Source organism: Astyanax mexicanus, chromosome 15, assembly GCF_023375975.1.
Source record: "Astyanax mexicanus isolate ESR-SI-001 chromosome 15, AstMex3_surface, whole genome shotgun sequence".
NCBI lineage: Eukaryota > Metazoa > Chordata > Actinopteri > Characiformes > Acestrorhamphidae > Astyanax > Astyanax mexicanus.
In genome coordinates this window covers 2706262-2850440 of record NC_064422.1, presented here as the reverse complement: position 1 = coordinate 2850440, position 144179 = coordinate 2706262, and the positions used below count along the sequence as shown (strand labels likewise).

General features: G+C 40.5%; 2 protein-coding genes and 5 long non-coding RNA genes across 30 annotated transcripts in view; 5 read left to right on the top strand and 2 right to left on the bottom strand.

Annotated features, from left to right (window-relative positions):
• The window catches only part of LOC103023552 (BRCA1 DNA repair associated), a 58883-nt gene extending 38503 nt beyond the window's left edge, over positions 1-20380 (top strand). For both annotated transcript variants that reach the window (XM_022669404.2, XM_022669403.2), the window contains exons 16-21: positions 260-300; positions 652-732; positions 7447-7504; positions 16559-16635; positions 16796-16856; positions 18259-20380. In XM_022669404.2, coding sequence (XP_022525125.2) covers positions 260-300; positions 652-732; positions 7447-7504; positions 16559-16635; positions 16796-16856; positions 18259-18353 — 413 coding nt within the window. In that variant the 3' untranslated portion in view covers positions 18354-20380. The remainder of the gene's footprint in view (positions 1-259; positions 301-651; positions 733-7446; positions 7505-16558; positions 16636-16795; positions 16857-18258) is intronic.
• Positions 20381-26021: 5641 nt separating this feature from the next.
• On the top strand, positions 26022-28190 carry LOC125781341 (uncharacterized). 14 transcript variants are annotated; one of them, XR_007424562.1, is made up of 6 exons: positions 26022-26530; positions 26668-26694; positions 26805-26862; positions 27220-27246; positions 27376-27402; positions 27541-28190. It is a non-coding gene; the product is annotated as an uncharacterized LOC125781341 (long non-coding RNA). The 14 variants fall into 14 exon arrangements; XR_007424556.1 differs by having other exon boundaries at positions 27376-27429; XR_007424558.1 differs by lacking the exon at positions 27220-27246 and adding an exon at positions 26985-27011.
• A 143-nt stretch (positions 28191-28333) lies between these two features.
• Positions 28334-97523, bottom strand: LOC103022107 (rho-related GTP-binding protein RhoN). The gene is made up of 5 exons (XM_049464763.1): positions 97173-97523; positions 90630-90717; positions 60091-60200; positions 52465-52599; positions 28334-29196 (listed from the first exon to the last, which is right to left on the bottom strand). Exons 1-5 carry the CDS (start codon positions 97272-97274, stop codon positions 28942-28944), a joined length of 690 nt encoding a protein of 229 aa, XP_049320720.1. The 5' UTR covers positions 97275-97523; the 3' UTR covers positions 28334-28941.
• LOC125781248 (uncharacterized) lies at positions 29928-33602 on the bottom strand. 4 transcript variants are annotated; one of them, XR_007424463.1, is made up of 3 exons: positions 32400-33602; positions 32358-32368; positions 29928-32231 (listed from the first exon to the last, which is right to left on the bottom strand). It is a non-coding gene; the product is annotated as an uncharacterized LOC125781248 (long non-coding RNA). The 4 variants fall into 4 exon arrangements; XR_007424464.1 differs by lacking the exon at positions 32358-32368 and having other exon boundaries at positions 29928-31949; XR_007424466.1 differs by lacking the exon at positions 32358-32368 and having other exon boundaries at positions 29928-31949; positions 32589-33602.
• LOC125781246 (uncharacterized) lies at positions 63073-64225 on the top strand. Of its 2 annotated transcripts, none has more exons than XR_007424461.1 (4): positions 63073-63356; positions 63459-63560; positions 63866-63916; positions 64171-64225. It is a non-coding gene; the product is annotated as an uncharacterized LOC125781246 (long non-coding RNA). The 2 variants fall into 2 exon arrangements; XR_007424460.1 differs by lacking the exon at positions 64171-64225 and adding an exon at positions 64019-64076.
• LOC125781245 (uncharacterized) lies at positions 90809-93099 on the top strand. Of its 6 annotated transcripts, none has more exons than XR_007424459.1 (6): positions 91199-91269; positions 91557-91641; positions 91676-91726; positions 92014-92098; positions 92369-92470; positions 93066-93099. It is a non-coding gene; the product is annotated as an uncharacterized LOC125781245 (long non-coding RNA). The 6 variants fall into 6 exon arrangements; XR_007424458.1 differs by having other exon boundaries at positions 92369-92487; XR_007424457.1 differs by lacking the exons at positions 92014-92098; positions 93066-93099 and adding exons at positions 90809-90897; positions 92252-92368 and having other exon boundaries at positions 91219-91269; positions 91557-91692; positions 92420-92501.
• On the top strand, positions 96005-96693 carry LOC125781247 (uncharacterized). Its single transcript, XR_007424462.1, has 4 exons — positions 96005-96092; positions 96127-96228; positions 96477-96527; positions 96623-96693. It is a non-coding gene; the product is annotated as an uncharacterized LOC125781247 (long non-coding RNA).
• Positions 97524-144179: the final 46656 nt, after the last annotated feature.

Here is a 144179-nt window from a genome sequence, read left to right as displayed (position 1 = left end):
AGCCAGAGTCTGTTTTATTCAGGCCAAAAACCCTTATTCTCAAACGATTAAATTGTTAAAAAGCTTCCTCTTCTGCAGCCAGTTCTCTGTGCTCTTCTGTGGGACAGAATACAGTGTGATGTACAGTTTGAACTGTGAACTCTTGTTCTGTGAAATATGTTAAACCTTTGTATCTTTTAAAAAAATGTTCACATAAATTACTGTTGTTTCAACCTTTTTCTCTGTTACTGTTTAAACTGCACATGTATCTTGTGTCCAGGGATCTCGGAGTGCTTTAATCAAGGCCAAGTTCTAGACGAGGTAAATTACTTCTAAATTACTTTTTACATGTAATTTATTCACTGAAGGTTTACATAGTTAAAGAGTCAAGCTTGGATCAACCAGAATGACCTGTTACTTTATAACCTCAGCAAAATATGTTGCTTAAGACAGAGAGTGGTTATCAAACCAGCCCTCATCCCCTCTGCAGGAGAGGAGCAAAATCCAGATCACACTAAGATTGGGTTTAAAATGTAGGGATTAAAGGACTGATGGATTAAATTTATCTGGATCCACTACAGAAAATATATGGATTACAAATGGCCTCTGCGTCCTCCCTGTGTGCAAAGTTACATCTAACGTCTGGCTTTTGTTCCGTCTTTTCTTGTCTAGGCTCAGTTTGAAGTTCGTGGAGATGTTGTTAATGGACACAACCACAACGGGCCCTTAAAAAGCCGGACCACCTCTGATGGGGTGAGTCTGAACACTGAGAACTGTACACAAGCTTAGAAAAACATGAATAATGCTGTGTTAATAATACTAATTTGTAAAAAGGCCATCATTAAAGCACCTACATTTTTTCTGTTAGCATATTTTTTTTTTATCTTCACCTCAAGAAAGTGTAGAATATTGATGCAAATTTTATTTCATATTCATTGTTTTATTTGTGTAATTGAAATGTATCAATCAAAACAGTCGTTTAAAAAAAAAAAACATGTGCCTAACAAAAAGTTCTGTGACCGAGTGTGCGCACACTCGAGCTCCTCCACTCCGTATTGCGGTTTATTTTTCGCAACAAAAATTCTGATGTCTATTAATTATTTACACATAACTTACATCTCTTATGAAAAGTGTTTATTTTGCTCAGTAACACTCCTCTGTTTATCTGCTATCAGCGTAAATTACCAGTGTTTACTTGGATGTAATTAAGGGGAATCTGTATCAGGTTTGCCTGGCACCTGTTGTGGCATTAATGTGACATTTGGCCCCGCCCAAGATCGGTATCGGCGATCGAGAGGAAAGTCAACAGTATCAGAGTGTGGCTAATGACTCCGGCAGATCTGAATAAAACATCTTAAATAAAGAGAGAGAGCCAGAAGGTAACATAGACACGGAGGCTCCCTTAAACACCAGCATCCACCCACTCCACCATTCAAATACTAGTGTAACTAATATAGTTAAACCAATATGGTGTTCAAGATGTCCAGGGACAGAATGTTGAGGTAAACCTGGTCTGGTGAATAAATGATATTCAGTGTTTCTGAACAGCACCAAATATATTATCTTGAAAAAAGTAGTGGACAGTAGCAGCTTAGTGTTTAAGTATTCTGCTGACAACAAAAATATGTAAGAGGAAGCACCAATTCAACTTATCTCATCAACTTAATCTAATTTAACATCAGCACTTGCTTACATACATACCTATACACAGAGTTGATCACAGAGTTGATCACAGAGTTGATCACAGAGTTGATCACAGAGTTGATCACAGAGTTGATCAGTCACATGTGCTGATTTTGCACATTTACACCTTTACAAAGACATGAACAGGATCATTTTAAGGTACATTTTTATGGTATTTTTATTTTTCCAGAAAGAGTCAGAATATGTAAAAACATGTTTATAAATTATTTTGAATTTGATTAAGTAAAAAGTGTTTGATTCCCCTAAGAATTCTAACCCCCACAGACATGAGGCACACAAACCAGTCCTGTCCCTTTTAGAAAGAACTTTTAGTCTTACCTCACCATGTGTATAAAAGACAGTCTCCTCCATTCAAACGACAAACTAAAGAGCTGTCAAAAAGGCAGAGGCAGAGAAATGCAGGATAGGACCCCAAGAACACCTGACCCATCACTGCATTGATGAACAGGGCCATGTGCTGTAAAGAGGAGTAAATCCACAAACCCCCCCGCCACCCCCGCCAAGGTGCTCGCAAAGCTGGTGACCAACTACAACCTCTGTCATATGTACTTACCAACATGCGAGGATTTTTTGTTAATATTCTATCTCTATAAAACTAAACCCATCATTAAAATAATAGAGTGTTTGTGCCTTTGTAAAGTTATAAACTTCCCCACTCTATACATTACTTATCTAAACACTTCTTAATGATTTTCAGTGTTGGGAAGGTTACTTTTAAAATGTAATCCCTTACAGATTACTGATTACATCACTCAAAATGTAATTTGTAACGTAATCAGTTACATTACTTCAAGTGAGTAACGTAATCTGATTACTTTGGATTACTTACAATATTGTCATTTTTTTAAGCCTGAATGAATGTAGCAACCACATATTGCATATTATCCTTTTATTTTTCTTTCCAGTTAACAAATAGATAAACAAATAAAAAAGCATTTTCAATCACTCTATAAAAATACTTATGAAAACATTTCATCAAACAATTTTATGAAACACTTCTATACATTGATAATAAAACCATTCAAAACCAAACAATGTAACAACAACTGTAAGCTATCTATTTGCAGGTTTGCCACCAGTGTTAATTTTGACAACAAATTTTCATTTAGTCTTAGTTATAGTCTTGTGACGAAAATAGCATTAAGTTTTAGTCACAATTTAGTCATCTGAAATGTTTCTAGTTTTAGTCGACTTAATGTCATAAGAATATAGTCTACTAAAATTACAGTAAATTTAGTCGACTAAAATGTAAAGGGTGTAAATGTAAATGCTTTTTCATCAGTTCCCTTGAATTATTAACTCTACACGTATATGAAATGAAACGTTTAATAACCAATTGAGTAATATTGTTAATGTTTGAAAATGAAATATATTTATATATGATTTAATGTATATTATTATTATTATTATTATTATTGTAGGTGTGTGACTATACATATGTTACATTTAAAATTTTGCTCTAGAAATCAGGTCATAAAACATCTGAATAGTTAAATTAAAGTTTAAACAGAGCTGTAGATGCAAAAACAGCTTTTAAATGATCTAGTTTTATCTCCAGCACTAACCCAGCACACCTACTGGAGCTACAGTCTATAAATGAGATCAGAAACACACATTCACACACTGTCCTGTAGAGATGCTCTCAGGATGTACTGAGAGACTTCATGAGTTAAAGTGAGAAACTTATGAGAAAGTGCTGTAAGGAACTTTACACAGACTTTTGGGTTCATAGATTCACTTATTTTATTGTTTTATTTTGGTTATATTATTGAGTTCCTTTCTGACCTGTTCCTGCTTTAACACTAGCTATATCTTTCCCACTGTGGGACTAAACAGATGATCTGATCTTAATGAGTTAGGGTTCTGTATCAGTTCTGTGTTTTAGTGCACTGCCGAGTTAAACACACCATCAGCTCATGAAATAACATCAGCATTAAAACGCGGATCTCTGCATGGAGATCTGTGGGACTCTGCTCTGCAGAAGCTGAAAGATTAGTGGTGTTTTTACCGGAGATGGAGTCGCTCCACACGGTTTACACGTTATCTTGTTTTTCGCGACGTCAAAGGAGAAATATATCGCCTCTCCCCTCTCTCTCTCTCTCTCTCTCTCTCTCTCTCCCTGCTGAACACTGTCGAGTTAACTTCCAGTCGAGCTCCGTAGCGACAGTTTAATTCCCGGGTTTGTAACTGAGCGCGCAGCGCTACTGCAGGAGAGGCGGGTACTGATTGGATGAGTACCCCGCTTATCCCGCCTCTCCACCTTCGCTAAAGTAGCAGTGATTGGATCTCTTCCTAACTGGTCCCTACCTTTCACAGAACTAAATCAGTTCTGATTGGATTTCGTCCCTGCCAAACATTTTCGTCTCGTTTTTATTCGTTGACCAAAATGTCAGTTAATTTCCTCTCGTTGTGTGTGCGGAGCCGCTGTCTGCCCCTCCTCCCTGTATGTGTGTGTGTGCAGCGAGACGGGAGGAGGGGCAGACAGTTCCCCGTCATATCAGAGCGATTTCACACCAAAATGTTATTTGCGTTTTGTCGGTGTTGGATTGGAAGACCAAAAATAGGAAAGTACCGCAATGTAACCCTTTAATTTTAGCAGAGTAACTGTAATCTGATTACCACTTACTGAAGCAGTAACTGTAACGGATTACAGTTACTCATAATTTGTAATCTGATTACGTAACGCCGTTACATGTAATCCGTTACTTCCCAACACTGATGATTTTGCATAAAAAAACTCTTTCCCATCCTGAAATTTTCAATCAGTCACTTTCAATGAAATTGAACATTTGGCATTTTCTGTTTGAAGTGACCTTCAGTGACTTCAGGGCCATTCATTTTCAGGAATGCTGTCTGTGCTTGCCTGTGGTTATCAGTGTCTGCATGCCGTCTATTATTCTTAACAGCCTGTTCTTCTCTGCCTGTTACTACATTAGCATGATTCTTAATGTGTAACAGTTGAATGGGCTTTTAATTGATATCCATTTTTGTTCTGGCAGCGTTTGATAGCAGTGATGCAGTAACATGGGGAGCTTGGTTTATCTTACACTGTTATTGAAGCCCCTGGATATCCGAACCACTGTCTAAATGAGAAATCAGTAATAAGGAGAGAAATAGAGAAAGAGAGAGGGGGTGAGAGAGTAACAGCAAAGGAGAGAGAGAGGAGCAAAGCGTTAGAGAAAAAGAGGGAGAGCATGAGAGAGAGAGAGCATGAGAGAGAGAGAGCATGAGAGAGAGAGAGAGCATGAGAGAGAGAGAGAGCATGAGAGAGAGAGAGAGCATGAGAGAGAGAGAGAGAGAGAGCATGAGAGAGAGAGAGAGAGAGCACGAGAGAGAGAGAGAGAGAGCACGAGAGAGAGAGCACGAGAGAGAGCACGAGAGAGAGCACGAGAGAGAGCACGAGAGAGAGCACGAGAGAGAGAGCACGAGAGAGAGCACGAGAGAGAGCACGAGAGAGAGCACGAGAGAGAGAGCACGAGAGAGAGAGCACGAGAGAGAGCACGAGAGAGAGCACGAGAGAGAGCACGAGAGAGAGAGCACGAGAGAGAGAGCACGAGAGAGAGCACCAGAGAGAGCACGAGAGAGAGAGCACGAGAGAGAGCACGAGAGAGAGCACGAGAGAGAGCACGAGAGAGAGCACGAGAGAGAGAGCACGAGAGAGAGCACGAGAGAGAGCACGAGAGAGAGCACGAGAGAGAGCACGAGAGAGAGCACGAGAGAGAGAGCACGAGAGAGAGAGCACGAGAGAGAGAGCACGAGAGAGAGCACGAGAGAGAGCACGAGAGAGAGCACGAGAGAGAGAGCACGAGAGAGAGAGCACGAGAGAGAGCACGAGAGAGAGAGCACGAGAGAGAGAGCACGAGAGAGAGAGAGAGAGAGAGCACGAGAGAGAGAGAGAGAGAGAGCACGAGAGAGCACGAGAGAGAGCACGAGAGAGAGCACGAGAGAGCACGAGAGAGAGAGAGCACGAGAGAGAGAGAGCACGAGAGAGAGAGAGCACGAGAGAGAGAGAGAGAGAGAGAGAGCACGAGAGAGAGAGAGAGAGAGAGAGAGAGAGAGAGAGAGAGAGCATGAGAGAGAGTGAGAGCATGAGAGAGAGTGAGAGCATGAGAGAGAGTGAGAGAGCGCAAGGGAGAATGATAGAGTAAGAGTGCCAGTTAGAGGGTGAGAGAGTGCAAGACAGGGGGCAAGAGAAAAATAGAGGGTGGGAGAAAGAGGGTGAAAGAGGGAGAGTGAGAGAAAAAGCACGAGAGAGAGGATAAATGCAATATTGAGAAATTACAAAGCTACAAAGCCTTTGTCTGTAGTAAAGAAGTGCTGGAACAGATCGTCGTACACATTTACACAGTTACGTATTTACCTGGAAAAAGACAAAGACAGAGTCTTTTCTTTAGAGAAATTACAGCTAAAGCCAGAGAGCGGTGAGTACTGTTTCCTACACATTTAAAAACTGGAGAAAACTGGTACAGGAAGACGTCTGGCTGACCCACATTGCAACACTGCCTTTAACTTAGCTTAACATTGACTAAGTCTCAGTTTCAGCTGCAAAGAGAAGAATTAGAGGTCTGACAGGTGCAGTAATACAGTTATTAATAAGATAATAAGTTTCAGCCTGTCTGAGTCATGCAGCACGGCTACTGGACAACTAAACAATTGTGGTGTTCTAAAACTTTTGACCGGTAGTGTAAATGTGTACATTTTTGTGTTATTTGCCACAGAATGATGTATGATGAGCTGTAGAATGTAACATTACTGTGGCTGAATCCCAATCTGCAGGTCTTGTATCTGAGGCTGCATCACACTAAAGAATGATGTTCTAAGGGTGATTTGTGTTCTGGTGTGTAGTGTAGTGTAGTGTAGTGTAGTGTAGTGTAGTGTAGTGTAGTGTAGTGTAGTGTAGTGTAGTGTAGTGTAGTGTAGTGTAGTGTAGTGTAGTGTAGTGTAGTGTAGTGTAGTGTAGTGTAGTGTAGTGTAGTGTAGTGTAGTGTGGGGTTTGGGACACAGCCCTTCCGTACTAGGGCTTCAGACAGAAGAAGCACAGAAACGTGTGCAGATGCAGATGGTGTGGTGATGTTGATGGGGACAGGGTTAATATAAGATTTTGCAGGTGGGATTAACCCTGTGTGCACATGTCCAGCTGCAAGAACACCTGCAACACAACCATCTTTCCTGTTTGGTTTGTTCAAATGCCTTTGGTTTATGTTAATTACAACAACAGACCAGTTACACCAGGGTACATTTTAATGGAACTCGAGCTGAAATAGACAGTGGCTTAATATTGAAAAAATATGTTCCCAGAGAATGGTCTACAGACACTTTAAAAAAATGGAAAAAATAAAAATCAATATTCAAGCTGCCCAAGACAATTTCAATAATAACAACATTCTAGCCATTATTGGACATATAAAGACTTTTATACTGAAAAGTTTAGATACAGGGCTTAAAAATGGTCAGAGCATGGGTTAATGACAATCCATCAGATATTTAGTGAAGAACCTTTGACAGAAAGGTACAAAACATATTTACTTTGAATATTACTTACAGCAGCTTTGAAGTTTATTACAAATAAATGGATGAACCCAGACCTCCCAACATACAATTCTTAGATACAAAAGCTCTTACAGATTTCAAATCACTAGGTCTTTCCCATGGGACATTCATATTTAAATGTTTGTTATAAACTAAATTATACTAAACATATACATTAAAATGTGGTCAACACTGAGATCTCTTTCTTTTCTTGTTTTTTGTTTTTTTATTTAGTTGCTGATGAAAGGATACGAGATCTGCTTCCAGGGATCCTTCACAGCGATGACTACAGGTGAGTGAGAGAACAAAATGCTAATTACAAAACAAACAGTTCAGTAACAGTAAAATGCACAATATAACATACTGAATGTCAGTTACACTATATGACCAAATGTATGTGGACTATGCAGCCACAAGAACATTAGTGAGGTCTGCTTCAGGAGGGCTTTATACCACTCTAACCCACATTTAGCACTGGACACAATGACCTTAGGCTCATGTGGGGCTGCTCTATTTTATTTTATTTTATTCTTTCTGCATAGATTACGACTTCTTGTTATGATCTATGTGGAAAAGATGGTTAGAATAGTAGAATAGAATCGATAATCAAAAATGTTTCACAAGCTTTGAACTATTCAACAAATATTGTCACAAGAAATATGTGCAGACATGGTAGTCATGGTTGACAAGTAGTGTTGGAATGTTTTACAAAATACTGTCAAATGCAATTTTATATATAAAAATAGTGGTCAGTGTTCTTGAAAAGCTGATTATATCCATGGTATTCTCAGACATAAAGCATCATTGTTTTGCCAAACTTCATTTTTCATTCTGTCTGTCAGTAGGTCTGTCAATAGCTCATCAGTTTCTTTTATTGAACTGTATTTGGTCATTGGGCAGCAGTCAGCATAGAAAATAATTTAGTTTAAATGAGTTTTTTATGCTGACTGAACTGATGTCTGCAGTGCGCGTACATTACCAGCTAAAAGTTTGGCTTTTCGTTCCTCACAATGTTCTCAATGTTCTCAAATGCTGAAGGCCATTCATTTGCAAGTCTTCAAGTTTCATTTGTGCATCCTTTATTAGAATATTACAGTATATTAGCCCTGCATTCGAGCTCTTGAGAAAATGCAGATTCAGATTTTTTTTGTGTTTTTTTTTTTGTATTGTTTTATAGCATCTGGCAAACTTGAGCTAAATTCTGAGATGTGACCTCGTCGAACAGCGTGTTTATTTACTGTATGTTTAGTGTGCAGCTTAAAGAACTGAGAGGAAAAATAGAAAAGGAAACCAATAGTTATGTAGTCCATCAATTTAGCATACCCTTGACTCCATTTATTCATCTGAATCCTTTAAAACCGTTGAGCAGCTCAGCTCCTGGAGGCTCACAAGACTGCCAGTTCCTTCCTTTTACATTTGGGAGAACATCAAGTTTCTACGTTATGCTCTGTTAGCAAAACCTGGAGCTTTGACTTCATTTTTATATTTTCTATGATAAATGAGTTTTCTGCCACTCTAGCCCTGCTGGCTGACCCTCAAACCAGCCAGTGTTCCGGTTCAGGTGTCTTCAGTGGCAGTATGGCCTTAATATTTGAAGCACTCAGCAAATCTCTCTGCTACGATATATCCTAACATTTCCTGACTCTGGAACTGACTGACTCCGGGTTGTTCTGAATACACAGAGCAGGGCTTTATCATATATCTGCCCTCCTGCCAGCTCTACAGAACTGCAGCTCTTCCTTCATTCACACATGTTTTGTGGAGCACGCACTCTGCCAAGGGGGGTTTCTACATCTTTTACATGGGGAGGTGTAACGTTTTCCTGTGTTTGTTACAGAAATTAAAGTGGCTGTTTAATTAAATGGCATCACACAAAAAAGCATTCTTTAATTTCTGCATCCAGCTGTTTGCAGATATAACGTATCTGGACATTTAATAAAATTGTTAATTTTAATGGATTCACCTTTGTAGCTGTTGGGAATGCAGTGGGTTATTAGAGTGAACATTATCCTGGAAGTTTACTGTATTTTTCGCACTATAAGACGCACAGGATTATGAGGTGCACTACCAATAAAAGTCTATTTTCTGGTTTATTTTTATTCATAAGGCACACTGGACTACAAGGTGTATTATGCCACACTAATAAGTAGGGGTGTGACGAGACACTAATATCACGAGACGAGACACGATACTGGGTTCACGAGAACGAGACGAGATTTAAAAATAAAATTTTAAAGAAAACCTCAAAAATGAAAAATGGCTTGAAAACTATAGTTTTATTTGACAAAACCATATAACGCAAATTTAACAGACTGATTTCTCTCAAATATTGATTTTATAAGAAATAGAAATAAGAATAAGAATAAAAATAAAAATAAAACATTTCTAGGTCTTATATAGTGCAAACAAGTGCAAACCACAACCAGTCATATTAAGACTAGGGTTTGTGTATTTTCTCCTAAATCTCTTGTAATTTAACTATTAATAACCATAACCAGTCATAGTAAGACTATGCTTGAAGTGAAACAGAGACAGAACATGTTTTTAAATACAGTACAGAGCTAAGGGATTAGTACAGCTGTCTATGAAACTAAAAAACTAAATTATTTATTTACAGTATTTATATATGGTTTGTGTCTTGTTGGTCACTCTGTTAGTGTTTATTGTTTCCACTGGAGCCAAAATGCAGCCAGATATACAACTTAAAAAGGGGGTATGCAGCCTAAGCGACGCATAGGGGCGCTGTACTAAAGGGGGCGCCAAATGAAAGCCCCAAATAATTTTTTTCTCAGGAGAAAGAGCCTTCATTAGCCGAGCCCGTTTTTTTTGAAAATGAGAATCACTTCTGAATCGTTCAATGTTAGAAACGCAAATGTTAGACACCGAATACGGTGTGTGAAACGCTCGCCCCTTACATCCCCACAACTCTTTTTATGCAACTGTGTGGATTTTTCACGCAAAAAACACCTGTGTCTGTGCTGCACATCCCATTGGCAAAAAAATGTTTAAAAGCACGGCAGCATGTTGTCAGAGTTGCAGAGTTGCTGGTCTGGAACACAGAACCATTTTATTTTACAGATCTATGTTTGTTTAATAGATAACATAACAGAAATGTATCTTTTATAAAGCTTGCCTTTGTTCCCTTTCCCTAATGTGTCATAACACAACACCCAGATTCAGATTTAGATTAAAGGAAAGGCATTACTGCACAGTTCTGCCACATGCTGACATTTAATATTGTTCAATTCTTCAAGCAGTTAAACATGCAAAATAAAATCTCACTTTTTCTTAAGCATTTCCTGACAAGCTCGAGAGGTCAAGCTAGTTGCAAGACTGTTATGAGAGAATAGGGCATTTGAACACTTATTCTGCTTGACGACACAGAGGAGGATACGTCTGCATACTTTGTGTAGGAATTTCTAATGCAGCAGCAGACCACTGATCTTGATAACCCCCTCAGTAATAATAAAAACCAAGTAGATTAAGTAGATTCATAGACTGTATATAGCTGGACAGAGCATCGTCTCTTAAAAGTGAAGCCACCACAGGTCGGGCGCCCCCTGCTGTTCGGCTGCAGAAAGCTGTGTAACTCCACCCATCCCCATAGGTTTCAATGACAAAACAGAAAACTTTCAATCACGTTTTTTTCTAATATACTGTAATTCTACCTCCATTATTTAAATGCAGCAGCTAGTGTAACCTCTGCTTATATTGTCAAATTTTTATATCCCCACAGAACTCGTTCTTTAAAACTTTATTCGGCTCTATTCAAAAAAGGTGTGGTTATGGTAAAAGGGCTGGTTATGGGCGGGGCCAATAATAGACCGTCAGCTCCGCTCCGCCCCGCTCTGCAGTCTGTGACCGCGAGGCAGCCCTCAGGGGCGGGGTTATTTAAATGAGTAGGCGGTCTCTCCACAGCCTTTCTCCCTCCTCTGGTCTCTACTAGTGATGGGACGATACACTTTTTTCAGCTCCGATCCGATACTGATATAAAACTGATATAAGATTGCCGATACCGATACAAATAACGATACTTTTAGTTTATTAATAGTACTATGATTAAGGTTAAATAATGAGGCTGAAACAGACCACACAGCCCTTTTAAGAGTATGCACAGGTGCATTTAATGTAAATGCATTCAAAAGTCATTTATTTGACACACTTCATACGCAATTACACAATAGTTTCCTTTCAAATAAAATGTTTGAATTTTTATTAAATATAAAAAAAGTAAAATATTAAATACGTTAAATATTAAATTCAGGGCATTTTTTGCAACGGTTGTGCAGGAGACTTTTATTTTGACAGGTAGCGTAGAGGATTAGCTGCAATAGCTAACGGCTAACTGGCGATGCTAACTGTATTTCCGAGCTAAATTAATCACTGTTTTTTAATAACAGATTGATTTCTTAGTGCTGGTTAGGGTTGGTAGGATCTGTGGTTTGATATTAGATGCGGATTATGGCTGTAGTTCACTTAAGATAGTTATTTATTACATTCACAATGCCGGAATGATTTTGCTAGCTAGGCTAACAGACTGCAGATCTTAATGGAGATGGCTAACGGCTAAGTGGCAATGCTAACTGTATTTCCGAACTAAATTAATGACTGTTTTTTAATAACAGATGGGTGTGTTTGTGCTGGTCAGTGTTTGTAGATGCTGTGGTTTTATAGGATATGTGGATTATGAATATAGTTTACTCCAGTCTGTAGTTCATACCTTCACAACACCGGAATGCAGCTGCTGTCAGTTCAGTGCTAGCTAGGCTAACAGACTGCTGGTGTTAATCTGTTTACCTCTCAGACGCTGACTTTACGTGTACAGTTCTGCTGTACAGCGTTTCCGAAGTGAAAACTCTCCAGATAATGGACTTTTTTGTAGATAAACAGCTAAAGTTACTCAGTCAGCCGCAGACTGAAGCTGCTGGGGGTTCAGGGTAAACTGTTAAACTGGAATCCTGATCAGGGATGCGTTTTGTGTTAACGTTATGGCGGGTTTATTGTTCAGCTCAAGCTTTGGACTGGAATATGGATTGGTAAGTGGATCGGCAGCGCCGGCCCGATATCCGATTCGTCGGATTACGTCAATATCGGCCCCGATACCGATATTGTATCGGATCGGTCCCATCTCTATTCTCTACTGCCCAGACTCTGGTCTCTGAATCGCCAAAATAGCGGAAGATTTTGGCTTCATTTTCATTGAATGAATGGGAACGGCGACACGGCGTCCATCTTTATATACAGTCTATGAGTAGATTAGTTTCTTTGACACTCAGGATGTCAAAGAAACTAAAATAAGAAGAGTTCCCAACACAACACATAAAGATGGAGGAGTTCCATTAAATGCCTTTCAAAGAGGAGAAGCTGTGTCTGTGGTTGAAGGTGCTACATTTTAAAACGTGCCCTCAAATGTCCGTACGTCTGCTCTTACCATTCTTCGAAGCGGAAACCAGCATCTAATATTTCCGTTTTGAAGCTCAGGTGAAGCGGATGTGTTTGGTGTGATTGTGAGATTTACCTACTACACTGTACTTTAGACGACATGGTGGCTCAGTGGTTAGCATGTTCGCCTCCCAGCACTGGGGTCTTGGGTTCAAGTCCCTATCTGAGTAGAATTTCCATGTTCTCACTGTGTCTGCATGGGTTTCTTTCGGGGACTCTAGTTTCCTCCCACAGTCCAAAAATATGGAAATCAAGTAAATTGGATACTCTAAATTGATCTGGTAAATTGAATACTCTAAATTGATCTGGTAAATTGAATACTCTAAATTGATCTGGTAAATTGAATACTCTAAATTGATCTGGTAAATTGAATACTCTAAATTGATCTGGTAAATTGAATACTCTAAATTGATCTGGTAAATTGAATACTCTAAATTGATCTGGTAAATTGAATACTCTAAATTGATCTGGTAAATTGGATACTCTAAATTAATCTGGCCAAAGAGTCTAAAAGCGGAGAGGGTGAATTTGTAGTGCAGAAAAACGGGCCAAAGAGTCTAAAAGTTGCCGTAATTAAGGAGTTTAATATTAAGAGACATCATGAAATGAAACATCAATTTGAAAAATCTTAGTTTACACAACACTGTCAAAGATAAAGATAGTAAGTCAAGTAAAATGGTGTGTAAATGAAATAATCAGGAAAATGTATTATTTAAAGTGGTATATTTCATTATTTGTTTTATTACAGAGTCTGTGGCCCCTGACTTCAAATATATTTCTTCTTCTGGCCCCCAACAAAAAAAAAGTTTGGACACCCCTGCACTATCATTAAGTATAAATAGATGGTCATTTAGACTGTAGCTATTTATATTGTTTATAATAATCATATTATGTATATATATATACAGTACTATGCAAATGTTTTATTCACCAAAGCAAATTACACTAATCCATTTATCTCATCAATATGAGTTTTTACCTTAAAAAAAACATATGATTTGAAGAGATGCAAATAAACACACATACATTCAAACATAACACGGAATTCTCATTTTTAACTAAGTATGTTATATCCTGTGAGCCGAGCTGAAGTTTAGTTCCAGATTTCTCCTGGATGCTTCTCAGCCAGCATGTATATTATGTTCAGTTCCATCAGCAGCTCACCTGATTTACCACATTTACCAATTTACCAAACCAGGTGTTGATATGATAAGAACTACAAATAACTCTATTAAACTCAGATGAGGAGAGATTAGGAGATATTTTAAGAAAAACTGCTCTGCTCTTTGTAAAATTGCTGTTTGTAATGCTGTTGTTTTACTGAGCTATTAAACACTTACTTCACAGATAAGAAGCTTTTTCTTTACTGAAATTTACTGAAAAAAGATGTATATACATACAAGCCAAAAGTTTGGACACACCTTCTCTTTTTTAATTTGTTTTCTTTATTTTCATTTAGATTCTCACTGAAGGCATCAAAACTATGAATGAACACATGTGGGGTTATGTACTAGTCTATGCAACCCCTAGTCCAAACCCCAGTTCTCCAAAAAGTCTGGTGGCTGGCTCAGACCCACTTTGGCTTATAAAAGCAGCAAGCTTATAAATACTTATAAATAGACTCTTTTTAGGCTGGCAATAGTTTATAATACAGACTGTACACCAGTCAGCATGCCATTTAAAACCACCTGCCTAATACTGTTTTATTGGTGCCACTATAACAGTTAAGGCATGGACTTCAACTGGCCTCTGTGGCATCTAGCACAGAGAAGTTAACAGCAGGTCCTTTAAGTTGTGTACATTGCAAGGCACAGCCTTGGATCCTATTATTTAACCTGGAGCACCTTAAAGAGGGGTGATGTTAGCCCAGTTTTTCAGTCTATGACAGTTTTGCATTGATTGGCAACACAACTGTGCTCGGAGGCAAATCGGGGATCTCTCTGTGCTCACAGTGTGAACTAATGAAAGACGCTTGCCGAGCCGTCACCGATTGATCACCGTTCAGTCGCAGATGCCTGGCAAATATTTGCCATGCTAGATATCTGACCCAGTCAGTGACAGGGAGTCAGGAGCATACTGCAAGTGGAAATATGGAGAGAGAGAACCACAGGCCCACTGCATTACCAGAGCCATTTATGGAGAGTCTGACCACTTTCTGCTCCCCCGTTATATCATGAAATGACTGTTAAACTCTAGAGGCAGTTCGCTAGTGAGTGCTATATGAATGGAGTGAATGGAGCTACAATTTTTAAATAAAAAAATAATAATGAACTACTTGTTCTGAGTTCTTGTCTGTTAGGTTCTGGTGTTTTCTTGTGACAACATGTGTTTCTGGAGAGCTGTGAGGTGAATCTGTGATTATCCAGAGCGATAAATCTTGTGATTTGTAACCCCCCGTTGCTGATCAGTCATGTAGTGTGAAAGTCTCATCACTCACGATTACAGCACAACCAGTCATGTAGTGTAAACAGCACAACGACTGACGACTTAAAGTCGTATAGTGTTAACTTGGCATAAGTTTGTAGGAAAGCATACCATATTTTAAGCTACAGCATCCAAAAGCATTGTAGACATCACTGATGTGCATTTCCAGACCCAGTCTGACTGCACTCACAAGCAAGGATCCTCACTGGACTTTACAGCCTAACTCAACATCTTTGGAATGAACTGGAATAGCAGTTACAATCCAGGCTTCTCGTCAGTCACAAATGCTCGACTGACATTATCCTGCCATTTTTTACACTGTCAGCATATTGTATAGAGCCTGCTCAGAATAGTGAAGGTAATTTGAGCTGTTTTTTTGCCACACCACTCAGCGGAGTGAGGAGGTTCAGACGATGTCATGGCAACACAGCCATCAGATCTAAATCTTAGTGAGAGATTTTGGGACTCTGTGAATTTTTTTTGTGGACAAGAAGAAAAACAACCTCTGCAGGATGTGTGGAGAGCAGTACAGAATGTGTAGGCTGCAGTTCATTTAGATATTTGTTTGAAAATGTGGAATGTGAGGAGGAGTACTACAGAGTACTGATGGACACTCTAGGTTTTGTGTATCAGTGACCTAAAATATAATGTTTCATCCTGACTCCCATAATTCCTATGCTAGACATCACACAGCTAATGCAGAGCTGATATTCATGCTGAACAGAAAAGTTGCCATTGAGTAATGATAGTGTCACACAGTAAATTATTCTCTTACATCCTAAATTAGAACAGTCACAGGCTGGCAGGCAGACGCCTGCCCTGACTTCCTGATTGTGAGGGCATGCTGTCGGTAGTTGCCAGGCACTACCTTCTTCAGACCATTGTCTTGTGTATCTGAGGCAGATTTTTTCATTAAATTATACTGAAAATCATTTCGTACCATTTAGCTCTGTTTGAAACTCAAACTCATCACCCTTCCATCAGTATCCCAGTGTTGTAACTACTGACCCACCACTCCCCCAGTGAACCTGAGGAAAAGTTAATGAGCTGGAGCAACAAATCCCTTAGCCTTTATTACAATAAGCGATAAACTGTTTCAGTCATTCCTCTACATGATTTCAAGTTCTCTATGAAGGACAAGCAGCACATATTGTCCTCTTTGTGACGCCCAGTTACCAGTCCACTGTACTAGCCCCCATATTAAACGTATATTACCTCAATAAGCATTTCACATAAAGCTTACACACTGTGTAGAGGCAATACTGGTTTTAGTTTAGCTCCTGCTATTATTAAATTTCTAATCAGCAGCAGTGTAAAGAAACCCGAGGTAGTAAGTATCTCTATAATGAGCCATTTCAAACCAAGTCAGTCTATTGCAGTGGGTTTCGTAGATTGTGGGTTATTTGAGCAAATTCTCCATTCCCAGGTTGTTTACAGGTGTAGAGGTACTGAACACGTCTGTTTTTGTTCTGTCTTACAGATCAGATGGAGGCTATGGTGGAGATGTGTGGCGCTACTGTTGTAAAAGACCCGCTCATGTTCTCCAAACACATAGAAGTACTCTTCATTTCCTCTCTCTTACAGATATCCTGATACCGCCTTAACTTTTATTCTTTTTATGCCGTTTTGACAGTTTGTGTTGAAGGTAAAATGCAGAAGTAAAATGTTTAGTCTGGTGTTCAAAGTGTGTGTGTGTGTTTGTGTGTGTTTGTGTCAGAGTAAGTGTCAGCTGGTGGTGGTGCAGCCTGGTTCTGATGACTCTCAAACTTACTACAGAGGTGAGTGATATATAACAGTACCCAGAAATTGCGTTTATTGCTGAAATCAAACTGCCAACATTGCTGCCACCACCATGTTTCACAGTGGGGATGGTGTGTTCAGGTTGATGAGCAGTGTTACTTTTTTGCTAAACATGGCACTTTGCATTTAAGCAAAAAAGTTCAACCTTGGTCTCATCTGACCACAGCACCTTCTTCCACATTTGCTGTGCCCCCACATGGCTTGTGGCAAAATGCAAATGGCACTTTTTAGATCTTTCCACAATGATTTTCTTCTTCCCACTCTTCCATAAAGGCCAGATTTGTGGAATGCAAACGTATAGTTGTCCTGTGGACAGATTCTCTCCTACTTGAGCTGGGTATTTCTACAGCTCCTCTGACCAGTGCTCTCCTTGCTTGATGCTTAAAGCTTGGGAAATGTTTTATAACCTAACCCTGCTTTTAACTTTTTCACAATGTATCTCTGACCTGTCTGGTGAATTCTTTGTGATGCTGTTTGTTCACTTTTTTCTCTAACAAACCACTGAGGCCTTCACAGAACAGATGTGTTTATACTGAGATTAAATGAAAGGCTCTGCGCATGTCAGCTTCGGAGACGGAGGGTATTTTTGGGATCAGCGGTGGGCGGGGCGCACTCTAGGGGCGCAGCGTGATCTGCCTCGAAACGAGCGTAGAAGCGGTTCAGCTCTTCCGGCTGGTCAGAGTGTGAGAGCTTCTTTTGTAGTCAGTAATGATGTTCAGACCCTGCCACAAGCTCATGAAGTTGGCTGTGTTAAACTGTGCTTCCACTTTCTCTGTACCCATGTTTGGCCGCTGAGTCCTACGGACAGCGTAGCTGGCTCGCTTGTACTCCTCCGTATTCCGAGATCTGAAAGCGGCACTGCGTATGCTGAGAGCAGAGCGGATGTCAGAATAGACATCTGTGCTTAGATTTTAGAGACACAATTTTAAGTCTCATATTTTCATATTTCATATTCTCATATGAAGTTTTAATAATGGAATGTTGCTTTTGGTCTGTGTAGTTTAAAGCTGTTGAGGTTATTGGTTATGAATAAAAGCTGATGAGTGAGAGCGAGGTTGGGATAAATTTTATTTTATACATTGCTGCTTTGGCATTATCCATTTTTAACCTAGACTGTACACTTTTGTATTGCAGTTTAAATCTGATCAGCAAATGTTGAAACTTATTTGTGTTGTTTTATTTATGTCACAGTAATTATATAAGCACCTTCCAGAATTGATATTTTTTATTATTGTTTATTTGTGTTAATGTTTACTGTAAAATGTAACTCAGGGATGTAATTACAAAACCTGCGACTAAACGAGCTTGGAAGCGGGTCATTAAGATACATCATTTCCACTTGTTTTCACAAATTCTCTCTTATCTTTTGTGTATTTTCAGCTCTGCAGAAGAAAGCCACAGTGGTGTCTCGTAGCTGGCTCTTGGATACCATATCAACCTACAGCCTCCAGAATCCCCAGGACCATAAACCCTGAACCCTGGCTGCTGCTGTAACTCTTTAAATTCTCAGTGATGCTTTAATTGGTTCCTCTGCTATTTTGGAATTTCATCTTCTGCACTTTACCTGCACAGCGTGTTCTCACTACGTGTAATCAGATTTATTTAACTTTTTAAACTCTTTGTTTTTTGCTTTGCCTTTGTGGAAAAATTGATCAAAAACAATCTAAAAAGTTTTGTTTTAATGTGTTGTAAAGAAACATTTTCAAACTTTCAATCACAAGACATCTGACTTTATTCTTTCTCATGTTTGCAATTTAAACACTTATTGAGATGCCAAGCCAAATCTGCATTTAATGTTTTTTTCATTCTGTAAAAAGAGGAAAAAAGAAGTTTGGACACACCTTCTCATTCAGTGTCTTTATTTATTTTATTTTTTTCAACATGATAATAAGCATTTAGATGCTCTTATCTGAGATACTGTTAACTTGTGGTTTCTATGGCCGGTAACTGTGGTTAACTTATCCTGGGCAACCGAGGTAAGCCTTCCTTTCCTTAGACACACTTGATGAGAGCCAGTTTCATTATAATGTTTCTGATGGTTTTTCCGACTGTACTTCACTGTGGTTGCTGACTGACATTCCAGATTTGATGGATCTCCAGATCTGAATCCCATTGAAAACCTCTAGAATGTAATCAAAAGAAAGATAGGTGGTCACAAGCCATCAAACAAAGCTGATATGTTTGAATTCCTGCACCAGGAGTGGCATATGGTCACCCAAAAGTAGTGTGAAAGACCAATGGAGAGCTGCATTGAAAGCTGTGAATAAAAATCAGTGTTATTCTACCAAATACTCATCAGCCATCACCATCAGCCCCACAGCATGATGGAACCACCATCAAATTTTACTGTGGGGAGCAGTAAAGTTTTCTCAACTTTAGTTTTATCAGTCCACAGAACCTTATTCCAAAATGAAGCTGGCTTGTCCAAATGTTCTTTAGCAGACTTTAAGCGACTCTGTTTGTGGCACAGAAAAAGGCTCCCATACAGCCTCTCCTTGTGCAAAGTGCACCATCTGCAGTAAGATGATGATGTACGTGTTTGGAGGTCTGGAGGTCTGTGGGTTCACTAAGACTGTTCTCACCATCCTTCTCCTCTGATTATCTGAGATTTTTCTTGTTCTGCCACTTCAGGTTTTAACTAGAACTGTGTCTGTGGTTCTTCCATTTCTTCACTGTGTTCCTCACAGTGGAAACTGACAGCTGAAATCTCTGAAATAGCTTTTTCTATTCTTCTCCTAAACCACAATGTTGAACAATCTTTGTTTTCAGGTTATTTGAGAGTTTAGTTTTGAGGCTCCCATGTTGCCACACATCAGAGAAGATTAAGTCGTGCCCTGGTATTTTATTAAAACACTGCTGTTAGAGTAATATTGCTATTTACTGCATTTAAAATGATTCCATGGTATAAACTCACAGAAACACTGCTATTTCACACAACTAATGGTTACATTGACTTCCGTCAGCTAAAGCAGCACCTGGCCTGATTATCTGATTAGCCATGATTCAAAATGATACTTGTAACGTTTAATAAAATTTTGTCAAAGGAGGTTTATTCCGAATTATACACTGCAGCTGAATTCCTCAGGGTTGGCCTTAACAGGGCATATGAAATTACTACAGGATAGGAATGTGATGGACATAGCAGCTTAAACAAGCACTGCTGATGACAGGAGGATAGAGAACAGACATATAGGGAGTCTCCAAAAATGGGGTGGAATGGAGTCCCCTCCTTCCTTTTTTTGTGAATGTAAACAGAGGTCATGCATATGCAGGACGCCTAAAGTATTAATACACTGGGGTCAGGTAAAGGCTAAATGTATAGGCTGCTTCCCAAAAGTATAAAATACTGTATATCGTTGCTAAACAATGAAAAACATGTATTTCTATTTTTGTCTATTTTTAATTTACTACATAATTTAAAAACACAAACTTTCCTTTACACTGTGTCAAATAGACCAATAGAAATTCTCCATAATTACCTGAAATAAACTTTTTACGTTGACTTCCATTGAAAGGTTTGATCTCTTGTAAAGTTGCTGTTTTAAAGATACATGTTTTTTCTATTGGACGATGTAAAATCTTATTAGTGTGTGTTTGGCACACTTTATTGTAATTATATGCTGCATCGTTATCCACCCTCATGAAAATGCAATATGACATACAGAATATGCGCCTATATCAAGAATGGTGTTTCTTATATGTTTCCTGTAAGGTGAGAAATTAGTATAACACACACATCCTCTGAATATATAAATGTCAATGCATTTATTATAAATACTATAGGATTTATTTTCATATGGTATTGTGTGTTCAATTCTTATATATTTTACATATATATTTAATTAATATATGAAAGTTTGCTAACTTTTTTTTTAACAAAAGTTAGAAGTTTTGGTTTTCCATCTTACTACCTTTAAATCTTAAATCAATGGATTAAATAACGTACAGAATTTTTCACACTCTAAATGGCGCACTTAAAATCCTTTTATTTTCCCAAAAATCGTCAGTGTGTCTATTATTATTATTCCAGTGCACGTTATGTATAATTTTTAACAGTCAGGTATTAAGGAGCAGTAAAGCCTCTTAGCTAAAGTGCAGCTTTATACAGGAGTTTCAGTTTAGTTCTCCATCACAGAGACTTAAGACTGGAGCAGTATTAGCATTAGCTGCTAACCGCTAGCTCTTTTGCTGTTCAGAGGTGAGTATTATCGGCCTGTAGCCTGCTGCTAACCCCGGCTAGCTCTGCTGGAGCAGCATTAGCCACTAACCCCACTAAACGTTAGCTTTTTCGCCATTCAGAGGCGTGTATATCGGACTGTAGTCTGCGTGTTTACCATGTTAAAACAAGCTATATGGGATGAACCACTAGCTCATATCACCCTGGTTAATGGGAAAGCTCAGGGTTCAGTGTAGCGCTGTCGGGCAGCATTAGCCACTAACTGCGGCTAGCCTTACTGGAAATCTAAGCTTACTGTAAATAAATGGAAGTGCTTTACTCACCCAAATAAACAGTTTTCAGTAGAGAAATGTGTAGATTTAAGTGCTAGTTTGACTTTAAAAGAAAATCTTTTTTAAGAATTATAGTTTTGTTTACTTAGCTTAGCTTTACAGGTCTCACCACCCAGTGATCAGACCTGTTAATTAATATATGAAAGTTTAAACATGACGAAAACCCTGATCCTTACTAGTGCCATATAATGCGCCGTATAATCCAGTGGGCCTTATGTATGAAAATAGACAAGAAAATAGGCGTTTATTGATAGTGCTCCTTATAATCTGGTGCGCCTTATAGTGCAAAAAATACTGTAAAGCCTAATTTGTCTTTCATTTTTTATGATTTTTATTGCATACCTTATCTTATAGCTACTGAGATAATAGGGATCCTAATAAAAATTAAAAAAAAGATAACAGTTGCAAAATAACATATCCTTGTCTGTTCTGAACAAAACTGTGTTGCACTGCTGCTGACAACCTAACAATACAGGTTTACATTCTATTTATAGACTTTTTTGTCAAGCTACAATCACATTGCCAAAATAAGTAAGACTAATAGTTGATATAGGACAGTATTTTCTGAGGCTACAATCATGAATTGGGTAGAGTCTTGTAGCAGATGTTTGCTAAGCTGCCAGTGACCCTGTGGCCTGTATATTACCAAAGCAATAATTTAGCACCTATTTACATTTATCATTTCATGCATCTGATATCTGGAGAGCAGCCATATGTAATTTAACCTGACCCTATTTTCACCTGGCCACTTAAATGCATTTCTGATAGACAGACAGATATGATTTACATAATCCCTGCATATATAGGAACTTCTTTAGATAAGCTATCAGTAATCTGTTAAATTATTTTCATCATCACAAAACCATAGCAACAAAAAAGGGGTTTATTCTACATTTGTAAAAAAAAAAAAGAGGTTCTTGGTTGTAAAGGGAAATCTAAATATTTAGAAAAATATTTCTTTAAAAAGTCATATATGTTTTCTTCACTTTTCATTTACATTTAGCTGCTTGTAAGGTTTTGGTGGTCTCATGTATCTCTCAGTCTGGTATCATGAAATGGCCTGCTTGCTTAAGTTCCTCGACTTTCAGCGCAGGGGAGGCAGCCCGTCTCTTGTTTTATTTTTTGGCAAAATTCAGACAAACTGTTTTTATCCGATCTTGAGCTTAAGTTGTTCAAGTGAACTAGTTCAAGTGAACTATGCAAAATAGAAGTTGCATTTTTCAGAGCCTAAACAAATGTTTAAATAATCAGATAGTAATTAATTAATCAGTAATTAATGTCTTAAAGTGGCACAGGTAAAGCAGAGACATCAACAAAGACACCACAGCCATCCACTAATCCCAATACAAGCTGTCCTAAAATATTACCTCAAAAACCTTTGCATTGTGATGTATCTCCAAGGTGCAGACCAAACTGGTAAAGCGTAGTCGAGTTTACTGAGTGGTCCCCAAACCTCACTTTCCTGAGGTGCTGATTTTCAGGCGCAGGTAATCGTAGTGTAAAGAGTGCTCTAGGGCAGTGTTTCCTAGAGTGAAAAGGGTGTTTTTCTGAGACCTGGCTTTTTTTTTGTTGCAAGATTACAATTTTGGTTTTGTCCAGGGCCCAGTTCTGACAGCACTGCTCCAGCTGCTGTAGCCCCTGTTCTGTGGGGGACAGCAGCACCAGATCGTCTGCATAGAGCAGGAATTTGACTTCTGTGTCATTAAGAGTGAATCCAGGAGCTGCAGATTGTTCCAGTAACACCGCTAACTGGTTTATATAGATATTGAAAAGGGTTGGACTGCAGCCCTGTCTCACCCCGCGCCCTTGAGTGAAGTATTCCGTTCTTTTTTTGCTCAATTTAATTCCGCTCTTGTTGGTAAGATATATTTGATGTTGTATACTTTACCCCCTACACCACATTTTAGAACCTGATAAAAGAGTCCAGTGTGCCAAATAGAATCAAATGCTTTTTTAAAGTCAAAGCTCAGGACACTGTGTTCGGTAAGGAAGGCCTGTATCCGGGCGTTAATGATACAGCAGAAAACCTTCTCCAGGTTACTGCTCACACAGATGACTCGGTAGTTGTTGGGGTTGAATTTGTCTTCACTCTTGTAGATCGGGGAAATAAGCCCCCTGTTCCAGAAGTCAGGAAAGCAGCCAGCTTTAAGAACCAGGTTGAAGAGTTTTAGTACGGCCCTGTGCAGATCAGGAGAGCTGTTCTTTAACATCTCAGTCCTGATGCTGTCAGGGTCACAAGCTTTCTTTGTTTTTAGATTTTGGAGAGCTTCTGCCAGTTCCTTTGGGGTAATTTTGTAATCAAGGGGATTTTGGTTGTTTTTAATTGCCAATTTTAAATGTTCTAATTCATCCTGGATGTGTTTTTGGTGGGGGGGTAAAATTTGTTGATGGGGTTTCTTTAAATAGATTTTCAAAGTAGGTTTTCCATATGTCTCCATTCTGAATTGGTATGTCCTGATTCTGTTTGTTGTTTCCCATTTTTCCCACAACTGGTTTTGCTTTATCGAATCTTCAATTTCTTGTAGAGCTTTGTTATAGTGTCGGTGTTTTTTCTGATATAAAGTTTTCTAATACTGTTTGATAGTTTTATTGTATTTTTGTATCAGTTCAGGGTTTTGTTGTTCTCTGTGTTTTGGTGAGAGAGTTGCCCGAGTTGTTTTCTTATAATTTAACATTCTCTATTAGGGCTGTCCACGACCAAGGATTTTGTTGGTCGACCAGTGGCCGTCATTTACTCCAACTAATCGACCAATCGACCCCCAACACCACCCCCCACAACCCCTGAAATTCTCGAAAATCTCAAGAAGATGACTAAGACTTGTAATACTGAAAAAAACAGAAAAACAAACACGTGTTTGGGGATTAAATTAAATAAACCAAACCACACTCAAAGGAAAAATGTATATATAAACAAAACAAAAGAATTGACAAAAACAACAATCTAATGTGTGCCCTGCGCAACGAACCAGGACGGGTTACGAGATAACTGATCGGCGAACAGCACGGCATTGCCGTGTACAAGAGCGACCCTTTTTTCCGCAGGGATTCTAAACTCTGCCATTACTTCGCTGAGTTGCTCTGCTATGTTAGCAGCTGTGTGTCTCACTCCCAATGCGCGGTGACCGTCATAAGTTACATGACGGTCACCGCGCATTTTATTTCTGATAACTGGTGACTGTATTCATTCGTGCTGGAAACTAAAGAGTTGGGAGTGAGACACATACAATCTGGTTAGATGTCTATGTATCCGTTGTGAAGCTGAGTGCTTTACAGTTTTCGATCTTGTCCTGAAGTGTTTGTTTTGTTGTGCTGTTTTTGCTCTTAACCGCGTGCATCACTGTTTCACGTCCTGGCAGGCTGTATCCGGGCTCAAGGCATTCAATTCGATTTTTAAATCCCTCACCACTGACGATATTCACAGGTCGCATGTCCAGCGCTATGAAGTCAGCTATTTTGTCAGTTATGTAGTGATCCCATATTTTAGAGCTCCTTCCAGACATGGCCAGAATGCCTTTTTACTTGTCAAACAAATCACCAAATGTAAATTCGTGTCACGTCTTCCTTTGTCACGCCGTTGAAATTAAAAGTCCCAGATGCCCTTTGACAAGAGCAGCTTTTTTTCCTGCGACCAATCGACCAATGGAATAACTGGTCGACCAATGATTAATCGATTATTTGCCGTCAGCCCTATTCTCTATCAAACCAGTTTTTATTCTTAATTTTAATGAGGTTCCCCTTGATTGTACATTTGTTATAAATTTGATTTATTTGATTTACTGCCAGATTAAGATCTTTTTTATTAGTTTGGAACTCTGTTGTTAGGAACATGTTAATAAGGTTAGTGATCTCTGCATCGCTGGTTGCATTGGTAAATTCAGACACACTGTTAGGAGTCCATTTGTAAGCCGGATTGATTTGGATTAGTTGGCTGGACTCTTAAGGTTTCTCAGTTTGGTGAACTCTTTTTAGGAACACGTTAATTTGGCAGTTGTCTGAAAATTATGGAGATGCGTGGTGTGGGTGTGATTATGGAGGTGCATGGTGCGGGGTGTGATTATGCAGGTGTGTGGTGTGGGTGTGACTATAGAGGTGTGTGGTGTGGGTGTGACTATAGAGGTGTGTGGTGTGGGTGTGATTATGCAGGAGTGTGGTGTGGGTGTGATTATGGAGATGCGTGGTGTGAGTGTTTATGGATTATGGAGATGGAGGTGTTAGGTGTGGGGATTGATTATGGAGGTGTGTGGTGTGGGTGTGACTATAGAGGTGTGTGGTGTGGGTGTGATTAAGGAGGTGCGGGGTGTGATTATGGAGGTGTGTGGTGTGGGTGTGATTATGGAGGTGTGTGGTGTGGTTGTGACTGTAGAGGTTTTTGGTGTGGGTGTGATTATGGAGGTGTGTGGTGTGGGTGTGACTATAGAGGTGTGTGGTGTGGGTGTGATTATGAATGTGCGTGGTGTGGGTGTGATTATGGAGGTGTGTGGTGTGACTATAGAGGTGTGTGGTGTGGGTGTGATTATGGAGGTGTGTGGCGTGGGTGTGATTACGGAGGTGCGGGGTGTGATTATGGAGGTGTGTGGTGTGGGTGTGACTATAGAGGTGCATGGTGTGGGTGTGATTACGGAGGTGCGGGGTGTGATTATGGAGGTGTATGGTTTGGTTGTGACTATAGAGGATTGTGGTGTGGGTGTGATTATGGAGGTGTGTGGTGTGGGTGTGACTATAGAGGTGTGTGGTGTGGGTGTGATTATGGAGGTGTTTGTTGTGTGTGTGATTATGGAGGTGTGTGGTGTGGGTGTGATTATGGAGGTATTTGTTGTGTGTGTGTGTGATTATGGAGGTGTTTGTTGTGGGTGTGATTATGGAGGTGTTTGTTGTGGGTGTGATTATGGAGGTGTTTGTTGTGGGTGTGATTATGGAGGTGTTTGTTGTGGGTGTGTGATTATGGAGGTGTTTGTTGTGTGTGTGATTATGGAGGTGTTTGTTGTGATTATGGAGGTGTTTGTTGTGTGTGTGATTATGGAGGTGTTTGTTGTGTGTTGTGATTATGGAGGTGTTTGTTGTGTGTGTGTGATTATAGAGGTGTTTGTTGTGTGTGTGTGATTATAGAGGTATTTGTTGTGTGTGTGTGTGTGTGATTATGGAGGTGTTTGTTGTGGGTGTGATTATGGAGGTGTTTGTTGTGGGTGTGATTATGGAGGTGTTTGTTGTGGGTGTGATTATGGAGGTGTTTGTTGTGGGTGTGATTATGGAGGTGTTTGTTGTGGGTGTGTGATTATGGAGGTGTTTGTTGTGTGTGTGATTATGGAGGTGTTTGTTGTGTGTGTGATTATGCAGGTGTTTGTTGTGTGTTGTGATTATGGAGGTGTTTGTTGTGTGTGTGATTATGGAGGTGTTTGTTGTGTGTTGTGATTATGGAGGTGTTTGTTGTGTGTGTGTGATTATAGAGGTATTTGTTGTGTGTGTGTGATTATAGAGGTATTTGTTGTGTGTGTGTGTGTGTGTGTGATTATGGAGGTGTTTGTTGTGGGTGTGATTATGGAGGTGTTTGTTGTGGGTGTGATTATGGAGGTGTTTGTTGTGGGTGTGTGATTATGGAGGTGTTTGTTGTGTGTGTGATTATGGAGGTGTTTGTTGTGTGTTGTGATTATGGAGGTGTTTGTTGTGTGTGTGTGATTATAGAGGTGTTTGTTGTGTGTGTGTGATTATAGAGGTATTTGTTGTGTGTGTGTGTGTGTGTGTGATTATGGAGGTGTTTGTTGTGGGTGTGATTATGGAGGTGTTTGTTGTGGGTGTGATTATGGAGGTGTTTGTTGTGGGTGTGTGATTATGGAGGTGTTTGTTGTGTGTGTGATTATGGAGGTGTTTGTTGTGTGTTGTGATTATGGAGGTGTTTGTTGTGTGTGTGTGATTATAGAGGTGTTTGTTGTGTGTGTGTGATTATAGAGGTATTTGTTGTGTGTGTGTGTGTGTGTGTGTGTGATTATGGAGGTGTTTGTTGTGTGTGTGATTATGGAGGTGTTTGTTGTGGGTGTGATTATGGAGGTGTTTGTTGTGGGTGTGTGATTATGGAGGTGTTTGTTGTGGGTGTGATTATGGAGGTGTTTGTTGTGTGTGTGATTATGGAGGTGTTTGTTGTGTGTTGTGATTATGGAGGTGTTTGTTGTGTGTGTGATTATAGAGGTGTGTGATTATGGAGGGGCCGGAGTCTGAAAGAGTACAGCCGGGTCATGCTGTCTCTGGGAGGCTTGGTGATGCTCTATACTCTAATGATGGTATCAGTCGGCACAGACGTCTGTCAGTTTGTTTTCGGATCAGAGGAGCAAATTATTATTCATGGGGGGGCCTAATGAGAGGGTGGGGCCTTCCAAATTGGGGAGAAAAAGGAATAACATTTAAGAAAAATAAATAAATCAGAAGCTGGTCTTCATGTTGCTGAGGTTAAGTGAATAGTGTGTGAGTGAATGTGTCTGTGTGTCTGTCTGCCACTGGTGTTCCTCAGTCATTTTAAACTTTTAATATCTGACCACCTTCAGGCAGATACTAATTCTTATTTTTGTTCCTTTTCTTCTCTATTTTTTATTGTTTTAATAGTTTTGTATTATTGCTTTTAGCTTAATTTTAACTTTTTTTGTATTAATCTTATCTTTTGATCTTGTGTTAATGAAACCAAGTTTTATTTTTTATTATTTTCTGTTTTTATGTGTATCTATTCTTTTATTTACTGTTATTTAAAAATGATTAAATGTAGTTATTAATTTCTTTAACATATTAATGTTAATGTAAAATAAAGGTTGTTGATTGATGAGGTGTCTGTAACATGACTGCATCAGCTAACAGATCATCTTCAGACTTCAGGTAATTTTGGGGCTCTGGATGGTCCAGCAGACTAAGAGACTGATCTTAAACAGAGCTAAATAACAGCAGTTTGACAAGAAGAGGTTTCAAGTAGAAACGCAACCATGTTGTTTATTTTAGCATCACACAAATACAGCTATATATAAAACACCACACAACTCAACATTCCTTTATTTCAACACAACCTCAACAGCTTTCCAACAGTGCATCTGTCCAGACTGTTTTATCCAGCTGAGCATTTGATGTAAAATAATCTGCACCAATACATTTTCTGTTTTTGTATTTCACTCTGTGTGCTTTATTATAAAATATTAAAAAGTAAAAGAGTTTTCAGTGCAGGGGGTTGAATGTGGCCTTTCGTAAGACAGGGAATGACATCACAAACAAGCTCCCAATGGTCTGATCACTTTCTTTTTTTCATTGTCAAACACATTTTTAGCATCATTTTTGCCCTCCATAAAACATATTCCAAATAATAATAATAATAATAAAAATATCCATGTGGGTTTCATTGTGTTTATAGTCCAACTCATTGGTGCAAAAAAGCCACAGACAAGAAAAGCATAATCACAGTCAATAAATAGGTCTTCCATTGTGTATCGAGACACCAACCAAAAGGGGGGTTTAACATACTATCCAGCTAACCAGAGCTGATCTGGAGCAAGCTAATCTCAAGTGCCAGGAGTCATCCCACGTCTCCTACATTATCACGCAGCTCTTGGCGCGGTCTTTCCTGATGGTGGGTGGCCGCTCCAGGATCTCGGAGCGCTGGGGCTGCTGGGAAACCCGTTTGAGACCCCGGCGGGAATTGGAGCGCTTTAGCAGTGGCCGGTGAAGCTGAGCCACTGAGGCCAGTGTCGTAACATGAAAGACGTCCCGCACGCTGTTCTCAGAGTACCTGGAGGTACACTCAGCGTACGCCACAGCCCCGATTTGCCTGGCCAGAGAAGAGCCCTAGTGGAGGGAAAAGAGATTAGCAGAATTTAGTGTTAAAAATCCAACTTCACCTCGGGATCTTGTAAATCGCAGTTAAGTTACTGTGTAGTCCATAAAGAAGTAAACAAATGGGAAAGACTTTTTGTCTGTGCTCTAGATATAAAAAAAAAGTTATTATGATGACAATGAAGTAAAGAATAGGGAAAATCTGTTGTAAAACAAGCATCACAAATAGTTCCAGACTATTATGCATGCTGCATCTACCCAATTTCAGAATATTTATATAAACATTCCCCTTAAGTACCAATCAGTGTCCATTTACTAAAATGCTTTTTTACCATTACCTGGTCAGACAATCGTGAGAGAGTGTAAAGGCAGAGTACAACAGCAGTTTTTAATATATCAAAAGCTGCGATATCAGATGCCCAAGTCCATCTAAATACACTTCACTGTCACTTACACTGCTCGTGATTATTCACTCTAGCAAAGTAGAGTGTGTACACAGAATGTCTTTGTGTTCGTGTGTGTATGTTCACCATCCCATCGATTATGCCATGGAGGTATCGTGCATGAGCCCAGGTCTGATGGTGGAACACACAGGACCGCTGGGCGTAGGATGTGTTTTGTATTCTGTGTGAAGATGCTGTCTCTATCATTCATCTGGGTTTAAGTGCTGTGATTTTGTTGCCTCTGTATTTCTTTTATAACCTCTAACATCTATTTCATGCCATTGAGATAATCATTCTGAAAAAAAAAAAAAAAGAACCATTCTTCATATCCCACTGAAACCCAGGCAGCCCCCACACTCTAAACACCACTCATCCAGAGCATTTTACATAATGACCTCGCTCAAATACTCATGAATGTCAAATGAGCAGCTCCTGAACTTGTTTAGCACTGGATAAGAACAGGGCTCTGCTTATTTCTGTGACTAAAGTGCTTCCAACAACTGATCCTCCAGGTAAAACCCTAATCTTCCAAAGACTCCAAGAAGCACAGAGCAGGGGTTTCCAATAAAGCCAATGATCTACACTGATCTACACTGATCTACACTGACCTAACACTGATCTACACTGACCTAACACTGATCTACACTGATCTACACTGACCTAACACTGATCTACACTGACCTAACACTGATCTACACTGACTTAACACTGATCTACACTGACCTACACTGACCTAACACTGATCTACACTGATCTACACTGACCTAACACTGATCTACACTGACTTAACACTGATCTACACTGACTTAACACTGATCTACACTGACCTAACACTGATCTACACTGATCTACACTGATCTACACTGACTTAACACTGATCTACACTGACCTAACACTGATCTACACTGATCTACACTGACCTAACACTGATCTACACTGATCTACACTGACTTAACACTGATCTACACTGACCTAACACTGATCTACACTGATCTACACTGACCTAACACTGATCTACACTGATCTACACTGACTTAACACTGATCTACACTGACTTAACACTGATCTACACTGACCTAACACTGATCTACACTGATCTACACTGATCTACACTGACTTAACACTGATCTACACTGACTTAACACTGATCTACACTGACCTAACACTGATCTACACTGATCTACACTGATCTACACTGACTTAACACTGATCTACACTGACTTAACACTGATCTACACTGACCTAACACTGATCTACACTGATCTACACTGACCTAACACTGATCTACACTGACTTAACACTGATCTACACTGACCTAACACTGATCTACACTGATCTACACTGATCTACACTGACTTAACACTGATCTACACTGACTTAACACTGATCTACACTGACCTAACACTGATCTACACTGATCTACACTGACCTAACACTGATCTACACTGATCTACACTGACTTAACACTGATCTACACTGACCTAACACTGATCTACACTGATCTACACTGACCTAACACTGATCTACACTGATCTACACTGACCTAACACTGATCTACACTGACCTAACACTGATCTACACTGACCTAACACTGATCTACACTGATCTACACTGACCTAACACTGATCTACACTGACCTAACACTGATCTACACTGACCTAACACTGATCTACACTGATCTACACTGATCTACACTGATCTACACTGACCTAACACTGATCTACACTGATCTACACTGACCTAACACTGATCTACACTGATCTACACTGACCTAACACTGATCTACACTGATCTACACTGACTTAACACTGATCTACACTGATCTACACTGATCTACACTGATCTACACTGACCTAACACTGATCTACACTGATCTACACTGACTTAACACTGATCTACACTGATCTACACTGACCTAACACTGATCTACACTGACCTAACACTGATCTACACTGACTTAACACTGATCTACACTGATCTACACTGACCTAACACTGATCTACACTGACCTAACACTGATCTACACTGACTTAACACTGATCTACACTGACCTAACACTGATCTACACTGATCTACACTGACCTAACACTGATCTACACTGACTTAACACTGATCTACACTGATCTACACTGACCTAACACTGATCTACAATGATCTACACTGACCTAACACTGATCTACACTGACCTAACACTGATCTACACTGACTTAACACTGATCTACACTGACTTAACACTGATCTACACTGATCTACACTGACCTAACACTGATCTACACTGACCTAACACTGATCTACACTGACCTAACACTGATCTACACTGACCTAACACTGATCTATCACTGATCTACACTGATCTACACTGATCTACACTGATCTACACTGACTTAAGACTGATCTACACTGATCTACACTGACCTAACACTGATCTACACTGATCTACACTGACCTAACACTGATCTACACTGACCTAACACTGATCTACACTGACCTAACACTGATCTACACGGACCGAACACTGATCTAACACTGATCTACACTGATCTACACTGACCTAACACTGATCTAACACTGATCTATACTGACCTAACACTGATCTACACTGACCTAACACTGATCTAACACTGATCTACACTGACCTAACACTGATCTACACTGACCTAACACTGATCTACACTGACCTAACACTGATCTACACTGATCTACACTGACCTAACACTGATCTACACTGACCCAACACTGATCTACACTGATCTAACACTGACCTACACTGACCTAACACTGATCTATACTGACCTAACACTGACCTACACTGACCTAACACTGACCTACACTGACCTAACACTGATCTACACTGACCTAACACTGATCTACACTGATCTACACTGACCTAACACTGATCTACACTGACCTAACACTGATCTACACTGACCTAACACTGATCTAACACTGATCTACACTGACCTAACACTGATCTATCACTGATCTACACTGACCTAACACTGATCTACACTGACCTAACACTGATCTATCACTGATCTATCACTGATCTACACTGACCTAACACTGATATATCACTGATCTACACTGACCTAACACTGATCTACACTGATCTACACTGACCTAACACTGATCTACACTGACCTAACACTGATCTACACTGACCTAACACTGATCTACACTGATCTACACTGACCTAACACTGATCTACACTGACCTAACACTGATCTACACTGACCTAACACTGATCTAACACTGACCTAACACTGATCTACACTGACCTAACACTGATCTACACTGACCTAACACTGATCTATCACTGATCTACACTGACCTAACACTGATCTACACTGACCTAACACTGATCTACACTGACCTAACACTGATCTATACTGACCCAACACTGATCTACACTGATCTACACTGATCTAACACTGATCTACACTGACCTAACACTGACCTAACACTGACCTACACTGATCTAACACTGATCTACACTGACCTAACACTGACCTACACTGACCTAACACTGATCTACACTGACCTAACACTGATCTACACTGACCTAACACTGATCTACACTGATCTACACGGACCGAACACTGATCTAACACTGATCTACACTGACCTAACACTGACCTAACACTGATCTACACTGATCTAACACTGATCTACACTGATCTACACTGACCTAACACTGATCTACACTGACCTAACACTGCTCTACACTGACCTAACACTGATCTACACTGACCTAACACTGATCTATCACTGATCTACACTGACCTAACACTGATCTACACGGACCGAACACTGATCTAACACTGATCTACACTGACCTAACACTGACCTAACACTGACCTACACTGACCTAACACTGATCTACACTGACCTAACACTGACCTACACTGACCTAACACTGATCTACACTGACTTAACACTGATCTACACTGACCTAACACTGACCTAACACTGACCTAACACTGACCTACACTGACCTACACTGACCTACACTGACCTACACTGACCTAACACTGATCTACACTGACCTAACACTGATCTATCACTGATCTACACTGACCTAACACTGATCTACACTGACCTAACACTGATATATCACTGATCTACACTGACCTAACACTGATCTACACTGATCTACACTGACCTAACACTGACCTACACTGACCTAACACTGACCTACACTGACCTAACACTGATCTATACTGACCTAACACTGATCTACACTGACCTACACTGACCTACACTGACCTACACTGATCTACACTGACCTAACACTGATCTACACTGACCTACACTGATCTACACTGATCTAACACTGATCTACACTGATCTACACTGACCTACACTGACCTAACACTGATCTACACTGACCTAACACTGATCTACACTGACCTAACACTGATCTACACTGACCTAACACTGACCTAACACTGATCTACACTGATCTACACTGACCTAACACTGATCTACACTGATCTACACTGACCTACACTGACCTAACACTGATCTACACTGACCTAACACTGATCTACACTGACCTAACACTGATCTACACTGACCTAACACTGATCTACACTGATCTACACTGACCTAACACTGATCTACACTGACCTAACACTGATCTACACTGACCTAACACTGATCTACACTGATCTAACACTGACCTACACTGACCTACACTGATCTACACTGATCTACACTGACCTAACACTGATCTACACTGATCTACACTGACCTAACACTGATCTATACTGATCTACACTGACCTAACACTGATCTACACTGATCTATACTGATCTACACTGATCTACACTGACCTAACACTGATCTACACTGATCTACACTGACCTACACTGATCTACACTGATCTACACTGACCTAACACTGATCTACACTGACCTACACTGATCTACACTGATCTACACTGACCTAACACTGATCTACACTGACCTAACACTGATCTACACTGATCTAACACTGACCTACACTGACCTACACTGATCTACACTGATCTACACTGACCTAACACTGATCTACACTGATCTACACTGATCTACACTGACCTAACACTGATCTATACTGATCTACACTGACCTAACACTGATCTACACTGATCTATACTGATCTACACTGACCTAACACTGATCTACACTGATCTACACTGACCTACACTGATCTACACTGATCTACACTGACCTAACACTGATCTACACTGACCTAACACTGATCTACACTGATCTACACTGACCTAACACTGATCTACACTGACCTACACTGATCTACACTGATCTACACTGACCTAACACTGATCTACACTGATCTACACTGACCTACACTGACCTAACACTGACCTAACACTGATCTACACTGACCTAACACTGATCTACACTGACCTAACACTGATCTACACTGACCTAACACTGATCTACACTGACCTAACACTGATCTACACTGACCTAACACTGACCTAACACTGACCTAACACTGATCTACACTGACCTAACACTGATCTACACTGATCTACACTGACCTACACTGACCTAACACTGATCTACACTGACCTAACACTGATCTACACTGATCTACACTGACCTAACACTGATCTACACTGACCTAACACTGATCTACACTGACCTAACACTGATCTACACTGACCTAACACTGATCTACACTGATCTAACACTGACCTACACTGACCTACACTGACCTACACTGATCTACACTGATCTACACTGACCTAACACTGACCTAACACTGATCTACACTGATCTACACTGACCTACACTGATCTACACTGATCTACACTGACCTAACACTGATCTACACTGACCTAACACTGACCTAACACTGACCTAACACTGACCTAACACTGACCTAACACTGACCTAACACTGATCTACACTGATCTACACTGACCTAACACTGATCTACACTGACCTTACACTGATCTACACTGATCTACACTGACCTAACACTGATCTACACTGATCTACACAGACCTACACTGACCTAACACTGATCTACACTGATCTACACTGATCTACACTGACCTAACACTGACCTAACACTGATCTACACTGATCTACACTGACCTAACACTGATCTACACTGATCTACACTGACCTACACTGACCTACACTGACCTAACACTGACCTAACACTGATCTACACTGACCTAACACTGACCTACACTGACCTAACACTGATCTACACTGATCTACACTGACCTAACACTGATCTACACTGACCTAACACTGATCTACACTGACCTAACACTGATCTACACTGATCTACACTGACCTAACACTGATCTACACTGACCTAACACTGACCTAACACTGATCTACACTGATCTACACTGATCTACACTGACCTACACTGACCTACACTGACCTAACACTGACCTAACACTGATCTACACTGATCTACACTGATCTACACTGACCTAACACTGATCTACACTGACCTAACACTGACCTAACACTGATCTACACTGACCTAACACTGATCTACACTGACCTACACTGACCTAACACTGATCTACACTGATCTACACTGATCTACACTGACCTAACACTGATCTACACTGACCTAACACTGATCTACACTGACCTAACACTGATCTACACTGACCTAACACTGATCTACACTGATCTACACTGACCTAACACTGATCTACACTGATCTACACTGACCTAACACTGACCTAACACTGATCTACACTGACCTAACACTGACCTAACACTGATCTACACTGACCTAACACTGATCTACACTGATCTACACTGACCTTACACTGATCTACACTGACCTAACACTGACCTAACACTGATCTACACTGACCTAACACTGATCTACACTGATCTACACTGACCTTACACTGATCTACACTGACCTAACACTGATCTACACTGATCTAACACTGATCTACACTGACCTAACACTGATCTACACTGACCTAACACTGATCTACACTGATCTACACTGATCTACACTGACCTAACACTGATCTACACTGACCTAACACTGATCTACACTGATCTACACTGATCTACACTGACCTAACACTGATCTACACTGATCTACACTGACCTAACACTGATCTACACTGATCTACACTGACCTAACACTGATCTACACTGATCTACACTGATCTACACTGACCTAACACTGATCTACACTGATCTACACTGATCTACACTGAACGAAGACCAATCTAACCCTTGTCTAACAATTATTTAACACTGATCTAACACTAAACTAAGACTGTTCTAACACTGATCTGATCTAACACTAAACCAGTGGCGATTGCTCTAAGACTGCGTCCCTAAAATGTAAAAAAATAAGTGATTAAATATATACTGTTGTGTGTACATGTCACTGATTAAATATGCGCTACACCGCGCTGAACTTCAAAAAAATCAGCTTCTTATCACTGGTAACACCGCGGCTTCAATAGCGGAGCAAAGCACGCGGCGAAACGAGACGAGTCATTGGATAAATGCTGGGTTTTGTCCCGCCCATGCTGGGTTTTGTCCCGGGGTCTATGGGGCAGTGGGCTGGCCTCGGCCGGCCCACTCAGCTTCTGCATGATGATTGGATGATCTGTCTGAGGCGGAGTCCCTTTTTGATTGACAGCGAAATGAGCGAATCAGCGATCTTTTAGTGTAAACATGCGCGCTGGGAGCATTTTCATTCTGTTCTGAGTTGAACCGGAGACTTTCCTAATCCTTATAGCGGCATTTTCTTTATTAAAAACGACTAGCGACAAATCCAGCTTCTATTTCTGCTGCTTTTCTGTAGCTGCTTGTGTTTGGAGACTGACTTCTATCACTCTTTCTGACCTCTATCACACTTTTCTATCGCAGTTTCTGTCCAGCGGGTGCTGCTGAGCCCGTCACAGAGTACTCACAGACGGACACTAGGGGTGTCACGATTCTCTAAATCCTCGATTCGATTTCATTTTCGATTTGAGGGTCACGATTCGATTCGATTCTCGATTTTCTTGTTTTTTTTTTCTTGTTATTATTTTATGCCTCATAAAATTTAAATAATATATTTATTATTATTATTATTATAAATATTATAAATATTATTTATTAAGATATATATGGTAATGCCATCTAGTGACTTTTTTTGGTAGCAACAGTGTGCACTATTAAAACAAGCAGTTTATCAGAGCTGTGTGTGGATGGCTGGTGAAACTGCTCATTACATGAAGCTGCAGTTCTTCATCCAACCACTAGCAGCAGCAGCACAAGCCCCGCTCTCTTCACTCAGTCACTACTTCAGTACAGCCCAGCCACGGGCTACAGAGCTCAGCCAGTCCGTTTTTACTGTTTCTGTAAACAAATAAAGGTTTTAACCCCACTAACCGGATAATACAGCTCACTACAGTTCATCTTTCAGCCCAAGCAGCTAACAGCAGCAGGTTAGAACAGCCGACACGGAGGCACTGCTGGGATTACATTATAAACAGGTCAGTTAGCGCGCTGCTAACCTCAGGATGTTTATAACTACGGAGTTTAGTGGACACACCACGGCCGCCAGGTAAGTCTTTTAAAGGCTACTGAAGACTATTAAAGGCTATTAGAGGTTATTGAAAGCATTATTGGGGGGCAGAAATCAGTACAGGCTGGTTAGATAAGTGATGTGGTGAAACTGTGACTAGCGCTGTCACAGTGATGTTTATTAACGTCATTAAAACAGATTTTGTCAGGTATTGTCTTATAAATATTTACACATAACTTATATCTCTCCTGAAAAGCTTTTATTTTAGTCAGAAACACGCTTGTGTTTACTTTATCTGAGAGAAAGATGTTTTTTTATTCAATGGAAAGCAACAGGTGTAGTCAATTATAAGTTTAAGATTTTTAATCCACCTCACTGTGATCTATAGTCAGTGTTCTCAAGTCACACTGACACACGCATTTCAGCGAGTTCACACGCTCTCACCTGCGCGCACCCACCCCTCCGTTAGATACAGATACAAAACCTGCGCGCCCAACCCCTGCCCCCCCTCCCCCGTTGGACAGATAAAAAACAGTGATCACACTCCCGCCGACACTCAAAACTTGAGAGCCCTGTCTATATTTCTATAAATCCGTTTTCAGTTTCTCCTCCGTGGTTGAAAGGCAGCTGTCTCTCACACAGCAGAACTGAGGGCGGGGCTGCGCTCATGCAGTGGCTATCTCTATTTAAATGAATAGGATGCGCTGTGTTGGTGCCGCGCCATTTGCGTAGCGCGCTGCGCTATTTGCGTAGTGCGCGCGGGAGGGATCGTCGATCCTCTTTTTGACTTCGATACTCGAGACCATGACCTCATTTCGATTCGATTTCGATAAAATATCGAGATCGTGACACCCCTAACGGACACACTTCACACTAGCCTCGCTCCAGTGCAAGCTGCACATAATATCAGACAGTTTTAATGTTGTGGACGGATTTTGGAAAGACATTTGATAGTCTTCCTTACAAAGAAAAACTTAAGAGTTAAACAGGAGGGCGGATCAACTGCTCAGATTAATTTGGTGTAAAAGGTGGGGAAAAGTAACAGGTATTTTCAGCTGTTCTGGGATGATAAAGTGAGCTGGCTGACTGGAAGTGCTGTAACAAATAAAATGTACTGATGGCCATTCTTCTTGATGAAACTATCTCAGGACATAAATAAACAGGGGCAAGAAGTAAGTTTTGTGTTATCATTAAAAATAATTTAAATAATTTAAATTAATAAAGGGATTATTTAAGGAAATTTAAACTGTCCAAAAAGGAACAAAATTTACCTGCATTTTTTCCTTTACTAACTTTAAAGATTTTGCGTAATGTTTTTTTTTTACTTATCATTTTATGTTTATTCATGTCATAGCGTCTTTTTTTACGTAATTGTTCAATGTAAAGAATGGATACCTTTTTGTTGTGTAGTGAAAACGTGAGAATAATGCCTTTTGTTTACAAAAAAAAAAAAATCGCAGGAAGAGTAGAATTTACGTATAAATAAAACTACATATGTTGAGATGTAGGCCAAAATTGAGCTTCCCCTCCTTGCAAGACCAGCATCCGCCACTGCACTAAATTAACACTGACCCTTAGGACTGATCTAACACTGATCTAACACTAAACTAACACTGATTGAACACCAATCTAACACTGACCTAACACAGATATAACATAGATCTAACACTGAACTATTAGAGATCTAACACTGTCTAAAACTTATCTAACACTGAATTATTACTGATCTAACTGATCTAACTATGCCTATTACCCCTCTTTCCTAGATTTTTAAGTGACATAGTGGTTAGTTCCAGATAATTCTAGCCCAGTTTAACCTCTATGCTTCTGTTTATTAAGTTCTGCGAGTTCTAACAGACCTGCTAGATCTGGGTGTGTAAGCATGGGTAACTTAGCATCTCTCTCTCTCTCTCTCTCTCTCACAGCTGATTGGTACCCAAAGCCAGTTTTGTCCTTCATTTGGGATGAGAGGAGCTGAAGGATTTGTGCAAATGAAGAGCTAAGTGGGATAGCGTGGCAATGAGGCATTAAAATTCACACACTGGTGGTATCAGTGCTCGAGGACACTGCAAACAAACAATTAAAATTATCCCCAGCTCATCACCATAACTCTCTCTTAGCTCCCATGTCTTTACAGGCCTTTGATACCTGAAGCGGTTTCCTTTCTCATTGTCATCCTTGGTGACAGCGTGTCAGTGAAGTATGAGGAGGCAGCGGATGCTAAAAATAAAAGTTCGGTCTCCAGGGATACAGATTAATGTCAGCATTTCTACACACTGTGATGCTGTCTACCTGAGGTGAGGAAGTGTGTGTGTGTGTGTGTGTGTGTGTGTGTGTTAAAGAGCATTCATCTGCACAAAGCAGATGGTTTTAGGTGGAAACTAAAAGGCATGTTTTAAAAAAGGGGATCATGAATGTTTCAAAGAGTGTTTGTGTTCTTACTTCATGTGTGTGACAGTACAGATGCACTCATGCAGACTAATCACTAACACTAATTTACCCTAACAGCACCACCCATATGCTGTTATACACTTCTCAAAAAAATAAAGGGAACACTTAACTCCAAGTAAATCAAACTTTTGTGAAATTAAACTGTCCACTTAAGAAGCAACACTGATTGACAATCAATTTCACCTGCTGTTGTGCAAATGGAGCAAAAACAGGTAGAACTTATTGGCAATTAGCACATCACACTCAATAAAGGAGTGGTTCTGCAGGTGGGGACCACAGAGCACTTCTCAGTACCTATGCTTTCTGGCTGATGTTTTGGACACTTCTGAATGTTGGTGGTGCTTTTACACGTGTGCTCAGGTAGTGCAGCTCTTCTAGGATGGCACATCAATGCGAGCTGTGGCAAGAAGGTTTGCTGTGTCTGTCAGCACAGTGTCCAGAGGCTTGAGGCACTACCAGGAGACAGACCAGTACACCAGGAGCATGGAGGGGCCCTTAGGAGAGCAACAACCCAGCAGCAAGACAGCTACCTTCTCCATTGTGCAAGGAGGAACAGGAGGAGCCCTGCAAAATGACCTCCAGCAGAGGCCACTAATGTGCATGTGTGTGCACAAATGGTTGGAAACCGACTCCATGAGGATGGTATAATCAAATCAAATCAAATCAAATTTGGGCCCAATGTCCACAGATGGGGCTTGTGCTCACAGCCCAACACTGTGCAGGGTGATTGGCATTTGCCAGAGAACACCAGGATTGGCAAATTTGCCCCTGTGCTTTTCACAAATGAGAGCAGGTTCACATTGAGCACACGTGACATACGTGACTGGAGATGCTGTGGAGAACATTCTGCTGCTGCAACATCCTCCAGCATGACCGGTTTGGCAGTGGGTCAGTAATGGTGTGGGGAGATATTTCTTTGGAGGGCCGCACAGACCTCCATGTGCTCGCTAGAGGTACCCTGTCTACCATTAGGTCTGGTCTGGGAGGAGATTCCGCAGGAGAACTTCGCCACCTCATCAGGAGCATGCCCAGGTGTTGTATGGAGGTCATACAGGCATGTGAAGGCCACACACACACACACACACACACTACTAAACCTCATTTTAACTTGTTTTAAGGACATTACATCAAAGTGGGATCAGCCTGTAATGTGGTTTTGACTCCAAATCCAGGCCTCCATTGGTTAATAAATTTCATTTCCATTGATGATTTTTGTGTGATTTTATTATCAGCACATTCAACTTTGTACAGAACAAAGTATTTAATGAGAATATGTCATTCATTCAGATCTAGAATGTGTTAGAATGTTCCCGTTATTTTTTGAGCAGTGTATTGTATGTAAATAAGCATTATTTTGCATTGCATTATTTAACAATGCATTAATAATAATAATAATAATAATAATAACAATGCATTTAATAATAGCATTACATTATCATAGCAACTTTATAAAGCATGTTTATTTTAAAATAACAGATATATAACAGCTTAACACTCATCTCTGATAGGAAGAATATGTCTATAGTGTCTTAAGGCTTGGCATGCTGCTAATTGCACTATGTAACTCTGCATAGTGTTATGCAGCAGAACTGTGTAAAATCATGTAATATTATCAGACTCCAGGAGGAGCCCATGTAACAGAGTTAAAAAGAACTGCATAAAATTATATGAATTCTCACAAAATTATTATTATATTAACCTTTAGTAAACAAAAGGGATTCTTGTTATATTTTTTTTTACTCCTGTTGGAGGCTGGTTAATGTGTTTTAACAGTAAAAAGGTGGTTATTTTTCTGTGCTTTTATTTTGAACGACAAATCCCTGCACCAGCAAGGCAACTGCATGTTTTTTTTTTTTATTAATTATCCCCCTGCGCCCCCCGTAGCTCCAGAGGAGCTTGCAAGCAGCGCAGGAGGTAAGCAGAGCTGAGAAGCTCCGTAAAAAGTGCTGTTTTAAGCAGATATAAATATTTTTAAGACAAATTACCGGCAAAATTAGGTTTTATGTCAGTTCTGGTAACACTTCTATACATTTGTATTGAGTATTGAAGCATATTTTGCCTTATATTTACTTATTTCTGCCCCAGTTGGGTTTTCAGTTCTGAGTTACAGCCGTTTTGGCGCCAAAGCACTACATGTGCCTGAAAATGTATGCTCATGTGCTGTGTTTTCCTTTGTTTCGTATTTTATAGATATACATGCAGTTGCAGTCACTAAATAATCGGCTGGGATTATTTGTTTGTTTGTATGTGCAGGTATGTTGTGATTCTGTTCATTTAATTAGTGTAAATGTTCTGTTCTGTTATATATATATATATATATATATATATAAAGAGAAAAAAAAAACTTTCTCTCTCTCTATAAAAAAAAAAACTATACGATCACATGTAACAGATTAAGCTGCTTATTTTATTTTATTTTCTTATTTTATTTTCTTAATTTTTTGTGCAGCTATATGTGTATTCAGTTCTTTTTCATACTGTTTGTGTATGTAAAGGGCTCCAGAGGAGCTTGCAAGCAGCGCAGGAGATATACATGCAGTTGCAGTCACTAAATAATCGGCTGGGATTATTTGTTTGTTTGTATGTGCAGAGTAATAAAGACCAGAGGAGAGAAAGAGACAGCCTGCCTCCCCGCGTCTTTCTAACTTCCCACCAAAGGGTCTAACAAGTGCTATAGGGCAGCAGGAGAGCCGCCACATTGGTGCCGTGACCTTTTCATTTGGATCATCAGGATCAGCTCAACGCAGATCGCCGAGGGAGCTGCCAAGCATCATTAACGGTGGTCAGAAATAATTTAGTGCCAGTTAATTTTTTTTTTTTATTTAATGAGAAGCTGATTGTTATTGTATTATGTTAATAATTTGATTTGTTTTGTCACTACATAATTTGTTCAGCGTAGAAAAAAAAATGGCTCAGAAAATGAGTAAAAGTGAAACAAATGAGTATTCAAGACCTAATTTGGGCAGAGGCAGAGGATTTAGCCATAGCCCAAGTTGGTCTCCTATGGGGCAGTACTTGAGAGACAGTCCACACACTTCAACTCCTGTGTGTGACAGTGCTAGTCTTGAGCACTTAGCCGATATTGTAGGTCAGTTAGGCATACAAATAGGTGACTCAATAGCAACTAGGCTAATGACAGCAGGGCTTTTTGACAAAGATGCTGACAAGAAAAAAACAATGGATAATACAGTATCATGCTCAAGCAGACAAGACACACCACAAGTAACTGTACATGTTAAAACTGAACACGAGCCTAAAGTGTTCAGAGGTGACAGTTCTGACAAATTCTCAGTACAAGAGTGGGTCGACATGACTAAGACATGTCTAAAAAAACAAAACTGTGCATTGACTGATCAAGCGGAAGAGATCTTAAGCAGACTAATGGGCAAAGCCAGAGATGTAGTGAAGATCGCTCTAAGGAGCAACGAATCACTAGACGTGACACAGAATCCAGAGCTCATCTATGACATTGTCATACGCTACTTTAGTGAGTCCTCCTCATGTCTCCCTCTTGAAGACTTCTATACCACGTTGCCCAAGCCTCAGGAAAGCCCTGTTGATTACTGGATCAGGCTTAATAAAGCTGCAGACACAGCAGATGAAGGACTACGACGGCAAGGACGGAAAATGGAAAATATTAGTGGAGAAGTAGCTCGCATGTTTGTCAAACACTGCTCTGATCCAGAACTTTCATGTGTTTTTAAATGTAAACCAATTGGTGACTGGACATCAAGGGATATTCAAGCAAGAATTGATGAATATCAGAGAGAATTGAGGGCTTTGGTTAAACCTAACAGCCACAGCTACTTTAAGAGTCACCCTGTTTCAGTTATTGATGCTGAGTCACATCAAACAGCATATGTCACTCCTCCGGCTGGCATGGATATTAAGCCTATGTCTCCATGTCCTTCTTATGTTCCTGCCATGCCATACGCTGCTAATACCTGTCCAGTTCCAGCTTGCTTTCAGGCTCATGATCAGCACATCCAGTCACCTTCTCCTTCAAAAAGTGCGCATCAGTCAGATGGAATGGTACTTGGACGCATGATGAATATGTTGGAGCAAGTTCTGTTGAAAGTGGAACAACGCAATAGTGCCTCTCGAGCTCAGCAGCAAAGATTTCGTCCTGGCTTAAACTCTACCCCATGCAAGGTCTGTAAAGATGGGAGTCACACCACACTGTCCCATTGCAAGTCTGATCGTCTCTGCTTTAGCTGTCTAGCCCCTGGTCATTCCAAACAGCAATGCCCAGATAGACCTACAACAAGTTCAAGACTACCTCAGGGAAACTAGGCGACCTGTATTCAGTGGGGGAAAGTACAGGTCATAATGTAAACTCCCATTCAGACAAAATAGATGTTGAAGATTTTCTACAAACTACTGACTCTGTTTGTACAGATGGAAATGTAGACATTGTGTTTCAGAACACACAAATTGTTGGCCAGAGTGACAGTTTATTCTATACACCTGTGAAAATTAGCAACAAAGTGACACTGGGTGCGATGTTGGATAGTGGCTCAATGGCATGCACGATGAATGAATTCGCTGAGCGCACTCTACTTGACGCAGGTGCTGTAACTGAGCTTGACAGGTTTTCATGTGATGTCACATTAGTAGGCGTTGGAGGTCGACGTGTGAGTCCAAAATCAGCCTTTAGTGTTGAAATGGAAGTGTATGGTTGCAAAATGATTGTGCCTACTTTAGTAGTAGAAGGGCAGCACGATGAGTTAATTCTGGGAACCAATGTGATAAAACACATTTTAAGAGAATCCAAGAAATGTGACAGTTATTGGAGAGCCGTTTCCAAGCCACGTTGCCCAGACCCTGAAACAGAGCAGTTCTTGTCCATGTTGGCCGGTTTAAACCGCTGGAGTGGTAAAAACGTACCAGACAAAATAGGTACGGTGAAGTGTAATTCTGCCACCTACCTTGAACCTGGTCAAGAATATCTTGTATGGGGAAAGTTGCCGAAGACCACTTCAGTTTCACCAGGCAGTGCAGTCATGACTGAATGCACGTCATCTCATTCAGTTCCAAGAGGCATTATGGTAGCCAGAGTTATAACTCCTTTGTGGGGTGACAGATGGGTTCCTTTGAGGATCATGAACATTTCTGACAAACCTGTTTTACTGAGACGCAACGCAAAGCTTGCAGATGTCTTCCCCTGTGTCGCAGTAGAAGATTTTGAACTGACAAGCTGCCCTCAGAGCATTCCACCCAGCCATGCAGCACCTAATCAAGCGAAGGGTAGAGTATCCTCTGAAGAGAAGCTAGCATCTCTTGGTCTTGACAAAGTGGACCTAAGTCTATGTGATGTATCAGAGGAGTGTAGAACTGAGCTATCTGACCTAATTGTCCAGTATGAAGACATATTTTCACGCCATCATCTGGACTGTGGAAAAGCAGAAGGATTTGTCCATAGGATCCATCTCACTGATCAAAAACCATTCAGACTACCTTACCGGAGAGTTCCACCAAGCCAGTACCAAAAACTGAGACAGGTTTTAAATGAAATGGAGGAGAAAGAAATCATAGAGAAATCCACCAGCGAGTATGCATCACCTCTGGTACTCGTATGGAAGAAAAACGGGGAATTGCGGTTGTGTACAGATTTTCGTTGGCTGAATAAGAGAACTCTTAAGGACGCACACCCATTGCCTCACCAGGCCGACTGTCTGGCTGCACTTGGCGGAAATTCTTTATTCAGTACAATGGACTTGACTTCTGGCTTTTATAATATGCCATTACACGAAGATGACAGAAAATACTCAGCCTTTACCACCCCAATGGGCCTATATCAGTACTGCCGCCTTCCTCAAGGCCTTTCAAACAGCCCAGGAAGCTTCATGCGCATGATGACTGCTATTTTTGGTGACCAAAATTTCCTAAGTCTGTTATGTTACCTCGATGATTTGCTGATTTTCGCTCCTGATGAAAGAACAGCACTAGAACGCTTGGAAATGGTGTTCAACAGGCTCCGTGGGCATAATCTAAAATTGGCTCCCAAGAAGTGCCACTTTTTAAGAAAGTCTGTAAAATTCCTTGGGCACATTATAGACAAACGGGGTGTGTCTACTGACCCAAGCAAAGTAGATAGTGTCTCAAATATGTCCAAGGCAGATTTAATGGAAGCTGATGGTGTAACTCCTTCTGAGAAGCGCATTCGTTCGTTCCTAGGAATGCTAAATTACTATCAGCATTTCATCCCAAATTACTCATCTCTCGCTAAACCCCTCTTTTCATTGTTGACTGGCCAAAAGAGGAAGGTGAAAGGCCGTAAAGTATACAAGAGTGCTGTAACCAGCCGAAAACTGAGCTCATGTGACTGGACTTCTGATCATGACCGTTCTGTTGATGAACTTAAAGCAGCCCTTGTCAACTCTGTTGTGTTAGCTCATCCAGATTTTAGTCGCCCTTTTCTACTCTCTACTGATGCTTCTTTGGATGGACTTGGTGCTGTCTTATCACAGGTTCAGGAAGGGGAGACAAGAGCTAGGCCGATAGCGTTTGCAAGTAAGACACTAACCCGCTCTCAGAGGAACTACCCAGCTCACAGACTGGAGTTTCTTGCTCTCAAATGGTCAGTGTGTGACAAATTTAGCCATTGGTTAAAGGGGCACGAATTCACAGTTTGGACAGATAATAATCCGCTCACCCATATAATGACAAAGCCAAAACTCGATTGTTGTGAACAGCGCTGGGTGTCTAAGTTGGCTTGCTACACTTTCGATATCAAATATGTGCCAGGTCCACAGAATGTTGTAGCAGATGCCCTAAGTCGTGTCCCCTTCATCAAGTCACGTGTGAGCTACAGATTGTTACACGAACCATTTGAAACGCTGCTCAGTGAGGTCAGAGGAATGTCAGACTCCTTGGTTGAAGAAACATTCAGGTCTTCGAATGAAAGTACAAGTCAAGCATGTTCGCGTAATAATCAAAAGATCACTTCTGTACACCAGGCCCAGTCAGTATTCAATCTGTCTCAGTCAGTTTCAGCACAGGAAGTTTCCGCCATTTTTGACTCTCACAATGAATGGGAATTGGGAGCGAGAACTCGTGGAGTAGATATGGTACACCACCTGCCCCAACTTGTCCCTGATGGAATGGACAACTTGCCTGTTTTCTCAGCAAGAGAACTGCGTGATGCCCAGTGCCAAGACAGAACCCTTTCTCGTGTGTTGTTCTACGTAGAAAGAAACCGCAGACCTTCAAGGAGAGAGCGGTCAAAGGAGACAGTCCCAGTTTTGAGAATTCTGAAACACTGGGAAAAGCTCGTTTTACACAATGGTATCCTGTATAGGATCTCTCGTGATCAGATGTCAAAGGTGAGACGACATCAGTATGTGGTTCCTGAGTCTCTAAAAGACAAAGTTTTGAAAGGAGTTCATGAAAGTGCTGGTCACCAGGGCCAGTCTAGAACCCTCAGTATTGCCAGGCAGAGATTTTTTTGGCTGCACATGGACAGAGATGTTCGTGACCACGTCCGCCACTGTCAACGCTGTATTGTGAGCAAAGTGCTAGAGCCTGATGGAAGAGCACCCCTGGAAAGTATTGTCACCTCTAGGCCATTGGAACTTGTGTGTATTGACTTTTGGTCAGCTGAGGACTTGCACAATAAGTCTGTAGATGTTTTAGTTATAACTGACCATTTCACCAGACTGTCCCAAGCTTTTGTCTGCAAAGACCAGTCTGCCAAGCAGGTGGCAAAAGTCCTCTGGGATAGGTATTTTTGCATCTATGGATTCCCAGAGAGGATCCACAGTGATCAAGGGCCAAGCTTCGAGAGCGAGTTGATTGTTGAGCTCTTAAAATTGTCTGGCATCAGAAAATCACACACTACTCCCTATCATCCGATGGGAAACGGCTCCGTAGAACGCTTTAATAGAACACTTGGCAACATGATCAGAGCCCTGACACCTGAGGCAAAACTGAATTGGCCTAGACACTTACAGACGCTGACATTCATGTACAATTGTACAATTAATGAAACGACAGGTTATGCTCCATTTTTTCTCATGTATGGCAGAATTCCACGTCTTCCGGTAGACATTCTATTCAAGAATGTCTTGAATGATCCAGACATAAGCAGCTATGACAGATATGTAGCAGGACTTGCTGAGGATTTGAAGAAAGCTATGCTGATTGCACAGGAACATGCAAACAAAGAACAAAACAGACAAGCCAGACTGTACAACAGACGAGTTAAGGGTGCCACAATTGAAGTTGGTGACCGTGTGCTTGTAGCCAACAGAAGAGAAAGAGGCAAGAGAAAAGTGGCTGATCGCTGGGAATCAACAGTTTACACTGTCACTGACAAGAATGCTGGAACACACACATATAAAATACGAAACACACTTACTGGTCTTGAAAGAATAGTGCATCGAAATCTTCTCATGTTGGTAAACTTCTTACCTGTTCAGGATGTGCCTGCAGCCTCAAGTCCTGCATCTTTTGTTTCCTCTGAACACCCGTCCATCTCCGATGATTGCACAGTGATGCCACATGATCACTCACATGCTGAGCTAGAAAATTGCTCATCTGTAAGCAGTGATAGAACTGAAGTTGATCATGTTCAAGATGAACACACAGACTCTGACAGATCCGTGCAAACGATGGATGTATCTACTGTTCAAGACAGAGCAGATATCAATGCCTCACCTGTCCCTGCCCAGTCTGACCCAGAAGCAAGAACAAGAGAGTGGATCACACAGCTTCCCATCAATGGACAGCCCACAAATGCTTGTGACAGTAGCACAGTTAGTCCATTAACTGGTCTGACAAACCAAGCACCACCTAATAGTGAGATTGACAATTCTGATTCTGTCCCTTTCAGTCCTAGATATGACTGTGAGACAACTCAGGACTGTACAAGCTTATCTGGACCAGAGTGTCCTCCTGTAGCATCAGCTCAGTCTGTCAGCAGTAGAGACTCACAGCACACAAATGTGTCAATTTCTAATGATCAGATACAGCATTCTGACACAATTAATCAGTTAAGAACTCGGTTGGGACGTGTCATTAGGCCTGTAAACAAACTTCTTTACACAATGTCAAGACAGAAAGTCATTAATAATCTTTGGTAGAATGTTCAAACAGTTTATAAAAATATGTGGTTGAGACTATAAAAGGCTAAAATGAGTTTCAAAACAAAGTTATGTTTTTTTTTCTGTCTCTTTTGTTTCCCTGTTGCTGTACTTTTTTTTTTGTTTTTTTTGTTTTTTTTTGTATCTACTGTAATTATCTGCACTCTGTCACACTGAGAAACATACACAGTACATAGGCATTTATTGTTTAAAATTTATGGGTTAGTGTGGGATGTTTAAGGCATCCTACAACTGGTAGCTGGTTGGAGAACTTGACGTCATTCTCTTTCCACTTCATCCTTGATGGATACTTTAAAGTCAGTTTATATATATATATTTTTATATATTGAAACCCAAACTGTGTTTTTTTATGTATTGCAATTCCTGGTGTGTGGACAATTTTGTCAGAATTCAGTGGGGGAGGGTGTAACAGAGTTAAAAAGAACTGCATAAAATTATATGAATTCTCACAAAATTATTATTATATTAACCTTTAGTAAACAAAAGGGATTCTTGTTATATTTTTTTTTACTCCTGTTGGAGGCTGGTTAATGTGTTTTAACAGTAAAAAGGTGGTTATTTTTCTGTGCTTTTATTTTGAACGACAAATCCCTGCACCAGCAAGGCAACTGCATGTTTTTTTTTTTATTAATTATCCCCCTGCGCCCCCCGTAGCTCCAGAGGAGCTTGCAAGCAGCGCAGGAGGTAAGCAGAGCTGAGAAGCTCCGTAAAAAGTGCTGTTTTAAGCAGATATAAATATTTTTAAGACAAATTACCGGCAAAATTAGGTTTTATGTCAGTTCTGGTAACACTTCTATACATTTGTATTGAGTATTGAAGCATATTTTGCCTTATATTTACTTATTTCTGCCCCAGTTGGGTTTTCAGTTCTGAGTTACAGCCGTTTTGGCGCCAAAGCACTACATGTGCCTGAAAATGTATGCTCATGTGCTGTGTTTTCCTTTGTTTCGTATTTTATAGATATACATGCAGTTGCAGTCACTAAATAATCGGCTGGGATTATTTGTTTGTTTGTATGTGCAGGTATGTTGTGATTCTGTTCATTTAATTAGTGTAAATGTTCTGTTCTGTTATATATATATATATATATATATATATAAAGAGAAAAAAAAAACTTTCTCTCTCTCTATAAAAAAAAAAAACTATACGATCACATGTAACAGATTAAGCTGCTTATTTTATTTTATTTTCTTATTTTATTTTCTTAATTTTTTGTGCAGCTATATGTGTATTCAGTTCTTTTTCATACTGTTTGTGTATGTAAAGGGCTCCAGAGGAGCTTGCAAGCAGCGCAGGAGATATACATGCAGTTGCAGTCACTAAATAATCGGCTGGGATTATTTGTTTGTTTGTATGTGCAGAGTAATAAAGACCAGAGGAGAGAAAGAGACAGCCTGCCTCCCCGCGTCTTTCTAACTTCCCACCAAAGGGTCTAACAAGTGCTATAGGGCAGCAGGAGAGCCGCCACACCCACAAGCAAGAAATCCCAAACAAATCATAGAAGCCCACAGCCTAAGAATGGTTTTAAGCTGTCAAGAATATGTGGTGTACAGTTTGTGTACAGCAAAAAAAAATAATACAAGTTTTAATAATAAAATGAACAAATTAATTATAGACTAAACATTCAGACATTTCAGCCTATTTTATTCAGCCGATGTTTAATTTTTTTTTACGTCTGTTTAATCAGCCTATTTTATTCTTTCTTTTTTAAGCTTGAAACTCAGCGCAAGCAGGCACGGGAAGCTGTGTTAAAAAAGTTTAAACAGAACTAGGTTCTATTAACAGCAGCGTAACAGCCCAATAACAGCACAATGGTGCATCACTGTCTGTAGTTATGTCCTAATTAGTATTCTATTTGGTATCATGGCATAAAACCAGGAGAACAGTACAACAGAGTGTGTAAATAGGTTTTCCTTGTGGTAAACTGAGATGCTGGTGTTGTCCACTACAGTTCATTGCATGCATGTCTGTCTCCTTGTCTATGCTATCCTCTGGCTCTCTCCCTTTAAATCATATTTAGATCTACCAGAGTCATTAACCACACTCTGATAATGTTGCATATTGTCTGTTCTCCAGAACTCTTGTCAAAACTAATTTTATCTTTCTTCTTATTGACTTCCCACCTGTCTGGCCTGACATTGATGGAGGTTCAACCCTCAGGTCGTCCTGTCACATGTCCAGCCAGACTGATAAGGGTCTCTGAAAGTCACCCACCACAGATCAGCTGCTCACCTCCCAGTTTATGCCAACGGTCTCTGACTAGTTGCTCACTCTGCACTACAGATTACATTGAAGTTTACATGAACTCCAACTCAGACATTTTGAATGCTTCCAATGCTTCTGTGGCTATTATTCACCTGAATAAATTAGACCCATATGGATAAATAATGACTTTGAAACATTAATGTTTAAGATGTCTGACCAAAGGAAGATGGGTCCCCCCTTATAGATTAACATTGATAATACATGTTATAGTACAGGGGACATGTGCGTCTTGTCTCTTACCAAAATGTTTTTTTCTTCTCCAGCTCTAAGTGTGTTTTTCCTTCCCTCTGTTTTTTCTGGGGGTTCTGTATTGTATGTTCTATGTTTTGTCTGGTTCCCTGTCCTGCAATCAAATTTTTGATGTAAAAAGCGCTAAGTACATTAGATTTGATTTGATTGCCACTTGAAATGTAAGGAAACTCTTCTGTAATGCAGCTCCTTCTCTCTGATAGACAAACGCAAGACACGTTTTGGTGTGTGTGTGTTACCTGTTCATGTGTGACTGGAATTAGCCGTAGTTTGGACAGTTCCCTCAATGTGTTCAGGTCAGATCTCATGTCCAGTTTACAGCCAACTAACACCACCTTTGCATTCGGGCAATACTCCTGTGTCTCTCCCTGCCACTGCACACACACACACATACACACACACACCACAAAGAAGAAAATTCTGCATGGAAAAACACCAATGTCCACTTTATTAGGAATACCATCTATTACAGAATGCTACATTTGATTTACATTAATGCATGTTATTTTGCTTGTTGGAATTAGAGGTGGAGGAAGAGTTTACAGCCTACACATATGTAAAATTACTACTTTTCAACCTTTTGCCACATTTTAGGCTTCAAACATAAAGCTATGAAATTGGATTTTTTTATGAAGAATCAACAACAAGTGGGACACAATCGTTAAGTAGAAAGAAATTTATTGGATATTTAAATTTTCTTTTACAAATAAAAAACTAAAAAGTGAAAAGTATTGCCCCTCAAAATATAGATGGATCTTAAAGGTTAGCCCAAGCATTACCTACAATTACAATATTCTCTTTCAGTCGAGAGAAACACTACTGAGCTCAGAATCCAAGATGGCTATCCTGCACATCAACGGTGGTTACAGCAGTAGCACTTCAGCAGAGTTGATCACTTCTTTCTGTTTTTGTGTCATTAAATCAGTCACACAGCACAGTACAGCATCTTTCTGTGGACATTTTCATGGTGTTTGGCTGTGCAAAACAACTGGTACTGCTAAAGTTAATAAAAAATATATACATTTGGTTAAATGTGCTTTAAAACACAAGTAAAGATTGTCAAATCAGCATTGATTAACTACAAAGTCTTTAACTAACTGTTTTTGGAAAATGTTTTGAAAATAGTGAACAACAATAAAAAAGTTTCATTGGAATGCCATCAACTTAAGTGTGGTGTGTGGTTTATTGTATTTCTATTATTATTAAGCTGGCTTGAAAAAGCCAACCTTCTTGTTGTTTGTAATCTTCTTATTATTATTAGTAGTATTATTATCAGGAGTCCAAGCACTGTAGGTTCTGGATCCCTACTGAAATTGCTAAGAATTTTCTTATTAATATTCTTTCTTTTTCTTCCCTAGAAAAGGCTGTAGAGCAGTAACTTCAGTCATCTAAACTCCACATTTGGTATATAAGTAAAGTAATTTACACAATATTCAGTCAAACGAAAATACCTCAGGTGGCCTGATTGTGGCCCAATAGAGTAATGTTTTGCATTTGGGTAAATATCTAAGCAACTGTGACAGTAAAATTATTTTTGAATCTTATTCTGGCAAGTTCTGTGCATCAAATACTAACTGGAAGCTCTGCCCACATCCACCACTGCCATATTTAGCAAAAACTACAAAACACATTTTTTTACTGTTTGTGGATACTTTATTATATATCCCTATAGTATAGTTATCAAAATTCAAGATTCATGAAAAATATGTTTATATTTATAAACAACATTGCTGCTATATGGGGTGGAGCTTAGTTCACATATAAGCAATAGGTAGCGCTATAAAAACAAAAAATCTGTTTCTCAACAACTACTTCTCCAATTTATTAAGGAGGATTTTTTTTAAATATGACTCCAGTTTATAAAAAAAAATACAACATTTAAACTAGTCCCTGGGTTTGAATAAAATGTTTGCAGATCAGGTCTTAAAACGAAATTTGGAATGTCTAAGTACGAAAATAATAAGTTCGGTTTTATTGAATGTATTGGCTGCAGTACATAAATCTATCAGTTCAGAGTGGTTTGTGTTAACTGGTTAACTGCAACTGGTTCTATAACTTTATTGTAGATTATGGAATTGTGGCCAAACTAACCAATTACTTACACAAGGTTATCATGATACAAAACCTTTACTTTTTTTTTAATTATTCAAAAATAATGTTAATAATTCAAAGCTTGTAAATACTTGCAAGAAAGGTGCTGGGTTTCTCAACAATAAATTGCATGAGTAGCATCTTTCTAAAGTGCTTGCTCACCTTTGGACCACAAGGTTGTGAGTTTAATTCCAACCCCAGGCACCTCTGGATTTTTTAACATACAGTCAGGAAAATAAATATTTGAACACCCTGTGACTTTGTTCTCCAACTTGGGAAATCATAGAGAGGTCTGAAATGTTCATCATAGGTGCATGTCCACTGTGAGAGACATAATAAAAAAAATCCGGAACTCACAATGTATTATTTTTAAATAATTTATTTGTGTGTTACTGCTGCAAATAAGTATATGAACACCTGCCAATCAGCAAAAATTCTGTCCCTCAGAGAGCTGTTAGTCCACCTCTAAAAAGTCCACCTCCACTCCACTTATTATTCTAAATTAGAAGCACCTGTTTGAGGTTGTTAGCTGCATAAAGACACCTGTCCACCCCACACAATCAGTAAGACTCCAACTACTAACATGGTTAAGACCAAAGAGCTGCCCAAAGACACCAGAGACAAAATTGTAGACCTCCACAAGGCTGGAAAGAGCTACGGGGCAAATGCCAAGCAGCTTGGTAAAAAAAGGTGAAAACTGTTGGAGCAAAAATAGAAAATAGAAGAAGCTTAAAATGACTGTCGATCTCCCTCAGACTGGGGATCCATGCACGATCTCACCTTGTGGGATTTTTATTTTTATTAACCAAGTTGCTGCTATGTACCCAGGGCTGGACTGGGACAAAAAATCGGCCCTGGCATTTTTGGTTTAGACCGGCCCCTCATAATTAGCAGTGCACAAACGACTTGCAATTCATGTATAGAAGTATAATGTATCATCAACATATTAAATATAAGAAGTTTAATGTAGTGCTGGGTGGTATACCGTAGAAACATGCTGGGTGTTCAAATACTGTCACTCTAAATCATTGTTCCCAGCTGGGTGAAAGTAGGGAATTGTGGCTAAATACTGTAATGGTTCTAATGGCTTAACTTATTTATTAAAATATTTAGTTTTGTAAAGGAAACCGTGTTAAAGTTTCTGGTGTATCTCATTTTAAGGTCTGTGTTTACATTCTTTAGCTGTTTTTCTTTTGTGGGGCAAAAAGTAAACCCAATACTTATCAGAGCCTTAATTCAAAGCCTTAGTGTTTTATATTATATGTACTTCAAACAGTAGAGTAAGTCACAGCCTATATAAAAGCCCAGTCATGCAAAAATATATAAATAAATAATAATAAAAATATTGTGATATACTGTAAAACAATACTGTGATATGCATTTTTGGTCATACTGCCCAGCACTAGTTTAGTGTCTATTATTAACTCCACCATTTTTGTCTGCTCTGTGCAGATCAATTGATGTTTTATCCCTTTTTATTGAAATCATCTCTAATATGTATTTTCTGAATTTCTCTGATATAACAGCTCAATTCTGATTCTTCAGGTTAAAGGTGCTTCTTCCTTTAAACAGCTATAACATGTATTTGTATCAGGCTACAAACAGGGCTGCTTTATGAATCAATGCAACGCAACTATGGCTTTAAAACTTTTGATATCATCTTATTCTTATTCAGGGCGGGCATTTATTTAGCTAATATTACTTTTATACTTTTTTTACACTTACTTTAGTCATGCTTAAATTGCAATGCTTTACTTATCATTTATCAGTTAAAATCTGTTATTTCAGTAGTTTAAGTGCTTTTTAAAACATGTTGAACCACAGCATAGGGGCTACAAATTCAAACTACTATTCAGCCTTTCAACACACCTTAAACCTAAATATCTAAAATGCTATGATGCAGCCTAAAATGTACACTTGCTGCTCATCCAACATTTCCCAGTCTTGACCGCTATTTATCAGAATAAGGAGGAATGATTTTGGGAAGTATGCAAATACAGATTAATATTGATACTAATCAATCGCCATTGCTCATCATTCTCATGTGATAGAGCTAACGTTACCTCCATCACCTCGGAGTCCCTGTGTTATCCTAACTTTACTAATGTTACCTGTTTACGTGCTACACTTTTCCGCTCTGTCTGTTCCTCAATTTCTGTCACAAGCCTGCTCTCCCTGTCTACAACTCTGAGATGTGCCATCTGCAGAAATTCTCGGATGACACTGCCATCGTTGGGTGTGTGAAGGGTGGTCAGGAGGAGGAGTACAAGAGACAGGTGGATGACTTTGTTGCTTGGTGCCGACTGAACCAACTGCAGTTGAACATATCCAAGACCAAGGAGATGGTGGTGGACTTCCGTAGGTCTGGACTACCCTTGCAGCCAGTCTCCATCGAGGGGGTTGATGTGGAGACAGTAAAGACCTACAAGTACCTTGGTCTGCAGCTGGACAACAAACTGGACTGGTTAACAAATACAGACACCCTGTACAGGAAGGGACAGAGCCGGCTCTATTTCTTGAGGAGACTGCGGTCCTTTAACATCTGTAAGAAGCTTCTGCAGATGTTCTACCAATCAATCGTGGCCAGCATTCTCTTCTACGCTGTGGTGTGCTGGGGAGGCAACATGAAGAGGAGAGAGGTATCACGGTTGGAGAGGCTGGTCAGGAGGGCCGGGGCAGTGGTTGGACTCTCTGGTTACAATAGCTGAGAGAAGGACTTTGGATAAACTGCTTTCTATCATGAACAATGATAGTCACCCACTTCACACCATCATTATGAAGCAGAGGAGTGTGTTCAGCGGCAGACTGCGGTCACAGAGCTGCACAACAGACAGACTCAGAAAATCCTTCATTCCGAGAGCCATCAGACTCTTTAACACCTCCCATCGGGGGCAGGATGCTGCTGCCGACTGAGTTTAAAATTCCAATTGAAAATCTAGACAAATTTAAAACAAACACTAAAACAAACCCTCTGCCAAAGGGAAGGGAGATTCTCAAAATAAGTAAGCAGTAAGTAAATAAGTAAGTCACAAATCAGTGAAGGAAGAACAAGCTTAACTAAAAATCTTTGTGCTTATGTTTAGTACAAATTGCTTAAAATAAAGAAAATTCCAAGGGAGATAGAATAAGACAATTAGTTCTAAGATAAGTATAATAAGAACACACAACGCTTAGTTGGACAAAATTAGGATTAGAGAAATATATACATGAGTTGCCTTAAAATTAAAAAATGACATCATTTTTATGTGTGTGTGGGGTGTCTTTCATATGTCAAGATCAAATAATAGGCAGCCGCCGATAACTGAGTATGAGCGATTCTGAATACATTCGGTCACTCTACTGACATATGAGATCTCTGGTTTTACGGTAAGAAAGTATCTAATAAATTTTAAACATCTATATTAAAATAAAACCAAAAAAAAAAAACAGCTAAACTCAGCAATGAAACAGAGAATCAGTCATATTGTAGTCATCAAGTTAAGCATATAATGAAGAGTGGTAAAGAAAGGTAGAATAAATGGAACAGAAACTATGAAGGCGCACTTAAAAACTTTTAATTTTCACAAAAATTGACAGTGCGTCTTATAATACGGTGCGCCTTTTGTATGGATTTTACTCGTCAGGTTGTAAGGAGCAGTAAACACACACTCCGTGCAGCGTTATAGAGAGTTTCAGTGCTATACAGAGTCCAGAGCCGTGCAGCTCCGAGGCTGAGCAGCAATAGCATTAGCTAGATGCTAACCGCTAAGCTAGCTAGCTTATTCACTGAGATCAGTATTATCTAAATTTTACTCGTCAGGTTGTAAGGAGCAGTAAACACACACTCCGTGCAGCGTTATACAGAGTTTCAGTGCTATACAGAGTCCAGAGCCGTGCAGCTCCGAGGCTGGAGCAGCAAATAGCATTAGCTAGCTTATTCACTGTTCAGAGATCAGTATTATCTAAATTTTACCCGTCAGGTGTAAGGAGCAGTAAACACACACTCCGTGCAGAGCCGTGCCGCTCCGAGGCTGGAGCAGCAATAGCATTAGCTAGATGCTAACCGCTTAGCTAGCTAGCTTTTTCACTGTTCAGAGATCAGTATTTTCTAAATTTAGCACTTTTAATACTGCTGGAGCAGTATTATTAGAGTTAGATGCTAATCGCTAAGCGTTCACCGTTCAGAGGTGAGTTATCGGCCTGTAAGTCTGTGCTGCTTTGCCTGGCTAGCATTAGCTAGATGCTAAGCGCTAACTCTCTCAGAGGTGAGTTTTATCAGCCTGTAATCTGCTTGTTTACCGTGTTAAAACAAGCTACGGGGGACGAATCGCTAGCTAATATCTCACTGTCTTACCAGAACACGCAGGATTACTCAGTGTAACGCTGTCGTTTAAGTTTGGGTTAACTTTACTAGTTTAGGTGACTAGCTAGCGTGCTAGCGGATAGCTATGCTAACGCTGGTGCAGCAAGCCTTAGTGGACATCTGGAAATCTAAGCTTACTGTAAATAAACTGAAGCACGTTACTCACCCAAATAAACAGTTTTCAGGAGAGGAATCTGTGTAGATTAATATCCAGCACTCGTTTGACTTTGAAATAGCTAGATTTTGTATACTGAGACGCTCCACCGGCAAGCGACCACCCCCGGTGGGGGAAGGGAAACATGGCGCCACCCCTGTTCACTTTGATACTTTGGCACCCTTTCTAGTGTCACTTAACTCGCCTTATAATGCGATGCGCCCTATGTATGGAAAAATAGCAGAAAATAGGCGTTCTTTGATAGTGCGTCTTATAATACGGTGCGCCTTATAGTCCGAAAAATACGGTACTCAGATATACAGAACATAGGGCTTTATCAAACACAAACACAACCTTATACCCACATACCCCTCACACTTGCTCGTACCCTCACACACACACATACTTACACAACACCTACACACACATAGGTTTAGGTCCTTTACATTAATTAACATTTAATGAGTAAAAGAGAAAAACTTATCAAGAGAAATATTTTCATGAAGGCTAATATGAATATGGCAGGGACAAAATTTCAATTAATGTTATCCAAGGGGCTTGATACAGAGTCATAATTAAAAAAAACATATGGTTAGATGGCACAAATTAATAAAAGACTTTAGTAAGCGATGGCCAGTACAGGGTATATATATATATGCCAACTCATTAAAAATCTGGAAGAAAGAAAGGTAGTAAAAACAAAAGAACAAATTCTGAAACAGCAGAGAAGATTGGCTGTGTTAAAAGCATTTAAAGGTCAAGCGCTACAATTATAGAACAAAGGCAACAAAATCTCAAAGAAGAAGAACCAAAGCTGTGGATCGATTGCATAATTCTATTCCTGTCACTGCAGTGTGTTAGTTTGTTATGCTAACTGGCTAGCATTAGCCAACGAGCTAATGCGCTCTGCAGGGCCTCTAGAGATATGGCGATATATTCACCCTCTGGTATACCGTATGAACCGGTATACCACCCAGCACTATTTGAAACTCTTCTCTGAGGCTTTACACTTCGCTTACAGAGGATGATGATACCAACTAACAAAATGAGTCAGAATGGAAAGCACCAACAAGATGACCTTATATATCAGTCAGGCACAGTGATAAGCCCTACCCTGCTTAAGTCACATGACTGGAAGAGGATGAGACTTAGATAATTAGCATGTCTCACAATGTCCAACCACCCACCAAGTTTTATTCCTGTTGACTGTTTCTTCTGGGTGCAGCTATATAACGTGTGTACAGTATATAACACAGTATCAGTCTGTGATCTGTTTACCTTTTTCAGTACACTTTCCAGCGTCTCAGGCCGACTGACGTCGAAGCAGATAAGTACGGCATCCGCGTCCGGATACGCCAAAGGTCGAACATTATCATAATAGGAGGAACCTGAAAATACACACACACACATTTACTTATACATAAAAAATATATATTTATGCATATGCAGTTCTGCTAATACCACAGTATGTGTCTGAAGAGTAACAAGAAAAGGCGAGCAGTCAGGGATGATAATGGAATGAGCAGTGAGATAATAATCCATTAGCTTGATAATAGTTAATTAAAAAATGATTACCTGTCATTACGACTTTAGTTGGCTATATTATAAAATTTAAAATCCCTTTTTAAAAGCTCTATTAGGCCAATTTAACTGGTGTTTTTAGTGTTAAACACAAATTAATCACGTTACCAGCTTCCTCCTGGGATTAACCCTTTCATAGAGTCTGGTGACAGTTATATTTAGCAATATAAATACAGCATTGCTATTGTTGTGTTTAGAAGGTAGATTATGTTTTATTTATTTATTCTGAAATATGGATTAAATCTCCTATGCCCATTCATCGATGTCTCTCTTCCACTAAAACACACACACACATCACGTGTTTTGTCTGCTACCTGCCTTATTAACACATTTATGTTAAAATTTAGTTGTAAAAGTAGTTAGAGTTAATTTCCTCTCTTAAAGTTTGTTCAACGTGAACACTCTCACTGTAACCTTAACTCAGTAGATTAAGAGATTCTTACTTAATAATTAACAAAACTACAAAATTACTCTATCCACTTTGAAATGTGTAACGCAGTGATTTATCTGATTGACACCACTAGTTAACTGACATGCAGCTGATTGCTTCTTTTTGAACAATGCTTTTTTTTTAATAAAGAAAGAAGACATGTTACCAGGCCATTTAAAGCACAATCCAGTTGCAATCTTTAGTTTTACTGCTGTGATCTAGCAGACCACCCTCTGGTGCCAAAAAGAAACATTATTCAGATCATCCACAGCAAAAGGTTGAGATTCTCAGAATGTAACAAACGGTTACAAGTCTGCAATGTGGAATGTACTTTTAAACAATTAAAAAGCGTACAGGTAAAGTGAAGCAAAAACTCGGCTTTCTGTATTGAAACGGTGTACATTGATATGATATACAGATATGCGTTAGTGAGTACACTAAATCTATGACACTTACTTTTTATCTTCAAATCATTGGCCAATGCATCGTACATTAAGAAAATAACACAATTTACCAGACTCACTCTAGTGAAACTGAGAGTTTTTGCTGAACTGGAAAAGTCTAGAAACTCTAGGGCTGAGCTCACTGTCATCACTCAATCCTTTTAAAAGCCTAGGGCCCTATCTTAGTGCTCACTATGCTCAGTGTTATCTTACATCCCGCCAACCCGCCAGGTGTGAAAATAAACATTTTCACACCTTCCACCTGATTCGTTTAATAACAACAGCACGTGGTCTGGAAATTAGGTGTGCTCAGGTAACTTTCTGGCTTGTTGCTGTCTTGGTGGGAGAAAACACAAGTAGAATGTCGATGAAGAATAGAGCTGAGACCTCATTTAAAGCACAGCCATCCAGCCCAATTTTCTGAGCTGAATATTGTATTGAATATGAATATTTTTCCCCCAGAAAGATCCTGCCTCAAGCCTCCACAAGGTAAACATGCTGGTGTTCCTTGCTCGGAATTTGTCTGACAGTTACATAAAAAAATACATTTATAGCAGGAGCTATGGCCTGCTGAGCCAATGGTTTCCTTGATTATATGGACACGTGTTTTTGAGCTAATTTGTTTTTTACTGCATATACATATATGATGAGAAATAATAATTTGCAAGTGCCTTTGTGTTATAACCAGAGTTAAACAAAAATAATAAATTACTATTTGTTGTTACTTTATTATTTTTTTTATAATGGGCTGTTTAATATTTGGTGCAGTTCTCTCAGAACTTGGTTGTACTTTACTTGTTTTATTTATTTAGGATATAATATTTTTATATTGGAAGCCCAATATAAATGGTATTAATTAAGTTAGTTTCACTGTAAAATGGTCTAACAGTATTAATATGTTAGTATATTATTACTGTGGCACTAAAATGACAATATTATAGTTTATCGCAATAATTTCTGGGACAATATATCATCCTGAAAATGTTGTTATCTTGACAGGCCTAATGCAGAAAGTCTCTTGTATAATATTTTTTTAAAAAATGAAGTGATTTTATCTCAGTAAGTTCTTTAACTCCTAAGAGGCATTCTCTCACTACCTCTGCGCTGGCAAGCCTACGTCAACACACAAATGATCTGGTGACATAACACACATATCATCACCTGTAATAAAGTGTCTAAGTGAAGAACAATCCTGAAAATTGCCTGAATTTTTGGGCTCTCTGGCCTAACTACAACAATAACCACAGCTATATCTTTTGTGAACATGCTTTTTGCCTCATGTTCTGGGGTTTGATAACAGGGGAAATACACTGTGCTGGGTAGATTAGTAGGTTCTGGGGTTTGATAACAGCACTGTGCTGGTGAGATTGGTTTGTTCTGGGGTTTGAATAAAGATGGATGGCACTGTGCTGGTTAGATTAGTAGGATCTGTTGTTTTAATACCAGATAGATGGAGCTGTGCTGGTTAGATTAAAAGGTTCTGGGGTTTGATAACAGATGGATGATGCTGTGCTGGTTTGATTAGTAGGTTCTGATGTTTGGTAACCGATGGATGGCACTGTGCTGGTTAGATTGGTTGGTTCTGGGGTTTAATTAAAGATGAACAGCACTGTGCTGGTTAGATTATTAGGTTTTGGGGTTTGATAAAAGATGGATAGCACTGTGCTGGTTAGATTAGTAGGATCTGAAGTTTTAATAACAGATAGATAGAGCTGTGGTGGTTAGATTAAAAGTTTCTTGGATTTGATAAGAGATGATTGGTGCTGTGCTGGTTAGATTAGTAGGTTCTGGGGTTTGATAACAGATAGATGGTGCTGTGCTGGTTAGATTAGTAGGTTCTGGGGTTTGATAACAGATGGATGGAGCTGTGCTGGTTAGATTAGTAGGTTCTGGGGTTTGATAACAGATAGATGGTGCTGTGCTGGTTAGATTAGTAGGTTCTGGTGTTTGATAACAGATGGATGGAGCTGTGCTGGTTAGATTAGTAGGTTCTGGGGTTTGATAACAGATGGATGGAGCTGTGCTGGTTAGATTAGTAGGTTCTGGGGTTTGATAACAGATAGATGGAGCTGTGCTGGTTAGATTAGTAGGTTCTGGTGTTTGATAACAGATAGATGGTGCTGTGCTGGTTAGATTAGTAGGTTCTGGGGTTTGATAACAGATGGATGGAGCTGTGCTGGTTAGATTAGTAGGTTCTGGGGTTTGATAACAGATAGATGGAGCTGTGCTGGTTAGATTAGTAGGTTCTGGGGTTTGATAACAGATAGATGGAGCTGTGCTGGTTAGATTAGTAGGTTCTGGTGTTTGATAACAGATAGATGGTGCTGTGCTGGTTAGATTAGTAGGTTCTGGGTTTAATAACAGATAGATGGAGCTGTGCTGGTTAGATTAGTAGGTTCTGGGGTTTAATAACAGATAGATGGAGCTGTGCTGGTTAGATTAGTAGGTTCTGGTGTTTGATAACAGATAGATGGTGGTGTGCTGGTTAGATTAGTAGGTTCTGGGGTTTAATAACAGATAGATGGAGCTGTGCTGGTTAGATTAGTAAGTTCTGGGGTTTGATAACAGATGGATGGAGCTGTGCTGGTTAGATTAGTAGGTTCTGGGGTTTGATAACAGATAGATGGAGCTGTGCTGGTTAGATTAGTAGGTTCTGGTGTTTGATAACAGATAGATGGAGCTGTGCTGGTTAGATTAGTTGGTTCTGGGGTTTAATAACAGATAGATGGAGCTGTGCTGGTTAAATTAGTAGGTTCTGGGGTTTAATAACAGATAGATGGAGCTGTGCTGGTTAGATTAGTAGGTTCTGGTGTTTGATAACAGATAGATGGTGCTGTGCTGGTTAGATTAGTAGGTTCTGGGTTTAATAACAGATAGATGGAGCTGTGCTGGTTAGATTAGTAGGTTCTGGGGTTTAATAACAGATAGATGGAGCTGTGCTGGTTAGATTAGTAGGTTCTGGGGTTTAATAACAGATAGATGGTGCTGTGCTGGTTAAATTAGTTGCAGAATTCAGCTATCGGCTCAATGCTAGCTAACAGCCAATCTCAGTAGTTGGCTGATTGGTTGGTTGATTTATTGATTGATTTATTTTCCTGTAGTTATTGTAATTAGTCGATTTGTGGTCAGATTAAAGGTCAGAATGGCAGGCCTGGGACTAAACGGTTTTAAGTTTGATGGACAGAAATGTGCCTACTCCTTACTGCTGAAAGGTTAACGATGAAGTAACTGTTATAGTACAACCAACACTGTAATATTGATCAGACAATATGTTGTGCTGCCTCTCCAGCAGATTTGTTTAAAAATATAACACATCTCCAGTTCAACATCGGGGTCTCAGCCAGAGGACGAGGACAATAACAGAAAGGTCTTTTATAAAGAAGACAAAATCAAGCAAATTAGTTAAACTCCAGTCTCCTGCAGATCCGGTAGCATCTAGTCACTGCTTTCATCTACACAAAATAAAAACAGAGGTGATACCATAACCTCTGTCTGTGCTCGTCCCTAAGCTGGTGAGAAAGAAACTCTAAAGTTTATTAAAAACCTGTTCAGCATTTCTGGCTGAACTAAAAAAATATTTTATTCCTTCGCCACCACTAAACCCTAGTTATGAAGATGCTGAGCTGCATAAAAAAAGACACCCCATTAAAACAGAAATTGAAAAATACATTATATGTATTTTGAACTAAAATGAAAGTTCTACACAGAGAAGCATCCAGTGAACGGAAGTTCTGCAGGATATAACCTTTCAGCTTTATTTTCAAAATGTGTAACCCTGACGCTCTTTTCAGGCCTGTATGAATGTTCCTTGTAGCCTGTCTTGGAACGGCTTGACGGCTCTCTGCAGGAATGTCTCTAATTGGTCCCACATGATAGCCGTGACAGCCAAGACACTGTCCATATCCTGGCCAGAGAGAAGGGAACAGGAGAAGATGAAAGCGACAATAGTAAAGGTAAAAGAGTTCTAGTAGTTTCAGCCTGTTAATTTTTAAACAGATAGAGAACCCACCTCTTCCGCCAACGCATTTATCTGTCTTCATCTTTTTGCACCTTCCCAGTTGTTTTCCTACAAACATAACCCTGTTTGGACAATGGTTCCGTGGGAGGTTTGGGAGAGAACAACTTTGTGCTGAAGAAATCGTATCACAGCAACCCTGGTGAGCCAGCTAAAAGACTTCTTTGTGCAAGCCTGAATGAAGGTGAGGGGCGGTGGGACAGGGTTTGGGGGGGTAAGGAAGCCTGGAGATTGAGTGGTTTATTTCCATTTTTTTTCTCTGCAGTATAATGGTAACAAGTTAAATCAGTTTGCTGATGAAAGAGAAAAGGCTGAAAGTGATTCCATCACTGTGCTACCATGGAGAAGCTCCAACATGCCCAGTTTCTGATTAAGTCTCTCAGAGGGCTGGGAAAGGGCCCTCTTGTTCAGCCTTTGGAGTAGAAATAATTTTTTTGAAAAACTCTTTAAACTTAAAATAGAACTTTGTGGAACAAAACTCTGGCAAGCTAAATGGCCAATCAAAGTTCAGCCAGCTTACTTTAATTCCAATAAAATATATTCTTATTTTAATAATGGTTTTACATTATACAATAAGCAGGCAGAGCACAATTATTAAACGCACAACAACAAGAACAACAACAACAACAACAAGAAGCAGAAGAAGAAGAAGAAGAAGAAGAAGAAGAAGAAGAAGACGACGAAGAAGAAGAAGAAGACGAAGAAGAAGACGAAGAAGAAGAAGAAGAAGAAGCAATGAGACACAGCAGGCAGAAAGAGTTTGGATAAACACATGAGAGGAATAATAATATAAGAGGAAAAATGGATATTGTATTATCTGCACTGATCAATGACTGTAAATGTGATAGGGGAGTCTGAAAATGCTGATATACTGAAGCGTCACAATATTATGTTTTGCAATATTATATTAATTCTCAGGAATAAAGTTTTGATAACTAATTAATAGCTTATATGCATGGAATGGTGATTCATTTAGTGTTTTAATTTATAGATAGCAGGCTTGTCTTTAAGTCTTAATATACTGCAACATTTTGAATCATAACTATTATATCGTGGTAAAAGCAAGAAGTCAGTTTAGATCTAACTGATATTTCAGACCTTGTAATCAAGAACTTGTTTTTGTCATTTTAGACATTAGGACTGTACAGGCAGGCTGTTCTGCTACATGCAGATTTTAAAACTGTATAATGTTAAGCTCAACACCCAGTTTCATCAGAGGATGACACAGGTTAGCCCTTCATTACTCACCAGACAATATTCAATGTTCGATAAGGGTAATAAAACAACAGTGCTTTTTTTGCTAATCATGATCAGTGGTACCAAGTTTTCTGAAATGCACTGTGCCTTGTGCCATTCTGCAGACCTGCTCTGAATCAGCAGCTCCGTGGGCCCAGGTGGGCTGAGGTTCAGCTGAGAATGCCTGACGCTGTTGTGCTTGGTTTATTTGGCAGCACTGGCTGGGTTTGCAGGGAAATGTGTAGTTTTGGTTCAGTTACTGTAAGGTTTTGTCCTGGGTTTGTTTCTGTTTTTTAAGGTAACTTTCTCTTTTTTATATACTGACAGACTGTACAGAATGTTCATACATTTACAAAAAAGACTAGAAGGGAATGGGGCCCGTGTAAAAAAAAAGATTTTGGAAATCAAGTTTACCTTAAACAAAACACTGAAGAAGGAGATTTGATCTGAAGCTTAATGTTCAAACAAGATCATGACAAAACTAAGAATCAAATTAAAAACAATAATGAATTTACAAGTGAATTAAACACGTAAACTTGTGCAGCTGTTGCCATAGTTGTGGAGGTTTAACATGAGTAATTTACCTACGCACTATAATGGACGAGGCTAGCATAAATCTACGGTGGTGATTGTGGTGTCCCAAATAGTTAAATACAGTCAAATACAGTTTTTCAGCTTTAGGTAGGAAATAAACCAGGACATCAGAGTACAAAGTTTACCTAGAAATATGTTACATCTGCATCAGGTGGGTGATTCTTATGTTCTACAAACCGGCTTGAGGAGTTGTTGTGCTGCAAGTGAAACCAGGTGAGAGTTGGAAACAGAAGCTGAAGAACAGGTAAAACATGCTCCTGTTTATCTGCTTTACCTGATGCTTTAAACACTAGCAGGCAATCACATGAGCCATTACCTGAAAGGAAAAGAAAAGTGTGGGTAAAACTACACCTGTTCACCTGAAGGCTTGGGATGAAAGAATGTTAAAGAGGATGTGAGGTGTTAATTTACCACATCAAACTATTCGACAGCAGACTGCGCCATTCTCTATCTACACAAATAAATACATTTAAAGGTCTCAGTCCATCAGTTTTTTAATTCATTGAAAAAAACACTGTGTATTAAGAACTTTGATTTGAATTAATGCCATGTGAGCTATTTTTGGTGAAAAAAAGTGCACCAATGTTTTTGTATAGCCCTGCTTCATTTCACTGAATTACTGGTCTCTGAAGAAAGACACGATTTGGCTGTTGTTCGTGAATAATCATACATGCAAACATATTGCCTCTGATTAACTAACAGCACTGCAGCAGAGAACTCTACCTGCCCCTTCAGAACATCATGTTCTCAGCAGCCGAAAGAAATGTTATCAATGCCACGGGAGAGTTGTCAAACTGTGCTTCCCTAATATATATAAGGTCCAGGTAAAATTAACTGGAAATCCAATTTAAACCTACAGTTACTTACACAATATTTACATTAAGTTAACATTAACTACCTGGTGTAAACAGATCTGAGGAGGTCCCAAACCAGGTGGGTGAGGCCATGATCGAGCTGACAGACACGATGCTCTGAAGAACAGTTTGATATGCAGCATGTATATACCACTCAGAGAGACCTATTTCACAAAGAACAACAAAAAGTGTATTTTAGCGGAAGGAGACCATTAATAATTACTATGTTGATCATTTGACAGTAAAGCATTGTGGGCCAACCATTAGGCCTATAAGCCTCAGGTTCAGCCTCTGTTCACTGTAAGCAGGGCACTTCACCTGGGCTTTCATTAAAAAGGAAATTACAGATTTTTTCCTCTCACTAACCAAGTAGGCGTTAATTATCTGAAGTTTACTTTTAGTTTTATGATTAAGTAATTTCCCTCTAAGCAGATGTTATGTACTCAAAATGTCTTTCTAATAATAAGTAAAAAATCATGTTAATTGTGTTTGGATTCAGGCACAGTGCTAATTAGTAAGCGAATAGTAACTATTAGTCGTTAGCTACATCACCATCACTAACATCAACTAAAGCTCGTTATTACAATTCTAAACGACTGGCTTTCCTTGGTTCAAGAATGTTAAAACCAAGTCTAAAGTGAGCCAAGACACAAAAAGCATCTGTAGTCAAATCAGAGTCTAAAAAGGCAAATGCTAATCCTGTTTACACATGATTACATCATTTGACTAGCAAATTGACTATCACAATTACATTCTGCAACATACTTTTACAGTTAAGAGTGAATGTAAAGAAGACGGAAATGAATTTAAGTGTAAATCTGAAGGATGCCGAGTTCAAGTCAAGCCTGAATCAAAGGGGATGGGAGTTGGAGTGAGGGCTGATAGTGGGTGCAGGTAAATTATGGGAGTTGGAGTGAGGGCTGATAGTGGGTGCAGGTGAATTATGGTAGTTGTAGTGAGGGCTGATAGTGGGTGCAGGTGAATTATGGGAGTTGGAGTGAGGGCTGATAGTGGGTGCAGGTGAATTATGGGAGTTGGAGTGAGGGCTGATAGTGGGTGCAGGTGAATTATGGGAGTCTGAGTGAGGGCTGATACTGGGTGCAGGTGAATTATGGGAGTCTGAGTGAGGGCTGATAGTGGGTGCAGGTGAATTATGGGAGTTGGAGTGAGGGCTGGTAGTGGATGCAGGTGAATTATGGGAGTTGTAGTGAGGTCTGATAGTGGGTGCAGGTGAATTATGGGAGTTGGAGAGAAGGCTGATAGTGGGTGCAGGTGAATTATGGGAGTTGTAGTGAGGTCTGATAGTGGGTGCAGGTGAATTATGGGAGTTGTAGTGAGGGCTGATAGTGGGTGCAGGTGAATTTTGGGAGTTGTAGTGAGGGCTGATAGTGGGTGTAGGTGAATTATGGGAGTTGTAGTGAGGGTCTGATAGTAGGTGCAGGTGAATTATGGGAGTTGGAGTGAGGTCTGAGAGTGGGTGCAGGTGAATTATGGGAGTTGTAGTGAGGGTCTGATAGTGGGTGCAGGTGAATTATGGGAGTTGGAGTGAGGTCTGATAGTGGGTGCAGGTGAATTATGGGAGTTGGAGTGAGGGCTGATAGTGGGTGCAGGTGAATTATGGGAGTTGGAGTGAGGGCTGATAGTGGGTGCAGGTGAATTATGGGAGTTGAAGTGAGGTCTGATAGTAGGTGCAGGTGAATTTTGGGAGTTGTAGTGAGGGCTGATAGTGGGTGTAGGTGAATTATGGTAGTTGTAGTGAGGGCTGATAGTGGGTGCAGGTAAATTATAGGAGTTGGAGTGAGGGCTGATAGTGGGTGCAGGTGAATTTTGGGAGTTGTAGTGAGGGCTGATAGTAGGTGCAGGTGAATTATGGGAGTTGGAGTGAGGTCTGAGAGTGGGTGCAGGTGAATTATGGGAGTTGGAGTGAGGGCTGATAGTGGGTGCAGGTAAATTATGGGAGTTGGAGTGAGGGGTGATAGTGGGTGCAGATGAATTATGGGAGTTGTAGTGAGGTCTGATAGTGGGTGCAGGTGAATTATGGGAGTTGGAGTGAGGTCTGATAGTGGGTGCAGGTAAATTATGGGAGTTGGAGTGAGGGCTGATAGTGGGTGCAGGTAAATTATGGGAGTTGGAGTGAGGTCTGATAGTGGGTGCAGGTGAATTATGGGAGTTGGAGTGAGGGCTGATAGTGGGTGCAGGTGAATTATGGGAGTTGGAGTGAGGGCTGAAGTGGGTGCAGGTGAATTATGGGAGTTGGAGTGAGGTCTGATAGTGGGTGCAGGTGAATTATGGGAGTTGGAGTGAGGGCTGAGAGTGGGTGCAGGTAAATTATGGGAGTTGGAGTGAGGTCTGATAGTGGGTGCAGGTGAATTATGGGAGTTGGAGTGAGGGCTGATAGTGGGTGCAGGTGAATTATGGGAGTTGGAGTGAGGGCTGAAGTGGGTGCAGGTGAATTATGGGAGTTGGAGTGAGGGCTGATAGAGGGTGCAGGTGAATTATGGGAGTTGGAGTAAGGGCTGAGAGTGGGTGCAGGTGAATTATGGGAGTTGGAGTGAGGGCTGAGAGTGGGTGCAGGTGAATTATGGGAGTTGTAGTGAGGTCTGATAGTGGGTGCAGGTGAATTATGGGAGTTGAAGTGAGGGCTGATAGTGGGTGCAGGTGAATTATGGGAGTTGGAGTGAGGTCTGATAGTGGGTGCAGGTGAATTATGGGAGTTGGAGTGAGGGCTGAGAGTGGGTGCAGGTAAATTATGGGAGTTGGAGTGAGGTCTGATAGTGGGTGCAGGTGAATTATGGGAGTTGGAGTGAGGGCTGATAGTGGGTGCAGGTGAATTATGGGAGTTGGAGTGAGGGCTGATAGTGGGTGCAGGTGAATTATGGGAGTTGGAGTGAGAGCTGATAGAGGGTGCAGGTGAATTATGGGAGTTGGAGTGAGGGCTGATAGTGGGTGGAGGTGAATTATGGCTAATATTACCACCTATGGATAGAGCAGTGGGTTTAATTATGATGACCTGCAGTGAACAGACAAGCCATTCTGACAGAAATTTCATCCACATTACAAGCAGGAGACCCCACATATGGGGGGAAAGTGGACCTGACTACCCAGGGCCTGTGATTTTTTTTTTTTCGCTACTGGCATGTGTACTGGCATGGATAGGAGCCCACTGACATTGAGAGTGTACAGGGCCCAGAATTTGCTGGTACGCCCCTGCACCCACATATCGCAGAGGTCAGATCAGCGTTTTTTATCTTCCATAGGACATGTCAAACGATAATGCTCATTCCATTTTGTAAGATAAGTAAGGCTTAAAGCAAACTGTGGATGTTAAGATCAAATCTGGAAAACTCAACTCTTACAACAAATATCTACAGGAGGATTTAGCTTTACCAAGAGATGACGCACAAGTATACTTTGCAGTGTTGCTGGTACAAACATGATCTACATTTAAAATGTTCAGAAGGACAAAAGCCAATGTCTGATATGCAAAATACCATCCGGACAGATCAGAGAAAAAGTTTGAAATGAATTGTGATGTGACCCTGCATTAAAATTTGCAGAAAAATATAAAGTTAAAACACTGCCTGGCCAAAAGAAAGGTCACACAATCTAATGTTTTGTTGGACCGCCTTTAGCTTTAATTGCGACATAGATTTGCTGTGGTATTATTTCTAAACGCTTTTGCAATGTCACAAGATTTATTACAATCCAGTGTTGCATTCATTTTCTTGCATTGATGATGGTAGTCTGTCCGCTGCTCAAAACCTTCTCCAGGACATCCCAAAGATTCTCAATGGGGTTCAGATCTCGACTGTATATACATACATATTTCAATTAACCCCCTATTGTGAAGGCTGTGTTTTAGTCTGGTCAGCTCTCATTGGTGCTATATTACAGCCCCCAAGACATGGACACCATCTTTACCTGCCTGTACACAAGGCAGGTTGGGTCAAATTGTGAACTTTCAGGCCAGAGTACTAGAGTAGTCTTCAACTGTCCAGTGTTGATGGGTTTGAGCCCACTACCTCAGCTTTCTGCTATTTGCTGAGTTGGAACCCCAAGTTGTCTTCTGCTATTGTATCTGTCATTTGTGCCTTATCTACCTGGTTTCATGCACTGGCTCATTAGATAGTTGCATGATTAAGTGTATTTACATTTCGTCTCAATTAACTGTTGTTGTATAATAGTATAAAATCATTTTGTTTACAAAGTCATATGACCAAAATTACAGATAACATGATGATACCCTCTGAACCTCCCCAAAATTCCTCCTGCGATTCTTCCTGACGAATGTTAAGATGACGCTTTCCTGTAGCCTGGTGCTCCCTGACTGCTGAATTATTGATGACGCAAAGCAAAGCAGGCTGCACATGCATTACTCAGATCACTCTCTTAGTGTTTGTGTTTGTGTGTGTGGCCAGAGAGCAGACAGCTGAACTTCCTGGTTTTGAGTGCCTCTTCAACCAAAATATGGGGGATAATGGTAACCTATTAAGCACTAAGCCACTGGATGGATTACAGTGTGTGTGTAGGGAGGGGTCAGGATCTAAAAACAAGTAAAGGAACCTGTTTTAAACTGAAACAGCATTGTTTTTGTGATCTGTATGCACTCTCCACATCAGACGCATTACTATGGAGCATTCAGTTCCTCAAATATGTAAAAAGTTGATAATTCAACCTTTAGGTGCCTTCAACAAGACCTATAATATTTGCTTAAAATAACAGTAATTAAAACATGAAATTCTGCAATGCATACTGACAACTGGTAATAGGGGTAATAGTGGAAAAAACATTCCACTAAACTTTTTTCTATGCCTGGGAGGTAGGTGAGCTAATGTATGCTATGCAAAGTAAGGGTGCTATGTATGCGACACATTTTACATATACCTTGTTGGCCTCTGAGCCTAGATATATACACAGCCTGTGCATAGTCCTGGTCATCATTGTTGTCTAGATTTTTAAAACAGCCCTTAAATTATTGACTGAAATAAAATAAATGGACAACATTTAGACATATAGCCTATATTGGAGCAGCATCTTTGTGCAGAACAACAGAGCTCTTGGGACCCTGGACCTGGCCTGTTCAGTAATCTATATCTGCCTTTAATTAGTAACTTACCTACCTACCTACTGCTTGTATACCAAACTGACACTACAGACACTATAGCCATACCAAGAAAGATCAGTAGGTGAGTCAAGACAGTCAAGAACATTATCAGAGTATCAGCAATATTTGCTGCTTATTCTAAAATAACTATAAACTCTCTACCTTTGTAACTGCTGTGATTATGTTCAGCATGTTCTATATGTCACAGTATGTTACATATTTCTGCACCTTATTCATACATGCTTATTTCATTTGTACCATGATTAACAGTAATTAAAAACACTAAACTCCACATCAGCATTTATTTATGCAGCACTTATTTAGATTATTATCAGTAAGGACTGTCAGCAGCGTGTGTTTGTTAAGTTATTTAATGTGTGAGTGAGTGGAGAACCTGAGGCCTTTTCTTCTCAGTAAGCGTTATTATTTTATTCTGTAGTTCAGAGATGTGCTGAACATAAAGAAACGCTCTGTCTGAATGCAGCTGCCTTAGCTGAGCTCCAGTAATCTGTGATGTGGAAGAATTACACATGACAGCCTCAAACATATCTCTATATCCTTTAACTGCATTTCTTAACAGACCCCTTCCAACAGTTTAAGAGGTTAAGTTTTCTGTTTCTGTCTTTTTCTGTCACTGTCTCTCTCTGTCAGTTTCTGTCTTTCTCTGTTTCTGACTCATTCAGTTTCTGTCTTTCTTTCTTTCTTTCTCTCTGTTCACCAACTCTCTCTTTCTGTCAGGTGGAGAAAACACCCTCATCAACTAATAATAGGCTGGGGTTTCCGGTTTGGCTATGTAGAGGAGAGGACGCATCACGTGGAGGCTCCTGCGAATTCATATTTTTCAGTTCATTATAGCACTCGAAAATACTTAATTTCATAAAAACCCGACTAAGAAGTTGTTCTCTTTTAAACTACGCAACAATGGCATCTAAATCGCAACGCCAGCAGAGGAATAAAGGTCAAGAAGCTGTCCACGAGGAGCCAATGCTAGCTGAAGCTAAGCTAATCTCTCAGCCAGATTCCCCAGCTCTCCCCGCAGAGTGGGAAAATCTACGCACGGCTTTGATGGCGGAGCTTACAAATACTCTCTCAACATTGCTTAACTCGGCATTGGAGAAGGCACTAGCTCCAATTTCAGCTTCACTGTCTTCCATTCGTCAACTAGCCGACTCACAGAACCAACGTCTGACAGATTTAGAATCCGCGCTATCAAGCTACAGCGACAGGATTGTGAGTATGGAGGAATCGCTCTCCCAACTCCAAACGGAGAACAAACGCCTCGTCGACAAGGTGGACGACTTGGAGAATCGCTCCAGACGTTCCAACATGCGCATTATTGGCTTACCTGAGGGAGCGGAGGGCTCGGATCCTGTAGGCTTCGTGGCGGACCTGCTCGCAGAGGCGTTGGGACACGAGTGTCTCTCGACCCCGCCGGTTCTGGATCGAGCTCACAGGATTGGAAGGTCTGGCAGCATGCGCTCCAAGTCCAGAGCAATGATCGTCCGGTTTCACTACTTTCAGGATAAAGAGAAAGTACTCCAGAGGGGTAGAGAACTTGCTGACCAACTCACTTTCCAAGGCAGGAAAATCAGCTTTTTCTTGGATTTCAGCGCCAGCATCGTTCAGAGGAGAGCAGACTTTAAACAGGTGAAATCCCGGCTATACGAAAAAGGGTTGAAGTTCGGAATGCAGTACCCAGCCCGTTTGTGGGTGCTGCTTGACAACAAAAGACGCTTCTTCGACAACCCACAGGAAACTCAGGCTTTCCTAGACCGATTGGAGACCCAGACACGAGCGGCACCCTGAACCGGACTGATGTAACGGACTGATTAACGCTCGCTCTGAGTTGAGACATTTTGAACAATACTCTTCAGGTACTAATTTCATAATACTGATACTGTTTCAGCTCATTATATGAGTAATTGTAACTGACAATACCTGACTGTTATTCTACGCTTAAACACTTCTATAATTGTGTTATTGGGTTTACATAAGACCAGACTAATTTAGGTGCGGTGTGTTGTTGCTCTGTTTAACCTTTGCGGGTTAACATTTTGAAGTGAAGTGCTCTGACCTCAGTATTCGCATAGAGCCCCTTGTTGATTTATTTGGGGGTTTTTTGGGTTAATGTTAGTTAACTGGGAACCACAAAATTGGGATAACCCGTTGCCGTCTTCGTTTGGGGAAGGGGGCTTAGGGAGTTTGGGTAATGCTAGTTGCACTTTGGCTGGAGGTTTGTTACTTTATATATATAGTTTCACAAGTAAGTTCGTTGTGGTTTATATGTTTTCTCTCTTTATCCAACACTTTTTCCATGGGCTGGTAACACAATTTCGCAAAGCTACCGTTTATTATCTCCTCTCTTTAGTTAAATGTAATGGCTAACTCATTTTATAGTGGGGGAAATTCTCGCGGACTTACGGTTAATTTCATATCATGGAATGTGAGGGGTATGAATGGTCCAATAAAAAGGTCTAAAATTATTTCACATTTAAGACATTTAAAAACAGATATCGCCTTCTTACAAGAAACACACCTACGCCCTAAAGATCAAACCATGCTCCAGGGCTCCTGGATTGGCCAGTCTTTTTTTTCAAACTTCAGCAGTAGGGCTAGAGGTGTCTCCATTTTAATTAATAAAAAAGTAGACTTCAAACATTCAAAGGTAATCTCTGACCCCAGAGGCAGGTATGTTATTGTTTCTGGAGTCCTATTTCATATCCCTGTACTTTTGGTAAATGTATATGCACCTAATTGGGACGACGTCTCTTTCGTAAACAAATTGCTATCTTCCCTACCTGATATAGACAACCACTCCTTAATATTGGGAGGGGACCTCAATTGTGCTATGGACCCTAAATTGGACCGTACAAACCCTAAGTCATCATCGCCATCATTGATGTCTAAGGCGTTCTCCTCATTCATGGATAGAAATGGTATAATTGACCCCTGGAGACATTATAATCTTAATGGGAAAAAGTTCTCTTTTTTCTCTACAGTTCATCAAACCTTTTCACGAATAGCTTATTTTTTCATTGATCGTAAACTTATAACAGCTGTGGATTCTGTGGATTACTTGGCGAGCGTTATTTCTGATCACACCCCTCTATCTCTTAGAATTAAATTCCATCACTTTCAAAAAAAGAACAAGCCTAACTGGAGACTAGACCCACTTTTACTTTCTGATAATGCGTTTATAGATTTTATATCTTCCTCCATAGACACTTTTTTGGGAAACAACAAAACGGAGGGCATCTCATCTTCACTGCTTTGGGAATCATTGAAAGCATATCTTCGAGGCCAAATCATCTCATATTCAGCTTACACCTACAAATGTCATCATATGGAACTTGAAAATTTGATAAGCTCAATTGAAAACGTAGACAACCTGATCCTCTCTAACCCGTATCCTCATTTACTTAAAAAGAAAACCGAATTGCAGTCCAAATTTGATTTACTATCTACAACCCAAGCAGAGAAACGACTGTTACAGACCAAGGGCTTTTATTATGAATATGGGGAAAAGACTAGTCGTTGTTAGCCCATCAAGTAAAACAGAAAGAGGCCTCTAGGAGGATTGATCAAATTAAAAATGAAACTGGAAATATTACAAAAGAGCCTATAGAAATTAACAACACTTTTGCCTCATACTACTCCACCCTCTATAAATCAGAGTTCCCTAGAGACTCTCTCTCCATGGATACGTTTCTTAACAGCATAGAAGTCCCTAAATTAAGCCCCAATGTAGTTGATGAGTTGGATGCTCCCCTTACATCGGAAGAAATTGCTAAGACCATTCATAGCATGCAGAGTCACAAAGCTCCTGGCCCGGATGGGTATCCTACAGAATGTTTTAAGAAGTTTAGTAATCAATTGGTACCTATACTTTTAGAAGTGTACCAAGAGGCGCTTAGTAACAAATCTCTTCCTCCTACATTTACTCAAGCCTCCATAACTGTACTCCCAAAGGAAGGAAAAGATCCAGCGGAATGCTCATCATAGAGGCCGATATCACTTTTAAACACAGATTTTAAAATACTATAAAACTCTAGCAAACAGATTAAATCCAATTATGCCATCTATCATTGCAGAAGAGCAGACAGGTTTCATAACGGGCCGTCACTTATTTTCTAACATAAGGAAGTTGCTAAGCATTGCTTATACCCCTCCACAACCCGACGCTTCAGAAGTTATGATTTCACTAGACGCCGAAAAAGCGTTTGACCGGATTGAATGGCAATATCTGTTTGCTGTTCTTGAAAGGTTTGGTTTTGGGAATAGACTAATTAATTGGATCCAGCTTTTGTATGCTTCCCCACAAGCAAGTGTGTATACTAATAATAACAGATCAGAATATTTTTCCTTATCTAGAGGAACACGCCAAGGCTGTTCGTTATCCCCACTATTATTTGCAATTGGATTAGAACCTCTCTCCATAGCATTAAAAACATCTCCCGCTTTCAATGGAATTGTCAGACAAGATCGGGAACATTGTCTTTCTTTGTACGCAGACGATCTTTTATTATTTGTCACCGACCCTTCAACTTCTATTCCCAAAATAATTTCTATTCTTGAAGATTTCGGCAAATTTTCAGGTTACAAATTAAACTATCAGAAAAGTGAATGCTTTCCTATCACCCATCATGACCCTTCTCATAAGCTATCTACTCTTCCTTTTCGTATTTCAAATTCAAGCTTTAAGTACCTAGGAATTCACATTACTCGCAAATTTTCCCAATTACATGACATTAATCTAGAAACATTATTTCAGAAAACAAAATCAAATTTTCAAAAATGGAAAAGTCTGCCTCTCACACTCATGGGCAGTAAATGTGGTCAAGATGACACTACTGCCCAAATTTTTATTTGTCTTCCAATGCATCCCTTTATTCATACCCAAACGCTTTTTTCAATCTTTAAATCAGCTTATTTCCTCTTTTTTATGGGATGGTAAACCTCCCAGAATAAGTATCAAAATGCTTCAAAAACCTCGCTCACAGGGTGGTTTAGCTCTACCTAACTTTCTCTTTTACTATTGGGCAGCTAACATCCAGAAACTAATATTCTGGCTCCAGACTCCTAAAGCCGATTGGTGTTTGTTAGAAGCCTCATCATGCAATCAATCCTCACTTCCTGCCTTAATCCACTCCTCTCTCCCTATAGCGCCTGCCAGGAGATCCACAAATCCTATTGTTTGTTCAACTCTGCGAATATGGTCCCAATTTCGTTCACATATTAAAGCTTTCAATGTCTCATTATATGCTCCTATTGGAAACAACCACCTTTTTACTCCTTCGATTATGGACTCCTTTTTTGTATCCTGGGAAAACCAAGGCATAACTAATTTTAAAGACCGATTTAATGAGAATACAAACATTTTTCTTAACTTTTCGGATCTTTGTGAAAAATTTGGGGTCCCCAAAAAAAATATGTTTAGATATTTTCAAATCAGAGATTTTGTGCGTACCCATTGTCCATCATTTCCAAAGCTGCCTGCAACTGACCCCCATAACATTTTATTTGAATTAACACACAATCAGAGAGGTCAAATCTCTCATTTATACAACTTTATTTTAACTCATGATGATGACAGCTCTGCTCAGACACAAAGACTTAAGTGGGAGGCAGAACTAGAGACCGAGTTCAGTGATGACTGGTGGAGGGAGGCTCTACGTCGAGTTCATACATCGGCGTCTTGCGCACGTTTTAAACTCATCCAATTCAAAGTCATATACAGAGTCCACTATTGCAAAGCTAAACTCGCCAAGATTTACCCCCACATAGATCAGACTTGTAATTGGTGTGGCGGCATGCCCGCTGATTTATCTCATATGTTTTGGGCATGCCACAAACTCCAAAACTTTTGGATCTCTATCTTTAAAATACTGTCCAAAATCATGAATGTCAATATAGCACCATCTCCTTTTATCACTATTTTTGGGACTCCAGATTTCAGTTTGCAACTAACCTCTAAGCAGTCTCAGATTATAGCTTTTGCGTCCCTTATAGCCAGGCGTAGAATATTATTACAATGGAAATCCAACAAGCCCCCTTCCTTTGGCTCCTGGCTCACAGACATGATGATGTTTTTAAAATTAGAAAAAATTAAGTTTACTTTGCGTGGATCAACAGATCAATTTTATTCTTTTTGGAAAACCTTTATTGGATATTTTGAATCTCTGTCAGATCTCCCCACATATTGAGTATTATTAACACTAAGGGTTATAAGCATGAGGTAGCTTCTAGATAACAGAAATGTAAATGCCATTTTATTTAGAACTGGTTGTATATGTTTGAAAACTTGTGATTGTATACTCTGTAATTTCTTATGTTGTCACTTCCAGTTGGTGCAATGGGCATGAGTAGGGTGGGTTAGGGGTAGTTGGTTGGTCTGTTCATTGTTTATTGTAAAATGTGAAAAGTCAATAAATAAAAGTTTAAAATAAATAAATAAATAATAATAATAATAATAGGCTGCTGCACCAATACTGTGATACTACTAACCTATGCGTGTGTATGTAAGGAGTATAAGTGTGTGTGTGTGTGTATGGAGTGCCTGGGCATCTAAAAACAAAAGGGGATGTCCCTGATGTTGAGATTTATTTAGTTGTGAATTCCTGCAAAAACACACAATGTTATGTTGTTACACTACAGGCACAGGCCATCCATAAATCTAAATCTATCAGCAGTTTTCTTCCTTTGAAAATTCATGTTTTACAAAAAAAAAAAATAATTTTAACTTTAAAGGGGACATGAAACACTTCAAGTATTTAGTATAATTCACAAGATGTATTTTCACTCTAACAAATTGTATAAGTTTAACAGCTGTCAGTGAAACTGAATTAAAATAATGAGCAATCTAAATGTCATTTTTTAAGTAAGCGCAGCGCCATCTTGCCCCAGCGCTGAAAGTGACGTCACAAGGTTGGTTCCCGAACGCCTCACTAACATAAACTATTAGTCTACAGTAATTTAGCTCCTAAATAAATAATAAAAGCCACTTTTATATTGCCCCTGGGTGTAGTAATACTGGGTGTAGTAATTTTATAGGCTGAAGAGTGAGAAAGCTTCCCTTTCACTTTCATACCTCGCCTCTTAAGAAGACCGCTGTTCTTCAGCGGTGGCTCGCGGCGCTGAAGCGCGAGAATCCTCCGGTTAGCTGCAATGCTAGGGGTTAGTGGCGAGCACTTTCTAGACCAGGACTATGTGGAGGAGAGGGTTCTTAAATCAGGAGTATTAGTGCCGGACAAATAAGCTGAAGTTCCTCCGTTTTTATTCTTCCTCTGAACAGCTGGGATGTACAGACCGTCCGACTGAGGGTAACGTTACTATGAGAGCAGCAGCTGTAGCCGCACGGAACGAGCCAAACAACGCGCTCACCCAGCAGAGCAGCGAGAGGTACCGTTACCGAAAGTCTAGATAAACTGACAATTTAAAGATAACAAAGCTAGCGTTAGCTACTTAGCTAGCTATCTTACCATCTTACCAACGCTGGCTAACTAACAAACACTAACTAGAAACAGCACCTGGGTGTTTCAATGTCCACTTAAATCATGTACGTTTCATTTAGTCTTGATGAACTCTGGACTTTACATGCTAAATAGATAAATGTATTTAAACACGCTAGTTTACTGGATGGCAGAACCAGCTGTTGACGGGCTGCAGGGTTTCTGCAGGGACTTCACATAGAGAGAGAATAGACACCCCCAAACCGTCTCGCTCTCAGAAAAGCATCTGATAATTTCTGCTCAGGTTTCTGCAGGAAAGATCTTTGAGCAAATGGTCCACGATAGCCTAGTTCAGCTTCCTCTTCATCCATAATCTCCACAAACAACAAGCTATTTTCCGCTAGTTATGTACCTGGGCTCTTCAACCAACCAACCTCGTGACGTCACCAGTACTGCACGGGCAAAATGGTGGCGCACTAAATATATTATAACTTAGTGTGTAAACATTTTATATAAAAAATTACCCCCCAAATAAATTCCATTATGATTAATCCCTTAGAAAACTTGTACAAAATGAAATGTTTCATGTCCCCTTTAAGGTTACACATCAGTGTATTAATTCATTGCATGAATGTCTGAGTTTACTGCAGAACTACACATGAGCAAGTAATTCTTCACTAGTACAGCCAACAGATTACCAGTTTATTATTCACACTTTTCCCTCCACCTTAAAACAGCACACCCTTACTTTGAGCCTGTAGTGGATGTTAAGTGCCTTATGAGTTTTATACATTTCTGTTTATGTTGGACACAATGTATACACAGTGCACATAAAACTATATTCTGTTCCACTGAAGAAGTTAAATTCAAAGGGCCTAAAAATGCATCTTCAGCCTGAAGCCTGTGCAGTGCCACAGGAGCATTTAAAATGGAATAGTAAATTAGCAGGAATTAGCAAATGGGGTGGTAAATTTAAACAATCTAAAATCTTTATGTGACTCATTTAGTGAACGTAATGAATTGTATTTAAGAAAGTTAGAAAACAGCTACACACATTTTGTGGACTATAAGGCGCACCGCATTTTAAGGTGCATTATCAGAGAATGGTCTATGTTCAGTCTATTTTCACATAAAATGCACCGGATTATATGAAAAATTAATTAAAAAATATATAAAAATAACAGAAAAATAAATATGAAATTGGAAAATTACCAACTAAACTAAACCCAAAATACCAACTAAAATGATGACGCTGAGCAGAGGATGGTGAACACTGTCCATAATTTAAGTTAAGGACTCAAATCCCAACACAGAACCAGCTTTCCTTACCAGCCTGTTAAGTCATCCAGCATTCCTTGCTGATGCTGCCTCCCCAACACACTACAGCGTAAAAGAGGACGCTGGCTACCACAGACTGGTAGAACATCAGCAGGAGTTTCTGGCAGATCCTGAAGGACCCAAGCCTTCTGAGGAAGTACAGTCTGCTCTGTGCCTGACCAGTCCAGCCTATCGTCCAGGTGCACACCAAGGTATCTGTAGTACTAGACCACCTCCACTTTGACCCCTTCGCTGGAGCTTGGCTGCTGAGCAGAGGGGCCTAGACCCTCTAAAATCTTCTTGTTTTTGAAGATATTCAGCTGCACCACACCACAAATTCCTCAACCAGGGTTCTGTACTCCCTCTCATTACTCTGAGTGGTATTTGAAGTCTGATGTGTACAGTGTGAACAGGGCTGGAGAGAGAACAGTCCCCTGTGGTGCTCCTGTGCTGCTGACCACTGTATCAGGGGAGCAGTCCCTGATCCTGACATGTTGTGGTCTCCCAGTAAGGTCCAGGTGACCAGGTGCATATCCACCTCCATCCTTATCAGCTTGTCCCTCAGTTGTAGGGGCTGGATCATGCTGAAGGAACTGGAGAAGTCGAAGTCAAAGTCAAAGCAACCGGCCTGTAGTCATTCAGCTCCTTCGGGTGTGCTTCTTGGGAACTGGAATAAGGCAGGTTGTCTTCCACGTGGCAGGAACCCTCCCTAGACGCAGACTCGGGTTAAACACATTTTGAAGGGGCTCTCCCTGTTGGGCAGCACAAGCCTTGAGCATTCTGGGGCACAATCTAATCGGGCCAGCTGCCTTCCTGGGGTGAAGTCCCCTCAGCTTGGTCTGCAGTAAAGGTTGGTGGACTGGGGGAGCTGATTTTTCTACTACCAGTGGTGTAGATGGTGGTGATGAGGATGAGGATGGTGGAGGTGATGGTGGTGATGATGACAGAGATGGACATGGTGAAGTTAAGGATGATGGTGGTGACAGGGTGGTAAATGCTGCAGAAGGGTAGAAGGACGGGGGCAGCAGGAGGAGGACAGTCAAACCTGTTGTAAAAGTTGTTAGACTGATTTGCTCTGTCCATACCCCCATCTACTCGGTCGCTGCTGTTATTCTTGCACCCAGTGATGGCTTTCATCGCGCCCCACATCCCTTCATGTTGTTGTCTTGCAGCTAACTTTTTACCTTTTTCCTATATGACCCTTGGCCTCTTTAAGACGTACCTTGAGTTCCCCCTGTATGCGCTTCAGCTCTACCTAGTTTCCATCTTTGAAAGCCCTCTTCTTTTGATTGAGGAGGTCCTTGATGTTGCTGGTAATCCAGGGTTTGTTGTTTGGCAAGGGAACAGCAACATCCATGCAAAAATTCAAGTAGTCAGTAATACAGTGAGTCACCCCTTCAATGTCCTCTCCATGTGGGTGCAGCAGCACACTCCGGTCAGCAGCGTCATAGCAGTCCTTAGTTGTTTCAGTACCAGCCAGACATGTGCAGCTTCACCAAGGCGTGGGGAAAAACAGCAGCACCATGGAAAGAAGAACAGCTTCCTTTAAATAGAACTTGGTCTGTTCACTCTAGGAAGTACAATACAGTTACATACCAGCGTTATGAGGCGTGACCAATGGTAGAAGAGAAGGAGCAGCGGCAGCATGACGTTCTAGCAAAATAACTCAAATGTGTACCACATAAAATCAGTTAAGCACAGCCGTAATTCATATATATGGCACATCGGATTAAAAGATGCATCGTCATCGTATTAAAGGATTTTAGTTGCGCCTTATAGAATAAAAATGATGGTATGGTTTTCAGGTGTATGACTTGGGCAGGTGAGTTTGAGGCCAGCCAATTCTGATGCATGGAAACTTCTGAATGTCCCTAAGCCCCACTCATTATCTACCCCCAATATAAACATTTTAAAGGTCTCCTTCTGCTAAAATCAACTTTTATTGTTCTTTGTGAAATATCATATATTTATTGTTTTTTCATCACTAATGATGATAGTTAAAAATAGAATGACTATAAAAACTATTAAAACCTTCATGACCTATTTACACACTGCAAAAACTTCCCTAAATTCAATTCATCCAGACTCATTGTGCTCTCTCTGTAATGAAACAAAGTGCTGACATTATCCCTATTTATTCCCCAAAATAAAAATGCTGTAACATAATTTTATTTCATCATTATCATATTGTTTACTGTGGCATTCTGGGCAATGCAACTCTTCAGGTTCAAGATTCCTCAACCTCATCATTTGTAAACTAGTGTCTGACTTGTTATTTCTCTTTTTAAGGTCTTTTTAAGTTTTTTTCTGCTAATGAAGTCTGATTCCTTCATATATTGAGTAATTTTGTGGGACAACATAAAATAGTAATCAAAGCTTTATTTTAAAGCCTTAGTGTTTTATAGTGTTTTCAAAAACCTATATTAAAGCTGTGTCATGCTAAAATGCTAAAACAAAATGATAAGATACAATATTAAAATACAAATACAAAATAACGTGATATACATTTTTGGTCATACTGCTAAGCACTACTGTAGAGATTCCAATGTGTGATTTTGCTTTCACTGCTTGCAGCACTTTAGGCCACTATTTGAAGTGCAAGACAATGGCTTCCAAACAGGAGTTCTATAAGACTGTAATAGACAAACACTCTTCAATTACAGAGAAAATACAGCCTGATATCACATTTCCAGATACCAGACCAACAGTTAATTCCAACAAACAATCCTGTACATTTCTCTACAGAGAAGGGGACAAACATGCAAACTGAGAGAAAAACAGTGAGACTTTAATATGAAGCACAGTTTTTTTTTTCATTAAAAAATGTTTTAGAATAAACCATCATATCATATTAAATTACTTATATTGCCATATTTAATAGCTAGACTCGCACCACCTGCATCTGTCCCCAAGAATAATTAACCAAACAGAGACAAGGAGAGCAGGATAGTCCAGTGTAAAAGCAGCAGAGGTTAGCAGCTAGTCATTATTTCACAGCTGTGCTTAAGAGCCACAGCACAGGATGAACTAATTCAGCCAAACAGCTGTCCCTTATGCCCAGATCAGACTTCACGATTTTAGCCCAAATTTGACCCGATTTTGCTGGTGCCAATTTCAGTGTCGCAAGCGACAAGGGTTTGTGTAGTGTGATATAGTCAAAGAGCAGTTATTTGATGTCGAAGCATCCGACGAAAAGACAAGCATGTTAGAATTTTTTGTATTTTATCGCCTAGTTTGACATGCTCCACGACACGCTCCCTGACGCTGACCAATAGGAAGACAGAGCGTTCTGTGGCGCACAGCTGTAAACAATGCGAAAAGAAAGCAGAACGGTGATTCTGCATTTTGCTGGACCAGCGAAACAGAAGAATAATCTAATATTCATCTAATAATCGAAGATATCTGCTTAATCTGACAAAGTGAACATCGTGAGGGACGAAAATGTTGTGTAGTCTGAGCTTGGCATTAGAGCCACAACACAGGATGAACTAATTCCGATAACAGCTGTATTTCAGAGTCACAGCACAGGACAAGCTAATTTAGCCAACAGCTGTACTTTAGAGCCACCGCACAGGACGAGCTAATTCAGTTAACATCTGTATTTCAGAGTCACAGTGCAGGATGAGCTAATTCAGCTAACAGCTTTACCTCAGAGTCACAGCACAGCACAAGCTAATTTAGCCAACAGCTGTACTTCAGAGCCACAACACAGGGTGAGCTAATTTAGCTAACAGCTGTACTTCAAAATCGCAGCACAGGGTGAGGTAATTCAGCTAACAGCTGTACTTCAGAGTCACAGCACAGGACGAGCTAATTCAGCTAACAGCTGTACTTCAATTTTAGCAATTAAGCTGTGAACCAGCACACACACACACACACACACCAGTCAAAAGTTTGGACGGCCGTCTCATTCATTGTTTTTATTTATTTTTACCTACATTGTAAGAAAAAGACACTCTCCTTTGGATTATCATCTGTGAAAAATACTGATCCATATGACCTGACTGCAACAAGCTGAAATGCTTTGTGCTGCACCCAGCCTAATAATACTACTTGAATATTACAAATATTATGTTATTTATTTACAGCACTGGTGTTTACACATGTGAACATTTCAGAAACTGTTAATAATGCTGTAACTATAGATATGGCAGTAAAAAAGCTAAAATATATTAATCACATAGCTGAAAGTTAACAGCCTCTAAATCTAAATATTTTGCATATTTTTTCACCCTTTTTAAATCGATAAGCAAAATCTAAATCAATAAACTTCAAACAATACCCAATCATAGTTTACATTTGAAAGATTCAGGGTTTTTTCATATTAACAACGACAGAGATAAACCTATTGCATGTTCTAATGAATATTGTTTCCTTTCGTTGTCTGTCTCAAATTGGGCATCCGATCCTCACTAATGTCTACATCCGTGTTCGTCAAACACTGTCGGCCTCTGTTAAAAAAAAATATTCTTCTAAAAAAAAATACTTCTGTCAAACACTTAAAGTGCTTAAAATTTTCAGAATGTATAGACTTTTGTTTTTTGTACTAAGAACTAAGAAATTGTATTTCGAATTGCAAATGAGTGCACACTTTATTTTATATTTATGAAACATTTGTGAATTTTACACCCTTAACACACCAGGCAGTATACTACCTGCCAAACCACCATTGAACATCTGTCTGTCACATGAAATCCTACCAGACTAATATGTTTGACATTGAACAGATCTGCCACCAGAGGTCAGCCAAAAATTTCTTTGTTATGGTGGACACTATTTCTCCAATTTAGCATTGTTTCATCTATTAACATGTCACATAATGTTTATTAATATATCTGCAAACCTTCCTGGGATTTACACAGACATTTTATGATCTAAAACATCTGCAGCGTTCCTAGCTAAAGCTAATCATTTAAATGCTGAGATTATGGTTGGGGATCGTTCGGGTGGACCACACAACAACATTTATTATATTTTGTGGGCATTGAAACGAGGTCATTCATAATTTACAGCTCTGGAAAAAATTAAGAGACCACTACATTTTCTGAATCAGTTTCTCTGATTTTGCTATTTATAGGTTTATGTTTGAGTAAAATGAACATTGTTGTTTTATTCTATAAACTACAGACAACATTTCTTCCCAATTCCAAATAAAAATATTGTCATGTAGAGCATTTATTTACAGAAAATGAGAAACAGCTAAAATAACAAAAAAGATGCAGCTTTCAGACCTTCAATAATGCAAAGAAAACAAGTTCATATTTATAAAGTTTATGAATAGAGTTTAGAAATCAATATTTGGTGGAATAACCCTGAATTTTAGTTACAGTTTTCAAGCGTCTTGGCATGTTCTCCTCCACCAGTCTTACACACTGCTTTTAGATAACTTTATGCCACTCGTGGTGCAAAAATTCAAGCAGTTCAGATTGGTTTGATGGCATGTGATCATCCATCTTCCTCTTAATTATATCTTCATCAAACCTTTGCAGGTATACAAGGTACTGCTGAATAACCAGGGGACTTGAATAACCTGAACACAGTGCATTGTGGATATTTCTGTTGTGTTCTGCAATATGAGGGAAAAATTATATTAAACTGTAAAACGCTATTAATTTGCAAATCACAAACAGAAACAGAAAAAATCATGGTCAATATTTCAGGCCCATTTTGAACAAGCTAAGCTATTGTAAACAAAAACAGACCTATGCAGACTTACCATGTGACGTCAGCGTTTTCATAAAACTGCGTCAACCCCCGTCCAAAATTGACATAAAACGCTATTTAATATGGAGAGCGGACCAAAACACAGACAAATACCTTTAAAGAGATCCTAATTCATGTGGACGGAGTCTTAGACTCTTCACACTTGTTGTAACAATCCGCAGCCATAAGATTCTCTAAGCAGCTTCCCAGCACACACAATACCATAACTACTAACCACAAACCAGAAGTAGTCTATAATGCCATTTAAGGGAAAAACATTTAAAGCTCACCTTCCGTCGTTTTTTCTTTCATTTTAAAATGTCTAGTTGTGGTCTCTAGTATGAATGAATGACATGTGAGCCGTTTTTGTAAAAAAAAAGTGCTCAGGTGTCTCTGTATAGCTCTTTTTTAATGGACTGTTTTAGGGGTGTGTCTAAAATGACCGGATTCCAGCTTTGCTCATGAATATTCATACATGCAAACAGCATGCAAATATCTCTCCTCTGATTGGCTAGGAGCACTGCGACGCCCCTCCACCGCTCTGCCGCTCACTGCCTCCCACCTCCTAACTGATGAGCGGTGATGTTGCGTCGCTTCAGCTCCGCCTCTGGGAGTTTCTCGAGCCAAGGTGGGCTGGTCTGTGAGTTTCTGCCTACGTAGGCAGAAAGATAATTCAAAATTCACCCGTTTTTCGGAGGGGGGGAGGGGGGATTTCTTTGCTTAGCTCCTGCAGACAATGGGGGCTGCAAAACAGTTTAATGTGCAGGTGTACACATTCAACTCGGAGAGACCTACTGTATTCCACAAAAAACAAGAAAAATCGGATTTTCGCGGAAGGTGACCTTTAAGGGAGCCACAGTTCATAATGTATTTAAAGTGGACATGAAACATTTCATTTTGTACAAGTTTTCTAAGGGATTAATCATAATGGAATTTATTTGGGGGGTAATTTTTTATATAAAATGTTTACACACTAAGTTATAATATATTTAGTGCGCCACCATTTTGCCCGTGCAGTACTGGTGACGTCACGAGGTTGGTTGGTTGAAGAGCCCAGGTACATAACTAGCAGAAAATAGCTTGTTGTTTGTGGAGATTATGGATGAAGAGGAAGCTGAACTAGGCTATCGTGGACCATTTGCTCAAAGATCTTTCCTGCAGAAACCTGAGCAGAAATTATCAGATGCTTTTCTGAGAGCGAGACGGTTTGGGGGTGTCTATTCTCTCTCTATGTGAAGTCCCTGCAGAAACCCTGCAGCCCGTCAACAGCTGGTTCTGCCATCCAGTAAACTAGCGTGTTTAAATACATTTATCTATTTAGCATGTAAAGTCCAGAGTTCATCAAGACTAAATGAAACGTACATGATTTAAGTGGACATTGAAACACCCAGGTGCTGTTTCTAGTTAGTGTTTGTTAGTTAGCAAGCGTTGGTAAGATGGTAAGATAGCTAGCTAAGTAGCTAACGCTAGCTTTGTTATCTTTAAATTGTCAGTTTATCTAGACTTTCGGTAACGGTACCTCTCGCTGCTCTGCTGGGTGAGCGCGTTGTTTGGCTCGTTCCGTGCGGCTACAGCTGCTGCTCTCATAGTAACGTTACCCTCAGTCGGACGGTCTGTACATCCCAGCTGTTCAGAGGAAGAATAAAAACGGAAGAACTTCAGCTTATTTGTCCGGCACTAATACTCCTGATTTAAGAACCCTCTCCTCCACATAGTCCTGGTCTAGAAAGTGCTCGCCACTAACCCCTAGCATTGCAGCTAACCGGAGGATTCTCGCGCTTCAGCGCCGCGAGCCACCGCTGAAGAACAGCGGTCTTCTTAAGAGGCGAGGTATGAAAGTGAAAGGGAAGCTTTCTCACTCTTCAGCCTATAAAATTACTACACCCAGTATTACTACACCCAGGGGCAATACAAAAGTACCCCCCCCCCCCCCCTTTGCAACAATTTTTGGTTTGGCTTTTATTATTTATTGAGGAGCTAAATTACTGTAGACTAATAGTTTATGTTAGTGAGGCGTTCGGGAACCAACCTCGTGACGTCACTTTCAGCGCTGGGGCAAGATGGCGCTGCGCTTACTTAAAAAATGACATTTAGATTGCTCATTATTTTAATTCCGTTTCACTGACAGCTGTTAAACTTATACAATTTGTTAGAGTGAAAATACATCTTGTGAATTATACTAAATACTTGAAGTGTTTCATGTCCCCTTTAAAGGACATTAATAGTCAAGGCCAGAAAGAACAAATTCTAAGATAATCAAAAATTTTGTTAAGAACCTTAAGGAAGATTTAGACTCTGAATCATAACAGTTAATCACACTATTATCCAATCTTTCTCTCATGATAGCCTAGGTAACAATGTGATGGCTATGCACCATCAGCATCAGATATCTAATTACCATGCTGATCGGCCAGGGCTGAAACTTCTTTAAATGACCTCAGCTGGTAAACTGTCTTCAGGCTCCATTTAGAATACACAACATTTCTGTTTCTTCAGCGCTGCGGCTCAGAACAGAGGAACTGGCCCGTCTGCCTTTAGCTAAGCTAGGAACAATGCATCTTCATCTTCATCACATTATATTTAAAACAAACAGTTGTGGTTTGAGCTAAATGCAGGGAAGCCATGGTCTGCTACACCAGTTTCATGGATATTCTACACTCACTCTACATTTTATTGAATATGCTTCATCCATATATATGGATATGCTTTGCCCATTTGGATATATGGGTATATTTCACATTCCTATTTTTGCATGGTATACTACATTACATTAATGACCATAGATACACCAGACACCTAATTTTGAGAAGTTTACAGTGAGAACAAAGTATACAAAAACAAAAGCTCAAATATCTGCCAACTCTTAAATGCTAACCAACCCAAGAGCCAGGCCTCTTGTTACTGCAAAAAATATGGGACTGAATTAACGGTATGTTTTTGTTGCTTAGTATTACAGCATCTGCTACATACCTCTGTCAGGATTTTGACCATATCATTTGATGAACACTGTTGTTTCAGACCTACTAAATATTTCTCTACCGTGTTGACATCATGTTTAGGGCAGAAATAAGTAAATGTTTAAGGAAACTTACCAGAAGTGTCCCACATATTGAGCTCGATGCGCCGCTTATCAATTTCGAAACTGGCCGTGTAGTTCTCAAATACCGTGGGCACGTAAGTCTGAAATGTGACAGTTCAGTAGAACAGGTGTGTTACAGGGTCAGGTGTGTAGCAGAGTCAGGTGTGGTGCAGAGTCAGGTGTGGTGCAGAGTCAGGTGTGGTGCAGAGTCAGGTGTGGTGCAGAGTCAGGTGTGTTGCAGGGTCAGGTGTGGTGCAGAGTCAGGTGTGTAACAGGGTCAGGTGTGTAACAGGGTCAGGTGTGTAACAGGGTCAGGTGTGTAACAGGGTCAGGTGTGTTGCAGGGTCAGGTGTGGTGCAGAGTCAGGTGTGTTGCAGGGTGAGGAGTGGTGCAGGGTCAGGTGTGGTGCAGGGTCAGGTGTGGTGCAGGGTCAGGTGTGGTGCAGGGTCAGGTGTGTTGCAGGGTCAGGTGTGTTGCAGGGTCAGGTGTATTGCATGGTTAGGTGTGACAAGGTCAGGTGTGTTGCAGGGTCAGGTGTGTTGCAGGGTGAGGAGTGGTGCAGGGTCAGGTGTGTAAAAGAGTCAGGTATGTTGCAGGGTCAGGTGTGTAACAGAATCAGGTGTGTATCAGGGTCAGGTGTGTAAAAGAGTCAGGTTTGTAACACAATCAGATGTGTTACAGGGTCAGGTGTGTAGCAGAGTCAGGTGTGTAACAGGGTCAGGTGTGTTGCAGGGTCAGGTGTGTTGCAGGGTCAGGTGTGTTGCAGGGTCAGGTGTGTTGCAGAGTCAGGTGTGTTGCAGAGTCAGGTGTGTAACAGGGTCAGGTGTATTGCATGGTTAGGTGTGACAAGGTCAGGTGTGTTGCAGGGTCAGGTGTGTTGCAGGGTGAGGAGTGGTGCAGGGTCAGGTGTGTAAAAGAATCAGGTATGTTGCAGGGTCAGGTTTGTAACACAATCAGGTGTGTTACAGGGTCAGGTGTGTAGCAGAGTCAGGTGTGTTGCAGGGTCAGGTGTGTTGCAGGGTCAGGTGTGTTGCAGGGTCAGGTGTGTTGCAGGGTCAGGTGTGGTGCAGAGTCAGGTGTTTAACAGGGCCAGGTGTGTAACAGAGTCAGGTGTATTGCATGGTTAGGTGTGACAAGGTCAGGTGTGTTGCAGGGTCAGGTGTGTTGCAGGGTGAGGAGTGGTGCAGGGTCAGGTGTGTAACAGGGTCAGGTGTGTTGCAGGGTCAGGTGTGTTGCAGGGTCAGGTATGTTGCAGGGTCAGGTGTGTTGCAGGGTCAGGTGTGTTGCAGGGTCAGGTGTGTTGCAGGGTCAGGTGTGTTGCAGGGTGAGGAGTGGTGCAGGGTCAGGTGTGTAAAAGAGTCAGGTATGTTGCAGGGTCAGGTGTGTAACAGAATCAGGTGTGTATCAGGGTCAGGTGTGTAAAAGAGTCAGGTTTGTAACACAATCAGGTGTGTTACAGGGTCAGGTGTGTAGCAGAGTCAGGTGTGTTGCAGGGTCAGGTGTGTTGCAGGGTCAGGTGTGTTGCAGGGTCAGGTGTGGTGCAGGGTCAGGTGTGGTGCAGGGTCAGGTGTGGTGCAGGGTCAGGTGTGGTGCAGGGTCAGGTGTGGTGCAGAGTCAGGTGTGGCGCAGAGTCAGGTGTTTAACAGGGTCAGGTGTGTAACAGAGTCAGGTGTATTGCATGGTTAGGTGTGACAAGGTCAGGTGTGTTGCAGGGTCAGGTGTGTTGCAGGGTGAGGAGTGGTGCAGGGTCAGGTGTGTAACAGGGTCAGGTGTGTTGCAGGGTCAGGTGTGTTGCAGGGTCAGGTGTGTTGCAGGGTCAGGTGTGTTGCAGGGTCAGGTGTGTTGCAGGGTCAGGTGTGGTGCAGAGTCAGGTGTTTAACAGGGTCAGGTGTGTAACAGAGTCAGGTGTATTGCATGGTTAGGTGTGACAAGGTCAGGTGTGTTGCAGGGTCAGGTGTGTTGCAGGGTGAGGAGTGTTGCAGGGTCAGGTGTGTTGCAGGGTCAGGTGTGTTGCAGGGTCAGGTGTGTTGCAGGGTCAGGTGTGTTGCAGGGTCAGGTGTGGTGAGAAGTGGTGCAGGGTGAGGAGTGGTGCAGGGTTAGGTGTGTAACAGGGTCAGTGCGTTAGAGAGTCAGTGAGTAAGGTTGGTGTGTTACAGAGTCAGGTGTGGTGCAGTATCAGGAGTAGTGCCGGGTGAGGTGTGTTGAAAGGTCAGGTGTGGTGCGGGCTCAGGTGTATTGCAGGGTCAGGTGTGGTGCAGGATCAGGTGTGATGCAGAGTCATGAGTGGTGAAGGGTAAGGTGTGGTGCAGGGTCAGTAGTGGTGCAGGGTCAGTAGTGGTGCAGGGTTAGGTGTGACAGGGTCAGGTGTGTTTGAGGGTCAGATGGGGTGCAGGGTCAGGTGTGGTGCAGGGTCAGGAGTTGTGCAGGGTCAGGAGTTGTGCAGGGTCAGGTGTGTAACAGAGTCAGATGTGTAACAGGGTCAGTGTATTACAAGGTCGCTGTGTTACAGGGTAAGGTGTGGTGCAGGATCAGGAGTGGTGCCGGGTCAGATTTGGTGCAGGGTCAGGTGTGGTGTAGAGTCAGGAGTGGTGCAGGGTGAGGAGAGGTGCAGGGTTAGGTTTGGTGCAGGTGTGGTTGGTGGTCAAGTGTGGTGTGGGGTCAGGAGTGGTGTGGAGTCAGAAGTGGTGCAGGGTCAGGTGTGGTGTGGGGTCAGGTGTGGTGCGGAGTCAGGTGTAGTGCAAGGTCTGGTGTGGGGTCAGGAGTGGTGCAAGGTCAGGTGTGTAACAGGGTCAGGTCTGTAACAGGGCCAGGTGTGTTACAGGGTCAGGTGTGATGCAGGATCAGGAGAGGTGCCGGGTTAGGTTTGGTGCAGGTGCGGTTGGTGGTCAAGTGTGGTGTGGGGTCAGGAGTGGTGTGGAGTCAGAAGTGGTGCAGGGTCAGGTGTGGTGCGGAGTCAGGTGTAGTGCAAGGTCAGGTGTGGTGTGGGGTCAGGTGTGGTGTGGGGTCAGGTGTGGTGCAAGGTCTGGTGCAGGGTCAGGTGTTTTGTAGGGTCAGGTTTGGTGCAGGGTTGTGTGGTACGGTGTCAGGAATGGTGCGGAGTCAGGAGTGATGCGGAATCAGGTGTGTTACAGAGTCAGGTGTGTAACAGGTTCAGGTGTGTTGCAGGGTCAGGTCTGTTGAAGGATTAGGTGTGGTGCAGGGTCAGGTGTGTTGCAGGGTCAGGAGTGGTGCAGAGTCAGGTGAGTAACAAAGTCAGGTATGTAACAGGATCAGGTGTGTAACAGGGTCAGTGCGTTACAGAGTCAGTGTGTTACAAGGTTGTCATGTTAAAATGTTGGTGTGTAACAGGGTCAGGAGTGGTGCAGGGTCAGGTGTGGTGCAGGTTCAGGAGTGGTGCAAGGTCTTGTGTGGTGTGGGGTCAGGAGTGGTGCAGGGCCAGAAGTGGTGCAGGGTCAGGTATGTAACAGAGTCAGGTGTGGTGCAAGGTCAGGTGTGGTGCAGTTTCAGGAGTGGTGTAGGCCCAGGAGTGGTGCAGGGTCAGATGTGGTGCAAGGTCTGGTGCAAGGTCTAAATATTAAATATGAATATTTTTCCCCCAGAAAGATCCTGCCTCAAGGCCCACAGGTAAACATGCTGGTGTTCCTTGCTCGGAATTTGTTTGACAGTTACATAAAAAATACTTTTATAGCAGGAGCTATGGCCTGCTGAGCCATCTTTGTCTCTCTGATAAATGCTTTGCACACTCCTGGCATTCTCTCAATGAGCTTCAAGAGTTAGTCACCTGAAATAGTTTTATAACAGTCTTGAAGGAGTTCCCAGAGGTGTCTAGCACTTGTTGGCCCCTTTGCCTTCACTCTGTGGTCCAGCTCACCCCAAACCATCTTGATTGGGTTCAGGTCCGGTGACTGTGGAGGCCAGGTTATCTGCTGCAGCACTCCATCACTCTACTTCTTGGTCAAATAGCCCTTACACAGCCTGGAGGTGTGTTTGGGGTCATTTTCCTGTTGATAAATAAATGATCGTACAACTAAACGCAAGCCAGATGGGATGGCATGTCGCTGCAGAATGCTGTGGTAGCCATGCTGCTTCAGTGTGCCTTCAATTTTTAAAAAAAAATCCCAGTGTCACCAGCAAAACACCCCCACACCATCACAGCTCCTCCTTCATGCTGTGGGAACCAGGCATGTGGAATCCATCCGTTCTCCTGTTCTGCGTCTCACAAAGACAAGGGGGTTGGAACCAAAGATCTCAAATTTGGACTCATCAGACCAAAGCAAAGATTCCCACTGTTCTAATGTCCATTCCTTGTGTTTCTTGGCCCAAAAAAATCTCTTCTGCTTGTTGCCTTTCCTTAGCAGTGGTTTCCTAGTAGCTATCTGACCATGAAGGCCTGCCTGATTTGCGCAGGGTCTGCTGCAAGAACTCTGTGTGGCATTCAACTGGTCTCTGAACTGAGCTGTTGTTAACTTGCGATTTCTGAGGCTGGTGACTTGGTTGAACTTGTCCTGAGAAGCAGAGGTGACTCTTGTTCTTCCTTTCCTGGGTTAGTTCTCATGTGTGCCAGTTTTGTTGTAGCGCTTGATGGTTTTTGCGATTCCACTTGGGCACTGACTGACCTTCATTTCTGAAAGTAATGATGGCCACTCTTTTTTCTTTAGTTAGCTGATTGGTTCTTGCCATAATATGAATTTTAAAAGTGGTACAATAGGGCTGACGGCTGTGTAGTAACCTGACTTCTGCACAACACAACTGATGGTCCCAACCTCATTGATAAAGCAAGAAATTCCACTAATTAACCCTGATAATGCACACCTGAAAACCATTACCTCTTAAACCTGATTGAGAAAATGCCAAGGGTGTGGAAAGTAATCAGGGCAAAGGGTGGCTATTTTCAAGAAACTATAATATTAAACAAGTTTTCAGTTATTTCCCCTTTTTGTGTTAAGTACACAATGTGTTCATTTATAGTTTTGTTGCCTTCAGTGAGAATCTACAATAAATACAGTACAGTATTATAGTCATGAAAATAAAGAAAATGCGTTGAATGAGAAGGTGTGTCCAAACTTTTGGCCTGTACTGTATATGATCAGAGAATAGAATCTGCAAATGCCTTTGTGTTATGTCAGGAGTTAAAAAAATATATAAATGTTACTTTAATCTATTTGTTGTTTGTTTATTTTTTATAAAGGTATTTTTAATATTTAGTGCCATTTTCAAGGTGGTTGTACTTTTTTTTTATGATATAATATTTTTATATTGGAAGCCCAATGTCTGTTAGCCCAATGTCTGTCAAATAGTATTATTATGCTAGTATATTATTACTGTGGCATATTATGTTAATGCTCATTTGGGAGCTCAGAAGCATTTTCTATTGAGGTGCTTTGAAATTACAATATTATCGTTTATCGCAATAATTTCTGGGAAAATATATCGTCCTGAAACTTTTGTTGCAGGGTCAGGTGTGTTACAGGGTCAGGTGTGTTACAGGGTCAGGTGTGTTACAGGGTCAGGTGTGGTGCAGGGTCAGGTGTGTTACAGGGTCAGGTGTGTTACAGGGTCAGGTGTGTTACAGGGTCAGGTGTGGTGCAGGGTCAGGTGTGTTACAGGGTCAGGTGTAGTGCAGGGTCAGATGTGGTGCAGGGTCAGGTGTGTTACAGGGTCAGGTGTGGTGCAGGGTCAGGTGTGTTACAGGGTCAGGTGTAGTGCAGGGTCAGGTGTGGTGCAGGGTCAGGTGTGGTGCAGGGTCAGGTGTGGTGCAGGGTCAGGTGTGGTGCAGGGTGTTGCAGGGTCAGGTGTGGTGCAGGGTCAGGTGTAGTGCAGGGTCAGGTGTAGTGCAGGGTCAGGTGTGTTACAGGGTCAGGTGTGGTGCAGGGTCAGGTGTGTTACAGGGTCAGGTGTGGTGCAGGGTCAGGTGTGGTGCAGGGTCAGGTGTGGTGCAGGGTCAGGTGTGGTGCAGGGTGTTGCAGGGTCAGGTGTGTTATAGGGTCAGGTGTGTTATAGGGTCAGGTGTGTTACAGGGTCAGGTGTGGTGCAGGGTCAGGTGTGGTGCAGGGTCAGGTGTGTTGCAGGGTCAGGTGTGTTGCAGGGTCAGGTGTGGTGCAGGGTCAGGTGTGTTGCAGGGTCAGGTGTGTTGCAGGGTCAGGTGTGGTGCAGGGTCAGGTGTGTTGCAGGGTCAGGTGTGGTGCAGGGTCAGGTGTGTTGCAGGGTCAGGTGTGGTGCAGGGTCAGGTGTGTTGCAGGGTCAGGTGTGGTGCAGGGTCAGGTGTGTTGCAGGGTCAGGTGTGTTGCAGGGTCAGGTGTGGTGCAGGGTCAGGTGTGTTGCAGGGTCAGGTGTGGTGCAGGGTCAGGTGTGGTGCAGGGTCAGGTGTGGTGCAGGTCTGCAAAGTGTGTCAGGTGGTATAAAGATACATCATCTCTACTGACAAATAGAATTAGCTACTAATATTTTGTAATTTACCTACTTTGTAAAGTTTCCCAAATTAAAACTAGAAATGCTATCACTGCATCACATTTTAAAATCTGTTTAAATTAAAATTAATCAAATTCCCCAGACCCACCTCTGGATAAGAGTCCTTAGCGAACACATGCAGTAAGGCGGTTTTCCCACACTGCGTGTCGCCCACCACAACAATCTTGCAACGGCCAACTTTGCCCTCCATGGATCCTGATCTCTTCACACCCAGGAGGCGCTAGAGATCCGCTTTTCCGCCCAAACCCTGCTATTTGGCACTACAGGAGAAAACGCTCATCAGATCCGGTTTCTTTAAAACGCCTTATTATCGGATTCAATTGTTTCTGCTCCGCTCATATCGTTTCCACACGCGCTCCTGAAGCGACTCTCCGTCTCAGCTGCGACTCCTCCACCGCGCTGAGCAAAGACCCGCCCAATGTCTCCCCCAAGCCACGCCCAATACAAACTGCATCCCAATGAACGTGGCGCTCCTTTTGAATATTCATACATTTTAGTGAGCGCAGAAAGGCTCAGCTCCTCGTGATGAATATTCACCTCCGTTCATTTACGAGTTTTTATCACATGGTTTGTTTCTCAGTCCGGTATGGTTTTATACAAATGAAGGCGGGCGCCACTGGTTCAAATTAAAAGCTGGGTTTGACTGACATCTAGCGGCTGCAGTTATATCGGCAGTCTCGTTATCGTTTGGTATGTTGGTTAAAGAGAGAGAGAGAGAGAGAGAGAGAGAGAGAGAGAGAGAGAGAGAGAGAGAGAGAGAGAGAGAGAGAGAGAGAGAGAGAGTGCTGCTGACTGGTGGAATTGCTGCCTAAATGCAAGTTGTTTTACCTTAAGTTTAAAGGAAGTTAGTCTTTTGGTTCAAAGCGTGTGCCTATTGATTACTAATACAGCAGAGCTGAAAGTGAAATTCTGTGCTGAGACTAAATGATCCACCTAGAAATATTTCTGCTGCGCATATCAACATATAAATAGCCTGCCACTATTACGGTAGGCTCAAGTGCACCCTATTAAGCAATAAAGCAATGTATTATTTTTGAGTGGTTAAACTTGCTCTGAACCAGGCTTAAGTTAAACCTGTGAAGGGTGGAATTGGCAATAACCACACTTTCACACTCTTATTCTTAATTGTTTTATACATTATATGTATTATTTTACTGTCCATTTAATAATTTAGCTTTATGATTTTTGCTCTCCTTTTAACTGACACGAGGTTTTGGAGGTTGTTTGTACTTTTTCAGGAATCAGGAAGGTCAGAGTGTTTGCATCATCAATGAGAGCTGTGAGGAGTACGTGACCCTGAGTGGCTGACAAGCTTCACTGCTGTTCTGGGACAAGAGTATATGTACTAGAAGACAACAAGCTCTCTAAGTGAAGTGCTGGGAACTTCTCCTCAGATATCCAGTCATGCCTGTTCTACACGGTGTAAAGTCCTACACAGGCCAGAAGATCTTTCCATCCACTCTTTTCCTCTGTTTCTTCTTCTGAGAGCTTAGATCGACCCGACCCAGCCCGTGCACGTTCTGCCCGAGCCCGACCAAACCCGAACCATAAACTGTCTGTTTTTGGGCTGATTGAATGATCGAAATATAATCAGAATTATGTTAATTAACACTGTAACATAGAAGCATAGAACTTTTATTTAATTAACCTGATTTTAAGAACAGCTACACACAGTGCTGCAAGTCAAACGCGGAGGCGTTCACGTGCGCCCAGAGCTACGTGATTACATTTTTCATTTTTATTATAGTTTAATTTTATTTTGTTTTACTTTTTTCTGTTCAGTAAGTTTTAATTTGTTTTTAGGGTGGGCTTGCTAGTTTTTATTAGTTTTCACACATTTCATCAGAGAGATCAATCTAATAAACGTGAGAGAGAAAGAGAGAGAGAGAGAGAGAGAGAGAGAGAGAGAGAGAGAAAGAGAGATTTCTGGTATGAGCTACTCACTTATATTGTAATCCCATACATAGTTCTGCACTTTCAGTGTTTTTTGTCGTATTTTGCGGCTAGCGCGAGCGCTTTACACACCACGAGGTGCCGCGCGCTCGGCACAACACCGCCCGCTGTACAACTCCGCTGTACAACAGTGCTTATAAATAAATTAAACACGAAAATGAGGGTATTCTATCAGTAATTTCAGTTCGTTTTAGTTAGTTTTATAAACACAAAATACAGTTCGAGGTAGTTTTTTCCTTTTAATACCGTTTTTATTAGATTCAGTTAACACAAATGTTTTTTCACTTTCAGTTTTCGGTATTTCGTTCGCTTTAGTGAACAATAATAATTGGTTACTTAGTGATTATCACACCAGAGCTTTATATAAAATAAAAATAGGAGCCCGATTTCGGGTCGGTCCTCAGGTCAGGTCGGGTTCGGGCAGAGAATCTAAGCTCTAAAAGAGAAAGCAGCAGCACCACAAAAACCGGAGCAGCTAAAAAGAGCTTAACGTCCTTAAATCGGAACTTGGCCTGTCCACGGCAATCACTGAATTAATTAGAGCACGCAAATCCTCACAATTGTGCCTCACTTCACCACACCAAACCACTTAAACCACAGGCACAGCGGCCAGAAGCTTAAGTTCACAGGAAAAGGGAGGGGTTAACCAGGGCAAAGCGAAGTTAAAACAAAAAAAAGCGGCTAAAGTAACGTGCAGTAACGGGGTGTCGGAAATGGTTACTCCCAACACTGCTCGTTACTGAAAAAAGTAACAGCGATAATAACGCCGTATATTTCTTAACAGTTCCTAACAAGCAAGCTCATACCTGTCAAGTTTTAGATTTAAAAATAAGGGATATTTTCCTACGTCCGATTAAAGCCGTCCCACCAGCCCAACGAAGGTTCAGTATCCCTTACATTTTAAGACAGGTTTACAAGAAATCTAAGATAACCACATGTGAACCATTTACAGACTACAATTAGATTATCAGAATCTGATAGGCCTACCTTTGTTGACACTGAAATTTTGTGGACATTCCTACATATGTCATTCTTTTAATACAGCCAAATTAATAACCCTTTTCTAGATATTTAAAAAAGTTAAGATTTCATGTCTTTTTTGGCATAAATGCATATATGTTTTATTTATTTAATGGATTTAAAATTGAACAAAGGGTGCACAAATTCTGCAAATTGACTGTTGGTGACCTAAAAATAGTATCATGAGCTTTTACTAAAAGGACATGGACCAGATATATTCCATCAGTAAAAATTAGTTCTAATGGGGTCTACATAATTAATACTTTTTAATTAATAATTCTTTCTGATAATTTCAGTTAATTTCGGTTTTAATTTTTAAAAGGTTTAATCTGTGTGTTTTTATTCGGAGACGAGTATTTTTAAGCAGCTATCAGAAAAATCTCCTCAGTTTACAGGATTAGCCTACCCTTACCTTTCTTTTAGAAGTATATCCATGTTTTAACATCAGCTGCTCCGACTAGCTGCCTGAACTCACAGCGGGGGGCGGGGCGTCTTCCCCACACTGACCCTCATTTGCGCTCCGCAAAACCAGCAAGCTGATTGGCTGTTTCTCCTGAAAGGCGGGACTTTCTCCTTGAACCGGTACCACGATTGGTTAAGAGACACAGAGCGGTCAGTGCCCTGTCTCCTCAATAATACAATTTTTAAAATTTTATTATAATACGGGAAATTTACGGGAAAATACTAATACGGGAGGACGGCGGGAAAGAGGAGTAAAATACGGTAGTTTCCCGGCTAAAACGGGAGACTTGACAGGTATGCAAGCTGTGGATGAGGCTATGATCAACATGATCATCAAAGACTGTCAGCCCATCTCCATGGTTGAAAATGAGGGATTCAGGGAGCTCATGAACCTTATTTTACCCTCATATGTGCTGCCAAGCAGGAAGGTATTTATTATATATTCATATATATTTATTATTATATATTATTATATATTATATTATTCTTACATTTTATTGTATGTGTGTGTGTGTGTGTATGATTTTTTTTGTAGGCCATCAAGGACTTGGTGAGCCAGAAATATGAGGAGGAAAAAGAGAAGACTAAAAAAGACCTCCAGAGCACCATTGCTGTTAGTTTAACAGCCGATATGTAGGCATATCTTGCTGTTAGTTGCCACTATGTAGACCAAGAAAGCCATGAACTCCGTTCAACAGTTTTGGGAGTGCAGCACTTTCCTCAGCAACACACTGCAGAAAACCTAGCCACCATTAAAAGGACCCTCATGGAGGAATGGGGCATAGTAGAGAAGGTCAGGTGTCTTGTCACTGATGCAGCAGCAAACATGATTTTATGTGCTTGAATTCTGCAAGTACGCCAAACTATCTGTATTGCCCATTCCATGAACTTAATTGTAAGAAAGTCATGTGATCAACACTAACAGAAATACGTAACAAAACACGGCAAATTGTGACATACTTTCGTTCAAGCACCACGGCCAAAGAAAAGCTTACTCAAATGCAACAACAGCTGGGAACACCGTTTCACAAATTATTAAATGAGGTGCCGACACGATGGAACAGCACCTACCACATGCTGGAAAGAATGAATGAGCAGAAGGAGGCAGTCTGGGTGTCACTGGCATCATTAAAAACTAACTCCACTGACTCCTGAAGAATTTGAAATAATTGAAGAGATGCTCAGGGTGCTTGCTCATTTTTACCAAGCTACAACAGAACTCTCAGTAGAAAAAAAATCTCTGGGTCAAAGGTTATACCACTGATGAAAATGCTTCATATTGAGCTTCAACATCAGAAGAAGAACCTAACACTTCACATGGATCAGATCCCAGTTCAGGTATAAACACATTTTTGTTTATTTGTATATTTTTGTAGCAGTTTGGCAGGTATAATAAACAACTTTTTTATTAAAGATTTATTTCTGTATTGTTTTTAGGGCACACCTCTTGATATGGAGGTTGAGGGGAACAAGAAGACTACAGCAGATTCCATAATTGAGGTCCAACACTACTTGGCTGAAAGTAACACAACCAGCACAAGATCCATTACAATATTGGAAAGATAACCACAAGACATATCCAAATCTTTATCTACTTGCATTGCGATATTTATGCACACCATCTTCATCCGTACCTTGTGAAAGAGTTTTTTCTAAGGCAGGAGAACTTGTGTCTAAGAGGAGAAATCGCCTTGGAGCTAAGACTCTTCAAAAACTTTTGTTCCTCAATAAAAACACATAAACAAATGCATTTTATTGTCCTTTTTTGTCTTTTATTTTATATTATTTAACAATTTCATTAATGTAAATCCATACATAAGTTGCTAAATTTGCTATATTTTACAGTTAGTTTAGCATTTACACAAGGTTTTAAACAAATTTTACACTCTTTAAGAACAACTGAACTCAAACAAATTGAGCTAATTAAATTATAAAATGATGAGTTCATATTTTTAGTAAATAAATGTTGATTAAATATTTCACAAGTTGATGTGTTTTCAGGATGCTTTTCCAACTTATTTTTTATTTTGATTACCTGCAATGATGTTATAACTACTGCAGGGGTCACTATTGAGTGACCAATACAGTGTCAACACAGTTTGTGTAGTGTGTCGATACACTCCTTGAGGTATCATCTTCCCATCACTAATACTAAGACAAACCAAGCTTTTAACATGCACCAGAAACTACCAACACTATAATAAAAGGCAGAAACTTAACACATACCATATTATACTGCTAACTAGGACCCCTAGTTGCCCATATATCTGCCTGTCCATAATTACCTGCAAATGGTCAGCCAATCCCAGGTCACACCACCAAACCTACCTACAACAGCTAATGGGCTACAGCTAACTAGGACCCCTAGTTGCCCATATATATGCCTGTCTAAAAATAAAACACCTAAAAGTCACAGGTCAACACTACGCTCACCTGCTACACTATTTTATGTCTTTTTACATACAGTATTAACAGTTGTGCTTATTGTTTAATATTTAATGAAAATTAAGCTTTATTGTTAAGCAAGGAGCATCGTGCGCGTTGTGGAGCCAGGAGCCAGAGAGATTATGACTGAAAATGCTCTTGTTAAACTCAAGCATGAGTTGCAAACAAATTGACATTTATTTACACTTCACAGTGTACCATGTTTTTGGGGTTTTTAAGTTCTATCCCTACTACTACTTATTGTAATTTTAATACATGGGTCAGGGCAGCTTAATTTTCATATGTTAGCATGCAGCAGATCTTAATGTTTATGGGACCACAGCTATGAATGTGCCACCTAAACAATTTGTTTAATAAACATTACACTTCTAATAATCTATTTACAGAAGAGACCTGAGCTTGAGGATGATGGAGTCTGACAGCCTCAGTCGTAAGTGCCAACATTTTTATCTTGTTACATTTGCAAAATAGATGATGGACTTATTTGGCATTGATGTTCATTAACATTCGTTTTAGATCAGTTTAAACTGATATTAAAACCACAGTTAAACAACTTCCTGGGTGAAAACATTGGACCACACTGTGTTTCAGTGCTTTCCTTAAAGTTACTTTATGAGCCTAAATACCTTCCTGATGAGGTAGGCTCTGCTTATAAGAATGTTCAAGATAGCTTTTGCTAAAGTAAAAGATGTGCCATTTTATTTCTCTGCACAGTTAATCATTTTATGAGTTTATTTACAGGTTATTGATGCCTTGATTTATCTAAAGGCTCAGGTATGTGTGTGTGTTTGTTTTTACTAGTACTTTTTAAAAGCTGGAAAATTCAAATTTAATGTATACACAATCCGCTGAAACATTAAAACAAAAATAAAATTGTATCTGGGCCCCCCTGAAATAATGCATAGAGTGGACACAGGCTGTCCTGTAATATCTAGGACCCAGACGCTTGTAGAAGTTCTGTAAGTTCTGAGGCTGACCTCACCACCCCTAATTTCAGTTAACTTTGGGCACCTATGACCCTTTTTTTTAGGTCACTGGTTTTCTTTCCAGGGAGCACTTTTCTTAAGTACTGACCACAGCAAATTAGGAAAATGCAACAAGACCTGCCTTGTGCTTTGGAGATGTTTTGACCCAGCCGGCTAGAACATCAGTTTGGTTCTTGTGAAAGTGTTGCAATATCTCACTTACATTTTTCCTGCTTTTAACTCCTCAGCCTTAAGTTAACTATTCCCTCACTGCCTATATAAATATATTTACCATTTGGCATTATGACCAGATAATAAAAATGTGTTTACTTATAACTTTAATACTTCAAATCAAATCAAATCAAATTTATGTGTATAGCGCTTTTTACAACAGGTGTTGGCACAAAGCAGCTTTACAGAAACATGATTACAGGACAAAGAATCAGGCAAAAGATTAAACATAGAAAATACATAATACAGAACCCCCAGTGAAAAACTCCCTCAGAGCTGCAGGAGGAGGAAGAAACCTTGGGAGGACCAAGACTCACATTTAAGGGGGACCATCCTACCACTGGTCAAACGGCTTTTAAGTTAAAATTTAAAAAGTCTTTTATACATCCATATAGGTTTTATGTATTCAGGAGTGTAATAGCGCCACTAATGGCTTGGATGTAATCTGTAGTGGAGAATAAGATGGACGATGAGCAGCTGATCTGTGGTGGTGGTGGAGAAGAGCTGACTTCAGAAACTTCCATCAGTCTGGCCGGACAGGAGACGCGAGAGCCTGAGGGTCCAACATCGGTATCGGGTCAGACAGGTGGGCAGTCAGTAACTCGGAGGAAAGCAGAGAGATGGAATTAGTTTTGACTGGATTTATGTAAAACTGAGAATATAAAACATTATCAGAGTGTGGCTAATGACTCCGGCAGAACTGAATAAAACAGCCTAACTAAAGGCAGAGAGCCAGAAGGTAACATAGACATGGAGGCTCCCTGAAACACTGGCATCCACCCACTCCACCGTCCACAAACCTGAGTGACGTGTGCAGTGGGAGAACAACAGCACCAGCATCTCAGTTTACCCACAATTTCCTCTGTCCATGAACCCCTGAATCTGCAGCCTTATCTAAAGGGAAAAACATTAATTACCAAAAGCTAAACTAAACAAGTAAGTTTTCAGTCTAGACTTAAAGATTGAGACTGTGTCTGAGTCCCGAACATATTCGGGAAGATTATTCCAGAGTTGAGGCGCTTTATAAGAGAAAGCTCTTCCTCCTGCAGAGCTCCTCTGAATTTTAGGAACTACTAATAAACCAGCACCCTGAGATCTAAGTAATCGCGGTGGTTCATAACAGGAGATGAGGTCTTGTAAATACTCAGGAGCGAGCCCGTGTAGGGCTTTATACGTTAACAGGAGAATTTTATAGTCTATGCGGAATTTGACTGGAAGCCAGTGCAGTGCTGATAGTACTGGACTAATATGGTCAAATTTTCTAGTTTTAGTAAGGACCCTGGCTGCAGCATTTTGAACTAGCTGAAGTTTATTTAAGTTACTGCAGGAACATCCAGACAGTAGCGCATTACAATAATCTAGCCTTGAGGTAATAAAGGCATGTACTAATTTTTCTGCGTCATGCAGTGATAGGGCATTTCTTAGCTTGGCAATATTACGGAGGTGTAGAAAAGCTGTTCTAGTAACATTAGATATGTGTTTATCGAATGCTAGATCTGAATCTATGATGACTCCAAGGTTTTTAGCTGCTGAACCAGGGGTGGCTGAGAAGTCAGCCAGATTTAGCATTAAGTCTGATAATTTATTTCTAGCAGCTTTGGGGCCTAATAGGAGAACTTCTGTTTTATCACTATTTAATAGGAGGAAGTTGTGCGACATCCATGATTTTACATCTTCTACACAATCCTCGATTTTCTTTAATCTCACTCTGTCGTCAGGTTTGGCTGATATGAAGAGCTGCGTGTCATCCGCATAACAATGAAAATTCACATCATGTTTTCTAATAACTTTGCCCAGTGGGAGCATATATAATGTAAATAATAACGGTCCTAATATAGAGCCTTGTGGAATTCCATATCTTACCTTGGTATAACTGGAAGACATATCATTTAACCTCACAAACTGATAGCGATCGGTTAAGTACGATTTAAACCATGCTAAGGCAGTTCCGGTTACACCGACCATGTTCTCTAGTCTTTCTAAAAGGATAGTATGATCTATTGTATCAAAGGCTGCGCTCAGATCGAGAAGTACCAGTAGGGAAACACAGCCTTGGTCGGCGGCTATAAGTAGATCGTTTGTTATTCTAACTAAAGCTGTCTCAGTGCTATGATAAGGCCTAAATCCAGATTGAAATTTTTCATAGATCTGGTTTCTTTGCAGGTAAGAGCAAAGTTGTTGGGCTACAGCTTTTTCTAAAATCTTAGAAATAAAGGGTAAGTTTGAAATAGGTCTATAGTTAGACAGTACACTAGGATCAAGATTTGGTTTCTTGATCAGAGGTTTAATTACAGCTGTTTTAAAGGCTTTGGGTACATGGCCCAGGGCGAGCGATGAGTTTACTATCATTAACAGAGGTTTAATTATATCTGGCAGTACCTGTTTTAATAATTTTGTGGGAACAGCATCAAGTGTGCAGGTTGTGCTGTTTGAAGAGGAGATAATTTTCTCTACTTCTAGCTGTGGAAGTGGGTTAAAGACTTCCAACCTAACTTCAGTAACAGGGTTTTGTTCTAGATCAGCCAGACCAGATGACAGAGAGGATGTTCTGTTTAGCTGTTTAATTTTATCCCGAATGTTTTCAATTTTACTATTGAAGAAGTCCATAAAATCGTTGCTGGTGTGAATGGCTGGAATCTGAGGTTCAGTACCTGCCTGGTTTTTAGTTAATTTGGAAATAACACTAAAGAGAACTCTAGGATTATTTTTATTTATCTCGATCTGTGAGGCCAGATACGCTGAGCGGGCTTTATTAAGTTCTTTTCTATATTTAACAAGACTGTCTTTCCACGCAGAGTGAAACACTTCCAGTTTAGTTGATCGATATTTACGCTCTAAATTTGGTACTAACTGCTTTAAGGTACGAGTTTGATCATTGTACCACGGTGCGAGCTTTTTCTGTCTCTCTATTTTGTGTTTAAGGGGTGCTACAACATCTAAGGTAGAGCGAAAGGTATTTTCTAAACCTTCGGTTAGTTTGTCTAGTTCTACTGGGTCTATAGGAGAATATATTAGAGTTGATAAGTCTGGAAGCTTATCTGTAAATTGTTGGGCTGTAAAAGGCGTAATTGAACGTTTTACAGAGTAGCTAGGGGATGTACGTATATTATGACTAAGATGTAATTTAAATGAAATAAGGTAATGATCTGAAATTGCGGAGGTTTGAGAACGAATATTCGGGTTATCTATGCTCACACCCAGGGTCAAAACTAAATCCAGAGTATGATTACAGTAATGAGTAGGTCCTGTTATATTTTGAATAATACCAACTGAGTCTAAAATTGATGTGAATGCCTTTTTTAATGGATCATCCAATTTTTCGAAATGAATGTTGAAGTCTCCAACTATAATCACTTTATCACTACATACTGCTAAGTCTGTGACAAAATCACTAAATTCTTTTAAAAATTCTAGATAGGGCCCTGGTGGTCTGTAGATGTTAATTAAAGAAAATGCATTCTTTTTTGTAACTGGATTAATTATACTGGTGTAAAGAAGCTCAAAAGAAGTAAAATTATCATAGTGTTTCTGATTGCTAACTAAGGTACTTCGGAAAAGTATGCAGACCCCACCTCCTCTACCGGACAATCTCGGATTGTGTATATAATTATAGCCTGCAGGGGTGGCTTCATTTAATGCTACATATTCATTTGGCCTAATCCAGGTTTCTGTCAGACACAGAACATCGAATTTCTGATCAGTTATCATTTCATTCACTAGAACTGCTTTTGAATTTAGAGATATAATATTAAGTAAACCAATCTTTAGGCTTGAAATGTTAGTACTACAGTCTGGATATGATTGTTTAATATAAGTTAAGTTATTTAGATTTACTGTTTGAGTTTTTTGATGTTTTTGTTTGACTCGGGGGACAGACACAGTCTGAATACATTGGTATCTAGGTAACGTCTCTTTGCAGCTCGCAGACGGTCGGTTAAGCCTCTCTGTCTGCGGCCTGGTCCCGGCTCTGGATTGTCAGCAGCTTCTAATACTACTCTGCAGATTAGCTAAAAGACTATGAGCTATGCTGCATGAAAGTAAGGCAGCATCCTCCCGCGTGGGGTGGACACCATCCCTACCTAAAAGACCAGGCTTGCCCTCAAAGTGTAGCCAGTTATCTATAAAGCCCACATGATTTTCTGCACACCACTTGGACATCCAGTGGTTCAGCGAAGAAAGCCTGCTGTAAGCTTCATCACCACGCCTCATTGGGATGGGGCCAGAGCAGATTACCTCCTCGGACAGCGTCTGGGCTTGTTTAATCACCTCTTTAATATTAGCCTTAGTTACTTCAGACTGCCGCAGACGAATATCATTGGCCCCTACATGAATTACTACCCTCGAATATCTCCTATTCCCTAACCTGAGGTTGCCACTAATGTCCGGTGCTCTGGCTCCCGGTAAACAAGTAACTGTTGCCGCTGGTGCCCCTAAAGGAGTAGCTAATTTCACGTGTCGGACGATAGAGTCTCCTATCACCAGAGTACCTTTAACAGGCTCCTCAGTTGGTGCTTCACTGAGCGGGGCAAACCTGTTTGACACGTGAACTGGGGGAGCGTGGTGTTCAGGTGGGCTGGCTGTGGCCTATGCGGTAGCATTAGCCTTAGCCTGTCGACTATGCCGCCGAGACGTTACCCATTCGCCCCGCTGTGAGGGCTCTAAGGCCGGAGTCGAGGGGGTACTAACTCTCCCTGAGACACCCGGGGCTGCTAACAGTGAATCCTGCTGTCTATCCCTTATTAAACCCCGGACGTGCAGCTCTAACTTATTCACCTTATCCACCAAGGTGCTAACTATCTCACACTTAAACTATCTCACACTTAAATGATTATTGTTCAATTATCTTGTTAGGAGGAATATGCTGAAGTTTTTCCACTGGTGAGCCAATGACCACAAAAAGGTGCCAAAGCACACACTTTTTGAAGATATATAAACACAGCAAATATTGCTTTTAAATCTGGTTTTTTTATGTGTTTCAATTTTACAATTTTCTTTTAAATAGAACAACATCCTAAAGACTTATGGGAAGATAATTGGAGCTTAGATGAAATGGGAACCACTGGACACTTTTTGTGAATTACATTCATAGATACTTTATTGACCTTGAAGGAAATGCATATTCTAGCTTGTAGAACACAAAGGCATACTCCATATACTCCAACATAGTATAGTAACTCTGTCATAGACAGAAATGTCATCTATCTCTCTGCTTAGAGCTTCTCGCTGTGTGGATTTGGATATGTTTTGATTATTGTCTTGCTGGAGTTCCAAACTGCAACCCAATTATAATTTTATAGACTTTTGCCAGACGCAGACATGTATCCAATACAAAATCATGAAATCATTGATGTTCAAGTCCAATATATTGAGGTATCTTACCTGTACCATAAACGTTTATACTACTTCCACTTTCTGCGAGAAAAGGAGCATATTCATACAATTTATTCTTATTATTTTATTCTGTATTTAGTGCACTCTTTACTCTATTATAAAGTCTAGATTAACTGTGGTTTAAACAGCAGATTAAATGAAGCAAATGTTTTAAAACAAAAGCTTCCTTCCACATTGATGATGTTAAAACATTATCTATCTTTCTTTTTAGTTTTGTGACATTACAAAGAGAATAATTATTTACATAAATTCTATGGGAGAGGATAGAAAGCAGACCATTTTGAAAAACTGGAGGTAAAATATAAAATTATGAATATATTGCCAAAAGTATCCATTAGTCTGCATTGCATTTGGTGATTAGGCTTGGATGGAGCTGCTTGGCCAGGGAAACACATTCCATGAATCTCTCTGTTCTTAATCTAATCTGAAACTACATGATGTTTGGAGGTGTGCAGTGACTCCAGTCTCTTCCACTGTGTTATAATATCACTGACAGTTGGCTTTGGAATATTTAGTAGTGAGTAGTGAAATTTTACAACTGGACTTGCACAGGTGCTGCATCCTATCACAGTACCACAGTGCTGGAGTTCACTGAGCTCCTGAGAGACCTGTTTTTTCACTAATATTTGTATAAGTATTTGCATACCTTAGTGATATTCACCTGTGGTCTGTGTGAAGTGATCTAAGTTTCTTATGACTTATCTGTTTGTAGTTAACACACTGTAATTTTCTTTAGCTTATTTGCATCAGCCAGAGGTTGCAAAGGCAACTGGACATTCTTTAGTGCCAAACATCCACAACAGCAAGATGGACACTTGTTTGGAGTACATGTGGTGAAGGTACAATAATTAATTCTACTTTAGCCATTTGTATTTGATGTATTTAAGATTTCCTGTGTTCTAACAATTGCAACTTTAACAGAATTTAGTTTTCTTGCCTGAAAGCCTCAACGTTTTAAGATTGTTTCTTTAGTCATTGGTTAACATGACTGTTCTATGTTTCTCTAATAAATTGGGGCTGATTACTTCACAACGGAATGAAATATTTAACATTTTTTGGGGAAAAACACACAACCAAAAATAAATACAGAAATATCTGTCCAACAATATTGCTAAAGACACTGTATCTGCAATGTTTAAACTCACTTTGTTAAGCATAAGTTCTCATTAATCTTTTCATGCTTCAGTTTTTTTTATTTGATAGAGTTTGCAGAAAACATTCTTGAAGTAAAAAAGCTGTGTATAAGAATATGTAGTTGACACAGCAGCTACGGCCCCAACTAGGGCCACACTTTTTTTTTATTTATTCAGGTGTGTGTGTGAGCAAGTGAGCATGTGTACGTGTGTGAGTGTGATAAAGTTTAAAATCTAGACATATTCTATATTTTTGTACAGATCGCACTCAGAAGTGCTCCAGTTGCTGGGGCTCATTGACTGCAAAAGATAAGTTAGAACATTATCAGTATGTCTACCTTTTATTACATGTGTTTGTGCAACAAATTTAGTCATTACTAATTGTTTTTTAAAACAATTTCTTGTTTAGGTGCAGTGCCAAAAGGCTTGCTACCACACAAAATGTTCGAATAATGCATGTGGCATCTGTGCTGTATGTGAAAGTAGGTACTATGTAAAAGTGATTACCTGTCAAAGTAGAGCTGGGCGATATGGAAAAAAATCTTATCACGATTTAGTTTTCCATATCAGTCGATATCGATATGTATTACGATATAAATCAAATCACTTTCTGTCACACTTAAAGGTTTGTTTTTACTCATTATTGAGAGAATAAGGGAGTTATGGACAAAAGTTTTATCACAATATTTTTTTCTGTATCTTGATAATTATTAGGGCTGGCCCCTAGCGTTTTTTGAGCTCCGGATATTCGGCAGTAACAGTGATGGTAGTAACGGCGTTAAAATAAACGGTGTTACTAACGCCATTACTTTTTTTCAGTAATGAGTAATCTAACTAATTACTCTGACTGTAACTATAAAGCCATTACCATTTCCGACACTCCGTTACTGCACGTTACTTTAGCAGCTAAATAAACTTTTTTTTTTTTTTTTTAACTTTGCGCATACAGACAAAGGGCCCTGTCCTACACCCCGCGCAAGTATGGAACGCCAAAAGGCCCAAAAAACGTCTGGCCTTTTATCGAAAATGGTCTGTGTGGGTTTTACGCCGTAATATACGCTGTGTGATTTCACGACGCCGTTAAAAACGCCGCTAAAAGCACAGAAAACGCTGTTTCCCCCGGCGTTTTTCGTCTTACAGAGCGCCTCTCAGTGCAACGAGGCGGCGTAAAAAGCGGCGTTTTAGTGTCTCTCTTGACGCCGTAATAAGCGGCGTAAAAAGCGGCGTTTAATAATAAGATAATGAGCTCCACCTTCCAGTTTTGAAAGCCAATACATTTAAACTCTGTTCAGCCAATGCTCTTACAGAGAGACTCAGTCTAAAGCAATTCACTGCAGATCCGAGCTCCTGAGCTCTTCAGACACAGTTTTTTAGACACAATTAACAATATACCATCTATAGACATTCCCGCTGGTGCTCATGCCTTTTGTTAGTCTAATATTTATGCTGTTCAATGTATTTTAATTATTTAATTAATATTTTATTAATTAATAGTGTGTTTCTTTTTAGGCTACGTTTGGTAAATGGTAGCGAATAGGGTCATTCTGCTTAGCTCTTAAATATTTAGCCAGGTACTGTATCAGTATTTATATTATTTGAAGGATCTAAATAACAGGAGTGGTAGTAATCATAAAATGTAAGGAAACGTAAATGTTTATAAGATATACAGTGATAAACTAAAAAACACCCGGACAGCTGAATATTCCAGGACACGGAGGTGGTGGTAGAGAGAAGGATGACGGCTAAATTTATACTCCACGAAGAACACTCTCGATCACTGGATAGCTCAACTTACCGATCATTCAATCAATAAACCTTTTTTTTCTCTCGGGAGTACATCATTTCCAGTGTAGCCGAGCATTTACAATTTAAAAGGGACTGAGAACATTGGGTAAGAAAATAGAATTAATAAGAATAAATGAGAAAAAAAGAATTATATATTATATATATTATATATATATATAATAAGTATAAATAAATATATTTACATATGTATATATATATATATATATATATATATATATATATATATATATATATATATATATATATATATATATAATCAATGCCAGGCTGATTTGCCCCTGTTTATGAAAATATGAAAATTGCAAAAAGTACACAACACCAATGTTAAATTCAAAGGATTTACAGTAAGATTTAAAGCCCTTTTTTTGTCAAATAAATGTAAGACTTGACAAGACATCCGCAACCTTTACAGAAGTGTCTCTCTAATATGTTAATATGTTCAAATATTAAAGTAAACCACCATTAAAGAATTTTAGGAACGAAATCAATCTCCCCACGCAGCACGAAAGTTCTGATCCACTTTGTCTCGGAGCCGCGTCAAGAAAAATGCATACACGCACGCAAAATTAAACAGCGCTTTTTTAATCTAGTAAGCTAATGATCCAGGCTGTCCAGCATTTAGACTGGAGTGAGTTAGGCTAGCTGTGGTGCTGTTGGTCGGTTTGTGTGTTTATAATAAATACTGTGTATTGTACTGCCTGTATGTGTATCAGCTAATTGATGTTACATAATAATAGAATATGATGAGATAAGTTGACACTCATAATGTACGTGGGGCTTGCCAATGAGTTTGGATATTGAATAGATTTTCCAAATTAAAGAGCCAGATTAATAATTTAATGAAGGTTTCTAAGCGACTGAAGTAAATATAATATAATAATAAATATAAATCTATGTCTGTAAATGACTTGTTTCCTTATGGAAATAGAAAAATTACCGGATCTGCTGAAGCATAAAAACTAATATTAATAATATTATGCTTAAACAACAACAAAACAATAATATTCATAGTAAATTAAGAATAATTTATATCTTATAATAATAATAATAATAATAATATAATTATAATATATAATTTTATATAATATAATATATATAATATATTATAATTATACTATATAATTATAATAGTATAATAAGAATAATAATAAGAAGAATCAGCTTCCTAATATAATTTGTAATAAATAAATGCCAGTGCCTTATCCAAGGGCGTAGGAGCGGGCTTGATATTGGGGGGGACACATTTGCCAATATGAACCCAAGCCCACCCAATAGTTTCCTAGAACAACATTTGTGAAAATTACTTTTAATTAAAAGTAAATTATTATTATTATAAGGTGATTTTACAACCTAAACATGTTACTCCACATTACAGTTACTGTTGTTAGAAAAATTATGCATGCAATGTCTGAATTATATACATATGACAAAAATGATCAGTTATCACCTTATATTTAAAATAATATTGCCAATTCTGTCGTATATTTACATTTTCTCCTGCACTCTTATTTTTTTCTACTGAGAGCTCTTCTTACAGTTTTTCTCCATTGGTTTGGCTCATTTCTTGAAACTGAGATGACATTCTCAAAATAACATGGACAAATTCCCAGACTAACTTGCGGTTCCTCATAACAGAATGGCATTTCTCATTGCTTTCATCACATTTCAAATGCTTTGTACATGTCTCAAGCACTTAGTACATCTTTGCAAATGGTTTTGTACAAGTAGCCTACACTTAACACAATCATCCTACATTTAGTACATTTCCCAAAAGAATGCATCTTGTTGATCTATCTTAATTGGTTGGTTCTCAGTGTAATGGTTGTTCTCTTCAAAACATGTCAGCACAATTTCATTGTATAAGTCATCATCTGCAGAATAGTCTGCTCAATTCTCAAAATGAATTAAGAAATTGTAATACAATACAGAACACATATTTTGGAACATTTCATAAATTCATTACAATCAGGTGAGTAGGTAACAGGTGAAAGCAGGTTTTGACGAAAATGAGTGTCCCACATTACTGGTGACCAATCCATCAGTTTGTTGTCTATTATTTTGAATGCTGGCATTGCTCTATATACAGTGGATATAAAAAGTCTACACACCCCTGTTCAAATGCCAGGTTTTTGTGTTGTAAAAAAATTAAAGCAAGACAAATAATTTCATAACTTTTTTTCACATTTAATGTGACCTATAACCTGTGCAATGCAATTGAAAAACAAACATAAATCTTTACAGCGAAAAAATATAAAACAAAAAACTTAAAATCACCTGGTTAAATACATATAACTAATACTTTGTTGCAACATCTTTTGCATTTATTACAGCACTCAGTCTTTTTGGGTAGGAACCTATCAGCGTGACACATCTTGATGTGACAAAATTTGCCCACTCTTCTTTGCATAACTGCTCAAAATCTGACAAAATGCGAGGGCATCTCCTGTGCCCAGCCCTCTTCAGATTACCCCACAGATGTTCAATGGGATTCAGGTCTGGATTCAGGCTGGGCCATTCCAAAGCCTTAATCTTATACCGCTGAAGCCATTCTTTTGTTGATTTAGATGTGTCCTTTGTGTCATTGTTGTGCTGAAAGATGAAGTTCCTTTTCATCTTCAGTTTTCTACCAGAGGCCGAAGGTTTTTGCCAATACTGATTGGTATTTGGAACTGTTCAAAATTCCGTCCACCCTGAATAAAGCCCCAGTTCCAGCTGAAGAAAAACAGCCCCAAAGTATGATGCTGCCACCACCATGCTTCACTGTAGGTATGCTGTTCTTTTGGTGACGAGCAGTGTTGCTTTTGCGCCTAATATACCTTTTGGAATTACAGTTGTGGTCAAAAGTTTACATACACTTGTAAAAAAACATAATGTTATGGCTGTCTTGAGTTTTCAATAAGTTCTACAACTCTTATTTTTCTGTGATAGAGTGATCGGAACACATACATGTTTGTCACAAAAAACAGTCATAAAATTTGGTTCTTTCATAAATTTATTATGGGTCTGCTGAAAATGTCACCAAATCTGCTGGGTCAAAAATATACATACAGCAACAAAATTTGTCAATTTTGGTGATGTAGCGAGTTGTGTCAATCAAATTAGCTTCATGTCATGGCCTCTTCACTTCTTGTAAGTGATTCTGATTGACTACAGCTGTTGACTTCTCATGAGCCCATTTAAATAGGGCTCATTTGACCCAGTGATTAGACTCAGCTACAAAAGCTACAATGGGAAAGTCAAAGGAACTCAGTGTGGATCTGAAAAAGCGAATTATTGACTTGAACAAGTCAGGGAAGTCACTTGGAGCCATTTCAAAGCAGCTACAGGTCCCAAGAGCAACTGTGCAGACAATTATACGCAAGTATAAAGTGCATGGAACAGTTGTGTCACTGCCACGATCAGGAAGAAAACGCAAGCTATCACATGCTGCCGAGAGGAGATTGGTCAGGATGGTCAAGAGTCAACCAAGAATCACCAAGAAGCAGGTCTGCAAGGATTTGGAAGCTGATGGAACACAGGTGTCAGTCTCCACAGTCAAGCGTGTTTTACATCGCCATGGACTGAGAGGCTGCCGTGCAAGAAAGAAGCCCTTGCTCCAGAAAAGGCACCTTAAGACTCGGCTGAAGTTTGCTGCTGATCACATGGACAAAGATAAAACCTTCTGGAGGAAAGTTCTCTGGTCAGACGAAACAAAAATTGAGCTGTTTGGCCACAACACCCAGCAATATGTTTGGAGGAGAAAAGGTGAGGCCTTTAATCCCAGGAACACCATGCCTACTGTCAAGCATGGTGGTGGTAGTATTATGCTCTGGGGATGTTTTGCTGCCAGTGGAACTGGTTCTTTGCAGAAAGTAAATGGGATAATGAAGAAGGAGGATTACCTCCAAATTCTGCAGGAAAACTTAAAACCATCAGCCCGAAGGTTGGGTCTTGGGCACAGTTGGGTGTTCCAACAAGACAATGACCCAAAACACACATCAAAAGTGGTAAAGGAATGGCTAAACCAGGCTAGAATTAAGGTTTTAGAATGGCCTTCCCAAAGTCCTGACTTAAACCCCATTGAGAACATGTGGACAGTGCTAAAGAAACGGGTTCATGCAAGAAAACCATCACATTTAGCTGAACTGCACCAATTCTGTCAAGAAGAGTGGTCAAACATTCGACCTGAAGCTTGCCAGGAGCTTGTGGATGGCTACCAAAAGCGCCTAGTTGCCGTGAAAATGGCCAAGGGACATGTAACCAAATACTAATGTTGCTGTATGTATATTTTTGACCCAGCAGATTTGGTGACATTTTCAGCAGACCCATAATAAATTTATGAAAGAACCAAATTTTATGACTGTTTTTTGTGACAAACATGTATGTGTTCCGATCACTCTATCACAGAAAAATAAGAGTTGTAGAACTTATTGAAAACTCAAGACAGCCATAACATTATGTTTTTTTACAAGTGTATGTAAACTTTTGACCACAACTGTATGTCCAAAACGTTTAACCTTGGTTTCATTAAACCATAACACATTTTCCCACATGCGTTTGGTAGATATCAGATGAATTTTTGGAAAATGAAGTAGAGCTTAGATGTTTTCTGGATGTTTGTTTTGCACAGACATATGAAGAAGTTGGCAGATTGTTGTCACATGTACTAAACAGCCAGTACTTGCCAGAAATTCTTGCAGCTCCTTCAGTGCTGCTGTCGGCCTCTTGGCAGCCTCCTTGACCAATTTTCTGCTTGTCTTATCATCAATTTTTGTCAAATGTCTTGTTGTGCCATGTTTTCTCCACTTGATGATGACAGTCTTCAAAGTGTTCCATGGTATATTTAATGACTTTTGTAGCCTTCACTTGACTGATATCTATGAATAATGAGATACCTCTGATGCTCTGGCATCTCTTTGTGGACCATGGCTTGTGCTGAAAGATGTGGCTACAAAAATATCAGGACAAGCCTACTAGAACAGTTAAACTTTATTTGGAGTTGATCAGAGGCACTTTAATTGTTGACAGGTGTGTGCTGACTCCAATTTAAAGTGAGTTTGAAGGTTATTGGTTAAATTTGAACACAGCAACACCCCTAGTTATAAAAGGGTGTGCACACTTATGCAACCTCAATATTTCAGTTGTTTATTTTTACTTCACCTCCCTGAAAGATTTCTGTTTGTTTTTCAATTGCATTGTACAGGTTATAGGTCACATTATAGGTAGAAATTATTTGTCTTATTGTAATTTTTTTACATCACAAAAACCTACCATTTGAACAGGGGTGTGTAGACTTTTTCTATCCACTGTATACATCTTGGCCTGGTGCTAGTTCTTTGATGCTAGTCCTGTGATTATATAACGATGATATAGTCCTGTGATGATATAATGATTATATAGTCCTGTGGTGATCAGTGTAGAGGATGACTCAGGCATTCTTCCCACAGTGCATTGCTAAAGAACATATCAGATGCAGTGTTGATGAGAATTTATGGCCAAACAGACTGCAGCGGATGGATGGCCAGGAAGGTGATGGAGAGAGGGGAGTGACACAGAGTAGTCAGAATGTTACTGTATTGCATTTGTGATGCTTGACTATTTTTTTACCTACTGTAATGTATTTTGTTTTGTTTTTGCAGGTTTTTGTAATTTGTATACATAGTATATTTGATACATTTTCCTTAGTATTTTCTTTTCTTTCTACCTACAGTAATGTGTAAAAATGTACTTGTAAATAAAAATAGTTTCAGGTTCCTCAGCAGAAAGAGTGCAGTGTGTGTGGTGTGGTAATTGTATTCCTTTAGCTAGACCTCTGCCATAAAGACAAAACATCTAAGCATTTTGACTTGCAGTACTTACACAATGCCAAAGGGACAATGCATTTTGGGGGCACTGATGATTTGTGTGAGAAAGGAAATCAGTTTTGACACGTGGGTAAACTGTTTTTGGAGCGATATGAGCAGTGATGAGGATCCATGTAGTTTTGCTGCACCGTCCAGTTTATTTTGACAGATGGACAAAATTAATGAAAATGTGCCAAAGCAATTGAGAAGGATCTATGCCATTTTTATGGTACTGACTATTTATATGGGAGAAAGACTTCATTTTGAAGCAAGAATGAACGTTTTGGGAGACATATGACATTTTGCTGGTTATCTGAAGTGTTGTGAAGAACTGTAAGTCTGTTTGGCCAATTTACCTTTTAGTTATAGGAATGTCATCTCAGTTTCAAGAAATGAGCCAAACCTATTGAGAAAAACTGTAAGATGGTGTCCTTTTATGTAAAAGAATGTAATTACGTTTCATAGAGATTTTTATAAACGTCAGGATAAGTGGTCTTACTGTGAACTACAAATGAACAGAAGTCACGTTACAGCAGTGTTTCTCAACCCAGTTCTTACATATTCTACCGCATATTAACACTATTCTGCATATTCTAGAGCTTCCTCTGGTGGATATACATGATTAATTTAGACTCCATAAGGGGCTAAAGGATTTTAACAGGTTAACTCAGTAAATTACTGTTTATTAGCTGATCAGCTGGAAAATCAGGTGGAAAACACTAGTTTAGGGCAGTGATCGGGGTTAAGTAACTGCTTTAAACTACCAACTTAAAGTACTGTACTAAATTCTGGCTATCCTCTACATCCAGCTTCTAGATAACTAGTTAGCTAAATGAATTTTCGTTCATTATAGCTGACAGTAAGTACTGTAATCCTAAATGAATAAACGGTTTGAAAATGAAAGTGATTAGCTGATCAGGTACAGGGAAACATTACATATATAGTTTATTTTTTTTCTTTATGCCTGACTCCCAATCAAGCTAATTCCAAAGATAAGCTTACACACTAATGTCGTGTTCCTGGTTCTTTATAGCGTGGGTAAATGACTTCCAAGACAACTCCAGTTACTTCCAATCCGCCAGTACTTTATTATAGAACTTGCCCTCCATACAGCCTGCCATGCCCCTCCTCTATATGCTCCCCCCATAATACATTGCGTCAGGTAAATATTAGCTAATCCAGCAGAGGGTGCTACAATACTACCACATCTCCCCTTTTGAGCAGAACAAAACAATTATTGTCATAGAAACTACAAATAAACAACAGCAAAAAAAAATGCATTGTGTGTTTGCCATTTAACCTGCTTATACTTTCAACCTAAAACCTACTGTCATATCTTACAAACAATCTGACAACTTAAAATAGACAGGTCAGCAGAACTTAACACAAAACTTTTGTTTTCCTTAACCTGGGGGTCAGGGTGGACTACCTGAACCTCCCGAGTCAGCTGCGGGGATTATTCTGCCCCATCTTGACAGCTGCTCAACCTAGACTAGACATGAATGTTCATTACAAGTCCAGTTTTTGTGGCTTCACTATCAGCCTCCCGAATCTGGTTCTGGGTATAGTGAGCTCTGGTTTGACACAGGGTGTTTGTGTCACTTGAGTCTGTATGGGTGTAACAGCTGCAGGCACCTGAGAGCTGTTCTGTGTAGTGCTGTTGCTGTCAGTCTCATCCATAGGGATAAGGTGTCTGTTCCTACGAACAGTCCCATGAGGAACTTCGATCATGTAAGAGCGTGGTGTTGAATGTTCTCCTAACACTGTTCCTGTGACCTTCTGGTCTGTGACCCACACTTGTTTGCCAGGAAAGAGCTTACTTAGATTGTGTACACAATGACGTTGATTAAAGTGCATTTGGTCTGCGACCCTCTTCTCTCTCTCCTTAAAGCGTACTTCAGTATTGTCAGGAAGTGATGGGTTCAGCACAGATGGCAGGGTAGGTACCGTGGTACGAAGTTGACGTCCCATCAGCAACTGAGCAGGGCTGTAGCCATTCCGGAGTGGTGTTGCCCTATATGCCAGCAAAGCAAGATACGGGTCTGATGTTTTCTTGAGAAGATGTTTCACAGTTTGTACTGCGCGTTCTGCTTCCCCATTGCTGCGAGGGAATCTCGGACTGCTAGTGATGTGTTTAAATCCATAAGTTGCTGCAAACTCAGAAAAAATGCTTGACGAGTACTGAGGACCGTTGTCACTGACAACGACCTCTGGGATGCCATGTCGAGCAAAAATAGACTTAAGGTGCAAGGTGATGTCAACAGATTTTGTGAGTGAGAGGTTTACCACTTCAACATAATGTGAGTAGTAATCTACTACCAATAGGTATGTTTTCCCTTTCAGAGTAAACAGATCAGTGCCCAACTTTTGCCAGGGTCTCTCAGGCAAGTCTGTTGGGATCAGTGGTTCTGTGTGGTTTGTACGTTCTTTGATGCATGTTCTGCAATTCAGCACAAGTTCATTAAGCTGTTGGCTTAATCCAGGCCACCACACACTTTGCCTTGCACGCTCCCTGCATTTCACCACACCTTGATGACCCTCATGTAGTTTTGCTAGGATGTCATTCCTCAGAGCAGAGGGAATAACAAGTCTTGTTCCTTTGAGCAGTAGTCCATCATGAACAGTGAGGAAGGCACGTGCTTCCCAGTAGTGCTTTTCTGGTCCGGTGCAGCGATTGAACTCTGGCCAACCTTCTTGACACATTGTCATGACACGAGAACACACACTGTCTGCTTTTAGATGTTCTCTCAGTCCATCCAAGTAAGTTGAGCTTGCTGGGAGATGCTCTATGATGCTGTCCATATAGATGTTTGTGCTCTCCATAAGCTCTTCATCTGCGTTGTCTGTTTTCTTTAGCAGTGGAGCACGCGACAGTGTGTCTGCTGTCCACAGGCTTTTCCCAGGCACATGCGAAATCTTGTAGGAGTAGCGCATGAGTCTCATCCTGAAGCGTTGTATACGTGGGGGTAACGCATCCAGTGCTTGCGCCCCCAGGAGACTAAGAAGTGGCTTGTGGTCAGTCTCCATTTCAAAGTAACGGCCTATTAGAAAATCTCTGAACCGCTCACATACCCAAGTGAGCCCAAGGGCTTCTTTCTCCACCTGTGCATATCTTTGTTCGACCTGTGTAAGAGACCGTGATGCGTAGGCGACTGGCCTCCACTGTTCACCCCATTTCTGCAACAAAACTGCACCCAAACCATAGGATGATGCATCCGCTGATAACTTTGTCTCTTTGTTTGGGTCATACAAGGCGAGAACGGGTGTGGACGACAGATCCTTTTTCAAGTCATTGAACGCTTTGACTTGGTCTGGCCCCCAAAGCCAGCAGTTTTTCTTGGACAAGAGGTCTCTGAGGGGTTTGTCTTTTTCAGCCAGCTGTGGTATGAATTTTCCGAGTTGATTAACCATCCCTAGAAAACTTCTTAGCTCGCTGACATTAGTTGGCTCTGGCATGTCTTTGACTGCTGCTGTTTTCTCTGGGTCAGGCATCACCCCACTGTCTGAAATGATGTGGCCCAGAAATTTCACTTCACGCTGCGAAAGGGAACATTTCTCAGTGTTTAGCGTGATACCAGCAGTTTCCATCTTTTCCAGAACAGAGCGAAGACGTGCATCATGCTCATCTTGTGACTGCCCCCACACCAGCACATCATCCATGTGGCAGAGTACACCTTCCAGTCCTTCTGTGACTTCCGTGGCCATTCGATTCTGGAAATGTTCAGGAGCCGACGCTATCCCAAACGGTAAACGATTAAAAAAAGTATCGGCCAAAGGGGGTAATGAAAGTTGTGAGCTTAGCTGAGTCAGGAGCTAATGGGATTTGCCAGAAACCCATGTTTGCATCTAGTTTGCTAAAGATTTTTGCACCAGCTAGAGAACCAAGTGTCTGTTCAACCGAAGGGAGAATGTATTTTTCCCTTTGAACTGACTCATTGAGCTTGGTAAGGTCCACACATATCCGAGGATTGTCCCCTGATTTTTTTGGTACCACCACAATACCTGAGCACCATTCTGTGGGTTCCTCCACCTTGCTCATAACTCCCAACTTTTCCATGCGCTGCAGTTCGTTCTTGACTTTGGGCATGAGAGGTAAGGGGATGCGACGTGGAGTGGATAAAGAGAATGGTTCTGCCCCTGGCTTCAGTTTAATTGTGTATGGCTGCTGTATTAACCCTAGTCCACTGCACAATTTTGGATAGCATTCTTTTAGTGACTGGGTGGTTAGGCTGTCCACTCGTGTGACCAACCCGAGGCTAGTGATAGCAGGCCTACCCAATAGAGCTCTGTGAAGACTCTTTATAACATACACTTCCTCTAGTGAATGCTTCTCATCTTTTTGTAGGAGCAAGCTTGTGACCCCTAGCACATCAAGCGGAGCGTAACCTGGTCCCAATAAGTGTTTGGACACTGGCCTGAGCACTGGCTTCTTGCAGCCTTTGAACACAGAGTGGAACATGTGCTCTGGCATTACAGTCACATCTGCCACTGTATCAATTTTGAACTTTACTGTTTTTTCTTTGATTTTAATGTCAACCATCCATGGGTCTCCACTGGCTTCAACTGTGCCCAGAAATATGCCATCTTCCAGTTCTTGAACCTCATTCACCTTTTTGGATAAAAAGCACACTTTCTGGTAGTGTCCTTTCTTTCCACACCCATGGCAGGTTACTGCATTCGCTGGACAGTGAGCTTTCGGATGGAAAGGGCTTTTACCGCATTTGCGACATTTTGACTGTTTCTCTCTCGCGTTGTGGCTGTTCTTTGCTCTCTGTTTGCTCTGGTGTGGCCTGTTCTTGCTTATTACACGATCCACAGAGCTAGTTCCTTTATTATAGCTAGTGTCACCCCGCAGGCTACTCTGCTGCTGTTTTACCGCTTCGGACTGCCTGGCCATTTCTATCGCTTTGTCCAGCGTCAGATCTTTGTCCAGTTGCATGCGTTCAGATAAGCGCATGTCAGCAAGTCCAACAACTAACCGATCTCTGATCAGCTCTTCACGCAGCATTCCATACTTGCAGTGTTCAGTCAGTGAATATAGTGCTGTGACAAAAGAGTCCACTGATTCACCTTCTCCTTGTTTTCTCATATTAAAACGTGCTCTTTCGTAAATCACGTTTTTCTTTACCACAAAGAAAGCCTGGAATCCCTCTTTTACGGCGCTATACTGCCTTTGCTCGTCCGCCGTTAAATTCAGTCCCTTTAGTATATCGTCCGACTCGTCTCCCATGCAATACATGAGTGTATTTACCTGGTTGTCTTGTGAAGAAGCATAGAGATTACTGGCCTGACGGAAACGCTCGAACCGTCTAATCCATTTCTCCCATTCGTGTGGTTTGGTGAAGTCGAAAGGCTCCGGCGGCTGTATGCTGAATGTAGCACTCGGGCCGGGCACGGGCGGCTGCCTGAAGCTCCCTCCATCTCCGGGTCTCTCGGCTAACAAGCTAACCGCTAACTACTGCGCAAACAGCGTCTAAACTTATGCAAACAAACCAATACTTTATATATATATATACTTCTTCAAGACCTATTCTGACACCATGTCGTGTTCCTGGTTCTTTATAGCGCGGATAAATGACTTCCAAGACAACTCCAGTTACTTCCAATCCGCCAGTACTTTATTATAGAACTTGCCCTCCATACAGCCTGCCATGCCCCTCCTCTATATGCTCCCCCCATAATACATTGCGTCAGGTAAATATTAGCTAATCCAGCAGAGGGTGCTACAATACTACCACAACTAACACAGCTGCAGTTTATTAATCACAGTGGGTTTGATCTGTGTGTTTTGATTCAGAGACGTGTATTTTTAACCAGCTATCAGAAACATATCATCACAGTTTACGTGGTTAGCCTATCGTTACCTTTATTTTAGTAAAATCTCCGTATATTCATCTCTGTTTTAAAATCAGCTGAAGCTGCTGCAGCCCAATCCCTCTGCTAAATCTCACAGCGAGGGGGCGGGGCTTCCCAACAGCAAACTGCCTCTGCTCCGCGCGCCGCAAACCCAGCAAGCTGATTGGCTGTTTCTACTGCGAGGCGGGACTTAATACCTGAACCAGCTCTGTGATTGGTCCGGTCTGTCTCCTCATTAATAGTACAGCTGATCTGAGCGAACTGATGTCATTTTTGGGGGGGACAAATCCACCTGTTTCCGATATTGGGTGGGACATGTCTCACCCATCCCCCCCGGTTCCTACGCCTATGTGTATAAGTATTTTACAAAATACTACATTAACAGTTTAAAAACATTTATGTGCTACTGTAGTTAGTCCTGCCTATATGCCGCTCTTAAACAGAAGTAACTGAATGAAAACGTTGTACACACACACCCACACACACACACACACACACACACATACAGGATTAAAAAACACGAAAGTGCCATTCCAGAAAAACGAGTATTTTAATCTTTGATTTAAAAGCAAATAAATGTTTTTAAACTGTTAATATAGTATCATACCTGTCAAGTCTCCCGTTTTGGCCGGGAAACTACCGTATTTTACTCCTCTTTCCCGCCGTCCTCCCGTATTAGTATTTTCCCGTAAATTTCCCGTATTATATTAAAAAAAAACTTTACTATTGAGGCGACAGGGCACTGGTCACTGTGTGTCTCTTAACCAATGGTAGTGCCGGTTCAAGGAGAAAGTCCCGCCTTTCAGGTGAAACAGCCAATCAGGTTCCTGGTTTCGCGGAGCGCAATGTAGGAAAGCCCCGCCCCCCTCGCTGTGAGAGCTAGTCGGAGCAGCTGACGTTAAAGCATATCTGGATATATAGCGAGGTAACGGAGCTAAACATGTAAACTATGATGACGCTGTTTCTGAAACAGTCGGATCAAACCGACTGTGTGCTTAAGAAAATACAGCTTGTGACTCAGTTAGCTTAACTTTACAATTAGATGTTCAACCTGCCCTGATCAGCCAATAACTATTTCATTTTCAAACTGTGTTTATTAATTTAGGATTGCAGGCCTACTGTAAGCTATAATGAACGAAACTATTTATTTTATTAGTTCAGGGCTAGTTTTAGAGTATTGTGGTGTAATTTAATACTTAGAAGGGGCAGAAGAGATGGTTGATCTGGAGAGAGAGAAAATGAAGAGGGCTGAAATTAACTGACTGACAGGACTGGACTGATCAATAGAAAGAAGTATTAATTAAATTATTAATTGTTTAGGCCCCTTTGGACTAATATTTACTTATGCAATATATCTGGTCCATGTCATTTTTGTAAAAGCTGATGATTTCATGTAAATGTCTAGAAAAGGGTTTAACTTAGGCTGTATTATAAGAATTACATATGTAGGAATGTCCACAACATTTCAGTGTCAACAAAGATAGACCTGTCAGATTCTGATAATCTAATTGTAGTTTGTAAAAGGCTCCCAGGTGGTTATTTTAGATTTATTGTAAACCTGTCTTAAAATATAAGGGATTCTGAACCTCGGTTGGGTTGGTGGGCGACTCGAAGCAGGTGACGGAAAATTTCCCTTATTTTTAAGTCCAAAACTTGACAGGTATGTATAGTATTTTGTACACATTCAGTTTCACCGCTGTTCAGAAGCTTAAATCGCGCTACGTTTAACCGGTAGCAACGCAGTTTCCGCCTTCTTTTGACAGATCTGTTAAGGTGATTGGCTGCAGTAAACAATGATGGACAGCTTGGTCTGTCTGAGGATTGGCTTAATAAAAAGTGATTGACAACGAAAGTGTAGTATCTGATTGGCTGCAGTCGAAAATGATTGACACATGCTCCGCCCTTTAGCCACGCCCACTGGGGCTCCTGTCTGCAGCATTACATAGATGGGCTTGAAAAGAAGGGTTGAAAAACGCCGGGGGAAACAGCGTTTTCTGTGCTTTTAGCGGCGTTTTTAACGGCGTCGTGAAATCATACGGCGTATATTACGGCGTCTTGAAAGCACACGGCGTATATTACGGCGTAAAACCCACAGTCTGGTCCAGCCTAGACAGTGTAAAAGTAAAGACAGGAGCCTCCGCTCTCAGACAAGTGTCTTTTACTTCGTCACCATCTTTTTACTTTTTACTCATCTCTTGTGTTAGAGCTCCCCCATGTGGGTCATTTGACTCATTGTCTCTGTTCTGCATTCCTTTCACACAATCAGTATCAGATGGTGTTGTTTTGCTGATAGGATGCTTCTTCTCTGAAGTTGCCTCCATGGGGGTCTGCTCTGTACTTCTTGCAATGAATTTCTTTACACAGGTGGTGTTTCTAGTGTACTGTGCCCCTGAAGATGACTGAATAATCACAGAATTTCCCTTCTTGGCAACCACCGTGTGTGGGTCTGCATTAAATGTGGTTGTGAGTTTATCAGTCTTGTCTTGCTTCAGCAGCACTTGATCACCCACTTCGACTTTTGATTGTTTTGCATGGCGTTGCTCATCAGCATACAGCTTTGCCTTGCCTTTTTTCTCACTGTCACGATCCCGTACTTCCTGATCATTTTGTGCTGCGTGTAAATCTGGTAATTTACCTCTCATCTTCCTCTTGAAAAGGAGTTCAGCTGGACTTTTACCAGTTGTGGAGTGATCAATGCCTCTGTATACTGTATGGTGACATACTTTCGAAGCTCACGTTTCCAGTCTAGCCCCTCAGCTTGAGCTATCCGGATACGTTTCAGCAAGGATGCGTTTTGTCTCTCAACCTCACCATTTGCTTGTGCCCAACGTGGTGTTGTTTTTAAGTGCTGAATACCATTCTGTCGGCAGAACAATTGGAATTCACTTGAGATGAATTGTGGGCCGCAATCACTTCTGATTGTCAAGGGCAACCCATGGCGGCTGAACATCTCCTCCAGCCTATCGATCACCTTCTCAGCTGTGGTAGATTTCAGAATGTCGTATTCATAATACCGACTGTAATAGTCCACTACTACCAGTATAAAGTGTCCAGTGGGAAGTGGACCCAGTAAATCAGTAGCTACCCAGATAGCAACAGTACGTTGGCCCAACGTTGGCAAATGCCGCCTATGTCGCACGTCGAAATTCGACGTCAGACCAACGTTGGTCTGTGGTTGGCAGTATTTTTAGAACGTTGGATTAAGGTCGTTAAGGAGCAGAGGTCGGCGTCAAAATGCCAACGTTTTTCCAACGTCAGCTCCACGTTGGTCTGTAGGTTATGCCCAAACTCGGGTTCAAGTCGCTACCCAAGAAAGGTGTAGCGTTCTGTACGACCGCACACACCTACACAAAAAAATGCGTGCACTAGTTTGGGAGCAGGACTGGACCACGGCAGGCTGCTGTGTGTGTGTGTGTGTGTGTGTGTGTGTGTGTGTGTGTGTGTGTGTGTGTGTGTGTGTGTGTGTGTGTGTGTTTGTGTGTTTGTGTGTTTGTGTGTATATACAAGGAGCACTTCAACTGTCACAGGGCAGGGTAGCAAGTTATAATAAATTTCAGAATAAGCTAACTTACAGACCAACGAACTATTAAAATAGTTTATATTCATTATCTAAAAAGTATTGCATATATTAATATCAACCATTTTTTGTTTATTTTTTTTTAGATGTATGGCTTATTATAGCTCACTACACAAATCCAACCCTTTATCCAGGTGTGAAATGCAGTTTTACTTTATAATAGTGTAAGCGGCTGGAAATGTAATAAAGAAAATAAACATCCCTTATGCTTTTAGATTTTTTCTTAATAAATTGTATGCACAATTTGGGTATTTTTCTTTAGTTGTACTGTTTTGTTTTCATTTTGTTTTTTCTAGTTTAGGATTTCTTTAAATAAACTTTATTTGTTTTTAAGCAAATTGAACTGAAGTACTAATAAATGGCACTAGACCAGCAGGGGGCGCGCCTTAATTAGAGATCGGACCAGAGTACAAAACAAGCAGCGAGGAGTCACTCTTCAGGACGCCAGGTTTTTATTTTTTTTTTTTTGCAAACGCTGACTTCTGTGTCCGTCTCTCTTGTTTTTAAGGGACGTTATGTGGTTTTATTCTACCATTAGCCTGATAGCTGCTTGGTTTTAGAACATGTTTGATGTATTATTGGATATGTGCAATGTTATATCTCTAAGAGGTTAGAACACGTGCGAGTGTAACACGCCATTCACACCAGCTTCTTTAACTGCGCTGTAGTTCAAAGTTCTTAATGAACATTGGCTGTGTAAGTAAAGATAAGAGTAACTTAATTATTTAAGTTAAAGGAAATGCATTTATAGACTTTCTATTGCATTAAGACCTTAAATTTGTTTAGTACTTCTTTTTAAATGCTTAAGTTTATTATTGTTTGTGTGTTTATTGGGTTTAATCATCATTTAATTATCAGTCTTTATTTAGTGCTTTGGTATTTTGCTTTTCTTGTATTTTTCCTTATTATGGGTTAATTAGTTTTAGTTTATTGGTAAGAGCTAATATGTATTCATTTTTTTATTATGTTTCTTTGGTTCATTTGATTGCATTAAGGTTATTTAATTGAGGTTGTATTTATTTGCATTATTGTTATTATTATTGTTTATTATTATTATTATTATTATTATTATTATTATAGATACTATTATTGATACTACTATTATTGATTATTGCTATCCTTATTGCTTCTATTGTTACTATTGCTGCTATTGTTTTTTTTTTTTTTGTTATTATAGCAATTAATACTAATGAGTAATTATTAATAAGATTGTCCCTATTCATTTATTGAGTTATTGGTACGTTTATTGATTTTGCTTTGTTTAATTATTTGCCTTTTACTTTATTTTCTGTATGATTAACTTTTGTGGTACTTACTTTGAGATTTACTTTTGGATTTCAATGTTACTTTTCTAAAACTTAAAGGTCTATTTTTCTTTTGGGGTTTAATTCTGTGCACTTTAAGTTGGTTTTTGATTATTAAATTGCTATTTTGTCTTTTGTATAAATAAAGAGAACGCCAGGTTTTTTGCAAACCCAGAGAAAATGGCACCTCCAGAACCACGGCAAGTGCTTTTGTGGGAGCAACACAACTCTACTAACTGGCAGCATCGCTTGAAGAAAATCCTGAACTGTGTAAATGCTCTGAACCCCAACTCTTTTATTACACCATAGACTATTTAAAAGGTGAAAAACTCTCAGGGTTAGAAGACGAAGAAATGGCTTTCCGGCTATCTCTGCAAGATGACATCAATGAGCTCATGGAAAGTAGAGACTCAAGCACACAGTCTAGCCCTGTGGCTCAGGGGCCAAGTCTCGCAACATCAGTCAACAGAATGGACAATGCGGTTCCTTCCCAACTATTTCTACAGATATCAATAGAGACATTGGGGGGATGGGAAATGTGCAGGTACAGCCCACTACTCAGGTTATTAAAATTTGTGATGTTGCAGCTTTCTTACCTAGGAGAGAGTTTAAAATCCAACTCTCTGACTCGGGGTCTGAGATTCCATTCACACAGTTGTGTAAACAGATTGATGAGGCAGTGAGTGATGGATTCACAGACTCTGAGGTCATAAGAGCTGTACTTAGAGTAACTAAAGGGGGTAATTTTAAAGAGTTGCTAGCTGGCGCAGTACTTCAGGTGAGAACGAGGGGTGTTGCTGGCGGAATATGAAATAAAATAGCGCGTGCATCGCGTGGGGGCACAAAAACTTTACAGTGTGTCCCAATTTAGGGGCTGCATCCTTCAGAGGCTGTATTCGAAGACAGATTGCGTCACAGCTGCGCAGTAATACACCGCCTCTGTGGGTCGCATCCTTCAGAGTATGCTGCCTGTGAATTGGGACACACCCCGACACGAGCTGACTCTGGAAAGGAAATATGCACGTGAGGCGAATCCGTGTATCATTCGTTCATTTGATATTCAATTGAGAATCAAAATCGGAAAATTAAAAAACCAATTCGTTTTTTCGTTTTTTCGTTTTTGAATATAATACCAAAAAACGAATAACGGCTTGTATTTTGTATTTTTATTTGGTTATCCAAACAAAAATTGGAAATTTAAAAAACGGACCAGGAGCCGAATTTGATTTTGATTTTGAACTTGACCCATTTGTGTGCCCCGGAAGTTACTGATTTGTTTATTCTTGGTGGGTTTCTGTTGCGCGGGAGTTCACTGCAGTGTTATCTACACAGTCTGTATTGCTGTAGGCTTTGGATGGAGTTGAGGATGGAGAGTTTTATCTTGTTCAGAGGAACTAAACGCGTTGCAGTGAAAGAAGACGATATGACAACAGAAAATACATGTCTTTTTCGCTTAAGGTCGTGTTGAACACAGAACCTTCTAACACTCATTGCAGAACATCGCTGGATCCCCATTTGCTGCAACGTGCACGAAATCTCTTCATGCGTCTTACCACCTTCAAAAAGATCTTTAATTAGGCCAGAATGTGGTTCCAGTCCGGCCATGCTGCCTACAGCAATACAGACTGTGTAGATAACACTGCAGTGAACTCCCGCGCAACAGAAACCCACCAAGAATAAACAAATCAGTAACTTCCGGGGCACACAAATGGGTCAAGTTCAAAATCAAAATCAAATTCGGCTCCTGGTCCGTTTTTTAAATTTCCAATTTTTGTTTGGATAACCAAATAAAAATACAAAATACAAGCCGTTATTCGTTTTTTGGTATTATATTCAAAAACGAAAAAACGAAAAAACGAATTGGTTTTTTAATTTTCCGATTTTGATTCTCAATTGAATATCAAATGAACGAATGATACACGGATTGAGGCGCAATATTTTGACGGCACCCCCGATGAAGCCAGACGGCACCCCAGTTGAGAAACACTGCTCTAGGCATCTAGTCATAATGATAATGATTTTAATTATGATAAGGGATTGGTGCAGGGGGTATTTTTACATTCTCTTTATCAAGGGCTAAATGAGAAAAATAGTGAGATTAGGCGTAATCTGAAGCCTTTGCTTGGGGATTCTAATGTTAAAGATAGTGTAATTTTGGATCAGGTCACTAGATTAGCCACTGAGGAAGCAGAGAGAGTGAAGCGTCTGGCTGTCCAGTCAAAGCCTAAAGCAGTCACAGTGAGTGCTACACACCAACCCATAATGCAGGAGCAACAACCAGCATTAGCCAAATCAGCAGTAGAAGCCAACCAAGCTGCCATTCAACAAGTTGCTGCACTCACGCAGAATGTGAATAAGTTGGTCAATACAGCTTCGCCTAATACCACCCAGTCCTCCTGTGCAGCCAGTAATCAGTATCCAACAACTAGTGCTCAATATTTCTCTCCTGCTCCTACCCTGTTTGTACCTCCAGATAACCCTCAGCATGTGCCACCTAGCACCTTGTTCAGGCCATCCAGTGCCAGTCAGCGCCAGAATGCCAAGGGGAAATGTCGTGTATGTATCCAACAAGGACAAGAGCAGTGCCGACATTGTTTCCGCTGTGGACAAGTAGGACATCGTGCAGTGGGCTGCAGAAGCTGGTCAAAGTTGGGAAACGAGGTGAGGTCACTGGAGAGGGACGCCCAGTGACTCGACCATCTTATCTGTCCCCCATTCAAGTAAAAGCTGCTGATGTTGGCCAACCAACAGAGGACATTGAGAGAGGTAGCAGCAATGGATGGCGACGTGCTCAAGTGATTGGCGGTAAATGTTTAGTGTCTTGTATGATTAACAGAGTCCAGACGAGAATGCTGTTGGATACAGGAGCCCAAGTGAGTATTGTCGGAAGGGAGTGGGTCAAATCTGTGCTTCCAGCAGTAGAAGTCAAGTCATTGGACACTTTGCTTAATGAACCCTTGTATGTGACTGCTGCTAATGGCTCCCACATTCCATTTGACGGCTGGATCGAGGCAGACTTGGAGATTTTGAGCAGAGGACAAGGCAAGTTTTGCATCCAAGTTCCATTTTTAGTCTCCCAGAGTTGTCTTGATTGTCCATTGTTGGGGATAAATGTCATTGGAGAACTAATTAAGGGAAATGTTGGAGCTACTGACCCCCTGAGCTTAAGTGCCCTGGTGAGTGAGATACTGACCCTTGATGAACAAGCTGCAAGAATTGTCTCCTCAGCTGCTCAGAAATCTGGGAGAGAGAATATGCCACATTGCTACACAGTGAAGGTGGGCAAGCAAGGTGTGGTGATACAGCCTGATCAAGTACACTCTGTAAAGTGCAGAGTGAGAGCATGGCCTAAAGGAGGGGCGATGTGCTTTGAACCAGTGCCAGAGGGAGGATTGCCTGAAGGGTTGGAGGTATGGCCAGTGATCATCCAAGTACCAGCAGGTGCTACCAAGGTTGTGGAGATTCCTGTGCAGAATGTCACCAAACACAGTGTGTATATACCACAACGTACTGTTTTGGGGTTGGTAGAAGAAGTGTGTGCAGTCTTACCTGCCCCAGGCCATCAGCCTCCTGAACTACAGAGCACTCAGGTCAGTACTGTCCATCTGAACCACACCTCTATAACTCATAGTACCTCTCCTGTTCACCAGAAATGGCATCCACCAGTGGATGTGTCACATCTAGAGGCTGAAGAACAGGCTGTGGTCAGACAGATGCTGTATGAGGAGTCGGATGTGTTCTCCAAAGATGAAGGAGACATTGGATGTGTTCCATCTCTAAAGTTAAAAATCCATCTGAAGGATGAAGTTCCAGTGCAAAAGAGTTACAATGCAATCCCAAAGCCATTGTACAACGAGGTGAAGGGGTATGTACAGAACTTGCTGGAGAGGGGCTGGATCACTAAGTCAACTTCTTCCTACTCCTCACCAGTGGTCTGTGTTCAGAAGAAAGATTCCAGTTTAAGGCTATGTGTGGACTTTAGAGAGCTGAATCGCAACAACTGTGCCAGACAGGCATCCCTTGCCCCGTATTCAGGAGCTGTTGGATAACCTTGGTGGACATTCATGGTTCTCCATCTTAGACCAAGGGTCTGCTTACCACCAGGGGTTCGTGGATGAGAAGTCTCAACATTGTACTGCTTTTACTACCCCATGGGGCCTCTACCAGTGGGTGCGGGTACCGTTTGGCTTAAGCAACGCACCAGCCGCGTTCCAAAGGTGCATGGAGGGTGCCCTAGAGGGGTTATGGAATGAATGCTGCTCCCCATACTTGGATGATGTCCTTTGCTACTCTAAAACATTTTCTGACCATGTGACCAATCTGAAGCAGATCCTGGGAAGGCTGAGAGCGTGTGGAATCAAGTTGAGACCCACCAAGTGTGAATTGTTTAGGCGCCAAGTGCGGTATGTGGGCCGGTTGGTGTTGGGAGAGGGAGTGCAGATTGACCCCAAAGACCTGGAGGCAGTAAGACAGCTGGGAGAGAGAAGGCCAGCCACTGTGGGGGAGGTAAGAGCACTCCTGGGGTTCCTGAGTTACTACCGGTCATTTATCCAAGACTTCTCCAGGCTAGCCCGGCCACTGTTTGAGCTGCTTCAGGGTTCTCAGGAATCAAAGAAAGCATCAACAACAAAGTCAGCCAAAGTTAAAACAAACTCTCCGTTGCCTTCAAGGACCCCAGTACAGTGGACAGTTAAACACAGTGAAGTGGTAGAAGTTATCATCAAGAGGCTAACTTCCCCTCCCGTTCTTGCTTATCCTGATTTCGACTTATCATTCATTCTCCATACAGATGCATCAAATAAGGGTCTAGGAGCAGTGTTGTACCAGCAGCAGCAAGATCGGTTGCGAGTGATCGCATATGGGTCCAGAACACTCACAACAGCTGAGAAAAACTACCATCTGCATTCAGGCAACCTTGAATTCTTAGCTTTGAAGTGGGCCATTTGTGACAAATTTTGAGACTATTTGTATTATGCTCCAACTTTAACAGTCTATACAGATAACAACCCACTCACATTCTGAGCACAGCTCGACTCAATGCTGTGGGACATCGCTGGGTTGGAGAACTAGCAGACTTCTCCTTTGACATCAAGTATTGTCCTGATAAAGTTAACATTGATGCAGACACACTGTCCAGGTATCCAGTTTCTCTGCAAGAAGAAATGGCAGAGTTCACAGAAAATCTCCTGAGGTGGTGACTGCAGTGTGGCAAGGGAACAAGGCTACAGAAGAAGAGGTGCCTTGGGTAGCAGCCTTGCAGATGACCTCGATGGCCGAGGTAGGACCGGCTGGGGTAACAGTCATTAGCCCACAATATATAAAACAAGCACAGAAGGAAGATGAGGTAATCAAGGAAGTTTTGAAGCTGAAAGAAACGGGATGGACTCCAAAGGAATCAGAGAAGAAGCAAATGTCTCGAGAGGTCCGAAGGCTGGTGAGGGAATGGAGTAGGCTGGTTCTTGAACAAGGAGTGCTGTACCGGCAAACGGGGTCCAGAAAACAGCTTGTTGTACCAAGTAAGTTCAAGTCTACAATTCTTCAGCAGTTACATGACAACATGGGTCATGTTGGAGCAGATAAAGTCATTCACTTGGTGCGAGAGAGGTTCTACTGGCCATATATGCAGCAAGAGGTAGAGGACTATGTAATCAGAAAATGTGCATGTATCCAACAGAAGTCTCCCACAGTACCTGAGAAGGCACCAATGGGGTCAATTGCAACCAGTGCCCCTTTTGAGTTGGTGGCAGTGGACTACTTGCATCTGGAGAAAAGTACGGGCGGGTATAAGTACATTTTAGTATTGATTGACCATTTCACCCGTTTTGCCCAGGCCTTTCTACTAAAAACAAGTCAGGGAAAACAGCAGCAGAAAAGATTTTCAATGATTTCATCCCACGTTTTGGGTTCCCAGAGAAGCTTCACCATGATCAGGGGAAGGAGTTTGAAAATACCTTGTTCCAGAGACTGCAACAACTGGCTGGCATAGCACATTCTCGGACAACACCCTACCATCCTCAAGGTAACCCAGTAGAGAGACTAAATCGCACCCTACTTCAAATGCTCAGAACACTGCAGCAAGACAAGAAAGCTGCATGGAAAGATCACTTACCTCACATTGTCCATGCGTATAACTGCACCAGACACGAAGCTACAGGGTATGCCCCATTTTTCTTGTTGTATGGCAGATCTCCACGACTTCCAGTAGACCTATTGTTCAACCTGGGGGTAGATGAGAGCACCAGCAGACAGGAGTTTGCACAAAGATGGGCTACAAGGATGCAAGAGGCCTACATGATTGCATCGGAACATAGTAACAAGTCTTCTGCAAAAGGGAAGAAATACTATGATAAAGGGGTAAGAGGAATAGCCCTTCAGCCAGGTGACCGAGTGCTGGTACGGAACCTGTCAGAGAGAGGAGGACCAGGCAAGCTCCGCAGCTACTGGGAAGAGCGGATCCATCGAGTGGTCAGTAGAGTGGGGGATGCTGTGAGTCCTGTCTACAAAGTGCAAGCCGAACAAGGTGACAAGAAAATCAGAGTGCTGCATAGAAACTTGTTGTTGTTGGTGAACGACTTACCGCTAGAACATGTTCAGCCACAGGAACCTGTAAAAACAAATAAGTCAGTAAGGAAACAGTTACCATCCAGTGAACCTGATGACAGTCAGAGGAAGAGATCACCTACAACTTTCGTTCGCTCCCTCGGCGAGTACTGGAATCTAGGATGAACTCAACCCAACCTGAGTCACAGCCAGCCCAGCCTGCGATACCAATGACCCATCCAGAAAGACCTAGCCTCTCAGGACCAATCCAACAGGCAAGAGATGCTGTTCAAGAGGTACAGACAGGGATGGAGATGGGAGAGGATACAGAGGATGTACTGCAGGGTGACGAAATTGCTGACAATCAAGTAGAGCAGCAAGAGTCAGGTGGTGAGGACCAAGATGAGGTAGTAGAACCTGTTTTAAGACGGTGAACTCGAACATCTAAACCAAAAGAGCTCTTTACTTACCTGCACCCAGGTCAACCAGTGTACCAACGGTGGCAGCCAGGGGTTTCAGCAGTGATCATTGATCCTAGATATCAGGCAGGCACATACCTTATAGCACCTAGTATGTACCAATTCCCGGTATCAGTTAGTTGGGGGATGTAGGATGGAACATAGGAAAGATGCCAGGAGTCATCTTTTAAAGTAGGGGAGAGTGTAAGGGGCTGGAAATGTAATAAAGAAAATAAACATCCCTTATGCTTTTAGATTTTTTCTTAATAAATTGTATGCACAATTTGGGTATCTTTCTTTAGTTGTACTGTTTTGTTTTCATTTTGTTTTGTCTAGTTTAGGATTTCTTTAAATAAACTTTATTTGTTTTTAAGCAAATTGAACTGAAGTACTAATAAATGGCACTAGACCAGCAGGGGGCGCACCTTAATTAGAGATCGGGCCAGAGTACAAAACAAGCAGCGAGGAGTCACTCTTCAGAACGCCAGTTTTTTTGCAAACGCTGACTTCTGTGTCCGTCTCTCTTGTTTTTAAGGGACGTTATGTGGTTTTATTCTACCATTAGCCTGATAGCTGCTTGGTTTTAGAACATGTGTGATGTATTATTGGATATGTGCAATGTTATATCTCTAAGAGGTTAGAACACGTGCGAGTGTAACACGCCATTCACACCAGCTTCTTTAACTGCGCTGTAGTTCAAAGTTCTTAATGAACATTGGCTGTGTAAGTAAAGATAATAGACTTTCTATTGCATTAAGACCTTAAATTTGTTTAGTACTTCTTTTTAAATGCTTAAGTTTATTATTGTTTGTGTGTTTATTGGGTTTAATGATCATTTAATTATCAGTCTTTATTTAGTGCTTTGGTATTTAGTGCTTCCACCTCTGTAGTTGTGAGGGCTTTAGGTGTCGCATTCACAGCAACAAATCTCACATAGTCTTCCGCTCCATGATCATGAACTGGTTCCACATCACTTGCTCTGACCAGGCGAGACAGTGGGTCAGCAATGTTGTGCTTCCCTGGGATGTGAATGACTGTGAAATCATATGGCTGCATTCTTAACACCCACCTTTTAATGCGTGCACATGGTCTTGAGCGTGGACCATAGATCATTTCCAAGGGTTTGTGATTAGTTATTAAGTCAAACTTACCATAGATGTAAGCATGGAGCCTTTCACATGCCCACACTAGCGACAGTGCTTCACGTTCGGTTTGTGAGTATCTGCGCTCACACTCTGTAAGACTCCTGCTCACATAGCATATCGGGACCATGTTACCTCTTTGCTCTTGCACCAGCACAGCTCCTATGCCGACTGGACTGGCATCTGCAATCACTTTAGTTGGGGCTTCTTTGTCAAAGTATGCAAGTGTTCCTGCCTCCACAAGCTTTTGTTTCAAATTGTGAAAGGCCTGTTTTTGTTCCGGACCAAATACAAACTTGGTGTCTTTCCTTGTCAGTCTCCTCAGTGGTTCTGAAAGGGATGCAAATTGTGGGATAAATCTGCTGCTGTATCCCACTAGTCCTAGAAAACTTCTGACCTCTGAAGCGTTTTCAGGTTCGCGGGTTTCTAGCACTCCTCTGACCCTTTCCCTCGTTGGTCCAATGCCCTTCTTTGACAATAGTATTCCCATAAAAATCAATTTGTCCATATTGAACTTACCCTTTTCTCCATTCAATGTCAGACCACAGCTCTCTAATCGCCTGAGAACCGCATGCAACCTCTGGTCATGTGTTGTTTTGTTAGGGCCATGCACTATAATATCATCTGATATATTTTGCACTCTCCTCAATGCCCACTAGTGCAGCTGCAATTTCGTGTTGGTACTGTTCACTTGCCGAAGATACCCCAAAAATCAATCTTTTGTGCCACTGTGCACTGCAAAAGTTGTGATCTCTCTTGATTCTGGAATTAACTACAGTTGATTGTATCCCCACTTAAGATCTAGCTTGCTGAAGACCACTGAGCCATTCATGTCTTGTAACAAGCTCATCCACTGTAGGTATTGGGTACCTCCCTCTGATGAGGGCGGTGTTTGCCTGTCTCATATCTAGACACAATCTAATGTCCTTATGTGGTTTTGGCACCACTACAACAGGGTTTACCCATGGTGTTGGGCCATCTACTGGTTCAATGATATCCAAATCGAGAAGCTCTTTGATCTCTTTTTCAACTGCTTCTCTGAGGTGAAATGGAATCCGTCTCATGGTTTGTGCCACTGGAGTTACGCTCTTGTCTACATGTAGGCGGATCTGTTTTGTGTTTAGCTTACCTACTCCTTTGAACAATGATGGGTATTGCTCTTGCGCTTGAGCTCTTACTTCTGACACTGTGGCAATGTCTAATCCCACTTTTAACATGCCTAGCTTTTGTGGCAGTATCTCTCCCCAGCAGAGGTTCACCTTCTCCTTGTATCACAGCAAATTCAGCCTGTGTACTGTTTTTTTATTTCCACTTCACATGTGAAAACTCCTTTAACTGAAAGTGGTTCTTTTGATGCATAGGTTTACAGCTTCCTTTCAGCCTTTATTTATCTTCTTAGATTTTAACATTTCCCACGTAGCTTCATCCACTATGTTTATTGAGGCACCCAAGTCTATCAGCACTTTCAAGCCGACTCCCCCCACAGAAACGTGTATTTTATTGTCTTCTGTGCCTCCCACAGCGAATGCATATTCTTTAGTTTCTGCCGATTTCACATATTTGACTGCTTCTTTTGTCGTTCTTGATTTACACATCTTTGCAAAGTGATTTTTTCCATTGCATTTTCTGCAATCTTTCCCCTTTGCTGGACATGCAGGATCTTTTGCGAAATGATCTCTCCGACCACATCTGAAGCACACCTTCTCTTTTTCTGTGTTTGGTTTCTTCCATTGCCTTTGTTGTGGTTTAGGCATCTGCATTACTCTGTTTACAGTTTCTTTCTCCTTGTCGTCTTGTAATGGACGCATGGCGGATAACTGTAACTCAACTCTTTCACATTGTGTTGCTATTGCAAGAGTATGTGAAAGTGTTAATGCCACACCTTCTTCCAGCAGCTTCTTCTTCACATATTCAGAGCTGCATTTACTCAGCACTGCATCTCTAATTTGGTTGTCTATCAGCTGCAAAGTCGAGTAGCAAACTGCTGTATTGTCTCACCTTTATTTTGTGACAGGTGGTAGAATGCTTGCCTCGCGAACGCAGTGTTTACTTTGGGTGCGAAGTATGAATTCAGCGCCTCCACGGCTTTGTCGTAGTCTGTGGGGTCTCCGGTGTCTTCCAAAGTTGAAAAGATATCTTGTACATCCGTACCCGCATGGTGTAGCAGTAGAGCTCTCTCTCTTTGTTTGGTCGCGTTTTCCTCTAGTATCAGCCCTTTGCCGTCTGCAAACAATTCAAACGCCGCCAGCCATCTCGTCCATCGCGGTCCTAACGTGGCTGGGTCTTTATAGCACTCAAACTTTGGCACTGCAGCTTCCATCTCACCGCAACTATTTCCAAGCTAGACCACGTCCTTGGAATTTAAATCCTCGTCGCCAATTTTCTATCCTGCCCTTAATCCAGCCTAGACAGTGTAAAAATAGAGGACAGTGTAAAAAAAAGACAGGAGGCTCCGCTCTCAGACAAGTGTCTTTTACTTCGTCGCCATCTTTTTACTTTCTCCTCCTACGTCCTACGTCACACACACGTACGCAACACAGAAATTTTTTGGCCCCTTTGGCGTTCCATACGCAAGGCCTGTAGCATGGCGCGTTGCCATCATACACCCCGTCAACAGTCTATTTTTACGCCTTGCACGCGTCCTTAGAAAAGCGTTGGACTTTTGGAATATATTAACTTCGATGGGCGCGGTGGTCTGGAAATGATGTGTGTCCAGGTAAATTTCTGGCGCGGCAAAAAACCTTTGCGTGATTGATCAGCCTGCGCCCTGCACTCCAAAATATGAAATGGAAAATTTAAAGAGAAAAACACTTTGACTAAACATACATTTATTTTATTTAACCTTGCTATTATTTAACTGAATTTCACTTTTATATCTGAAAAATAAAGCGCGTTGTCACACTGGCCTCTGGAGCTGCCCTTCAATTATATAAAACTTAACACATTTGAAATACACAGAAATATAAAGCTATATGTTAGCGTTCGTTTCTTATCACCAGGGCAAATGTATTAAAATATTAAATATATTAATTCATGAATTAAAATCTGGTCCAGCGCTTTAAAATGTCAGGCGCAAAGCAAAGCTTGCAGCGGGCACGGCATTGTGCGCAGAATTATATTTCTCTTCTAAAAAAAAATAAAAAAAATAAATAAAAAACGTTTTAATAAATAAGGTCGGACAAGTGTAGTCAAATTCATCTTATTAAATTCACTAAATAATTAATCAAGAGAAATCAGGCAAAATGCTCTGCGCCCCTCTCTCTCTCTCTCTCTCTCTCTTTCGCAGCGCAGAGCTGAATTCAGACAATACAGCACGCTATAAATAATAATAATAATAATAATAATAATAATAATAATAAAAAACTCAGTTTAGTTAAATAATTTAAGATAAGTGAGGACCTGTAAAGTTAATAAAATATTGTTAAATATAAAGGACAGGTTGAGGTTTTGATGAGCTGTTTTCATGATTTGAAACTTAAACTAACTTTTAACTAACTAACTAACTTTTATTATTCTGCACAAAAAGCCTGTGAGTGTTTTAAATGAGTTTTTAATGGATTGTTTTTGTCCATTCTTTTGTTTTATTTATATATACATTTTTCCTTTGAGTGTGGTTTGGTTTTTTATTTTTTATCCCCAGAGCGTATTTGGTTTTTCCGTTTTTTTCAGTATTACAAGTCTTAGTAATTTTCTTTGGTCCTGTGGAGTTTTTCGTTTCTTATTTTTTGAAGTTCGTTAGATTATATTTTTGTCAACATTTTGGGTTTATTTTCGTTTGTTATTTTTGTAATAATAATAGTAATTACATAATTTATTTTCTTTTGATCATTTTTTTATGGGCAAAGTAACGCAATAGTTACTTTTACTGGTAACCTGTTACTTTTATAGTGAAGTAACTCCGTTAGTAACGCAGTTACTTTTTTGGAGAAGTAACTAGTAACTATAACTAATTACTTTTGCTCAACACAGGGCAGTAATTGGTAGCGAATATTAGTTTATTTTTTTAAAAGACGGATTAAAAACGAATTAAATCACAGCAAAATTGTCCAAAAAACATTTCTCACACCTTTCCTCAGGCTCCAGAAGTCTGTGATAGGCGTCTGTTTTTTTTTTATTCACACTGTTCTTATTTAAATATTTTTTTTGTAATTCAGATTTTTATTAGTGATACATTACAGGTACAAACTAAGCTCAGCACACTTTTACATATATAAATACAGTATAAGATCTCAATATGAAACCAAAATAAGAATACAATAATACAAGGTTAAGGTTTGCATATACAGATCCAGTCAAATGAATGTGGTTTCAAAAGCTGTCCCAGAGGCTTTTCGCTTTCCTCTCGCCATTAAGTTTCCCCAGCATCGCCTCATAAGATGCAATTTCAGTCTTTTTGTCAGTCCACTCTTTCATTTTGGGGACTTTTGTACTCTTCCAGTTGCGCAATATGATCCGTGCAGCTGTTATTAAACCAACTTTTATTAAATTAAGCACGTTTTTTGTTACCTCAGGGATTTCTGTTCGATCTCCGAGAAGGCAGAAGCGAGGTTGATACGGTAGTGTAAGTCCCAGCCATTCTCCCATTACTTCAAGGATACTAGCCCAGAAGGGGTATGTTGCTGGGCATTCCCATATCATACGAAAAAAGGTACCAATCTCTGTATGGCATTTCCAACATAAATCATTGTCAACAATACCCATTCTGAAAAGTCTGGATGGGGTCCAATAGTACCTATGCAAAATCTTGTACTGAATGAATTTTCCTTTAACCTCTCTAATGTCTCTGCCTACACTAGACAGAATTCCCTCCCATGCATCATCATCAATAGAGCAACGCACGTCTTTCTGCCATATTATTTTAAGATTTTCACACGTGTCACTGTTTAACTGATTAATTATTCTATAAAATGTTGATGCTTTGTGTGATTCATGTTGCATATTGAAATATTCCATTATGGGATTGCTATCTTCATTGCAAAATTTTTCTTTGATACAGTGCCTAATTTGTTAGTATTTCCAAAAATCCCCACTAGCTCCACAACCATAGTTCTTTACATTATCATTATAAGACATAAATGTCCCTTTTTCAAAAACGTCACTTACAGTATTTATCCCTTTAGATTGCCATTGTTTCCAATAAACTGTATGTTTACCAATGCGAATTTCAGGATTATGCCAAAGTGAGGCATATGATTGCTTGAAACACGATAGTTTAAGTACTTTATGTATTTTCGTCCAAACATATCTTGAATGGGATAGTATAGGATTTGAGGTTTTCTCTGTACATTGCGAGAGGATGTCCCGGGGACAGAAAGGTGAAGCGAGACTTTGTTCTATGGAAACCCAGTCTAGCCCAGTGTCAGCTTTGCACCAATGACTTGCCAATTTGGATATTTTGAATGACAGATTATACATTCTCACATCCGGTAGATTGAGGCCACCTCTAGCTCTTGGGGAGCACATCTTACTCATTAACTTCAACTTTAAAGAAGTCTCGCGTCATTGACTTAAGCTCAAGGAACTGGTCATTATTTGAATTTTGGAGAAACTGCACCTACAATCATGGAAACATAATTAAACTGGGGAGCAACTACCATTTTAATAACTTACTTTACCCCAGAGAGACAACTGCAGTTTCTGCCATTTATCCAAGTTATTTTTTATCTTATGTAGCAGGGCCTCATAGTTAAACAATGTTATTTCTTCTAAGTTCCTACTAAGTTTTATGCCCAGATACTTGAATGGCAACCCCGGGATATCGGCATCGCTTCAGATTTGTCCCAGTTTATTTTATATCCTGATACAGCGGAGTATGACTGTATATCTGAAGATCTGCCTCGTATAGCGCCTACTTGATCACTATTTACTATGCTGGGCAAAACTTTCTCCAAGCGAGAAGCTAGTATTTTAGTTAATATTTTACAATCTACATTTATAAGGCTAATGGGTCTAAAACCAGAGGGATCCGTTACATCTCTATCTTTTTTGGGTATGAATGATATCAATGTTTCATCGAATGTTGTTGGTAGACAGCCAGATTCAAATGCTTCTAAATAAACCTCTGTTAGTATAGGGGGGGATATAGCTGTGTATTTTTTAAAGTATTCAATTGGAAAGCCGTCCACATCTGTTGATTTTCCTACTTTCAAGCTATGGCAACTCGAACTTCCTCCTCAGTAATTGGCGAATTCAAGTAGGCAACTGACTCTGGAGTCATATTTGGCAATTCTATATTTTTGAAAAACTGATTTAGTTGCTCTGGGTTAGGATTAGATGATGTATATAGTTTTGCAAAAATAATGTTACCTGTATCCTGTTGCCGGGCAAGGATTTTCCCAGCCTTTTCCCCTCCTTCATAGAAACTACTTCTCAATCTAAAAAGCGCATACTCTGCTTTCCTATTATATATGTCATGCAGTTCAAATTTACGTTTACAGATCTCTTGGTCTGAGTAATGTCTCGCTAAGTCCTTCACTAACATTGCAAAGTTTCCAATTGATTTAGCCTAATCAAGTTCTCCTTTTTTCTTTTAGATGTTTTAGCAATTAATATCCCTCTGATATATGCCTTGGATGCTTCCCACACAGAAGATTTCTTTTCTGTGGTCCCTAAGTTAATTTCAAAAAAGGAAGTCAGCTCCCGGGCCAATAAATCACTAAATATTTCATCCTGTAATAACGTAGTATTCATTTCCCACATCCCTTTTGGAGCCTTTTCTGTATTTAAATCCACATCCAGTTCTACTGATGCGTAGTCTGACAAAACAATGGCGTCAATTTTACAATCCACTACTTGTTCAGTTAAAGAGCTTGATATTAAAAAAAAGTCTATCCGTGAATAGGTTTTGTGACAATGAGAAAAAAAGTACATTCTCTATTATGGGGGTTTGTTAATCGCCATATATCCACTAATCGGGTATCCTCTATTAGGGCATGAATTGCTTCCAGATCCCTGGGCCTTGAAGCACCCCTGAACATGCTTTTATCAATA

What these genes read in the sequence shown, in the direction of transcription:
- LOC103022107 (XM_049464763.1), bottom strand. Translation starts at nt 97,274, where the DNA reads ATGGAGGGCAAAGTTGGCCGTTGCAAGATTGTTGTGGTGGGCGACACG. An exon ending in CTAAGGACTCTTATCCAGAG is followed by an intron (nt 90,718 to 97,172) that starts GTGGGTCTGGGG and finishes GTCACATTTCAG; the next exon opens with ACTTACGTGCCCACGGTATT. An exon ending in TGGAAAGTGTACTGAAAAAG is followed by an intron (nt 52,600 to 60,090) that starts GTAAACAGATCA and finishes GTGTGTGTGCAG; the next exon opens with TGGCAGGGAGAGACACAGGA.